Source organism: Oryctolagus cuniculus, chromosome 9 (genome assembly GCF_964237555.1).
Source record: "Oryctolagus cuniculus chromosome 9, mOryCun1.1, whole genome shotgun sequence".
Taxonomy (NCBI): Eukaryota; Metazoa; Chordata; class Mammalia; order Lagomorpha; family Leporidae; genus Oryctolagus; species Oryctolagus cuniculus.
Window position 1 is genome coordinate 34,601,266 of NC_091440.1, and position 124,995 is coordinate 34,726,260.

The following is a 124,995-nucleotide window of genomic DNA, read 5'->3' on the forward strand; positions in this document are numbered from 1 at the left end:
CTCCCCCCGCCTCTGTGTGGGTGTGTGTGTGTGTGTTTCTCCTTCTCTCTGTATAATTCCACCTTTCAAATAGATAAATCTTAAAAAAAAAGAGAGAGAGAGAGAAAGAAAACAAGGGTTAAAAATGGTCCTAGCCTTGTGGATTGTGGTTGAGGCTTTAACTCTATGAGGGCAGTAGGCAGCAAATCTGAACTTTAGGCAGACCAACACCGGGATAGGATGAGGCCAGTTTGGTAATGATTGACAGGTAGCCCAGAAAGATTGAAATTCTGCAGTTCCTAAGACTGAAGTGGATGAAATAAGGTTTGCCTGACAGCCACATCTCAGGTAGATTAATAGCATTTTTTAATAGAAACTATTCCTTTTGTTCATTATTACTAGCCTCTCTTTAATTTTCTTTGCTATATCTGCTGTGTATTCATGATATATTTGACACAGAGCAGGTTGGTAAGATGTAGGATTTTAGGTAGATGAGAAATTTGGTATTCTCCCCATTTCTACTAGGCTCTTTAAATTCTAGCCAGAACACTGATTAAATATCTATTTATGTTTAGGGTCAGAATTCTGTTTCAAAAATTATATTGTCTACTTCTACTTTGTGTTCTAAATCAAGGGTTGGCAAACTTTTTCTGTAAAAGGCCACATGGGAAATATTTTAGGTTTTGTGGGCCATATGGTTTCTGTCACAACTACTCGACTCAGCTGTAGACAATATGTAAACAAATGAGCATGGCTGTCTTGTATTAAAACTTTCCTAACAAAATGTAGGGGTCTAGTTCATAGGCTGCAATTTGCCAATAATTTCCTGCATCATAATTTGCTATCTACATCAATGAAGAGATTGACTAATACCTTTACGTGCTCTGTATTTTTGGAATTGTTTTCTTGACGAGTCAGCTTGGCATAGATTGGCTGGAAGCATTTCCACTTGGCCGTCACTCAGCGTAAGGAAGCTACAAAATGTGCCTCTTCATAACCGGGGCTTTTGCTTCATCCTATGGAAACAAATCATTTCTTGTGAATCAAAAGACAGTTATCAGAAATTAAGATATTAATGCAGAAAATGTGCTGGTACTCTCTGGCTTTCTGCTTTATTTATCTATTTATTTATTTTATTTATTTACTTATTTATTTATCTGAGAAGTAGAGTTACAGACAGTGAGAGGGCGAGACAGAGAGAAAGATCTTCCATCCATTGCTTCATTCCCCAAATGGCCGCAATGGCCAGAGCTGGATGGACCTGAAGCCAGGAGCCAGGAACTTCTTCCAGGACTCCCATATGGGTATAGGGGCCCAAGCACTTGGGCCATCCTCTACTGGTTTCCCAGGTTTTACCAAAGAGCTGGATCAAAAGAGGAGCAACTGGGATTTGAACCAGTACCCATATGGAATGCCAGCGCTTCAGGTGGAGGATTAACCTGTGGTGCCATAGTGCTGGCCCCGGCTTTCTGCTTTAGTAGCTAACTAGTGACATAAATAATCTTCCCTGATTTTGTAGTGTCAGACACTTACACAGTCATGTACTAGATAAAGACATTCTTGTCCATATATACAGCATTACTGGCTTCTTTATTCGCCATATTTGAATTATTACTTTAGAGCATATTCTTTCTACTTATATGAAAAAGTTAACTGTAAAACAGGATGCCCTATTATGGCAGCAGTACAGTCATGCTTCCTATACGTGAGGCCACAGTGAGGGATTGACCTACGCCATCTAGGTTTGTGTAGCTACATTCTGTTATGTTCCCACAAAGATTAAACCACCTAAGGATGCATTTCTCAGCATATATCCCATCATTAAGTGAAGCGTGACCCTGTTTGCCTACACAGAATAAATAACTCGAACCCATGAACATGGATATAAAAGAATGAAGGAAAAAAGTTTTAGTTTTCCTGAATCATCTTGACATAATTCTCACTCCTCAAAATGCTGGTTTATAGATAGGAACATGAAAACCTTCTGAAAGATTATAGCGGGCACTGAGAGAAAACATGCTAAGCCTCTGTCACAGTCAGAAATATTGAATGTGAGTTCCTTTCAATAAAATCCAACAGGGAAACACTGTGTCATCATTCTCCACATTCATCAGCCCGGTAACGAGCCAAAAGCAATCCAAACTAACCTGTCTCCGCAGGATTCCCCAGGTCATCTTTCTTAGAACAAAGCCCTTCTGGTTCCATATTGAAAAGTTCATGTCCATTGAAATGAGGCTCTGGCATTGGTAATGTGACCTGAAAGGGATTCCCAGGACCCTGGTGAGGAAAGATGAGGGAATCCATGTGAACCTGCTTTGAGCTGTGCAGAAGAACTACTGAAAGTTTTGTTATTGATATTTTAGTTGCCTTTGTGTTCCTAGTACGTGGCTGGCTGCACTTGATTGGTACAGGAACATCAAAGACTCTCCCTTCCTTCAAAGAAGACCCACTTAAGAGAAAATAAAAACCTCCTGGTAGCCAAAGACATCTATTTGTTTGCATTTCTTTCCCCTCTTACAGCTTTCCCTATCCTGCGATGATTTCAAAACAGACTTGCATTGGTTAGGCACAACTCAATGAAATAGAGTTTCTGTTTGAGAAGGCTTATATCTGATGAACAGAGTCTTGACAGCCATTCTTATCTGAGGCATAATTTGTATATGCTTAAGTTCATATGTCTCCTTGATGTTATTTTTAAGCTTCAAGAGCACTGAAAAGAATAAATATGATAAGGAACATGCATTGTCTAGTGTTCAAATTTAATAAATGCTAACATTTTGTCAAACTGGCTTCCAAATTCCATTTGGAATTGACAATATGACATCATGAAGTTACAGCTAAAATCTCAATTTCACAGCTTCTGGAAAATTAATATTCTGAGTATGAGATTTATCCTTCCTATAGATATTTTATGCCTTTGTTATAATTGTATACAATTTATATAAATTATAATGTTATTTTACTATCAACATTTACCTAAATGCTATATTTGGGCACTTGTTTTCTTTTTTTTTTTTTAATGTTTTCAAGATTGTTCCATGTCGTTCTGTGTAGTTTAGCTCACTCAGTTGCATACCATATGGTCTTCTACTATGTGCCTTGGTTTCTTTACCCAGATTCCTACTGATGCTCATTTATATTATTTCTATTTTCACTATTATAAAAAATATCTTAGTGAGTATCTTTGTATTTGGATTATATATATAATATAAAATATATATATGCTTTGCTTTTCAGATAGTTATTCCATCAGTCTCTTTCTTTAGGTAAAGTTATGAAAAAGAAACTAAAGGAGAAATGTAAACCCCCCTCACCCCAGTCTCACACATGTGTCCATAAAGAGCCAGCTTCTGTGCGTCCCCATGCCTTTTTCTGGATTAAGAAAAAGTCAAGTAGCTAGCATTTGGCTCAACCATTAAGACAGCACTTTGGATGCTGGCATCACCTATCATTGTGTCTGGTTCAAGTCTCAGGTCCACTTCCAACCCACCTTCGGGCTAATGCATACCCCAAGAGCCCTGAGAGGCACCAGGTGATAGCTCAAGTACTTGGGTCTCTACCATCCATGTGGGAAACGTGGATGGGGTTCCTGGCTCCAGCCCAGCTCAGCCCTGACTGTTTTGGGTATTTGGAAACTGAACCATCTGAAGAAGATCTCTTTCTACCCCCCCCCAGCCCCCCTTGGCATAAGTAAATAAAACTAAGAAGAAAAAAACTCAGTGTGTTTTTATCAACAGCAGTATGCTCTATTAACTTTCTGAGCATTGAAATTTTTCTAAGGGCTTGTTATTCTGTGACCAAAAACAGAATATTTGTATTCACAGGGGAAAAACTACCCAATTTCTAAAATGCAGCTTTTCTCTAAATTCTAGAAATGACAGTTTTCTTCTTAAATCATCATCAAACTGTGGTTTAGAATGGTTGGTCCGGAGATCCATGAATACGGAAATATGTGCCAATTTAAAAGGAGGTCCTGAACTGCTTCCCTCCAAACTCAGGACAAATTCCTTTACAAGCCATCAAATAACAGTCTGGCCTCTGGCTTTGCACAGGCACTCAGGGGCACAGCAAGCCTCGAGGCCTGTGTCACTTCTGGGAAAGAGGTGAGGATGTGCTCGGGTTCAGCTGGGTTTTTCCTGGAAGCCATCCCCTAAACAGCTGTGGGAGATGAGTGTTTGGGGTTGCCTTTTAAGGTTAAGAGATCTGGGAGAGCACATGTGAAGGGAGGGACGTGATGCTGAAGGGTTAGTGTAGGGATTTGGAGGCTCTATTAAGACACTTTTTATGAACAAAAAGGACCATGTATTTTGAAGTAAAACTAAACCCAGGAGTGCATAGCTCCAGCAAACTTGTAGTTCAGTTTTTTTCCACCTGGTCATGAGCTACTCCTCCTCTCCTCCAGAATATGAGTTTCCTCCTCTTTCCTTTTTTTTTTTTCAAGATTTATTTATTTATTTGAAAGTCATAGTTCCACAGAGAGAGGAGAGGGAGAGAGAGAGAGAGAGAGAGAGAGAGAGAGAGAGAGAGAGAGAGAGAAAGAGAGAGAGAGATGTCTCCCATCCACTGGTTCACTCCCCAAGATGGCTGCAATGGCTGGAGCTGCACTGATCAGAAGCCAGGAACCAGGAGCTTCTACCATGTCTCCCTTGCGAGTGCAGGGGCCCAAGGACTTGGGCCATCTTCCACTACTTTCCCAGGCCATAGCAGAGAGCTGAATCAGAACTGGAACAGCCGGGACTCGAACCAGTGCCCATATGGGATGCTGGCACTGCAGGCGGCGGCTTTACCGGCTACGCCACAGCACAAGCCCTGCCTCTTTTTTCCAGTCCACTCTAGATCCAGCCTCGAGCACAGACTGTAAGTCCTCTCTGCCCTTCCATCCCTACCTTTATGATTCTCTGATGCCTCCCTACACCCAAGCAGCCAACAGACCTACTATGCCTTCCTGAGGGTTTTAGGAGCCAAATGAAAACATACCAAGCAGAAAGCCCATCACCTGTCCATTTGAGAGTCAGAGCATTCAGCCTAGTCACAATCCATACCTTTCTGTGCATTTTCAGTCTGTAGATGAGCCCATAATCAATTTAAATTTCTCATTCCCTAGTTTCCTGACCTCATCTCACTCTATGTTGGATGCTTCTCCTGTCTGAACCCATCTACTCACCCCACCACTCTACTGCCACCCTGGCCTGTTTATATCTAAATGATCTTATCTACCAACGCCTTGTCTATCAACTCAAGGTCAAACAACAGCATCAGCAGACACTTATGACTTCGTTCATAAAAAGGTTTTTCGTGTGTCTACTAAGTGTCACACACCACAATAGGTTCTAGACAGGTTCCTAAAGGGATGCAGTCTCTTGAGGGAAATGGATATACAGATAGACATCTACAGTGCAATAAGATGAGGTGCCATTAGACTCTCCGGCCACAGGCAAGACTTCCAAAGAGAGGTCTCAGGTAACTTCTGAAGTGGGCCTGGAGACCAGGAAAGGGTTGTGGGGAAAGCCGTACAAGCAGAGCAAACAACAAATGCAGGGGACCAAAGGCAAGAGAAAGGAGGTCAAGTGTCAAAATTCTCTAACACATTGGTAAAAAAAGAATGACATTCACAAAGGTAATGTTACTTAACACAGGTCAGGTCCTTTACAAAATGTAAGAGCATGATCCAGTCAATCCAACACCTCCCAAAAGAAAAGTATTTGAAGCAAATACACACTTAGGGTTAGCACTATAACCTGTGACAAAAGAGGGAGGAAAAATTGTTCCAAATATAGCTAGATTACTAGGGTGGGGTGGGGGGTCCTCCCTGACAATTATCTATTGACTAAGTCAAGATTTGAAGCTGAACCCATGGTGGGTTCAGAACAGAGGCAAAAAGAAGGGATTTAACGTGTATTTCCCTCCACAGTCCTACTTATATTTAGGCCTAACAGTCTCAGAAGAGTTGATCAGACAGCTTGATTTTGTTGTGTTTCTGGCTTAGGAAAAGACTCTTCCGAGTGTTTCAATGTCTAGAGATGAAGGAACACAGAGACTTACCCATAGTGTAGGTTCATTTCCTGCATGCTGGTTAGGAGCCATTCACCAAAACGGCAGTGCAAGGGCCAACAGTTAGCCTAAGTGTTAGAGACCTGTGGAAGTCACCTTCATGGTAGAAATTGAGAGAGAGACTTTATGATGAATCTGAGTCAGCACAAAATGTTCACGATCATCATTCTCAAAGGGCCCATGCTTATTGAGCCTTACCTGGACACCATAGGGAGACTATAGGCCAGAGATGGGCAGAGATGATGAAAAGGAAAAAGGCAAGAAAAAGAAAAAGCAACGAATAAAACAAGAACTCAATTCTCTTGGATCAGATAAAAAGTCATAGATCTTATGGATTTCACAGGGCTGATTGCTAATTGCCAAGAGTAAATTACTTTTTACTTAGTTTAGAACAACTGTGTAAGAATTCTTACACACTGGAAAACTTCATCTAATATACTTAGAACAGATGCTGCCCTCCTGAGGACTATGGTGGTACTGCTGTTTTTCTTACAGTAAGTTTAAATAGACATTTGAAGATTACAGTTGTTTACTCATTTGTACCTATAATATGCTCCATATTAATTTATTTGGAAACAACATTTGCATATATATATTTGAGTTTTTCCTGTGAACAAAATGTTTCCAGATTACCAGTTAAGACAAAATTTGTCTGATTGTCTTTCCTCTGACTTTATAATACCTGCACATCTTTAACAAAATTTTGTTTTTGGGCCGGCGCCGTGGCTCAATAGGCTAATCCTCCACCTTGCGGCGCCGGCACACCGGGTTCTAGTCCCGGTCAGGGCGCCGGATTCTGTCCCGGTTGCCCCTCTTCCAGGCCAGCTCTCTGCTATGGCCAGGGAGTGCAGTGGAGGATGGCCCAGGTGCTTGGGCCCTGCACCCCATGGGAGACCAGGAAAAGCACCTGGATCCTGGCTCCTGCCATCGGATCAGCGCGGTGCGCCGGCTGCAGCGGCGGCCATTGGAGGGTGAACCAACGGCAAAGGAAGACCTTTCTCTCTGTCTCTCTCTCTCACTGTCCACTCTGCCTGTCAAAAAAAAAAAAAAAATTTTGTTTTTGAATCATGACAATTTTTTTAAATTGATGCAAAATATAACAAAAAAAATAGGCTCACACCGATTCTTAGAAAGACATATCTGCGCCAAGAAATTGTCACTGTGAAGTAGCAGCAGAGAGACTTGTGTGATGGGATACTGTGAGTGCCTGTGTTAGCTGAGAAATGTCCCTTGATCTTTTCCTCACTTTCAATTCATTTGAACCCGTGACATGTGATAGCGGGGTTGACCATCAACATAATGGAAAATGGCAGGCAGCGCTCTAAGGGGCCTCCAAGATTACTGACCCCTAGTGCACACACTATGTAATTGCATCCTCTTCCCTGTAGCTTGAATATGTGCATGTGACAGAATCTATCTTTTGATTAGGTCGCTAATCTGATCATTTCTGAGTTAATCAAATGGGAGACTCTCCACTTGAGCCCTAGCAAAGCAAGTCAGGCCTTAAAGGGGCCAAGGTCTCTGGAAAGATAGTTTGGAAGGATAAGAAAGCATTAGGAGGGAGCCCCTGGAGAAGGAACTGCTGACAGCTAAGCCAGATCTCTAGCTGCCAGCCAGCCCAATAGGACCTTGGTCCCTGTTTTGAATTGTGCCAATCACAAAAATGCACTTGTAAGAAGACCCTCAACTTCAGACTAGAAAGGCATTCCAACTGACACCTGGATTTCAGCCTTTGAGACCCCGAATAGAGAACCCACTTCAACCCATCCTGAATTTTGAGGTATAGAAAATGAGATATTAACTTTGTGATGTTTCGAGCCCCTAAATTTGTGCAGGTTTGTTAAGCAGCCATCAAAAACAAATACAATTAATGTCCCATAGCTTAATTTTGTATTTTACAATTAGTTGTGAAGCAAAATGTCATGTAACTTTATTTTCATTCTGCAAAAACATAGACTTTCCAATAAGTTAGGGAATGGACTTTCATTACTACTTCAGAGTATTTATGACATTTCATTATAATATCAATGACAGGGGCTAGGGCCAGAGCTGTGGCATAGACTTCACCTGCAGTGCAGGCATCCCATATGAGTGCCAGTTCTAGTCTCAGCTGCTCCACTTCTGATCTAGCTCTCTGCTATGGCCTGGGAAGACAGTAGAAGATGGCCCGAGTGCTTGGGCCCCTGCATCTGCCTGGGACACCTGGAAAAAGCTCCGAGCTCCTGGCTTCTGATTGGCCTAGCTTTGGCCATTGCGGCCACTTGGGGAGTGAACCAGTGGATGGAAGACTTCTTTGTCTCTGCCTCTCTCTGTCTATAACTCTACCTCTCAAATATTGTTGAAAATGACATACATTATATGAAGAAGCATAATCAAGTTCAACCACTGGATCTGAAAGTGTAATTGGTGTCCTACAAAGAAAAATGATGATTCTAATCCTCAAATTTTAATTTTATTCTAAAAAGTAAAAAAAGTAAAAGCTTTTATATTATTTCATATTTGTTTTAATAAATGTACAATGAAAATGACTTGGGTGTTACAATTTTTAAGCTGTTCTTTTTTTCTACACAAAAGCTGAAAATTCAAATTTTTATTTGAAAAAATAAGGCTGAAGTGAATATGGATATTTAGTCTGTTTTCATAAACTCTTAATAATTATCTTCTGGGGAACCAATAATGAGGACTGTACAGAAAAGTCAATATTTTACTATTAATGGTACCAAACCTGGATTTTAAAAAGTAAATATAATTTTTACCATTAAGTACAAGGAAGATTACTAATCCTAGTAAGGGATCAATTTTTTTCCCTTCATCTCTCTAACTTTTATATCACTCATATTTTCCCCTTTACTCAAACCTAGAAGTCTTCTGACAACCCATGCTAATAATTCAGCCATAGATAATCGAAAGCTTACACATTTCAAAATACATGAGATATCTGGAAACCCAAAATGCTGATCCTATTAATAAGTCCCTTGAATCTTTTTTTAAACAAGGTTGGGTGTTTGTATGGAGCAGCAGTTAAAACAGCACTTGGGAACCCCCATATCATACCAGAGTATCTAGGTTCTAGTCCCAGCTGCACCCCAGTTCCAGCTTCCTGCTAATATGCACCTCGGGAGGTAGCAGGTGATTTCTCAAGTATGTGGGAGACTGGGATCCAGGTTTCTGGCCTCGGTTTTGTCCAGCCCCAGCTGTTGGAGGCATTTAGGGGGAGAACCAGTGGATGGAAGATATCACTCTCATTCTCTGTGTCTCTGCCTTTCAAATAAAATGCAATAAACTTGAAAATTAAAAAAACTAAGCTATTAAAGTCTCAAATATTCCTTTGCCATTCTACAAGAAAGCTTCATATTGAGACTGATATGTTTGACTATAGAAGTGTCTTACAAAGCCACATAGAATAACAAAAAACTTAGCTGCAAGTTTGAAAAAAAATCCAGACCTTTATAGAATATTTATTTGAAAGGCAGAGTAACAGAGAAACAGAGGGAGAGAGAGGGGACAGGGAGGGAGAGAGGAGGAGAGGGAGAGAGGAGGGGAGGGAGAGAGGAGGAGAGGGAGAGGGAGAGGGAGAGGGAGAAATCTTCCATCTATTAGTTCAGTTCCCAAATGGCTGCAATGGCCTGGGCTGGCCAGGCTGAAGCCAGGAGCCAGGAACTACGTCCAAATCTCCCATGCGGGTGGCAGGACCCAAGTTCTTGGGCTTCTTGCATGGCTTTCTCAGTCACATTAGTAGGGAGCTAGATTAAAAGCAGAGCAGCCAGGACTCTAACTGGGGCTCTAATTGGGGATGCAGTCTATGCAAGTGGCATCTTAATTAGCTGCCCCACAACACTGGCCCCCAAAGACCATTTTTTTTTTAATGAAGCAATTGTTAACTCTAGGAAAATATATAAAGCCAATGAACAATATTGCTTTGCTCAAAAACTTGTTTAATTTTATTGGGAAAATGGAGGGAGGGTATGAAAGATCTAATTTTCAGGTCACTTCTGTTCCTGGACACAGAATGTATTCCTGCTCCCTGTGGCAATGACATGGCCGTGGGACAGGCTTCTGTGACAGACATGATAGAGGACGCATGTCTTTTTCAGTGTGAAGTGGACACAGTTGAGCTCGTGTTCTTTTTCACCTGTCTTCTCCACCAGCTGCACCACCCTGCACCTTCTGCAGATGCGTGGGAAGTGACAGGCAGCCACCTTGTAAACCGAGGAGTGACCACGTGAAGCAAGCCCTCTCCTGCCCTCTACTGGACAGCAGAGTGCAAGTGAGAAATCATTGCTTTAAACCTGAGAATTGGGATAAACCTTTTCTGTAAAGGGTCACATAACTGAATATCTTAGGCTTTGCAAACCACAGATGCTGTCACATACTGTTTTTTTTTTAACTCTAAAAATGTAAAAGAATTCTTAGTTTGACAGCTACATAAGGGGACCCTGAGGACGGAGCCTGGTCCATGGGCCAGTTTGCTGGCTGAGACCCAGACAACTGTGGAAGAGACCACCAGCATGCTGGCAGCTTTCTCCACACGGGGTGGTGGTGTATCAGTACCCCAGCTCTTCAGCATGAGTTTCAACTGCTTCTCAGAACTCCCTGGGAGCTTCAGCTGCAGGTGCCCACATGGTAACTTGCTTAATCATCTTTTTTATTGCTTGTTTTCCTGGTCCTTTCCCAATTCCCCACTCACATCAGGAATCCCTGCATCTCCTATTTAAACTACTTACCCTTAGGCTCTTCATTCATGGGAAGGCACATTGATGCATTTATCCTTAGTAACACAGCTAAAAGTGCAGGAAGCGGAGTGTGTCCATGACTGAGATATGAAAGTTGTGCAATTGGCTTAACGGTAAGGCAAGGAGATTAGGAAAATGGCTTCAGAGTTAGGTAAACAGTGACGCATGTTAGCCATGACGTAACATTTGGCAAAGCTGTTTCTTACGATAATGCCTCAGGATGTTTGTTATCTTATGATAAGATATATCATAAAACATGGGAAAGCAGACTACAACTCTCACCCACTTCCAATCATTGGAGATGATACTCATTAAAAACAATCTGCTAAGCACAAACTATCCACCTGGCTTAGCTCTGTTGAAACCAAAGTCTGTGATCATGTCTTGTCTGGATCGCTGCCTTCTAGTCCATCAGTGTCTGTGGTGTCAATCCAATTGTCTCTGATTAACCCCAATGCATTCCAGGATCTCTGGAGGACATGGTGCTCCTGGGTGCATACTGCTGCACTGCAGAGAACAGAAAACTAAAGCTATGCCTATCAGATTTCCTTTCTCTGAGGATCCCAAACACAAGTTACTAAGGACAACCATCCTACAATGAAAGGCAAAGACAATTCTATATAGCATCTGCTGTCTCTGTCGGCAAGCATGGCAGCCTTGGCAGTAGTTCCCATATCTGTACACATCCTTCATGGGTGGGACAGTTGGCAAATGTGTTCACTTTCCACTTTTGGTCGGTGCCAACTTGGCAGTCACGGTGATGCACCTGTGATGCTGCTTCCTGGTCCCTGGACCACAGCAAGGGCAGAGTGTTAGTGAAAAACAGTAGATCCAGTGGCACCTTTGGGCTCCTCATGTGCTCATCTCCATCAATATTAGCAGGTCCTGGAGCCAGTGAGGCCTAGGATGCTATGAGTGTGGTTGTTCTCATATGCCCACTTAACCTGGTGCACTACTTCGTGAAATTGTAGGCACTAATGTCCTCTACATTAGTCCATGTTGTCACTATTATAAATGACAGAACTTCATGTTTTTGGGCTGAAGAGTATTCCACTGTATGTGTGTGTATTTTGTAATTAAAAAATTTATTAATCTTTCGACATTGGCTATTTCCATAACTTTGCTATTGCGACTAATGCTGCAATGAACATGGGAATGAAAACATTTCTTTGGCATACTGGATTTCATTTTCTTTGGGTCTATACCCAGTAGAATTTCTGACATAGAGACAAATATCATATGAATGTTACCTATATGTGGAAACCAAAAACATTGAACTCATAGAGAATGATTACCAGAGACTGTTGAGAGGGGGTGGGTGTGGAAAGGAGGCTTTGGTCAACGGGTACAAAGTCTGTTAGATAGTAGAATAAGCTTTGATGTTGTAATGCACAGTATGGTGACTATGGTCAATAATAATGTATGTATTTCAATGTAGCTAAAGGAAGATTTTTGTGCTTGCTTCCACTATTCACTCTTTAATTCATTTTCTTAGAAAGATGGGTGACCTTTTAAACTCATATTTGGCCAAGTTACTCTTTTTAGATTAAATGCCTGGCTTCAAATCCAAGCTATGCCACATAACAGTTCTGTAATCTAGAGCACGTTGCTTCACCTTCACCTTTCTGTACTTGGGTTTCTTCATCCTTAAAAGGGAAATCACAATAGTAAGAGTGAGAATTAAAAAATTTTTTTAAACCAAGCAGAGTATCTGGGACATAAGGACACTCTGAGTCTTAGTATTAATTCCACTGAACTTAGAATAAAATTGAAAGTACTTAACGTAGCCTTGAGCTTCTACAGGATCTTACCCCCTGCCTCTTAACTCTAGCCACAGCTGCCTTCATGGATGTGCAGCCATACAGGAGCAGAGGTTCCCAAGCCCAGAAAGCCTTGTGATTGGTTTAATGATCTACTGTTGCCATCTTGAAATTCTTCATATGTTTTTCACAAGGAACTCTATTTTTGTTTTGTATTAGACCCACACAAATCATGTAGCCAGTCATGTGACTAGTACAATTGACCCAACCAAACTAGCATTCTGTGGATCCCTCAAATACCTCAAACTCTTCCCCATCTCTTCCTGGAAGTTTTCCCCTTCCCTTGATTAACCTCTATGCATCTTCAGTTTAAACATCCTCTTCTCAGAATAGCCTTCCTGAAGCATGTGTTTAGGTAACACATCCCCGTTCCCTGGCCTCACTCCCTACCATTCCATACCTCGGCTCTCTGTTGTTCTTTAGGAAGGAAATACTATTTTGTTTACTTGATTTGAATATTTCTTTCTAGAACCAAAAATGTAATTTCTGTGACAGCAGGGATCATGTTTAACAAATTGACTGTTTTATTTTTCAGCACTAGCCGAGAAATAGGCTGTCAGTAAATATTTGTTCAAAGAACAAACTCAGGGCCTCATTTACAATGAAACAATTACACATAAGTTAACTGGATAATTCCCTTGGTCCCATCATTCTGTGGCCCTGTCTCTAAACATCTTTTACCATACAATGCTGCATTGTTATATGAATAACTGTCTTCCCTGAATTTCAGAGAACCCAAATGCCTATATATCATCTCTTCTCCCCAGGCTCTGGCTGAAACTGAACTGCACAAATACAGAATGGATGGAAGAGTAATGGGCCTTTCCATTGCTGAGGAGGATGGTAAAGGTAAAGATTAATATTATTCAATAAGTTAGAGATGCAAATTCTAATTTTTTGGGTGACCACTGAAACAATAGCAAAAGAGAATTAGGAATAATTTCAAATAACAGGAAAAATAGAATTATGAAGCAATATAAAGACAAAAGGTACACAAAAAAATAGGTGTGAGAGAGAGAAGGTGGTAGAGTTAATTCTCTCAGTAATTATTTTGTATACTAATGGCATAAGTACTTGAGGGCAAAGATTTTCATATTAGATTTAACAAAACTCTACACACATATACACACACACACACGAGCAAATGTTATGGCATGGGTAACAGTTTGGGTGTCCCCCAAAAGCCCATGTACTAAGGACTTAATTCCCAGAGTCTTACATCAATGGCATAAAGGTAGAACTTCAATTATAGTGAGTGAAGGTAGAGCCTTGCAAAGTGATCACACTGGTTTGAGTTGCTAGAATGGAGCCCCTATGATCATAATCTTGATTACTTTTTAAATACAACGTAGATGCTAGATGACAAGCATGTTCCCTCTGCATCCTTGCCTGCTATGTGATCCTCTTTCTGCACATTCTCCACCATCCACTGACTTCATCAGACTAATGCAGCCACCTGGTCTTGGACTGTGAACTTCCTAAACTGTTAAGTGGAAACAAACTTTAATACTTCTTATGTAGCTTGTGTAAGTTACTTTAGTCATGTACAAAAAGCTGCTAAGACAAGGCATTATAATACCTGATTTTTATGATATACCACAAAGCTATAATAACTAAAATAGCATAATAATGGCATAAAAATAGACACATATATCAATGAAACAGAATAGAGATCCCAGAAATGAATTCACACATATATAGCCAATATACCTTTGCTGAAGTCACTAAAAACATATCCTGGAAAAATGATGGTCTCCTTATTAAACAATGCTGGGAAAACAAGATATTTATATGCAGAAAACAGAAACACTTCCTACTCCTGTCTTTGTATACCAATCAACTCAAAATGGATCAAAGACTTAAATGTATCTAGGATTTAAATGACCTAAACGAAAACACAAAGTAAGTTATGTTTTCAAGACACTGGTACTGGGAGCAACTTTTTGAATAAGACCCCAAATGCACAGGCAACAAAGCAAAACTATACAAACTGGATTATATCAAACTAACATTCGCAAGCAATTCATTTGACAAAGGATTAATATCTAGAATACATAAGGAATTCAAAAACTCAACAATAACAATGGAACAATCCAATTAAGGAATGGACAAAAGATCTGAATGACAGTTCTCAAAAAATAGAAATGTCCATGAAATATATGAAAAAAAAAGCTCAAAATCACAAGCTATTAGGGAAATGCAAATCATATCCATCAAGAGGCATCATCTCAGTCAAAAAGGCTACTATAAACAAGTTGGTAAGAATGTAAAGAAAAGGGAACCTCTACCTACTATCAGTGGGAATGCAAATTAGCACAGCCATTATAGAGAACAGTATGGATGCTCCTCAAAAAATAAAAATAGATCTACTATATTCCCATCTATTCCATTTCCGAATACAGAAGAGCCCTTCAGAAAGTTCATGGAAAATGCATATCATGAAAAAACACTAGGCATAGATTTCAATGTTTTTTCACACTAACATACTTTCATCTTTCCACAAATTTTCTGAAGTACTTTTTTATATCCAAAGGAAATAAAATCAAAGAAATATTTACACTCTCATGTTCATTGCAGCATTGTTCAAATTAACTAAGATACAAACTCAACCTAGATGTCTACTGATGGGTGAATGGGTAAACAAAGTGTGGTATATATGTATGACAACACCATTTCATCATAAAAATGAAATCCTGACATCTGTAGCAAATGGATAAAACTGGAGATGATCATGTTAAGTGAAATAAGTCAGATACTGAAAGACAAATATACTGCCTATCTCATATGTGGAAGTAAAAAAAAATAAATCTGAACTTAGAATAGTGACTCTGAGTGGCATGTAAGGTTAAGGAATGGGGTACAGTGGAAAAGCAGGTACTACAACACACATAGCAGTAATATGTATATGTTCTAGTGTTCCACTGCACAGTGGAGTGACTATAGTCCACAATAATATAACTACATATTTTATGAAGAGCTGGAAAAGAGGAAGTCACAGGCTCCAAACATAAGGAAAAGGTTAAGAAATGGAAGTGCTAATGCCCTGATTTGATAAATGTATGCTATATGCATGCACTGAAATATAGTACCGGAATGCAAGCATAACATGTCAATCAAAAATGTAAAAAATGAAAAATTCATTATAAAGCAACAGGTTAAATGAGATTATATTTAAATAGATGCAGAAAATGTGTTAAAATTCTTTTATTAAAAATATTAGCAAATGTGAAAACTCAATGGTAAAAATTAGGAAGCTTTCTTTTGAAATTAGCAGAGAAAGATACTTATCATTTATATTTAACATTGCATTGAAGAATATTGGCAAGAAATAACAAATAAGGAAAGGAAGAAATCTAGCATCCATACATTTGACTGAATATAAAGACTCTAGAGATAAATTAAATTTAACATTGAATAAAATATTCAAATTATTGGAAATTAAATTTTAAAAATAACAATTTATGATAGTATAAAAATATCAAACAAAATGCAAGACCAAAAAAATGCAAGTCTTCTAGGGTCATTTTGCACCATTTTGATAAGAGTCTTAAAAAATACTTGAATCATTAAGTAGACCATGTTCATGGAACAGTCAAAAATTGATTCCATTTCCCTCAAACTGAATGCAATCTCAATAAAAGTTCCAAAAGTGTTTTCCTACAAATTGATCATTTTAAAAATTTATATGAAAATGGAAATGGACAATAATAACCAAAATCTTGAGGAGAAACAAGGTCACAGGGCTGCTCTACTATTTAGTGAACCTTATCATAAGGCTACAGTAATTAAAACAGTGTATGGTTCTGGTGCAAGAAGAGACAACTCCCAAACACAGAGAGACATTTGCTTTACGACAAACTGCAGTAGATTAAAACTAGAATTTCCGGGGCCGGCGCCATGGCTCACTTGGTTAGTCCTCTGCCGGCAGTGCCGGCATGCCTTATGGGCACCGGGTTCTAGTCCCGGTTGCCCCTCTTCCAGTCCAGCTTTCTGCTGTGGCCCGGGAGGGCAGTAGAGGATGGCCCAAGTCCTTGGGCCCTGCACCTGCATGGGAGACCAGGGAAAGGCACCTGGCTCCTGGCTTCAGATTGGCGTAGTTTCAGCCGTAGCGGCCATTCCGTGAACCAACGGAAGGAAGACCTTTCTCTCTCTGTAAAATAAAGTTTAAAAAAAAAATGGAATTTCCAACAAGAGTTACTAGGACAGCTAGGTGTCCAGTTGGACAAGATCATCCTCCCTCGTTCCCTGTGATAAAGATGCAATGTTGTGAATACCCCAAGGAGAGGCCCAAATGGCAAGAAACTGAGGCAGTTTCCTGTCAACAGAACACAAGGAAATGGGGGCCAGCACAGTGACTCACTTGGTTAATCCTCTGCCTGTGGCTCCAGCATCCCATTTGGGCACCGGGTTCTAGTCCCAGTTGCTCCTCTTCCAGGCCAGCTCTCTGCTGTGGCCCAGGAAGGCAGGGGAGGATGACCAAAGTGCTTGGGCCCTGCACCTGCATGGGAGACCAAGAGGAAGCACCTGGCTCCTGGCTTTGGATAGGCACAGCGCCGGCTCTAAGCGTCCATTGGGGGGGGGGGGGGTGAACCAACGGAAGGAAGACCTGTTTCTCTAACTCTGTCAAATAAAAAATAATTTTTAAATAAAAAAAAAAAAAACACAAGGAAATGAGTTTTGTCTACAATCAGTGAGTGTGCTTGGAAGCAGCTTCTTCCCCAGGTTAGCACATGGCTGGAGTCCTGGCTGACACACCAGCTGCAGCCTTGTCAGACAGAGTCAGAGGACTCAGCAAAGACAGATTTCAGACCCACAGAACTGGAGATAACACTGTGGTAAGCCACTAAATTTCACTAACTTGTAATACTGCCATGGCTAACACAAAGACAGACCATGCTAGATCGTCTTACCCCGACAGCACAATTCCCTTCCACATTAGAGAATGTACCCCAGCTTTGTTCCCTATGCTACCTCATGAGTCCTCACATGAGCGAGAAAGTTAGAGCCCTCGGGTGTCAGCTCTGAATCTTCTGACTCCTCTCGAACGCGATCTACGCCAGCGTTAGATCCTGCGCCACCCAGAACCTTTTCCCTTCTAAGTTGGAGGAGCTCCATCCTTCCAACTGCTCAGCCTAAAACTCTCAGCAGTGGTCTCCTGATTACTAACACAAGCAATTCAATAAAACGTTTCCAATGTTTCCACTGACAATATATCCAGGATCTGGCCATTTTTACTACCTCTGCCGCTACCACACAGACTCCACTCTTCATCCTCTCTTGTCTGGATTACTGAGGTAACTGAATTCCTCTTGCCAGTATCTGCACTTGCCTTCCTACAGTTCACTGTCACCAAACGGGACAGCTTTCAACTTCACAGTAAAAGCAAAGCCCATTGCATCCCACCTGGCCTTGCCCCCATCACCTTTGTGACTTCATTACTACTACCATCCTCCTTGTCCCATCTGTAGCCACACTGGTCTCGTTTGCTCTTCTTCCAAAACAGCTTTCAAAGACAGTTCCTTTCTTTCCAGCAGCCCTTCTCTAAAGGGGTTCTGCAAACTGTTTAGAGGGCTGGTGTACTCACCTAGGGGCACGCTATAAGAACTGCTTCCACAGGACCATCCCCTGTACCTGATGTGTTCAGTCCTCTTCTGTGCGTCTAGAACAATAACAGCGATGCTCTGACCTAGGGATCACTGTGCAAACAATCACTAGCACCACTTTGTGTCCCACAGAACTCCAGATGAAAAGACAGCAAAAAGACCTTTAGAACTTTTCTCCATCTTCAAATCCTTGTTCAAGTATCAGCAACCAGACTTCCTCTGTACCGTGATCTTGCCCCATCTTTTTTTTTCCTCAATCCACTCCCCATGTTTCCTCTTGTCTTTTTTACTCACCTACCACATTGTGTTTTATAGACCCATTTATGATTTACATTCTCTGTCTCCAACAAAAGCGTAAAATCCAAGATGAAGGGATCTCATTCCACTTCCCACCCCAAACAAAGGGCTAAGCAGACATTATAAAGTATCTATCCTGAAAATCAATTGAATCTTTAATTTCCCCAGAATGCAAACTGCCACTTAAAAATATCGTAACTTCAGTGCCTGTGCTTATAGGAGGAATGTGTCATAGTGAGGGCAAAAAACAGAGAAGTGTTTACTCAAGGCTAATGTCACCATCTGGGTTGCAAAGTCTTCATGTGCAAAATGGTGACAATGGTAGACTCGTGTTGGATTAAATTACACAAATGTACACAAAACACCTAGCAGAATTCTTGGCACTAAAGTAGTGCTCAGTAAATATTCCTCCCCTTTCATAACTTACCTCCAACTCACATTCCATGGCAGTGCAACTTATTTTTAAAACCAGTCCTTTTCATTCTAAAAGAATTATATACAAAGGCACATTTAAAAAAAAATTAAAACCCCTAATGATTATAAATAGAACTGCATGTTAAGATCTAACACAAAACCCTTGGCCTCACTTTCCACATCACTTTTGAGTTTCCAACGCACATCAAATACAAGGGACTGGATCTGGTATTGTGGCACAGGAAGCTAAGTTGCCACTTATGACACCAAACATCCCATAGCAAAGTGCCGGTTCATGTCCTTTCTCACAAAATTAAGTACTCTTTTGAAATGTAGAATCAGTATAAGTGCTGTTGCTACTTTAATGACACTGAGGAAAACATTTCAATTTAGCACCCATAAAATATTAAAATCTCAGCTATCAGTGTTTATCCACAACTGTGTTATTCAGTAACAGGTGACTTGAGGTATAGTGGCCTTTCTATACTTTGCTGTTGAAATTAAAACCTTGGGGCTGGCGTTGTGGCATAGCACGTTGGGCCGCCATCTGTGATGCCAGCATCCCACAAAGGCACCAGTTCAAGATCCAGTTGCTCCACTTCCGATCCAGCTGCCTGCTAACATGCCTGGGAAAGCAGAGGAAACTGGTCCCTGCTTCCACATGGGAGACCTAGAAGAAGCTCCAGGTTCTTGGCTTTGGCCTGGCACAGCCCTGGCCACTGTGGCCATTTGGGGAGTAAACCAGTGGATGGAAGAACTTTCTCCCTCCATCTCCCCACTCTCTCTGTAACTATGCCTTTGAAAATAAATAAAAATCAATCTTTCTGAAAAAGAGAAAACCTTACATTTCTTATCAGAAGTATTTTAGAGAAAACTAATTTTTACAAATAAGAGTATCTCTGTCTACTTGTTTAAGATACAGAAGTTATATACAAGACCATTTTCAACAACTGTAGTGAAGCACACATATTCATATGTTCATGCTGCACATTCATGCAGGACCTGATATTGCTGAAATAAAGTCTTTATTTCTGAACATTCCAAAACAGCAGTGTACACAGTAACAAATATTAAGTCATATACCATAAGAAAGCATTCATTAGTGCAAATGGGTTTTGTAAAAGGTCTATCAAAAAGATTTATTTGCTTTAAAATGCATTCGTTTCCAGAAGCATTGTTAATAAAACATTACAGTTTCATCCTTTGTTATAAAGTATCGAAAATCAATTGTGGTATAGTAGCAAACATTGCAGGTATTAAGTGCAATGAGCTTGTGATGCCATTATAAATATGAAACCCATGTATGACAATAAATTAACAATGAAAAAGACAAGACCACTTAACTCTGCTGTCTGGCTATCTCCACGTAATGTTTTAGAGTTTATGTTGTGCTGATTCAACATAAAATTATGTCTCTCAAATTGTATGGTGTATTTTTGCTGCTATATCCCTAGAGCTAAAAAAATAGTACCTTACCACAAAAATATTTTTATGGCACAAAATTTAAGTTGTTCCAGAGTGGTTCACATAGGTGTAAAAAGAAATAGGCACAAAAAATAAAATTCCTGTAAACTATAAAAAAGTAAATTTCAAAGCATACATTATAGAACCTAGTTGTGAATATGCAATGTATTAAAATACAGAACATGGAATGGAAAAATGTTTAGAACACATGAGTAATTGAACATGTTACTTTAAAAAAACTCATATGGCAAAGCATTATTGATACATCTCAATTCTCTCAAAAAGTAGTCAGGTACAGAGCAGTTCTACAAAAACTTCCTAGATCTAAGTGTCACAATACTGCACCCACGGATCTGGGAATGGTGCAGTATCTCAGGCAAATATTTAAGTGCAATAATTAGTCTCTGGTGCTTGGTCCTTGAAAAACAATTCAGTAAATACATCAAAATGCAAACAGGAAAGAATATTCCAGTATCCACCGTTACCCAGCCAGCTAGGTAACACAACCCTCATTTTCACTTCTTTCCCATTCTTCAAAGGAACATTAAACTGCATCAGTAGCAACCATCTCTCCAATTTCCATCCCTCAGAGTGCTGAGTGAAGACAGAGGCTTTGGAGGCTGAAGGAAACTATGGAGGGATGAGAAAAGGAAACAGACGGTTAGTAATCCCATGAGGCCCATCACTGTCCTTGGTCTCCACTCCCATCAACTCCCCCCCTCCAGGAATGACATGCCACTGCAGCTGTCCCAAATATACTTCATGTTTCACACTCTGGGCCTTAACAGCATGCTTGTCTGCTAAAGCTCCAGTGCACAGCACCACGAAAGTGCCAAGTGCACACTTTAGCAACATAAATGTAAAAACATTCTTAAATCAGAAAGAAACAGATAAACTCTTTAACAGGAAAAAGTTCTAAAAGCACAAATCGTTACTTCATTGATGACAAATAAGCAAATGAACATGAAAAAAAAAAAAAAACTTTCAATGTTCTAACACCTGAAGATTGTCTGTCAGACTAACAAAGCATTTTTTTTGGAGTCATTTGTATTTTATGCTGAACTTTTAGAGACATAACAAGCAGCAACCAGGACACAAGATAGACTATCTGGTTTCCCTAGGATTTAGTTTCAGGAACGTCCAGTGGTTTTGTGGTCTTTTTTTTTTTTTTTTTAAGTTTATTTCTAAAAGTTGTATATTTTACATTTAGAACTATAATTCATTAAGTTTTCTATGAGGTATGAGGTTTCTTTTTTTTTTGAAAGCTTTTATTTAATACATATAAATTTCATAGGTACAACTTTTAGCAACTGACACTATGAGAGGCCATGACTTACAAAGAATTTTAAAAGAACGGCAAAACCCAGTGATTGCTTATGTCTGAGGAAAAAGACCTCTCATTTAGGCTGGCAGGGCAAATCTTACTGGGAGCTGTAATGACAGTATGCAAGGGTGAGTGGAAGGTCCACAATAACCCACAGATACCAAAGAAGGGCATTCCATTCAGCCATGAGCACATGGTCTGGATTCACAATTACTAAGGAGAACAAACCAGAGTGTACCAACACAGAAGTGCCAAATGTTCTCTATCCGTAGGAGGATTTCCAGGAGCCTGTATTTACATTTTTGTATACAATGGTTTCTATTCTCTTTATATTAATCCAAGTGTAAAAGAAAACTAAAAACAATTAACCAACCCTACATGGAAATAACAACTACAAATTACCTTTTCAGCAACATCTAAATTAGTATTTGACTGAATAACTGCAGTCTATAGATGGGACAACTAGAAACATAAAACTGTCACACTAACAAACTTAAGAAATATGTTACAACTATCTTCCTGGACAAATATACGTTCCTGATGTCAATAGCAAAGGCCAGCAATATCAGATATATGTGAAACAGTTAACCAAATGATAAACTGGCAAAATACTACTGAAGATTAGTTACAGCAATTTCTTAAGATTTATTTGAAAGGCAGAGTTATGGACACTATGAGAAACAGTGACTTGATCAGCCCTTGTCCTGACTGTTGATGAACAACTTAACACTTTATCCCTTTTAGTATTTTTTTTTGTTTTACTTAATACTATTGGTTGAACTCTGTAATTAACACACAATTACTCTTAGGTGTTTAAATTTAACTAACAAGTGATCCCTGTTAAATATAAGAGTGGGAATAAGAGAGGGAGGAGATGTACAATTTGGGACATGCTCAATCGGACTTGCCCAAAATGGTAAAGCTAGAAACGTGCCAGGGGATTCCAATTCAATCCCATCAAGGTGGCATGTACCAATCCCATCTCACTAGTCCAAGTGATCAATTTTAGTTCACAATTGATCATAATGATAGGTCTAAGAGTCAAAGGCATCATATAAACAAGACTAGTGCCTGCTAATACTAACTGATAGAATTAAAAAGAGAGAACGATCCAACATGGGAAGTGAGATACACAGCAGACTCATAGAATGGCGGATGTCCTAAACAGCACTCTGGCCTCAGAATCAGCCCTTAAGGCATTCAGATCTGGCTGAAGAGCCCATGAGAGTATTTTAGGCATGGAAAGCCAAGACACTCTGGCAAAAAAAAAAAAAAAACCAAAAAACCACCAAACCACATAAGTGAAAGATCTCTGCAAGTGAGATCCCAGTGGAAAGAACGGGCCATCAAAAAAGGAGGTACCTTTCTCTGAAGGGAGGAGAGAGAGAACTTCCACTTTGACTATGACCTTGTCTAAATAAGATCAGAGTCGGCGAACTCAAAAGGCTTCCATAGCCTTGGCAACTCATGACAAGAGCCTAGGGTGATTACTGACGCCATAAACAAGGAGTGTCAATTTGTTAAGTCAACAACAGGAGTCACTGTGCACTTACTCCTCATGTAAGATCTCTGTCCTTAATATGTTGTACAATGTGAATTAATGCTATAACTAGTACTCAAACAGTACTTTACACTTTGTGTTTCTGTGTGGGTGCAAACTGTTGAAATGTTTACTTAATATATACTAAATTGATATTCTATATATAAAGATAATTGAAAATGAATATTGATGTGAATGGAATGGGAGAGAGAGCGGGAGTTGGGAGGGTTGCAGGTGGAAGGGAAGTTATAAAGGGGACAAAGCCACTGTAATGCAAAAGTTGTACTTTGGAAATTTATATCTGTTAAATAAAAGTTAAAAAAAAAAAGGCAGAGTTACAGAGGGAAGAGTGAGAGAGATGGAAAGAGAGATTGATCTTCCATCTGCTTATTCATTCCCCAGATAGCCACAATGGCCAGGGCTGGGCCTTGAGCCATCTTCCACTGTTTTCCCAGATGCACTAGCAGGGAGCTGAATCAAAAGTGGAGCAGCTTAATCCATTACACAACAATGCTAGCCCCATAGCAATTATTAAGCATAAGGGGTATTCTCTTGATGAGTCAGTAAAGCTCAGATGATTAATAAAGATATACATGATTGGTAAATTGTGTATTTGCATCATAAAATTTGGAGATTTTGCCTAAATTTCAACCAAATCATTAAGACTCATGCTATAATAAAAATTTTGTTGATAAAATGTGAAATTGTACATTTGCTGAGTGGTTATAATTTTTAGAGAGTCCTATAAACTGATTTAAAGTTGGAGAACTAATCTAGCCCTGTAGGAATGTAGCAGCTAGAATTGCCAATATTTTGAAGTAATAGTTTCAGAAATAATTGAATTTTACAAATCCTCTCTCAATACTGTAATGGAATCACATGTGATGAATTAACAAAATACTATAAGATATTTTGTGTCATAGCAATTGCTATGACATACTGTGACTTTTAATCATCTCTAAAGCAAAATGTAAATCCATAAGATACTGTGAAAATGTCAAGTTTTTCAAAGCAGGGATAGTACAAATAAAATCTAAAATTTCACTACATTACAAAATTCCTTCAAATATTTCTTTAACAGATAACATACCTTGATCTATGCTGCCCAGAAAATAATCCTTAAACAAAAATTTCAGGATTATTTGTATGTGAATATTTACATTCATGTACACTTCTTTGTTCCAATTAACTTACATTTTATTGAAATGTTATTTCCTGCACATGTCACATTCAATTTTTTTATATTTAGAAAAACAATTTCCTTTAAAAATGTAAAAACATTCATAATCCTTTTATACATGAAATGGCAAGACATAGGATTTTTTTTTTGTAGTATTTTGCCTAACCATTCATACCAAATAAAAGACAGGTGCACAGCCAAACCAAAATATTTTTTTAAAAAAATTGGTTTCTGAATTTGTTTTTGACCTGAGCACCCATTACTTATAATGAGAAGACAAAAATCAAGACTACTAATGTGCACATCAATATCTAAGTCAAAAAATTACTTGCTCCTACATACCTTTTAAACTTCTACAGTGGTTCCCTCCCACTCCTCCCTCATATTCTAATTTCTTATAAGAGTTGTCTCTGTCTACTTTTGCAATTTTCTTATCTCCTACTCTCTCCTCAATCCACTTTTATAAATTTGTAATTTTAAATTTTATTTATTGTGTTTAAGAGGTAGAGAGATAGACCGACCACTCATCTCATGGCAAAGAACTCAACCCAGGTCTCCCATGTAGATGGCAGGAGCCCAATTACTTGAGCCATCACTGCTACCTCCTGGGGTCTGAATTAGAAAAAAAGCCAAAAAGTGGAGCCAGGACTCAACCTCAGGCTCTCTGATACGGGATGGCTGTCCCAGGCAGTAGATGAACAGCTGTCTCAAGTGTCAGCCCCATGCCACTTGAAGAGACTCAGTTGGAGAAGTGGACATCATAATCAGGAGGAGCTGGGCCAAAATGTCCTCTGCAAAGAACATGGAATTTTGAAGGTAAGGAAAAAATTCACCTGGGACCATATGGAACTTACCAGCAAGACTGAACTGACTACTCTTACAAAGCCCAGCTCAATGTCTCTATGATGTTTTTTAAACCTCAAGTGTGAGGGAGGGTATACATAAGCAGATGTACCTGAGATATTTTTCCATATTTTGGTCAAAAGTAATTGACTCAACATGCATTGGAGACCTCTTATCTGCCAGGCATAGTTCTTGGCACTGGGGATATATGGTAGGAAACAAATGAGACAACTGTCACCAGCCCTCATGGAGCTGGCAACTTAGGGTGGAAAGTCATTGGACAAAGACCTGAAGGAAGCGGATGGCAAGTCATAGCAGGGAAGAGAAACACAAAAGCACCGGAGATGCAGCTCATTCAGGAAATTAAAGAAAAAGCAGACAGCTACAGGAAAGAGTGAGTGATAAGAGAGGAAGAGAAGAGCATGATGTCACAGGGAAGGGGACCTGACCACACAACCAGACCCATCGCTTTCTAAGACAGAGGAGGACGTAACTCCGGCCACAGAGGGCAGTGACCTACCAAAGTCAAACCGAACCAAAAGGAAAATCCGGATTCTTCCTGGGGGCAATTTTAAATTCCAATCTGTAAGTGAAGTTATGCAGAGAGACGCTCACCTTCTAACAGGTTGTGCAATTTTGCTTCGAGGCAGATTACTCCCATTTATTGCCAAAGAAGGTCTTGGAAGCGCGCTGCGGCCCATTGTCCCAGACGCTGCAGCTTTGTTTGGTGTGGGGATTCCTGTGTTGGAATACAACTGCAAGCCACTGGACAAAGGCATGTTACTGCTGCCTTGAACGGTGGGACTCACGTAGGCTGTGGCTTTAAGAGGTTGTCGTACAGACACGGGAAAGTGTCCCACGCTGTGGACTCTGTGCTGAATTTGTCCTGGTGACGGAACTAGAAGAGAAAATCAAGTTCATGTGAGGAAACGTCTACTTCTATCCAACCTAAGAAATGTGTGCTATATTTGGAAGAACCTATTTTGTTTCAGAGTACAACATACATGGGGGAGTTAAAGACAGGTTCTAGGCAGCATTTTGTAATGCAAATTGCTAATGCTACATAAGACTCTCCTGTTTGGTTCACCAGCAATGCAGTGGAGTGTCTACCCACATTCAGAAGTCAGTTCTAAGCACAGTCTCCTTTCTTTTAGTAAAAATAATAATCCCCTGAGTTCTTGGAAGACAAATTCTCCCTTGTTCACTTGAAGACATTCAGATTTCTTGATGCTACCTGTGGGAATGTTTTTATGAAAATAAAAAATAAGGGGACAGTTTAATAGTTGCAGTAGAAATGAAGACAGAGTGATATCTGTGGTCACAAGCAGGTTATTACGGACATCTTCTTTAAATATTCATTATGCCATTTATCTACATCCCAGGGTGACCGGTAAGACTGAATTAATCAATCCAAATGAAACTTCAGAATAGTGCCTGGCACTTAGCAACGCTCAACAAGTACTAGCTATCATCACTTGTTTGAAAAGATTTATTTATTTAAAGTCAGAGTTAGAGAGGGAGACAGAGATATTGCATCCACCGATTCACTTCCAAGTGGACTCAATGGCCTGAGCTGGGCCAGGACAAAGCCAGGAACTTCTTTCAGGTCTCCCATGTGTGTAACAGGGGCCCAAACACTTGAGCCATCTTTGGCTGCTTTTCCTAGGCCAGGAGCATGGAGATGGATGGGAAGTGGAGCATTCAGGACATGAACCAGCATACATATGGGATGCCAGCATTGCAGGAGGTGGCTTTAACCATTATGATACATGAGACCCAGCAGAAAATTTTAAATTCTATAATCACTTTCTCTAAAAAAAAAAATCACAAATTTAACAAGAACTCATACACACAATTCTGTTCATTTACTAAGTACCCTAGTCTCTGTTGCCTACCACCTACAATTCAGTTAAATGTGAATACATTTTCTAAAATAGTCTAATATTTAACTTAATCATAAAGTAAATGATATATTCTTTTAATAAAAATAGGAAGGGAGAATGATAAGATGTATCTATCTTTTTTTTAGTTTAATATCTCTTGAAACTTTAAAAAATTAGTTTTGTTCAAGTATATATTAGGTAAAATCTATACACAGAAATGATGAAATATGAGGGAATTTCAAAGGTTCATGGAAAAACAATTAAAAGATGAGAAAAGCCACATTCCCTGCTGACTTTGAACCTGGCTGGGAGGGTTGACAGGGGGCTGCGCACCTACACAGGACTGTGAGGTGCCCCAACCTCTTGACCTATCACAGGCTCCAATTGCCAAGGTGTAATCTCCACAAGCAGCTGGCTCTGGGAATGTCTCTGTTCTCTCCATGGACAGTGCAGGCTCATGGGGTCAAGTGGATCCTCTGCACCCCTTGGCCGTGAGAGCCTTGCATTCAGCAACTGTGAGAATTCTGTGATTGCATGATAGGACGGGGGTATAGCTGAGTCTCTAGGCAATCACTGTGTATGGCATCATAGGCTCAGAAGTTGCTGACAGATTGGGGAGGGTCACTAAAGAGGGTTCCTTGCTCACACTGAGGACCACACAGATCCTTTGTGCACTTCATGCACCAGCATGGATGGGGGCTGTAGTCACTGTGGGCTAACTCTGGTAATCGATCACATGGGAGAGATGAGGAAGGCTGTGATTACACCAACTGGTATAATCACACCCTCTCCCCTGCTGACAACTAAGGAGATCTGCCATGCCCAACTTGGGTGTCACCCTGCATTCTCCACCTACCCTGGAGCACTTATCAGAGCTTCCTGGCCACACCCAGCACATGCCACTGAGCATTCATTGAAAAGAGTAGACACATCACTAAGCCACAGAGCCTTAGTTCAAAGATAAAATCCATCAGAGGAAAAAACCAATAAGTATATTCATAATGCCTAAAAATAAATGCATAAATTCAAGAAACAAGAATAAGGAAGAAAACACAATAGCACTTCAATATTAGAATGTGAAGATGCTGAGATTGATGAAATTCATGAAAAGGAATTCAAAAGAATGAACAAAGGATTACTCAGAAGCAATGAGAAGCAAATTCATGAGTTAAAGATATCCATATATAACATAGGTGAAAAATTTTTGCAAGACATTGAGTTTTCAAAGAAAAAACTGAAATATTAGAAATTAATAATTCAATATGTCAAAGAGAAGATAAAAAGAAAGCCTTAACAACAAATTCAGTGAAGCAAAAGAATCTGAGCAAGAAGACAAATGTTTGGAAACATTTCAAAACCCCAAAAAAAAAAAGAGGAAATTAGAAAAATTAAACAATATTCAGGATTTATGGGATATTATCAAATGATACAACATATGGGTCTTAGGATATCCTAAAGATATGCAAAGAGAGAATGGACTAAAAGGCTTATTCAGTGAAATAACTACAGAAAACTTCCCTAATTTGGAGAAAGAAAAGGGCATTCAAGTACAGGAAGCTCACAGAACTCCTAATAGACATGACCAGAAAAGATCTTCACCATGACACATTGTAGTCAAACTTCCAAGAGTAAAACATAAAGAAAAGATTCTGGGGCAGGCGCCGTGGCTCACTTGGCTAATCCTCTGCCTGTGGTGCCGGCATCCCATATGGGCACCAGGTTCTAGTCCCAGTTGCTCCTCTTCCAGTCCAGCTCTCTGCTGTGGCCCAAAAGGCAGTGGAGGATGGCCCAAGTGTTTGGGCCCTGCACCCGCATCAGAGACCAGGAAGAAGCACCTGCTCTTGGCTTCAGATCAGCGCAGGGCGCCAGCCACAGCGCATCGGTCACAGCGGCCATTGGGGGGTGAACCAATGGAAAAAAAAGGAAGACCTTTCTCTCTGTCTCTCTCACTGTCTAACTCTGTCAAATAAATTTTAAAAAATTTAAAAAGAAAAGAAAAGATTCTAAAGTGTACATGAGAAAAATGCCAGAATACTTTAAGAGGATCGCCAAATAGATTCACAGCTGCCTTCTCATCAGAAACTCTACAAGCTATGAGAGAATGAAGAGACATAGTCTAAGTCTTACAAGGAAAAAAATATAGCCAACACAGAAAATGAGCAGGCATAGCCATCCTAATATCAGACAATATAGACATTAACACAAAAAGTATTAAGAGAGAAAAAGGGCATTATGTAATGATTAAGGGATAAATTCAATAGGAAAATGTGACTATAATAAATATATATGCACCCAATACCAGGGTACCTGTCGATTTAAAACAAATGTTCATGGATCTAAAGGGAGACAGATTCCAATAAAATAGTAATGAGGAAATTCAAAATTCTACTTTCATCAGTGGACAGATCAACAAGAAAAAAAAAAATCAACAAAGCAGACAGCTAATCTACACTATGGACCAAATGGACTTAACTTGTATCTATAGAAAATTTCATCACACAGTTGTAGAATACACATTCTTTTCATCAGTGCACAGAACTTTCTCTAGGATAGCCCAAATTCTAGGCCATAAAGCAAGGCTAAGTAAATTAAAAAATGAGTTGAAATCATTCCACAATCTTTTCTGACCACAATGGAATTAAGTTGGAAATTAACCAACCAAGAATCTTTAGAAAATAAGCAAACACATCGAGACTGAACAACACACTCCTAACTGAACAGTGGATCATCAAGGAAATCAAAAGGGAAATAAAAAATTCCTGGAAATGAATTAAGATGACAACACAACATGTCAAAACTTATGGGATACGGCAAAAGCAGTGTTAAAAGGAAAGTTTCCAGAAATTGGTGCCTACATTAAGAAACTGGAAAAGCATCAAATAAATGAGCTATCAATGTATCTCAAGGAACTAGAAAAAAAAAAAGCCAAACCCAAAATGAGGAGGAAGAAATAATTAAAATTAGAGAATAAACAAAATTGAAACAAAAAATATAAAAGATCAGTGAAATGCAGAGCTGAAACAAAAGAGAGAGGGAGAAGATACAAATCAATAGAATTAGAGATGAAAAAAGAAAAGTAACAACTGATACCACAGACATAAAAATAATCATCAGCAATTACTACAAAGAGCTGTATGCCAACAAATTACAAAACCTAGAAGTAATGGACAGATTCCTGGACACATACAATCTACCAAAATTGAGTAATGATGACACAGAAAACAAAAACAGACCAACAACAAAGATGGAGATTGATTCAGTAAGAAAGACCCTTCCAACAAAGAAAATCCAGGACTGGATGGCTTCATTGCTGAATTCTATCAGATTTTTTAAAAAATATTTTATTTATTTATTTGAGAGGGAGAGTTACAGATAGAAGTGTCTTCCTTTGTTGGTCTACTCCCCAAATGGCTATAATGGCTGGTGCTGGGCCAATCAGGAGCAAGGAGCTTCTTCTGGCTATCCCATCTGGGTGCAGGGGCCCAAGCACCTGGGTCATCTTCCACTGCTTTCCCAGGAAAGAGAGCTGCATCTGCAGTGGAACAGCCAGGACTCAAACCAGTGCCTATATGGAATGCCAGTCCTGCAGGTAGAGGCCCAAACCACTATACCACAGTGCTGCCCTCTGCCAGACTTTTTCAAGAAGAACTAATTCCAACTCTTCTCCATCTATTCAAAACAAATGAAAGGGGAAGGATCCTCCCAAACTCTTTCTATAAGGCCAGCAACACCTTAATTCCTGTACCAGAAAAAGATGCAACAAGGAAAAAGAACTATAGACCAATATCACTAATCAACACATATGCAAAAATCCTCAACAAAATACTAGCTAATTGAGTGCAACAACACATCAGAAAATTCACCCAAACCAAGTAGAATTTATCCCTGACATACAGGGATGGTTCAATATTTGGAAATCAATAAATGTCATACATCACATTAATAATTTGAAGAATACAAACCACATAATTATCTCAATAGATGCAGAGAAAGCATCTGATAATATACAACATCATTTCATGATAAAAACCTTAAGCAAACTGGGTAAAGAAGGAACATTCTTCAACCCCATCAAGGCAATTTATGACAAACATCTAGCCAGAATCTTACTGAATGGGGAAAAGTTAGAAGCATTTCCACTAAGATCTGGTAAAAAGACAAGGACGCCCACTTTTACAACTGCTATTTAATACAGTCCTAGAAGTTTTAGCCTGTCATTAGGCAAGAAAAAAAAATAAAAGGGATGCAAATTGGATAGAAGGAAGTCAAATTATCCCTATTTGCAGATGACATGATTGTATATATAGGGGATCCAAAAGACTCCATTAAGAGACTATTTGAGTGTTCCAAAATGGTGGAATAGTGACAGGATGGTTTGTCTTACACAGGAAAAATTAGCATTAAAAAAAAGAGAGAGTACATTCTAAGGATAAAAATGCAGGACAGCCATGGTGGGAGACAACCCTCAGAGTAGTGAAAGTGGTCTGGACCCTGCTGAGAGAGACAGAGAGAGAGAGAGAGAGAGAGAGAGAGAGAGAAACAGAAAATCCGCTGATCTGGATTAAGGGAGGACGATACCTAACCTGGCAAGCCAGGTGAGAGGGGACTCCATAGGCCCACGGTGCTGCTGATACATCAGGAGGGAAAGCTTAGTGAACTGCTACTGGAGTTCCTTGCAGATATCCCACAAGCAGGGTGAAAAACAGAGACAAAAAAAAAAGGCAGAGGTACATCTGTCCCTCCACCCCCATCACCACTGTAGTGGAAAATGTGGACAGCAGGGGGAGAGCTGACACTACTGTTGGACACAGGCAGGAGGCAGCCACCCCTACACTGGTAGCCTGGCAACATGAGGTGAGGGAAAAAAGCTGCATAAGGGAGACTGCTATTTGCCCTGCAACCACAGATATAGTCAGAGAGAAAAAAAATGCCAAGAAACAAAGGCAAAAATCAAAAATGAGGAAGACTCCCTGAGCCCCTCAAAGGAACACTACAACATTTCAACATTAGAATATGAAGAGATGGAGGAAATGCCAGAAATGGAATTCAAAAAACTAATCATCGGATTACTTAGAAGCAAGTGTTGGAAAATGCCAAAAAATTGAAATTATACCATGTACATTCTCAGAACACGATGGAATGAAGTTGGAAAACAACAACTTAGGAGTCTCAAGAACATATACAAATACATGGAGATTGAACAACATGCTCCTGAATGCACAGTGGGTCATAGAAGAAATCAAAAGAGATATCAGAAACTTTCTGGAAACAAATGAAGATGACAACACAACATACCAAAACCTATAGGGTACAGCAAAAGCAGTGTTAAAAGGAAAGTTTATAGTAATTGGGGTATACATTAAAAATTTAGAAAGGCACCAAATAAATGAGCTAACAATTCATCTGAAGGACCTAGAAAAACAACAAACCAAACTCAAAACTAGTAGGAGAAAAGAAATAATTAAAATTAAAGAAATCAACAAAACAAACAAATACAAAAGATCAGGAAAATAAAAAGCTGGTTCTTTGAACAAATAAAGGAAATACACACACCATTGACCCAAGTAACCAAAAAAAAGGAGAGATAAGACACAAATTAATAAAATTAGAGATAAAAAAGGTAATGTAACACACCATAGAAATACTAAGAATCATCAGAAATTACTACAAAGAGCTGTGTGCCAAAAAACTGGGAAACCTAGCAGAAATGGATAGATTCCTGGACACAGACAACCTACTTACATTGAGCCATGAGAATAGAGAAAACCTAAACAGACCCATAACCAAGACAGAAATTCAGTCAGTAATAAAGACCCTCCCAACAAAGAAAAGCCCAGAACCGGATGGCTTCACTGCTGAATTCTACCAGACATTTAAAGAATTAACCCCAATTCTTCTCAAGCTACTCAAGACAATTGAAGGGGAGGGAATCCTCCCAAATTCTTTCTATGAATCCAGTATCACATTAATTCCCAAACCTGAAAAAAGTTACAACTGAGAAAGAGAACTACAGACCAATTTCCCTGATGAACATAGAAGCAAAAATTCTCGACAAAAATCCAGCCAATCGAATCCAACAAGACATCAGAAAGATCATTCACCCAGACCAACTGGGATTTATCTCTGGGATACAGTGATGGTTCAACATGTGCAAATCAATGTGATATATCACATTAACAAATTGAAGAACAAAAATCATATGATTATCTTAATAGATGCAGAGAAAGCAATTGACAAAATACACCACCCTTTCATGAAAACTCTAAGTTGGATATAGAAGAAACATTCTATAATCTTATGAGTATAAAATAGACTGAGAATAGATCATTGTAAAAATTAAAGGAAGGAATTGGAAAGGAAGGAAGACGGAGTTTGGCAGCATGAGCAGGAGAGAGGGTAGGATGGGAAGTATTAACAGGCTCCTAAGTCTGCATACATGAAATACATAAAGCTTGTTCACCTTAAAATTTTTAAAATTTCCCAACATGAAATCTATCCCTAAACAACCAAGGATCCTGGGAATTTAACCATGTCAATGCAATCATTTTGACATTAACTGAAGAAATACAGGTGCACTTTAAAGATTTATTTTTGAGAAAAACAAAAGGCAGAAGGAGCCAAATCCGGATGATAAAGTAGATACCTAATGACTTCCCATCAAAATTCATGCAAAACTGCCCATCTAAGATGAAAAATGAGCTGCAATATGTCGCTCCTCCGCGGGCTTGCAGGAGAACGACACCGAACCTGTTTTCTTTCCCTGGTCCTTCCTGGATTTGCTGCCCGCTCCCCCGCCTCCATGGAGTACCGGCACCCCCGCCGCTCCCCCGCTTTCGCGGAGGAGCGGCACCAACGAGCTCTCCAACCGACTCTCTCAGGGGGGCCCTGCATGTTGTCTGTCTCCCCCTTTTATAGTCCTCTCCCACCAATCCATGCTCCGCTGCCCGTGTGCTGAGCACGCCGCTTTCTTCCAGAGGTTGGATCAGGAATCAGCTAATTGAGGAAGCAGCTGTGTAAGATTTGTTTACTCCCTCTCAGCGCCATATGGTGGGAGATCAGACGCATAGAGTTAGTTTCAGTCCACAGTCTCAGTACTTATTTGTCTCCCGGACACCACGCCATGTTGCGGGAGACGGACCCTGCTCCCCACAGTAATAGTGTCATGGTGGACAGACCTCTGAAGGAGCTTTCCTTGTCATTTTCCTGCTAAGCTCTGGCTAGCTTTCCCAAAATGCTCTCAGAATATGCAGGGTTATCATTCATTGGTCCTCCAATAAGTCAACAAGCAATACACCTTAAGCATCTCAAAATCTGTTGCCATGGCCTTGGATCTTAATGAATCCGCTTTGGCAGGATTTTTCTCTTGGAAGCCATTGTTTTATTTGTACTTTGTCTTAAAAATTGTACTGATGAAGCCACATTTCATCTCCTGTTATAACTGTTGGAAAAAACACTTCAGGATCATAACTCCGTGTGTTTAAGATTTTCATTGAAAACTCTGCTCATCTCCAGCTGATAAGAGAACAATTTTGGCACTCTGCAGAACATAGTATACTAATTTTTCAGTGAAAATTATGTCCTCTGAACCAGTTAAGATGTCTCTGGTGTTCACTACTGTTTCTGCTGTTAATTGTTTATTATATTCAATTAAGGCATGAGCAAGATATACTTCTTCCTCATAAATATAGATGTCTGTCACTATGGGCTTAATCTTCAACACTGTATCACCTCTGTTTTAAATTTTGGACTAACATGTAATCCGTGTATTTTTTGCAACATACAGTACAATATCTCAACATATATACAAAGCACAAACCCATCACACCAAGCAACTAGGATTTCCATTTCATTTTTCTTTATATTTGGAGCTAATTCTTCTCTTCTACTTTATACAGAATTTATCATCATGAACCCACTCTTCTGCAGAACAGAACCCACTTTCATCAGGATATTTTGTTACCCATTATTCAAGCTACCTCACCCTTCTCAGCCTCTAGGAATTACTATTCTTTAATGGAAAATGTACATGTATACACAGATTTGTATGTTCTAACACCCACATGTGAGACAACATGCAGTATTTATCTGTGTTTGGTATATTTCTTCATTTAAAATTACAATCTCCAGTTCAATCCATTTCGTTCCAAATGTCAGGATTCCATTTTTATGGCTCAAAAATACTCTATGTACCACATTTTCTTTATCCATTCATCCATCAACATACATCAAGATTGATTTAATATTGTGGTTTAACTATTCGGAATAGTGCTGCAATAAACATGGGAGTGCAGCTAATTTTTCATAAGCCAATTACAGATCTTTTGGATAGATATCCAGAAATGGGATAGTTGGGTCACAAGGTAGCGCTGTTTTTTTGAGCAACGTTCATACTGTTCTCCATAACAGCTATACGAATTTGCCTTCCCAACAACAGGACATCATAGTATTCTTTTGTCCATGCCCTTGCAAGTATTTATTATTTTTGGCGTTTTCTATATACTTGGCCACTCTAATGGGAATGAGATGATACTTCACTGTGGTTTTGACAGACATTCCCTTCATGGACAGAAATGCTGAGTACTTTTTAGTCACTCATTGGTTGGCAATTTTTTTCTTTTGAAAAATGTCTATTCAGATCCTATTCTACTTCTTAGCTGGACTGTTTAATTCTTTGTATATTCTGGACATTAATGCTTTATCAGATGAATAGTTTGCAAATATTTTCTGTCATTTTTTTCAGCTGTCTTCTCTTGCTGTTTCCTTTGCTGTGCAGAAGCATCTCAGTTTGATGCAATCCTATTTTGCATTTGTTGTCTGGGATTCTTATCCAAAAAGGCATTGTCTATGCCAATGTGCTTAAAGCTTCTATTTTCTTCCATTGCATGGTTTCAGGTATTATGGCTAGATCTTGGATCCATCTGGATGTGACTTTCTAGTGCGAAGTTGGGGGAAGTTAGTGAGGAGGCCTCAATTCAGTCTTCTGACCATGGATATCCAGTTTTGTCAATACCTTTTGGTTCTGATGAATGGATTCATTTCTGAGATACTGGGTTCCACTGGTCTATTTTGTTTGTATGCGAACCTGTAAATTATGTTGGGTAGTATGGATATTTTATTATACCAAGATATGAAATTGGAAAGCCTCTCCATTGTTTGTATTCAATTTCTTTCACTACTGTTTGGTAATTTTCACTGTACACGTTTTTCATACTCTCGCTTATATTTATTCCATGGTAGCATTTGTAGCTATCGTGAATAGGACTCCTCTTCCAAATGCTTTTCAGCAAGTTCATTACTGCTATATAAAAATGCTGGTTTTTGCATGCTGATTTTATATCCTGTAAGTTTACTCAATTATACATCCGCCCTAATAGTCTTTTGGTAGAATCTTTCAATTTCTATATGTATATATAATACATTGTCATCTAAGAAAAGGAAAAAAAAATATTTCCAATTCATATTCCTTTTCCTTCTACCTCTGGTCCAATGGCTCTAAAACTTTAGCATCATAATAAGAGCAATCAGAGTGCACACCCTTGTCTGGTTCTACATCTTAAAGGAAATGTGTTCAGCTTCTTCCCATTCAATAAGATGTTGGTCGTGGATCTGTCATATACAGCCTTTATTATGTTAAGGGATGTCACTTCTACACACAATTTGTTCAAGGTTTTTATCATAAATCAATACTGTTTTATCTAATGATTTTTCTGCATCTAATGAAATGTTTTTATTCTTCATTCTATTCATGTATTCTGTTTACTGATTTGTATATGCTTTACCACCATTCCTGCATCTCCAGGAAAATATCGCTTGGCCAGGGTGAACAATGTGTTGTTGAATTTTATTTGCTACTATTCTGCTCTGAACTTTTTTTTAACTATGTTCATCAAAGGTTAGGGAAGCAACAAAATGCTGGTTTCAAGGAATGAGTTTTTTAGGGTTCTAATTTTTTCAGTTTTTTTGGAATAATATAACAACTGGAACTCATTCTTCTGTAAATGTAGCTTAAATGCAGTGGTAAACTCAGGTGGCTGTGAGCTTTTGTTAGATTTTTATTACAGATTTAATAAAATTCTTAGTTTAGGTTCTATACATTTAGTTCAATTTTGGTAAGCTATATGTAGCAAAGAATTATCTTCTAGATTTTTCAACTTCTTGGTATATAATTCATAAGTCCTTAATAATGTTTTATATATCCACAGTTCCTTTGTAATATCCCCCTTTTCATCTGTAATTTGCTTTTTCTTAGTTGGTCTAGCTAAAGCTTGATTTTTTTCAAAATTCTAATTAGTTTCTAATTCATTTGATTCTACACTGATATTATTTCTCCTCCCCCCACTCCCATTTTGAGTTTTGGTCTTGTTTAAGAGCTTAAAGTATACTATTGGGTTTGTTTTTTTTAATGTAGGCATTTATTACTATAAACTTCCCTCTTAGAACTTTTGTTCCATCGCCTAAGTTTTGATTTGTTGTATTTCCATTTGTCTTAAGGAATTTTAAAACTTTTAATTTCTTCAATGACCAATTCATTCAGGAGCATGTAGTTCAGTCCCCATGTATTTGCATAATTTCTAGTTTTTCACTATTAATTTCCTGTTTTATTACAATGGCATTGTGAAAGCTACATAATTTTAGCTTTTATTTGTTGAGACTTTTTTGTGACCTAGTGTGTGCTCTGTCCTCAAAATTGTTCCATGTGTAGATGAAGAGAATGTATAGGATATTAGATGGAATGTTCTGGGAAAGCCAGGTCCATTTTGTTTAGTGTAGGTTAACTCTAATGTTTGATTTTACTTTTTACTCTGCATCTTTCTGTTGATGAAGGTGGAGCGAAGGCTCCTCATTGTTACCACTTTAGAGTTAAAACTTTGCTTTATAAAATTGGGCTCTCTGGCATCAGATGCATACACATTTACAATCATACGTATTTGTTGAACTGATACCCTGACCATGATACAGCAACTTTTTCTCTTTTTCCAAGTTTTGCCTTAAAGTCTATTTCATACAAGTATAGCAACTCCCACTTTGTTTCCCCTGCATGGAATATTATTTTCCACCCTTTGACTTTGAGTCTGTGTGTGTCTTTGCTTGTGAAGCCAGCTTCTTGTAGGAAGGACATCATTGGGTCTTTTTTTTTTTATCCATTTATAGTTGGTGAATTTAGTCTATTTACTTTCAAAGTTATTGATAAATAATGGCTCAGTACTGTCTTTTCAATTTTTGTTTATCCAGAACACCTTTTGTTACCTTTCTAACAGGTTTCAAACTTGTAAATATTTTCATGTTGAAAGTTCTGTTTGTTTCTGTATGTAGAACACCCTTAAGCATCTTTTATAAGGCTAGTCTTTGTGGCTATAAGTTCTTCTAGTTTCTGCTCATATTAGAAAGTATTTCTTCATTTAGGAAAGATAGCTGTGCTGAATAAAGTCTGGGTCAGTAGTTTTTTTCTTTCAGAACCAGGAGTGTATCATCAAATCCCCTCTTGGCCTGTAATGCTTCTGTTCAAAAATTAACACTAATGGAGGGTTTTTGTTATTTAAGACTTATTTGACAGTCGGTTACATAACAGCAGGGAGGGAAAGAGATCTTCCATCTGCTAGTTCACTCCCCAGATGGCTGCAATGGCCAGGGCTGGGCCAGGCTGAAGCCAGGAGCTTCATCTGATCTCCCACGAGGGTGCAGTGGCATAAGCACTTGGGCCATCTTTTGCAGTTTATCCAGGCACGTTAGCAGGGAGCTGGCTCAGAATAATGGCAGCCAGGACATGAACAGGCACCCAATCAGGATGTTGGCAAGGGAAGCAACATGTTAGGTCACAAAGTCAGCCCCAGCAGTTTCTCTTCAAAGTGATCTCACTCTTTCCTCTTGCAAATTTCAGAATTCTGTGTTGTACTTTTGGGATTTGAACAGTCCATGTGAGATTCTTTTCCTATCATGTCTATTGGGCAGCCTATGGGACCCTCTAAACTTAGAGGTCCACTCATTTCTTCAGATTGGAGAAATTTTCAACTATTATTTCACTGAATAGGTTTTTCTAAGCCTCTAAGCTTTTCCTCTTAAGATTTTGAACTCAACTTTTCATTTGACCTAATGAGTTCTTCATGTCTAAAATTTGTTTGATTCATTAAGATCCCTCTTTGCTGAATTTCTTATTCACATTATGCATTAATTTCAAAATCTCATTCATCTGTTTGTATTGTCATGTAGCTCTGATTATAATCACTCATTTGGTTTCTTAGGCATTTCACCAGTCTTTGTAGTCTGATATTAAAATGTTGCTGTGTTCCTTTAAGGGAGTTATATTGCCTTGCTTCTTCATATTTCTCAAGTCCCTACATTGATGTTTGTGCATCTGGCAGATTTATTGTTTCTATTGCTTTTAAAAGGTCGGTTTCATGAACCAAATGCCTGTCCCTGAATGTGTGCCTTTGGGTGTTAATTTGCAAGGCTGTTTTGGATCTAGTTCCACTTGCATGCCACAGTGCAGTCTCCCTATATCTTCCTTCACTGTATTCAATGGTGGAGGTAGGTAGGAATCTAGGGATTTGGGGCTCTTCTAGGGCCCACATTTGTTTGGATCCCTGACATAAGGTCCCCCACCTACCTGCTGAGGGACAGAGTGGCATCGCAGGTGTTGCCCTGGTGCTGGGAGCAGGCCCTGGTAGCACCGCAAGTAGGCCAGGCATGCAGATACCAGCTCAGGAGCTAGAGCTGACAGAGCAGAATTGGCACTGGGAATTGGCTGGGTTCACAGGCCCCCTCGCTACTGCCCAAGGGAGAAGCCAGAGGCTCAGGAGCATTCAGACAGGCACTGCTGGTGCCTGCTCTACTGGCTTAAGGGTCAGAGCTATGGGAGTTACGCTGACACCTTAGGTAGGGCACACTAGCCTAAGGGCGTGCATATCCTGAACTACTGTCCATGTGAAGACCAAAGCCAGAAGAGTGGCAGTGGTGCTGCAAGCAGGAAGAGGTAAAATGCAGTTCTGAGCAGCAGTACGCAGATCAGGCTAGGGTCACAGGAACCCTGACATGCAATACTGATGAGCAAAGTTCCCAATGGCACAGAGTAATGACTCAGGTGGCAGAGTGAAAAGTAATGAAGGGTATAGGGGCCTCATGTCTGAGAGGGCAGGCAGGCACCCCTACTTCTAGGGTTCTAAGGGCAGGACCCCTGCTGTTCTGCATCCCATGTACCCTGTAGTGCAGAGCACTGTATGGGCTAGTGTGCTAGGGTCACCAGTGCTCTGCTGGCTCCATCTGGATACATGAGACTGCAGTCTTTTTTTTCCACTAGTGTGGTAGAATGTCAAGGACAGGGATATTCAAGGGCATCTTCCTCCCAGGGCAGTGACTCCTCTCTCAGGCTGGTACACACTGGAAGACAATAGCAATTCTTCTCTGAATGAAAGTGTGAGATCCCCACACAGCTCTTCCTACTGGGCGTTTACACTATGGTGATCGTGGCTTCCTCCCTTGGCTAGGAGGGCCCACTCAAGGTGTTCATACTGATGTGCTCCACTGAGGCTCTGCCCTTTACCCTTGTCCCTGCAATAGGGAATTCCCAGCCACTGGGCCAGGGTCTTAGTCGTCTGTTGGCTTTGTTCCTCTGTCCATGCTGCCATCTCAGCTCTCTGGGTCCTACTATGTCCTGCTGGTCTCTTACTGAGTTCAGGTGCTCTTCTTCAAGCACTCACCTTGAAACGAAGCTACTTATTTGTTGCTTTGGTTCATCTCTGTGGAAGAGGAGAGGATGCTGGGCACCTGTGTTGAGCCATCTTCCATGCCATCCCTTCTTCAAAGAAGTGATTTGTAAACTGCTGCTCTGGGCCTTGTCCTCATCAACACTTCCTAAAGCATCAGTGATTCCATTCTTCCACCCAAGCTTCACCATAAAGTTGATGTTTGCTCTTCCTTGACTTTTAGCAGTATTCATGTTGCTCTCATAAAGGCTGTTTTCAAACTGATGTCTTATCCTTCTTAGTTCCTCAAACTAGACCCTGTTCAGACATATTATAAGTTAATAGGAGTTTATCATTTTGATGGAAAAAAATCTGAAATCCATGCAAAGTGTTTTCATAACACACAGTTTCCATGTACCTTTTGAAGATCTCTCAAAAGTGCAGTCAAAATTTTTAAACAAAAACAAAGTCTATGTAAGATTCTGCCTTTGGTCTGTTTCCATTTAGCTTTGGACATAGTAAATTTCTCTTGGTTGACAAGTTCTACAATTCCTTAAGTTATTTTTTTTTAACCATGTAAATCTCAATGTGTTAATCCATCAACTGTATCAAGTCTACTACACTAATGCAATATATTAATAGGGGAACCTGGGTGAGTAGTGATAGTGAGTTATATGAGCCTTCCATGTACATTCTACTCAATTTTCCTGTAAACCTCAAAGTGCTAAAAAAAAAAAAAAAAAGTCTTAATTTTTAAGAAGTCTATATGAATTTGGCTCAACTTCTTTTTAAGGTAAATCTTAAGTCTACAGTTCTATCAACTTTCAAAGTGAACAAATTCATGGAGCCACTCTCCACCAAGATGTAAAATACACCAAAGCACCTCACAAGGATTTCTCATTTCTCCTCCCAGGCAATACTTCCCAGTGTTAACTGTTATTCTCACTTTTATCACTACAGACTGGTTATTTCTATTTTGAACTTCATTGAAGTTGAATTATATAGTATGTCCTCATTTTCATCTATCTTCTCTCAGTCAACATTTTGTCAGGAGATTCATCCATGCTGCTGTATTTCTGTGTAGTATTCCATTGTACAAACACCACTATTTTTATGATGCCTTGCTGGGTTATTTCTGGAATTGGAGTTATGAACATTCTTAAACATGTTTTGGTGATTACATGCACTCAGTATGTTGGATATATATATATATATATATATATATATAAAATTCCATAACTTTAAGATAAATGAGTTTAGCAAAGTTGCTGGATATATTATCAAAATATAAAACCCAACTGTACTCTAAATACCAGCAAAGTAGTAGAAACTAAAATGTGAAAAAAAAATGCTACTTATAAAAACATAAAAACTATCCAGGAGTAAATTTAACTTAGAAATAGAAAACCTCTATAAAGAAAGCTGCCATGGGCCGGCACCGCGGCTCACTAGGCTAATCCTCCGCCTAGCGGCGCCGGCACACCGGGTTCTAGTCCCGGTCGGAGCGCCGGATTCTGTCCTGGTTGCCCCTCTTCCAGGCCAGCTCTCTGCTGTGGCCAGGGAGTGCAGTGGAGGATGGCCCAGGTGCTTGGGCCCTGCACCCCATGGGAGACCAGGAAAAGCACCTGGCTCCTGGCTCCTGCCATCGGATCAGCGCGGTGCGCTGGCCGCAGCGCGCCGGCCGCGGCGGCCATTGGAGGGTGAACCAACGGCAAAAAGGAAGACCTTTCTCTCTGTCTCTCTCTCTCACTGTCCACTCTGTCAAAAAATTAAAGAAAAAATAAATAAAAAGAAAGCTGCCAAATATTGTTGAGACATTAAAGAAACCTTCAATGAAAGACTATTTCATATTATTGTATTAGAAACCTTAATATTGTTAAGAGTCACAAAAATGCTCCATAGACTCAATGAAATTCCAGTCAATTTCCTTTGATATGAAAACACCAAAGAGTTATGCAGGAATAGAGCTCTACTATCTTTCTTACATAAAGATAAGTGACTGCCTTTGATTTTTACAAGAAACAGATAACAAATTTTTTTTTAACTAATAGGCATCATCCCAATTTTATAAATGAGAAATTAAGAACCAGAAAGAGATTAAGAAGAGACCTAAATTTAGGCCTTGGAATAAACCTGTATTTTTCCTTCTACATCATGCACACTCAAATGTAACTTCATTTGGAAGGAATAAAAAATAGACTGGTGAAAAACAAGAGCAAAATGATGTGTTTCTTCAGAGTAAAGGCATCAGGTGGATACCAAAAACAGGAGGATCTGCCAAGGAGAAAGGTTGTCTTTGTAAGACCAGTGGAAAACTAACTGCCATGCATTACTTCTGTTGCTATCCTTCAATAGAAAGAACTCTATGTCATTTTCTACTACCATTCGTTGGAAGTATAGGCACTGGTGAAGATACAAGAGTACTTCAAGTCTGTGGAGAAATGGAATGAAAAGAGAAATTTATTTTGGTGCAAGAATTTTTTTAAACCCATGAACAGTTTTTTCATTGTATGCATGGATTTCAATTTCTTTTGGATTTTTATTTACCTTCACTTTAATTAAAAGGCAGAGAGACAGAGATCTTCCTTCCCCTGGTTGAAAGTCAAGCCAAAGCCATGAGCCTAGAACTCAATATGGGTCTCCCAAATGGGAGGTAGGGACCCAGGTATCTGAGTCATCTGCTGCTTCCCAGGGTACACATTAGGAGGAAGCTGGAATCAGCAGCAGGGCCAGAACTTGAGCCAGGTACTCAGATATGAGACATATCAAACAGTGTTTTAACCACTGAGCCAACCATCCATTCTTCAAACATGTATTGCACCAAAATAAATTAATCTTTTAATTCTACATTCCATGGATTTTTTCCAGCACCCTCATCTTGCTCAACTGTAAATGGTGAAACACAGAGAAACAGGTTATAAAGAAAGGAAACAAGTGTGCTTTAGTGTGCTTGTAAATAAAGAAGGGGGTAGTAAATTGTCTTCGTGATGGTATTACAACTAATTCAAAGTGATCTAAAAATGAGAAATCTCTATATACTTACTACAAGACTGTATTCTTGAAAGTCCGTTTCCAGCTCCGTGTAGGCTTGAGTCAAAACTCTGACTGTTTCGCACAGTGACTGGAGAGCTCACATTGCTACTGACAGCCGTTGTACTTGGCATCCGGGCTAGATTAGGCATACTTCTCCGGAGCTTATCTGGAAGAGGAAAGAATTTCACTAAGTTAAAAACTGCCAGGCTGCCGAGGTGGGGCAGCAGGTAAAGGTGCTGCCTGTGACACTGGCAGCCCATACGGGCACCAGTTCATGTCCCAGATGCTCCAATTCTGATCCAGTTTCCTACTAATAGCCTGGGAAAAGCAGAGAAGATGGCCCAAGTACTTGGGCCCCTACCACCCATGTGGGAGACCTGGATAAAGCTCTTGCCTTTGGCCTGGCCATTGTGGCTATCTGGGGAGTGAATCCACAGATAGAAGTTTTTTCTCTCTGTATCCCTTCCAAATAAATCTTTTAAAAAAAATACTATGCCAAATAAAACATTACCTTTTAGAAATCAAAAACTACATTTTGTTCAATAAAAAATGAAACTTCTAATGTGAGTCATGAATAAGCTAACAGTTATCCTCCTATATGAGAACCATTCCCCAACAAGAACAGTTCTATCCAATAGACTATTGTTAAAGAAATGTCCTACAGAGACTAGCGACAACTAGCTCATATTTGTTATTTTTAAAAGTTAGAAAGAAATCTTACTGCCATTTAATTCTTTTAGACTCTAAAAACTAAATTGCATACTTATTTAAAAAATTCTAAAAGAATCAAAACCAATACTTACCGATTCTTACACTAGCCTATGAAAATGGAACAAACAGAATTCCAACTTGAGTTGGCCTAAGATATCCACTTATCACACATCAAGGAGACCACATTAACTCCTGGGAAATTAGTATGTTACCAGATATTTGGAGACAGACACAAAAGGAATGCTGCAATTTCTTTCTCCTGGTTAAGTATATCTTCTGCCACCAAGGGGCAGCAGAGAGGCATACACAGATCTCGATGTCAAGATTGGCAATCAGCTGCAAGACTACTAGACAAGATAATCCTGCCTTTATTAACACACTCCTCCCCTAAATTAAAATACCTACATCAGGTCACTCAAGCTCAAAGAATAAAGGCCATATATGAATATTAAGCCAAAACTTGTTCAAGTATAAAACTGGATTCATTTCTTTTGCCCCTTCATGCTCTGCCACTCCTGTATTATTTACCCAGCTGTTCAGCAAGTCTGGGAAGTCTCCTAAGAGTTACCTTTCCTTTTCACACTAGACTATTCTGCCTTATAAATATGTAATGAATTTCCATTACCACCTCCTTCAGACCTCATCATTTATCACCCATATTCTCAAGATCCTCTTAACTGGTCTCTATACACCTGTCATGTTCCTTCAATCCATCATGCATACAGTCGGTTCCACTTTACCTGGAGTACAAACTCATCCCCTTGCTTACATCCCTCCAACTCCTATTTTGCCCCCTCACCTTCATCTGAAAGCCCAAACTCCTGAGCATGACCTGGCTAAGGCCCTCAAGGTAAGGCTATGGCTCTAGCTTTATCCCCTGTCACCCCTCAACTGCTGCCACTCAGCTGTACAATAACAATAGGGGGTATCTTCTTGTACCCATGAGCACGATGGTCCTTCCACTTGGACACTCTTTCCCAATCTGTAGAAGGAATGAAAGAACAAAGGAAGTACTACTTACTGTGTATGTACTAATTAAGATGTTGGAGACACTACATGGTACATACCTGCTGTAGTGAATGTATATACACAAACATACACACACGCACTCTAAATGTTAGAGATGCTATAGTATATAACACAGGTATAGTCCCAAGAGTACTGTACTTAGAGTCTAGACTGTGTTTCTCAATCTTCTCTTTCCATTACTGATCCTAAGGAGAAAAACTAAAATTTAAACTTTAAATTAAGTTTAGTATTTCTCAAATGAAAGAAATAAAGATTAAAGAACATTCTGAAAGATAATGTTGGACTCTGGAGGATCACAAATCACTGTAATATCTAATATTTTCTTCTGCTTCTCCAAGTCTATAAAATATTTTTATCTTTTAATATATATACCCCAAGACACTGAAATAACAAATGAGGACATTCAAGACATGGTCTTTTTCTTTCAAGCAAAATCAGAAAAGTTATATACTGGAATACTAATTCAGAATGCATTCAAGGGCAAAGCTAAATCCTCCTTCTCCCCACCACCTACTGTCCTTGTTCTATTATACTTAGTCCCATTAGTTGCCGTCCTATCCAGCAATTTTCACCCCTTTGCAGTGGTCTAGGGAAGGCAAAAATTAGACAAGTATAATACATGTACTTACATAACAAGTATAAGAAGAATTTGTAGAGAGCTATGATAGAAGACCAGAAAAAAGTATTCTTTCCACTATGCTAACTCCTACTCATGTTAAAACTTCTATTGTGGTGATTCTTTCTATATAAATTATGGCTGAGGTATCTACAATTCACACATTTCCATACTCTCTGCATATTCCCAGAATAGTAACACTCCAATACTGTTACTATTAGATAGATTTCTTAACTATTTTCCTCATTACAGTGGTTGTCCCCTCTTATCCATCAGGGATGTTTCAAGATAACCAGGGGATGAATGAAATCAGAGCTAGAGACAAACTCTATACGTGGATATGAGGGAGTCTTCAAGAAGCTCACAGAAAATGCTTAGTATGAGATGCACGCATGAATTTCAGAACTGCATGTACCAAAATTAACTCACACTGACTTACTAGAACATGTCTGAAAAGGATCTAGTTTGAGGCTCCAAGAAGGGTAAGAGGGTTTAAAAAGATCAGAGCAACAAAACTCCTGCTAAAATTGAGCAAGATTAAACATCAAATCTATGGTGAAGCTTGGGTAGAAGCATGGAGAATCACTAATGCTAGATCAACAAAAACAATGCCCCAAAAATCAGCAATTTACAATTGGATAACTCAGCCTAAGATAAGACAACACTGAAGGTGAAACCCACAGATCATTTCCATCAATTTAAGAAAAATAAAACTTGCCTCTGCCCTAATTGAAAAGGACTGGTAAGTAACAGCAGAAATAATAACCAACACCACAGGCATTGCAATTGTTTCAGCTAACACTATTTTCACTAGAAAACCAAAACAGCAAATGTTTTGCTCCATGGAGGCCAAAATTGTTGTGCCCAGATCAGCTGCAGACAAGAGCAAAGCCTTCAATGTAAGTTAACAACACATGGAATCAATGTCAGGAAATCTTTCTTCCAAAAATTATAATAGGAGCAGAAATTGAGCATGGCCAGTACAATCCTGAAATCAAAACAGAATCAAAGCAAAGGACAGCAAGAGGTGGAAGCGGTCTGATCAAAGCAAAAGCAAACCCCACGGATCAGGAGCACAAGTCCTGGCAGAAGTGTTCTGGAATTCTCACAGCTTTCTGCTTGTTAGCTTTGAGATGAACAATTTATTAGGAGCATGTTTTGAGAAATTAGCCAATGCTTTAGCAGAACAATGCCCAGGAAAGTTTTACCAAAAAAGGCTCCACAACAATGCTCCTGTTCCTTCCTCTCAAACAAGGGAATTTTTCAGGAGTTTTAATGTAAAATCATTAAGAAATCATCTCCTAAATTTATAGTCCTGATTTGACTGACTTGTTAACTAATCTTTAAAAAAAAAAAAAAAACCGTAAAGGGCTCTCATTTTTTTCAATTAATAATATAACAAAGACTACACTTAGATGGTTTAATTTCCCAAGACATAGTTCTTTAGAGATGGAGTAAATGATGGTATTATCACTGACAAAATATCTTGAACTTAACAGATTATGTTGAGAAATAAAGTTTAAATTTTTATCTTTTAATTTCATTTCCCCATAAACTGAAGTCCCTTCATATGCTATATTTTATATACATACAATAAAGTTTAATTTACAAATAGGCATGATAGGAGATTAACAATAAAGTGGAACTATAACAATATCCTATCATTAAAGCTATTTAAGATTTATGAAATTTTTTCTGGAATTTTCCCAGTTACTATTTTTGGACCACAGTTGACTGTGTAACTGAAATGCTGGAAAACGAAACTATATGTAACAGGGGAATACTGTGTCTCTTTGAGATCTATCCTTCATAATCATGTTTCATGTTCCCAATTTCCTACTAAAGTTCCTATTTTCAGGCAGCAGATATTTAATACATTCAATAAATATTATGCATGCATGTATTGGCAGAGGGTGCGTAGAAGAATTATAAGAAAACAGATAGTCTTACAGCCTACATCTAGATCCTGAGTTTAACAAAAACTGGTGTGAAAAAGTGAACCTAAGTGAGTATGAGAATAAATTACCTTCATTATGTGTACTTTTAAGCAGCAAGAAGGCAGACAGACATTAACTGCTATTAATTTTAAAAATTGAGCTTTCTCTCCAATTGTTTACTATAAAAGTTTATATATTATATATATTTATATATATATAGTGTGTGTATATATATATATATATAGAGAGAGAGAGAGAGAGAGAGAGAGGGAGGGAGAGAGGGAGAGAGAGAGAGAGAGAATGTTGAAAATAGTGTCATGAACACCTGTATGCTTTTCACATACATCTACCAGTTGGTTATTTCCTGTTGCCAAATTTAATTCATCCAAATGTACACATTTGTTTTCTTTAAATAATATAAAGGATAAAGACATCTTAACACTTTAAAAGTATGTGGATTTCCTAAAAATAAGGAAAGTTTGGTAGAATTATATCATCTTCACATATAAATTGAGTATCATAATCCATAAAAATTTTTCCAAATTTTTCCAATTTGTTTCAAGAATGTCTTCCATAAATTTCCTGCCCAAGCACAATCCAGTCAAGGTTCATGTATTATACTGGGTTGCTATGTCTCTAATCTTAATGTGCATGCATCAGCCTCTAAAACCAAACTTTCTAAGCACCAAGTCAACTTCAAAGTTTTAATTCTGAAATCTGCTCTGAAAAATAAAGTTTTGCAAATGTAAATATTTAGGACAAGATTCCTCTGGGAGCTAAACTGTAATCTCATTGTCCCAGACCATCTAAAAAAGTACACTTACTGTCATACAATTCAAAATGTATTAATAAACACATATCTTAAAGTTCATAGAATCAGAAGTAATGAATTATTTCTGTTGTCAGAAAGATCAGTTTTCAAGGACTGACATGCAACATGAAACTAGAGGAATAGACTGAAGATTTTACATGAGTTGGTAAATAAAGGGAAGCTTTAGGAACAAAAGAGCCAACAGCTAGATCTAGCTACTGACAAATCCAGCCACACCCTAGAAACTACAAGAAGATTCTACAAGATTTAGTCATTTTTGATATCTGACAAAGTATCCTAAACATGCTCCTCTTAATCTGAGGACTCTCAGAAATATGTCAACTGTAATGAGCCATCTCTTTTGCTGACAGCCAAGTTAGCTACAAAGAAAGCACTCAATAAACATATGTGGACCTTATTTTCAATTATTTTAAACAGATCAATGAATTAACAATTATTTTCTCCTATCTGTATTATTGAGACAATTTAGAAAAAATATTAGATAAATAGTTCAACATTACCATTCTTATTCACAACTTTGTCCCAATGACATTTTGTGGCAACAAATGAAAGTTTGGGTATTTGAACCATATGTTAAGTTTAACAGAAAAACGACATGGAATGGGGGAACAACTTTTATTCAGTACATCCACCCCGTACAATGTAACATTCAGTATTTCATTTGTTCCTTGTACTTAGGTTGGGAGAATGCGGACTAGATAGTTCGGAGTAAAATTATACCTGTGTTCTAAGCAATAGGTATTATTTTTGCACATTTTACAGATAAATAAACCAAAGCTTACAGACCTGAGAAACTTTCATGTGAAAGGCTGAATGACAGGAGATGACTGGAACTCGGGGGCTTTTGGACCCCAGAGCCTGTGCTCTCCATCACTGAGTGAGTCAGTCAGAAGTGATGTCCAGGGGACTGCCACTGTGGCACAGTGGGTTAAGCCACCACCTGTCCAGTAGGAATGCCAGTTCAACTCCCAGCCGCTCCACTTCCAGTTCAGCTCTCTGCTGAGCCTGAGAAGGCAGCGGAAGATGGCCGAGTTTTAAGGCCCCTGCCACCTACATGGGGGACCTGGATGGAGTTCCAGGCTCCTGGCTGCAGCCTGACCCAACCCCATCTGTTGTGTTCATTGGGGGAGTGAGCCAGTGTATCGAAGACATTCTCTCTCTCTCTCTCAGTAAACAGATAAATCTTTTAAAAAAAAAAAATTTATGTATTACTTGAAAGTCAGAGTTACACAGAGAGAGAAGGAAAGGCAGAGAGAGAGAGAGAGAGAGGTCTTCCGTCCGCTGGTTCACTACCCAGATGGCAGCAATGCTGGACCTGTGCCGATCCGAAGCCAGGAGCCTCCTCTGGGTCTCCCACGCGGGTGCAAGGGCCCAAGGACTTGGGCCATCTTGTATTGCTTTTCCAGGCCACAGCAGAGAGCTGGATCGGAAGTGGAGCAGCCGGGACTTGAACCAGCACCCATTATGGGAGGCCAGCACTGCAGGCGGCAGCTTTACCCGCTATGCCACAGCGCCAGCCCCAACAGACTCATCTTTTAACAAAATAAAATTATATTCAGAAACTGCCTCTGTATGCTATTATTCTTTGAGCACAGAAGCCAAACTAAACCTATCACAAATGGACCCTGCTCTGTGGAATGTCTCCAATTTCCTATAAGAACTATCATGGCACAGGTTTCAGGGAAACCTAACCTTTTACAAAATAGAGTCTAATAATTGAACACCACTTTTCTAAGGTGTGACCAACAGTAAAGAGGAAAATGATCCCACTGAGGACACTAATCTGAATGCAGAACTAGCGTCTTCAACAATGTGACTGAGAGGTCCTCAAACACCTGATTGAAACAACTTCAGAGAAAGCGCTCTCTCTCCATTCAGTATGATGATGCTATGATTTCACTGTGGTCCTGGAATACAGCATATTTCTAATACGATGAGCCTTCGCATGTTAGTGACCATGACATTCTTTAGCTACCATTCTTAAGCTTTAAACCTGGAAACACATACACACACGAAAAAATTGTGAGTATGAAACGTTAAATATTTTCAATTCATCTCTCAATTATCATAAGAGCACAGAGGAAGACAAAAACTAAAACTGTAGTAACTGATAACTAATACAATTTGAATTTGGCCTTGAAATATTTTTAAATATCCTTTTGGATCATTTCTTGGCCCAGCTTTGACCACCATTTGACAAATGGTGCTATATAATTTAAAATCATAACTGTAAGATACAAATTACATTTTAGTGGCTTGTATGAGATGGGATTTGTGAGTAAGGATTTGGCTGATCACTAGGATAAAAATATAATGGACTTAGAATTCTACAGGATTGATCTCTATAGCTCTTGGAAGCAAAGGAGTTTTGTTTTGGGGAGTGGGGGAGGATAACATGAAGAGGGAGATGGGAAAAATATGAAACACTGACACAATCCAATCCATTATGTTTATATTAAAACCAGTCAAATTCCTATCACTATGTTCCTACTCTTACCTCGATCTTAATTCTAGATGACAGGAAGTCACAGAGAAATATACATCCCACACTTCCCTTAAATCTGGATGTGCAAGACAGCATCCTCTCCAATCCTCACTTGGCAACACTCTGTGCTAGGAACAGGCAGCAGGGGGTGCAAGTCTGCACAAATGGGGAGATGCAACTCACAGCCTGGGCCTCCACAGGCTCCACCATGAACTCCTCAGTCTATACCATCCCACTTGTGCTACAGCTGTGCCACCAACAACTAAGGATGCCCCCTACTCATTGAGCCCGCTAAATCAAAGGAGTATTCCTGAAGTTGTGTGTGTGTGTGTGTGTGTGTGTGTGTGTGTCTCAAACATGTCATCAGAAGCAAGTCAGTTATAGAGGAACCAAACAGATGAAGTCTTCAGGATGAACTTAACCACAAACACTTACCAAATATTTACAGGAATCTTCAAACCACATCTTGGCCACATTCAAAAGATCAATGTATACCAAATACCAAAAGGGGTACACGACCTACCTCCATTGGTCCTATTTGGTTGCTGATCTGGAGTTTGGGCTTGAGGTGAATAATACTGTTGCTGCTGGTAATTATTTGAAGGAAAATACTGGGAACTGGGGCTCCTCCTACACTCCCGAATGCTGGAGAAAGTCTGTGAGTGAGGAATTCCTCTTTGGAAAGGTGAACATCTCGGAAGACGAGGCTGAGGTGGTGGCAAATGGTCAAATTCTTCTTCATCCTCCAGACTGTATCGGTCATATTCTTGATCACTACTTGTCCCCTTTTTTCCTGAACTCAGTGACACACTGGAACTATGTCTTGACACAGATGCTGAAGTAGAAGCATAATCTTGCCTGAGACCTATAGAATAGCAAACAGTTTTATTTATTTATCTACTTATTTATAAGGCAGAATTATAAAGAGAAAGGGAGAGACGACAGCGACATCTTCCACTTGCTGGTTTATACCCCAAATGACTGCTACTGCAGGAGCTGGGACGATCCAAAGCCAGGAACCAGGAGCTTCCTCCAGGTCTCCCATGTGGATGCAGGGGCCCCAAACACTTGGACTATCCTCTGCTGCCCTCCCAAGCACATTAGCAGGGAGCTGGACTGGAAGTGGTGAGCAGCCAGGACTTGAATCAGTGCCCATAGGGGATGCCAGCATTGCAGGTGGTAGCTTCACCCCCTATGCCACAACACCAGACCCAGTAATATTATCTTACAAGGTTGTTCAATCTAGCTAATGTTAAAATTATAATTAAATATTTGATGAAAATGTGTGCCTCACAAATCATTCCATTACTCATTATCTTGTTCTTTTATTATTATTTACCTATCAGACATCTAATATTAGACAATTCTGTTTGCAAAAAGATTGTCCCAATTACAGTGAAGATTAAATATACTTATTATAGCTCAGCAGTCGGTATCTATCAGTTTCTCCCCACAAACAAACCCTTGTCAAATCTGGAGACATTTAGGGACAGAACTTAAGAATTAACCATCATCATGCATAGTTTGCTAGGAATTAAAACAAAAATAATCAAATCTTGTTCATATAGAAAGTCAGTCTACTCTCCATCCCCAACTTTCAAAGTCAAAGAGAAAGGTACAAACATTTTCTAACAAGGTCATCTCTTTTTTGTTCATTTTTTTACTAACATTACCTCTTTCAAAGCATACTGATGCTTCAGTACTTCAATGGTTTTAGGCCACACCATCTAAAAATACTGAAAGTTTCTTGCTATTTGACTCACTGGAAAAACCACAATTTTCTTAAAGTAGTCTATTCCTGATTATTTAACTTCTGAAACTGACATCCTATCTCCTAGCCATATATTTTTATAATGAGCACATACAGTTACTGTTATAACTTTTCCCCTCAAAATGTAGCTTATTAAATCCTGCATAAGCATTGTTTCTCATTATAGCCTTGACTAATTCTGAAAGCAGGAAATTATGCTTAAATTATAGTTGGCTGTTTCCACTTAAATTGACCTAAAAAGGTAATCCCAAAACAAGCTTACCCCAGTGCTGTGATCTTTATCATATTGTCCCTTTTCATGCAATTAGTGACCTTCAAGTAGCTTACTTCCAGATTATCTTTGTAATTTTATTGCACAACCAGCAGTGAAGCATCCCATTTCCAAGTATCTCCATTTCCACAATTATTTGCATTTTTTCAATAAACTGAGCTTGGCTTTGGCACCAGCCATGATAGGAATTTGGGGGATGAACTGGCAGATAGCTCACTTGGTCTCTTTTGCTTTATGTGTCCAAGTGTGTATGTGTGTCTTTCTTTACCTCTCAAACTTTTTTTTAGATAATACTGTATACTTTGAACTGTTTCTCCCAATGATAATATTTTTCAAAATTACAGAACATGACAGCCAGGGTTTTGATGGTGATATATAATCCCTCTACCTTATTCAGCTTCTTCCCTCTTACACTCATGTGTGTTAGTATCAAGTTCTTTTGTAGTCTTATTACCTCCAAATTTATCATCTCCCAGACAGAACAATAAACAGTTCCAACACCACAAAAATCTCATGCTGCCCTCTGGTAACCACATCCACCATTCTCTCCCCCTAACAACACCCCATGTCCTATCCCTCAATCCCAACCACTAACCTATCATCCAATTCTATAATGTTGTCATTTCAAAATGTCTTATAATCGCAATTGTACAATGTTCAATCTCTTATGATCAGTTTCCTTCACTCATGGTCTCCTGGAGCTTCATCTGAGATGTCTCATGCATCAATACTCTGTTCCTTTTCACCACCGAGGAGCACCCACTATGGTATGAATGATAGTTTAACCATTGACCTGTTGAAGGACATCTAAGCTAGTGCTTCTTTGGGGTTATGCTAAGAATGTACATAGGAAGGATTTTGTGTGAACCCCAATTTCCAGTGTTCTGGGCTAAATGCCCCAGAGTGCAATTTGCAGGACCAAATCTAAGTTGCATGTTCAGCATTTTAGGAAACTGCCAATCTGTTTCCATGGTGGTCATACCCATAAGCTCTATATATAAATGCATTAAGATCAGCAAACATCCTAACACTGATTTCTCATGTGTGTAAGATGCATATAACTTCCCTACCTACAAGGTGGAATGAGATAAAGTATCCAATTGTTTGCCTGCTACCCGAGGAGAAATGGCTGAACCTCTCCCTACATACACAGTATTTCAAGTGGGAGCCTCACTTTTCAAGTTTAAAAAGGAGAACGTACTTTCTTCTTGCAGACGAGCCATGATTTGAACATCAGTGAGGTCCTGTAATTTATAACCCATGGAAATCGAATCATCCTCCAGTTCCGAAGTACTCAGCTCACTATCAATGGATGACTGAGGACTGAGAGGGGAGCCTCTGGAAGTATAACCTAGAACGCAAAGGAAATACACTTTATTAGTCTAAAGAACTGATATGTACAAATGCTTTACAATTCCTGTCTACATATATATATAAACATTAAGCAATTTTACCTGTTTTCACAATGTCACAAAATAAAGAACCCATCACCATTTCATGGTTAGACGAAAAGCGCAACTTCACATGTTGATTCCTATACCAAAACCTTTTGTCCACTGTCTTCAAATTCAATTTGCACAATTGAAAAAAAAAAAAAAGTCCCTCTATGTTATAGACTGGAAAATTCTTTAAGAAAGTAGATTTCATGTTTTTTTTAATCACAATAAAACTTCACATATGCTAAAATCTGTATCCCATCAGACGAGGTATATATCTAAAAGGCATGGCACAAGAATACATACCCATGTGTACTTTTAATAATAATCAGACATACTTGTCTCTGACCATAACTGATACAGCTCTTGAAGTTTCATCCAGCCCATTCTTTAATGGGTACAAACAATAGTGCTGACAGAAATATCATACATAAGAGACACATGTACATGCAGAGAGCATATACAAAACCTTCATTTAGATCACTATATACTCACAGGAGACTTGCAGTCACCCATGAAAGTGCAAGAGAAAAAAATGGCTTTAGATACAAGAACTGTGGAAGAAAGGGTCCAAATGGAAGGTGGTTGAGAATCACACCAGTGCTGGAATAGGTAAGAAATTTTAAGCCCCTCATCCCATAAAGACACTATGACTACATTTTTTCAACATAGCCTTGGCTTTGAAAGCTACCACAAAACTTTTTTCTAAGATAATATATAAAGGCTTACAATCTTGAGTCACAATAAAAATTACTAAATTGTGTCTGAAATTTTTTAAAAGTACACAAGGCATTTGGAAACATGAACTCCCTAAGTAAGCTTTTGCTGAAGAGAGAAGACAGCCTACTACAAAACTGAGAGCAACAGATCAATGCCAGATCTTGTACCCAAAGTGGGCATGTGGTACAAACTCACCATTAGAATCACATTACCCCGTAGCTTTTCAGTGAGAGACGGATAGTTAAGCAGTGTTAAGCGACTGAAATACAAAGCAAGCAGCTAGTCAAGAGCTGAAATATTACCTGTTCTCTCGGGTGTTAGTATTGCCTTATTGGAGGTTTTAGAGAAGCTGGGAGTATTAATGCCATTGCTATAAGGGCTGAGTCTTGCAACAGGACTATAAGGAAAGGGCAGTGAGGCAGTTGAGGAGAAGAGACTCCGCCATCGGCTTGCTGTCACAGAGCAGAAAACAGCAGTAGTTAGCTAAGCACAAGCAGGTGCCCACTCCACAAGACAAAGGGAAGAGACTGGCAACAAACAAGACAAAGCAACTTTCCATAACAATATCCTAGCTGACTTCATTTCTCTAAGAAAAAAAAATACATAAAAACAAGCAATTTGTGAACTAGGCTCTTATTTACACATTCATTAAGAAAAAGTAAACCCATTAAGAGAAAATAAGTCAATTGCACTTTCAAAGCAGTATAAAAATGGAAATTTTGATTTATGCATTAGAAATGTTTTCTTTTTCTGAAAAAAGACTTGCTTTGTAATATAAAAGGTTAGTGTCAAAAGAAAAAACTCAAAGAAACTAATCTTTAGCAATTGTCGGAAATGTTACTATTTTAACTATTCAGTCATATTTTTCTTCACTTAATATCAGAAAATGCTGAGACTGGTGCTTTGGCATAGCTGGTTAAGCTGCTGCCTGCAATGTCGGCATCCCATGGACGCCAGTTTGAACCTCAACTGCTCCACTTCTGATCCAGCTCCCTGATAATGTGCCTGGGAAATCAGTGGAAGATAGCCCAAATGCTTGGCCCTGAACCCATGGGAGACACAGAAGAAGCTCCTGGCTTTGGTCTGGCCTAGCCCCTGCAGCCATTTGGAAAGTGAACCAGCAGATCAAAGAGCTCTCTCTAAATTTGTCTTTCAAACAAGTAAAATAAGCCTAAAGAAACAATTGATCAAAAATCTTTTATGTAAATTTGTTCTTGGATTATGGGAGAAATCTAAAATTATTATTGTAATATGTAACAACAGTCTGTAAAACAGAAGGGCATCTATACCATAACTTCATGATAGTCATTAGATGGCAGCTGTAGAGATTACTGGTAATCTTGAATATTTTTCAAAAATGTGCAAATTTCCACATTGAACACACTTACATAGCTTTTAACAGAATTGTACATATTAAATACTATTTTGACATTGATTTAAAAAAGGAATTGTACTAACAGTATGATCTAATTCATATATTAACTTGACTGTTCTAAGTAATATACTTCCCCCTTCCAATATTGCCATCTTCTTGATATCGGAATTCTTAGGATCACAAAAAAGGATCCCAAGTCATAAAAACTTGAGTAAATCACAACAACGTGACTTACTGTCCATTCTCAGAATAAAAGTCACTCGACTACTCAAAATCCGTTTCTCAGAAAAGCAATCTGGGCCGGCGCCGTGGCTCAATAGGCTAATCCTCCACCTTGCGGCGCCGGCACACCGGGTTCTAGTCCCGGTTGGGGCGCCGGATTCTGTCCCGGTTGCCCCTCTTCCAGGCCAGCTCTCTGCTATGGCCAGGGAGTGCAGTGGAGGATGGCCCAGGTGCTTGGGCCCTGCACCCCATGGGAGACCAGGAAAAGCACCTGGATCCTGGCTCCTGCCATCGGATCAGTGCGGTGCGCCGGCTGCAGCGGCGGCCATTGGAGGGTGAACCAACGGCAAAGGAAGACCTTTCTCTCTCTGTCTCTCTCTCTCACTGTCCACTCTGCCTGTCCAAAAAAAAAAAAAAAAAAAAAAAAAAAAAAAAAAGCAATCTGGAAAGCAGGACATAGGGAACAGACTAAGAATGTAAAATAGCTTAAACTTCAATCACTTTGTTTATATTTGCTAGAAATTTGACAAAAATTGAAAAACTGTTAAATAAAAAAAAAGCTGCTTTGAAAAGCATCCCCCACATTACTTTCAATGAGCAATGCAATGAGCACTCAACCAGCTCATAGGTGCATACCAATGAGTAGTGGGACACGAATTATCAAGAGAGTCATTAACTCCAAAGCTGGATTCTTAAAATCCTTGAAAAATATCAAGGTAATATAAAAGAGCAAAAAATGTTTCCTTTTACTTCAACAAGATTTCTTAAGATAAAAACCAATGCATTCCAACAATTACATATGAGAAAACATTTTATGTTAGTAAAAGAACAATGCAACTACATTCACAGCAGTAATGTTAATAATCCATATGTTTTGGAAGGAGACATTGCCATGAAGTCCAGTTCCCAACTGACACCAGTCACAGACATCCCTTATCCAACATGTAATCTACTATGGTTGTACAGCTCTCCAACCTGAGCCCCAGCATACTCCCAGTTCCTTCATTTCCACGTAGCCTAACACAACTCCACAGCACACTGCAAAACAGGGTTAATATGCACACTCTTAGATATTTCATGTCTATCATTCAGAATTTCTCATGAAAAATTCTATTGTTTTATTTCAAAAGGTCAATAGTCCTTTGTGACTGCTAACTAACTTAACAGATGATGCTATTTTATGGCAGTCTGATCACTTGCCAGGCAAATTACAGCGACTGTGTGTTCTCACCCACAGATGCAGGCGACAACGCATCCCAAGTAAACAGCATTCATTACTCCGCACAATAACTACTGTGACCCAGCCTTCTAGCACAATGACACAGTTATTGTGGCTATGACAGCGAGATCCCAACTGAGAACACAATTAGCATCTATTGCAACAAAGAATGTTCTACATTGTTCTCTGGCATTGAAGCTGTGAAGCAGGGGGAGGAGAATTATTGTACAGGCACGCTAACAAAACAAGGATGCCCTATTAGTGGCTGAGGTTGCAGTGCTGGGAGTTGGGGGAGGAGCGGAAGCCATTGCATCCTAGATATTCTTCACTATGTAGCTAAAGAATTTTATCAGGAAGCATTTTTATAAGGAATGAAAAATAACTTACTGAAAGGATAACTGATTCTTAATTTTTCTAAAAAAAATTCGTCATATAATGTGAAATTATTTGAGAGATTTAATGATGACCAAAATGACCCCAGATAAAAGACAATTTTACCAAAGGAGAAAATGGATGACAAATTTCTGTATAATCACAGTTAAATTTTCCTATATTTCTATCCCAAGTTCCACCTGTAAGAAAAAGGCCCTCTTTGAAATGGCATGGACTACGTATTTTTTTTTTAACTTAATTCCAATCCCAATCCCTAGAAGCATGAGACACAATGATTTGTCGATTAAACATATCACACTTAACTTGGCAAGGTTTTCTTTCTCAAGCGCCTTAACCCATACTGCTTCTCAGAACACATCTGTCTGATGCTCTCTGTACTCCAACTCCCTTAATCCAGACCGTCATTACCTTACCGCAAACCTATTCACCAAATTGTCGGTCACCAGCTTGGTCCTTAGCAAGCCTCTTCTGAAGATCCCAAGTTTCTACTGAAGTTGGACATGATTTTAGCTGCAATTACCATTGTTAATTAAAGTATTGTAGTGGCTTTTCATTAAATATAAGGTCTTAAAGGTCCTTCAGATCATCTCACTACTGCCACGCTTATCCACAACCATGAGTCTCATTCATGCTCACTTCTCAAATATTTCTGTGGTGACCCTGTCTGGTTAAACTTTTACTTTGCCTCTCTTGTCCAATGGGCATTATCCACTGACAACAATGTGATAAAGTACTAAGTTGTACACTGATATCTCATCTTTCTGCAAAAAAGTACAAAATGGCCCATTATTTTCATACATCTATAAAGTTGCCCAACTTAATAAATTAAAAAATACCTATTATATATAACAAAAAAAACAGATTTGATAAATGTGCCAGTGATAATATCAATAAAATCACTAGAACAAAGGTGACGTGATGGGTTTAAGAACGTAACTCTCCAGACATCACTGTTTTGGCACAGTGAGGTAAGTCATCAATTGCAATGCCAGTATCCCATATCAAAGTGCCAGTTAGAGTCTCAGCCACTCTGCTTCCAAACTAGCTACCTGCTGATACACTTTGGAAGAGAGGGGAAATGGTCCAAAGGACTTGGGCCCCTGCAGCTCACATGGGAGACCTAGGCAGAGTTCTGGGCTCCTGGCTTCAGCCCGAACCAGCCTCCATCTTTGTAGCCATTTGGGGAGTGAACCAGCAGACAGAAGATCTATCTGTCTATGTGTGTGTGTGTGGGGGGGGGGGGTATTTATGACTTTGCCTCTCAAATCAATAAATCTGATTCTTTTTAAAGGACCTAGCTTTAATTCTCCACACTGAAATTTACTTTGTTGACAAAGTTCCCACAATGACATTCCTACCATCTCTTGATCATCTTTGCCTAGACTCATAGTAAATACATGAAAATTTACATTTGTTGAACATCTCTTTCCACATAACCAAAATCAAATTTAAGAAAGCCACATGACTTAATTCACATAAAGGGAAAAAGCCACAACCTATTAAAATATTAGTGAGAAATTCATATGGAGACATGAGACCCCCAAATTGCTAAAGCAATCTTACACAACAAAAACAAAGCCAAAGGCATCACAATACCATATTTCAAAACATACTACAGGGCAGTTATAATCAAAACAGCCTGATACTGGCAAAAAGAGAGAGAGAGAGAGAGAGAGAGAGAGAGAGAGAGAGAGAGAGAAGAAAAAAACAGATGGGTAGACTAATGCAACAAAATAGAAACTCCAGAAAACAATCCACACATCTACAACCAACTTATCTTTGACAAAGGAGCCAAAAATCAATCCCCGGAGCAAAGACAGTCTCTTCAACAAATGATGCTGGGTAAACTGGATCTCTCTGTGCAGAAGTCTGAAGCAAGAACCCTACCTTACACCTTACACAAAAATCCACTCAAAATGAATTAAAGACCTAAATCTACAACCTAATACCACCAATTTACTAGAGAACATTGTGGAAACCCTGCAAGACATTGGCATAGGAAAAGACATCTTGGAAAAGGCCCCAGATGCACAGGTAATCAAAGCCCAAACTGACAAATGGGATTACACCAAATTGAGAAGCTTCTGTACTGCAAAAGAAACACCCAGCAAAGCCAAGAGACAACTGACAAAACGGGAGGAATTATTTGTAAGCTACACAACTGATAAAGGATTCATATCTAGAATCATAAAGAGCTCAAGAAAATCAGCAACAACTAAACAAATAATCCAATTAAGAAATGGGCAAAGGATTAAACAGGCATTTTTCAAAAGAGGAAATTCAAATTGCCAACAGACACATGAAAAAATGCTCAGGATCATTAGCCATCAGGGAAATGCAAATCAAAACCACACTGAGGTATCACCCACCCTCCCCTCCATTAGAATGGCTTTCAATTAACAAACAACAAATGCTGGAGAGGATGTAGGGAAAAAGGTTCACTAATCCACTGTTGGTGGGAATGCAAACTGGTACAGTCACTGTATGGAGATACCTCAGTAATCTGAATACAGACCTACCACATAACCCAGCCATCCCACTCCTGGGAATTTACCTAAAGGGAATGAAATCACCATATGAAAGAGTTATCTGTAACCCTAATTTTACTGCAGCTCAATTCACAATTGCTAAGATATGTAATCAACCCAAATAACCATCAATGGAAGGCTGGATAAAGAAAGTATGGTGTATCTGTACACCATGGAGTATTATACAGCAGTAAAAAAAGATTTGAAATCCTATTGTTTGCAACAAAATGGATGAAACTGGAAACCATTATACTTAGTGAAGTAAGCCAGTCCCAAGAAGATAAATACCAGATGTTCTCCCTGATCGATGGTAACAGAGTACCTATAACAGTATCTATAAAAGTGAAATTGATAATTTGTGATATGATGATTTTGTACAGCCCTTGTCTCAACTGTTGAGGAACAGTTTTTTTTTTCCACACTATTTGTTGACCTCTTTACTTACTATAGGGTTAGTCTTGTGAGTATTAAAATTACCTAAAAACAGATCTTTGTTAAAAAAAAAAAATAAGGGAATAGGAGAGGGTGGGAGTGGGCAGGAGGAAGAATAGGGTGTGAAGAATCACTATGTTCCTAAGTTTGTATGCATGAAATACATGAAGTTTGTATACCTTAAATAAAAGTTTTCTAGGTAAAAATAAGAAATCAAAAAAATAATCAATCTTCAAAAGCTCAGCACTGCATTAGAACAAAAGAATTCAGTAATAAGCAACACTAACATATTTTTTTTTTTTTTTGACAGGCAGAGTGGACAGTGAGAGACAGAGAGAGACAGAGAAAAAGGTCTTCCTTTTCCATTGGATCACACCCCAATGGCCTCTGTGGCCAGCGCGCTGCAACCGGTGCACCGCACTGATCTGAAGCCAGGAGCCAAGTGCTTCTCCTGGTCTCCCATGTGGGTGCAGGGCCCAAGCACTCGGGCCATCCTCCACTGCACTCCTGGGCCACAGCAGAAAGCTGGACAGGAAGAGGAGCGATCAGGACAGAATCCGGCACCCCGACTGGGACTAGAACCTGGTGTGCCGGCACCGCAGACGGAGGATTAGCCTATTGAGCCGCGGCGCCAGCCAACACTAACATATCTTGGATACAAACATTTTCATACTGTCTTCTCACTGTATAGTTTAATACCTAATAACACCTGGTACATAGTGTATACTCAAAAAACATTAAACATGGTCAAGATTCTGAAAGCTGGCTAATACTTCCTTACTCCAAATCATCCTACCACTCCTACTTTGAGAGTGAAATTATTTTACTAATTTAAGTTTAAAGTAACTATAACTTAGTATAACATCTTTGAGACAAAGGCTAGCCTAATTGGGCATTTCAAACCAACTAGAATCGTGGTGAAGAATCAGAACACTTTAATACCTCCTAATAAACACCAAGTTGTTGAACTTCAGATTTATCAATCGCCTAGCTTGCAGCTAAATGACTGTACTTTACTGATGTCTAGAAACTGAAACTAGGATAACACATCAAAATCGAAGGAAAGCCACTGTCTAGGTAAGCCGGTTCCTCCAATGCTGCAGTGCACAGTTAAAATGAAGGATTGTGCCAAGCATAGTCATTGGCAATAAACCACACAGGAGAACATATTCCTTGAAATCCTGAAATGCTACCATTTTTAAAAATCAAAGTTCATAAAATAACCACATGCATATTTAGCAAGATTTCCACCTGCATACACTCTGCTGTCAACCATGCAGCAGCCAAGTTGTCTAAGTCGGGTGAAGAAAGCCCAGAAGTCAGGACTTCTTCCAATGTCTTCTTTTTTCCATTTTTAAATTTTAATTTTTAACAACTTCAATATGATTTGTAGACAGAAGTCCAAGAACATGATATTCCCTTCTTCTCTCCCACCCTCCTTCCTTCTACCTTTTTTAGTTTCTGAGATAACATTTTAAATTCACATTGCAGTAAAAAGGCTTAATACTTCACCAAATAAGAAGCTGAATAAGTAAAAAGCAAGAAGATCCTAGTTTAGTGGGAATATAGACAACAGCTATAATCAATAATGGAATGGAAACATTATCACAGTGAGGTCACATGTCTAACCAGGGGCAAGCTGTTCTGGAAAGCCAGCCCTTACCACCTCTTATCCTTTTTCCTTTCTCACTGGAAAACGAGATCCTAAAAGGCAAAACTGCAGCTGACAGAGACCAGGGCTCACTCTCAGCCTGCTACATTCACTTCCTTGCCCTTTGAGCCTAGCAAGTGGCCTAAAATTATCAATCACTTCATATTGGTCCCTGAAGGGTGAAGAGATTGGTCTAAAGCAGGCTTAACCATCTTCTCTTCAGTTTTTAATAATTCTGATAAGAATCCATTAACAACAAACTTTAGGTGGGTGGCACCAAAATTGACATACTATTTTCCAAGTAAGTCAGTTTTGTATCTTGTATCCCCTTGCCCATGGCTCTTTTCTCCACCAAATTTCCATTTTCCTCCACTGTTCCATCATCCAGGTTTTGCCTTGAGGAGCTGGCAAACGCCCATGTATCTGAGCCATAAAAAAAATAAGTACTCCTGAATGATGCAGCTACCTAACACTGACAAACCACATCCAAAGACATCTCTTCATTCAATATTTACCAACAGACAGCAAAAAACTGAAGGTCAGTAGTTACCTAAACATCTTTAATATACACAGCAGAGAACATTTCCAATTGCTCTACAGTCATTCTGTAAAATTTGCCTGGCCACTAATGCTCCTACCTTTTAATATTAATTTCTCTATCACTGGAATAGGAAACTGGTGTTGTACCTTGAAAGTACCAGGTGCCACACAGTGACAGGAGTACAATATGGTAATGATTCTCTCCTTCCCATCTCAGTTCCTAAAGAGAAGTTACTGAAGACAGCACATGAGCTGGAGAAAAATATCCTGAGTATATAAAAGCACCATAAAGAAGTGCACTCAAGGCCAAGTAAAGATGACGACTCACTTTCTGAGGAAAGCCAAAAACTTCTCCAAAAGACATTATGTTCCATATGGCCCTTAAAGGCTGAGAAGCTTATTTCCTGGGATACAAATGTCATTATAGACAGAAGTGACACATGTGCAACCATGGAGGCATACAATCAGGGAATGTTGGGACTAAAGCACGGGGTATATGAGAAAGGAGTTAGAACTGGAGGGTTAGGATTAGATTCTGAACTGTTCTATAGTTAGATAGATAGATAGATAGATAGATCACACTCTTTGATATAAAGACTTGATCAGATTGTATGGTTATTATATAAATATCTATTTAGATGGGCTAAATGGACACAGAAAATGAAGACTTCACCAGCGGATGGGACACATACATAGCTGGGACATATACTGGTGAGACAAGGAAGTCCTGAACTAAAGCATAATCAGAACATTTGGAAAGATCAGGTTAAATAAGCCACTTCTGTGCTAAGTGAAGCTATCCCATGAGTCAATGAATATAGAAAGTGGAGAATAGGAGGAAATCATAGCTAACACCATTGTTACTAAGATACCAATACCACCAAGAATGTGAGACAAGCAGGCTTGGAGAACAAAATGAATTGAACTCTAGACAGTTATTGGACATGCCAATGCACGGGCATCTCGTATGGAGTTAGAGTTCAAGAAAGAGGGTTAGAGGGAAAGGGATACTGGGCACATCAACAAATAGGTGTTAGATGAGGCCACAGACATGAAAAAAATCACCCTAGAAGAAAGTGTAGAGAAAAAGAGGAGCTTAAGAAGGGAAGAATTCAACATGGAGGAAGAGTCAGGAGAGGATACCGAGAAGGGTCCCTCAGGAAGAGGACTTCAGGAAATTCAAGGTTTGCTGGAACCCAAGAAGACTGAAGCGGAAGAGTTTCAACACAGAAGCTGTAGTCAAGAGTGGCCGAGAGATCCTGAAGGATTGGTAGCACAGCGGATTCACCGCTGAGAGCAGACTCCACTAACAAGGTATACCAACAGGTCAAACAGATACAACAAGAGGGTGAAGAAATCTTTGGATAGAGATTTAGCCGTCAAAGTAAGGAGAGATAGGGTTGTAGCTCAGAGTCCAAGGCTCAAGGGAAGACAGGACAGTTTTTTGGATCAAGGTGACCTGAATGTTTATACACCGAGAAGGAAGCGGTGAAAAAGGAAGCACTGAAGTAAGATCCTAGAAATGAGAACAGTGAGACAGAGATGAGCTGGAGGGAGCAGCCTCGGCCAGGGGAGGGTCTCTTCCCAGAAATGAGGAGGAAGAGACAGTGAGCATACAGAGAATGCGGGAGATGGAAAAAGGTTTTCTTAATTATTTTTCTTTGCTTATTTTTATTTACTTGAAAGGCAGAGAGACAGATTTTCCACCTGCTGTTCACTTCCCAAATGCCTGCAACAAGATAGAGCGAGGCCAGGCCAAAGCCAGGATCTCCATCTGGGTCTTCCACATAGGTGGCAGGGGTCCAACTATCTGAGCCATCACCTGCTGCCTCTCAGAGTGCACATTAGCAGGAAGCTGGAATCAGGAGTAGAAGCCGGAACTCAAGTCCAGGCGCCGTGATACGCGATACAGCATCCCAAAGAGCATTACCATATACCCACCCCAAAGGTGGGTTTTGAGGCTCCTTTTAACACTAAGAAAACAATAAACAAGCTGAAACATTAGAGGCAAAAATATAGAGTCTCCTGTAGTAATGGCCTAGAATGATCACCACTGGAAACAAGAAAAAGGATTAACCGTGGAAAAGCAGAAGCTATGGAGAGTATATGTCTAAACAATATGATTCTCAAAACGTAAGCCTCGATTAAACATTCGAAAATGTCCAAAACTGTCTGCTCATCCTGTAAAGGCTAAGTCTCAGGGGTACAGGTTTACATACTTCACATGTGGACATGTGTTCACATGCATGGAGGTGGCATATTCATCCTACGTAAGAGGCAAACAAACCCTAGTGACTAAAGGCAATCTTATGGCGTTTTAGATATCCTGGGTAAGATCTGGGTCAGGATGGGTCTCTAAGACTGTGTTCAAGTCGGGAAAAGGCAAAGATGACAGCAACACGCTAACACAGTGGTCAGCAGACACATTCTGTAGAGGGCCAGCTAGTAAATTTGAGGGTCATTCACAAGTTCCCAGAAAGAACAAAGGAATTAAGAGGCAAGTTTATCTTGGGAAGTGGGCATTTAGTCTGGTGGTAAAGATTCCATGTACTCCATCAGAGCACAAGGGCCCATTTTCCAACTCTGACTCCTGACTCTGGCACCTCTGAATGCAGACCTCGAGAGATAGTGGTGATGACTCCAGTAACTGGGTTCCTGCCACCCACACTGGGGATCTGGATAGTTACTGGCTCCCAGCTTTGAGCCTGGCCCACCCTCAGTCATGGCAGGCAATTGGAGAGTGAATCAGTGAATCATTGTTCATCTAATAACTTCAAAAAATTTCCAAAGTTACTTTAAAATCTATATGTAGTATTTTCATGTTGTACATTTTCCATGACTTTTTAAAACCTCTGGTATTTTAGGCTTTGCCATTCATATGGTCACAACTACCCACGGAGACATCACAGCATGAAAGCAGCCAAAGACAAAGTATAAATAAGTAAACATAGCTATGCATCAGAACTTTGCTGATGTATCCCGAGAATTGAATTTTTTTTTTTTTTGGACAGGCAGAGTTAGAGAGAAAGGTCTTCCTTTTTCCGTTGGTTCACCCCACAAGTGGCCGTCACGGCCGGTGCACTGCAGCCAGCACGCTGCGCTGATCCGAAGCCAGGAGCCAGGAGCTTCCTCCTGGTCTCCCATGCAGGTGCAGGGCCCAAGCACTTGGGCCATCCTCCACTGCCCTCCCTGGCCACAGCAGAGAGCTGGACTGGAAGAGGAGCAACCAGCACAGAATCTGGCACCCTGACCGGGACTAGAACACGGGGTACCGGCGCCACAGGCGGAGGATTAGCCTGGTGAGCTGCAGCACTGGCCGAGAATTCAATTTAATGCAACTTTCATGAGTCATTATGTAGTATTCTTTTGATTCCCCCCCCATCATTCGAAAGTGTGAAAATAGCACATGAGCCATAAAAGGGGCAAAACCTAAATACAGCCTTAGTTTGTCAACCTTTGAACTAACAACTTTAATATTTGCTTGGGAAAATGCACAGGTCCGAACTACACTCTGAGAGTCAAAGTGACTAATGTCAGGTGTTGAGACATAACGATGGCTTGTATACTTCTTTACTGCAATTTCCCAAAATGTTGTAATGAAGACCAACTGAAGACTAAGAGGACATTGGAGTAAAAACCCGGAAATCCGAGTTCCACTCTCTATCTTGTCACGTGCTAGGCTAGTTTTTTGAGATCTGGAGCAAATTGTAACATCTTAATGTTGTCGTGTTCTCATGTGAAATAAAGGTATGTTTATGGGATGGTAAGTATAACAGTTGCAGGAGTAAAAGATGAAAGTCTGCACTTGCAGGCATAAAGCATCTTGTAAAAGTCCTAGTAAATTACAGAACAAGAGTACCCTACATTCTCAGAGACCATGTTTAGAAGCTGAGTAGAAGAGTCTGTAGGAACTTTCCACTTTTCCTAATTGTTAGGGCTTTTAAATTAGTCTTAGACCGTTTATGCCTTTCCTTACCATCTAAGTCCTCTCAGAGGTGACCAGCTGGGAAACAAAGTATAAAACTGTGACCCTTCAGCAGCTGAATCAGGATGTGTCAACATTTCTCATTTATCCAAGACCATCTCATCAGAGGAAAAAAAAAATCATAATGCCACATTTTTTAAGATTATAGTTTCTTCAAAATCCAGGTTCCCAAGATCCCATCTTAACTCATAGTGATGTTCATTACCAGGGAGTCTTGAAAAAGGGAAAAGGAAGCAAGGCCAAGTGAACAGGTTTCAGTGCTTCAGCTTTATTCTTTACGTAACAACTGGCAGACCAGCCTCCACTCCAAGCCGAAGAGGAATCCAAGGACACACTCCTTTACTAACACCCATTTCCAGTTTGGTCTGAGACTGTTGAAGGTCCAGGAGACTTCAGCCCTTTTACTACCTTTTATTCTCACTGAAATTGGCAGGAAGTTTCATTTAGACCACAGCATTTTGACCTGAACTCCACAAACCACTAGAGCAGGAAGAGCTTCGTTTCCACAAACCATCTTCGAGTACAGACTTCTTAGGTGGCCAGATTATCTTTTTGCATGCCTACAGTCTACAGAAATGCTTGACACATAGATGAGCTCGAATGTGTGCACCAAACTGAACCAAAGGAGCTAAAAGCTTAGGGGAAGATAGCATGATACTGATTGGCTCTGATAAGCTCCGACTAGAGACTTTCAAAAAAGGTTTCTAGTGAGTCCACACGTTCACAGTATGTGAGCACTACAGACTTGGCTCCAACCTGAGCAACCTCCCTGGAGCAGTAACATATGGTCTGCAGCTTATCTGAAGCACTGTTTTTTATTGGGGAAACCTGAGTAGCATTAATTTCTCCACAGTACTCTGTGACCCAATAAGCATAAGGGGTGTGGGAAGTCCTGCTGCTACTCTGAAACAGGTGTTCACAGTGTTCTTTTCCTGACAAACATAAAATAAATAGGGCTTGGCTACACTCTTCATATTCTACCAGTATTGTCAAATGGAAAATTAAGGATTATTTAAGCAGAGTAGTCACTGTGCCCAAGAGTCCCAACCCTCAAATTATAGCCAGAGAAATCTAGATGGTTAATTTGAGTATCTTCCTACAGTTCCCATTCAACCTATGATGACCTATGTAATGATTTAAAAATCAGCAACCAAGATCCACACATATAAGGACTTATAGTCCCAGAATATCATTGTTCAGGATATATAAATCATTTTCATAAATTCACTTTTAAGAAATATCTAATAAATTAACTTATACAACAAGCATCTAGAGTAATCCGGAAAGTCACTTTCAATATTAGGATTAAGGTTTAAAGTGTATTTGGTTTGAAAGTAACTAAGGGATTATATATGTCCCTGGTGACTGGCGGGAAGTATTTAATAAATATGTGTTGAAATGAGTTACAAAACCTCACCATGTTTAATAAGGAGTATCTAATCACATTTATTCCATAGGGATCATAGCTTTAACATTATTCTAATTACTGAATTTCATAGGTCAAATATTTCTTAGTTCTTATTAACATAATCTTAATGGTTAAAGTAGCTAATCATGAACTGATTAGATTTCTACTCAAAAACTTAACTAGCTACACAAACACACCTTCGTACTCTTCCTTCACTGCCATTCTTGGTTCCTTTCAGGGAACTTTAAGTAGGAAAATGATCTAAAGTTATAACTAGAAAAATTAGTTCAGAAAAGGGAGGTTCTCTGGACTGTCAGCTTGTTTCCACTTAGTCACAGGTCAGCACTGAAGATGGGATGCCAACTGTAACAGCGAACAAAGCCAGTGTTATCTATGGCCACAGGGATCTCTTCAACTTCACAAGTCATCATCAGACTTCCCATCTGCAATTAATAGGGGAGATAAAAGAAATCTAACTTCAGTAGAAATTGCACTTCAAAGGCATAATTAAAAATTTTCTACAGAAGCCATTTGCCTCTTAAATCTATGTCCAAAATCAAATTTAAGGACAGTGAACAGGGCACAGGTTGTGAAGAGGCCTGTGTGAAAACAATTGACTGTGAGAAGAACAAGGCAAAACAGCAACCTAATCATCTGTCAATGATGTGATGCCATCCTAACAGTTGTTTCCAATTTAGATCACAGTCACAATGCAAAATCCACGAAAACGTAGAATAGCTTCCAAATTCTATATAGCCATCACAATGACATACATGGTATAGGAACTAATTCTATGAAGAAACAGGTTAAGTAATCTCGTATCTGAAAATAATGGAGTCCTCTCCCAGAAAACAGTCTTCATTCACATCTATGATTGTGCCGTGTAGTGGGAAATCCAAGTCCAGTTACCTACCAGGAAGCACCGTAAGTCTCTAAGTGGAAGGGTGGGACCACAGCTGTGGCATAGTGGGTAAAGTCTCCACCTGCATTGCCAGCATCCCATATGGGCACCAGTTCGAGTCCCAGCTGCTCCACTTCCAACCCAGCTCTCTGCCATGGCCTGGGAAAACAGCAGAAGATGGCCCAAATCCTTGGGCCCCTGCACCCACGTAGGAGACTGGAAGAAGCTCCTGGCTTCGGATAGGCGCAGCTCCGGCCACTGCAGCCAACTCACTCACTCTCTCTGCCTCTCCTTCTCTGTGTAACTCTGACTTTCAAATAAATAAATAAAACTTTTAAAAAATAAAATGGAAGGGTGATGAGAACAAAATTCAAACAATCCTTTTCCATTATCTCCAGAGCGCAAAACATCCTTCTATTTGTTTTGTGAAGGAATTCACTAATACGTTGGATTCTCAGGGTCACAAATGAGTCATAATGACAACAGTTCTCAATTCTCATGTTACTGGGATATTAATACGAAGAGAAAAAATTCCATGTACTTCATAGATATGTATTCTTAGAATACATTGGTACTTGCCTTCTTCCCTTCCTTTCTCCCTCTCCCCTTCAATATTTGAGATAATATTTTTCATTTACATTATAGTCAATGTTTAATGACCCACTAAATTCAACAAGTAAAAAGATAAAAACACATCATAGTGTCAATTTGTTAAGTCAACAACAGGAGTCACTGTGCACTTACTCCTCATGTAGGATCTTTGTCCTTAGTGTGCTGTACATTGAGATTTAATGCTATAACTAGTACTCAAACAGTATTTTTCACTTTATGTTTCTGTGTAGGAGCAAACTGTTGAAATCTTTACTTAATGTATGCTAAACTGATCTTCTGTATATAAAGAGAATTGAAAATGAATCGATGTGAATGGAAGGGGAGAGGGAGTGGGAAAGGGGAGGGTTGCAGGTGGGAGGGAAGTTATGGGGGGGGGGAGCCATTGTAATCCATAAGCTGTACTTTGGAAATTTACATTTATTAAATAAAAGTTTAAAAAAAAAAACACATCATGACTCAGTGGAATATAGGCAAGAGCTATAAACAATAAAATGAAAAGATGTCCAAAATGCCTTTCTTGCACTCAAGGACACAATATATGTGGCTAATAGTCCAGTGGCAGAAAACAACCACTCATTTTGAGAGAGGATAGAAAGTAAATATAAAACTTAACCAATGGAGGCCGGCGCCGCAGCTCACTAGGCTAATCCTCTGCCTTGCAGCACCGGCACACCGGGTTCTAGTCCCAGTCGGGGCGCCGGATTCTGTCCCGGTTGCCCCTCTTCCAGGCCAGCTCTCTGCTGTGGCCAGGGAGTGCAGTGGAGGATGGCCCAAGTACTTGGGTCCTGCACCCCATGGGAGACCAGGATAAGTACCTGGCTCCTGCCATCGGATCAGTGCGGTGTGCTGGCCGCAGCGCGCTGGCCGCGGTGGCCATTGGAGGGTGAACCAACGGCAAAAGGAAGACCTTTCTCTCTGTCTCTCTCTCACTGTCCACTCTGCCTGTCAAAAAAAAAAATTAAAATTAAAAAAAATTAAAAAGTAAAAAAACTTAACCAATGGAAAAACTATTTGGTCCTATAACTAACCAGCTTATGATTTCATTAAAATAAACACAAGATAAAATACATGAGAGTATCTTCAAAATGTTTGTAGAAAATGTGTTATCTTTTAATTCTACTTTTCCAAAAACTCTGAAGGACTCTCATACATTAGGAAAAGAGACTCCTGGTTTATATCCTTATCTAGCCAGAACTACCTACCAGGAATCTTATTTATTGGAACTCAAGGACAATTATAAACTTAGTATATAACTAAGTAGACAAACCAAGTTTCACCTTGTTGGTATTCGATTTCCTGCCATGAAAGGCGAGACATTGGGTACACGTATACTCTTTCCATTTCCACTTTCAGATTTGATAGCTCTTTGACATTGTTGAGGTTTATGATGGTATTTTCATTCTGTCACAGTTGATTAGTTCAGTGGAAAAAGTGATCATAAATGTGATCAAAGGGAAATAAAGTCTTTCGCACTGGGTCACAACTAATAGGTGGAGGACATCATGAGCCTTGAGAGTGAACTCACCTCTTGATTTCTGTGGGTCACCTCCATAGCCATTGTTCCATGGATCGAGAACTTTCTCCTTGTACTGTTTCTACCATTAAGGGAGAGTACATACACTGGTAAAAACTTCCTGAATCTCTACCTCAAAGTCTGTCTCCACATACTGTTTGGGTACAGAATTATATTCTGAAAATAACTTTCCCTCAAAACTGGAAAGAGAATATTCATTTCTCACCTAGCATGCAATTGTAACTAATGAAATAGCCGAGGTCTATTACATAGTAGATAAGCTATTTCTTTGAACATTCTCTCCTTGATCCTGGAAAACCTGAAATTCACCCAGGAGATCTAGGTGCAGCTCTTTTCTCATCTATTTTAATGCATCCCAAAATTGTCTTTTTTCAGCTCGAAGAAACCTTCTTCCATTATTTCCCTTACTATCTGCTCTTCTTGCTTCTAGAACTCCTGTTAGAGATCAGAAGTTCTGGATCTATTTCCCATGTCCCCAAACTTCTTTCATATTCTCCATCTTTCTTGCTTGGAGACTGCTTTTGACTTTCACAGAAGTAGTTCAGTTATTGGCCTTGCCTATCTTTATTTCAGTTCTTTCAAGAAATTAAATGACTTAAATGATTTGATTGCTTCTTTTCCCAGCAGTCTGTTTGAAGAGTATATTCTTAAATCTGAGTCCTAGGTAAGAGTTAGGCACAGCAGTTAGGATGCCTTTTGGGAAACCCATAACCCATGTCAGTGTCTTCAAGTTCAAGTCTCTGCTGCAATTCTTATCCAGCTCCCTAATGTACACTGTAGGAGGCAGCAGGTGATGACTTGTACTTGAGTTTCTGTCACCCATATAGGAGAACCCAGGTCAGACTGGGTCCCAGGCTTCTGGCTTCAACCTGGCCCAGCCCCATCTATTACACATATTTGAAGAATTAACCAGCAGATAAAAGATCAATCCATCTCACTCCCCCTACTTCCCCGTCCCTTATCCCCACCTCTCTCTCCATCTACCTCTACATTTGTATTCACTTGAAAAGCAGAGAAATAAATTTGAGCATCCTAAATTCTCTATTGCCTCAGATATTTGCTTCCTACAAGGTCAACTGATTTGTTAATATAATTTGCGCTATTCATTTTCCCCAAAATCAAGTAAGACTTGGTTACTTGTTCATATTTATAAATCGAGACTAATATAGTCTGAACAGGAAACTAGCTTTCTTCCACATGGGTGCATGTGTTGCTTCTAATTTAGCAGCTTGCAACTTAACAGAAAATCGATAACAAGCACTGCCCAAATGTGTGGGTTACTCCACCAGCAGGTTTCCCATAGGCGCCTGGACACACTGCAGCAGGGTGGCTGAGGACTCCAACAACCCAAATAAGGATGCAGAATGCTTTGGAACCCCTGCTCAGTCTAACGTGGACATCTGAAGTTATTGTAAGTTCTGCTTCTCGTTCAGAGATGGGGATCCCACATGCAGACCTTTATACGTCTGTATAAATAGCAATCTGGATCCACCCTACAAACTAATAGTTCTCACCACTTACAGTCACCATCTTCAGCACTGCTCTCTTTACTAATCGAACCTGCCTGAAAGACCAGACTGAGCATGCATACACATGCAGTGTTGGGGGCGGGGCTGGCACTGTGGTGTAGCTGGTAAAACCTTGGCCTGCAGCACTGGCATCCCATATGGGCATCAGTTCAAGTCCCTGCTGCTCCACTTCCAATCTACTCCCTGCTAATGTGCCTGGCAAAGCAGTGGAGGATAGCCCAAGTGCTTTGGCCCCTGCACCCGCATGGAAGACCCAGAAGAAACTCCTGGCTCCTGGCTTCGGATCAGCCCAGCTCTGGCCATTGCAGCCAGTTGGGGAGTGAACCAATGAATAGAGGGCCTCCCTCTCTGCCTCTGCTTCTCTGTAACTCTGCCTTTCAAATACATAAATAAAAATTAAAGAAAGTTCAGTGTTTTTAAGTTCATTTCTTTGTACACTTTTTGAAGCCCCTGTATATACACGCAGCACTACAAATCTGAATTTCAAATTTACATATGGCATTCCTTGAAAATCAATCTTAAAGCTAAGTGAAAAAACTCAAATACAAACTGACAAAAGATCCCTAACTCAACCAGGAACCATTACTACAGAAGTTTAAAACTCTAGCATATCATAAATGAGATTACCAGCACACCAAAAGCTTAAGTTTCCAAAGTATATTTTCAGCTACTGTTTCTCATCTGAAGTTCCATGAGAAAGTCAGGCATTTAATGAAGAAAAGATTTCCAAGTTTATCTAAGTTTAAAAGAAATGTCCCTTATGGGGCCAGTGCTGTGGCACAGCTGTTTAAAGCCCTGGCCTGAAGCGCTGGCATCGCACATGGATGCTGGTTCTAGTCTTGGCTGCTCCACCTCGATCCAGCTCTCTGCTATGGCCTGGGAAAGCAGTGGAAAATGGCCCAAGTCCTTGGAGACCTTCACCCCCATGGGAGACCCGGAAGAAGCTCCTGACTCCAGATTGTGCAGCTCCAATCGTTGCGGTCATCTGGGGAGTGAACCATCTAATGGAAGACCACTCTCTCTCTGCCTCTCTCTGTAACTCTGTCTTTCAAATAAAATAAAATAAAATAAAATAAAAAAAAAAAAAGAAATGTCCCTTAAAAATGCTAACAGCCAGCCTTACCCCAATTCCCCAGAATTTCTAAAATTAGCATGTCACTCTCCACACTTTGTCAGGTTTCAAAAAGGAAAAACAAGGAAACTCTACCTTCTCCCATACAATTCAGATGCAAGTCTAACTGCCCTGTTCCAGGGTTATGGCCATGGCCTGCCTTTGCCTCAACCATGACGCCTTCAACTATGAAGACCTCCCAACCATCTCAGGATAAAGCCCAGAATCCTTCACTGCCTTGAAACCCCATGGACATCTATGGTTTCATTTAGAGGCACTCAACTCAGCAATTTTTTTCATTTTTCTTCCACAATACCCCTACCACAAAGGTCATCCAGTTCCTCTCACAGCATGCATCTCGCCCCATCACAGGGTCTTTCCACCTGCTGCCCTTGTGGCCTCAGACAGTCTTCCATGGCCACCCCCAGAGCTCTCAGCTGCCGACTCTCAGGTTTCAGTTGACATATCACATCCTCAGGAAAGCATTTCCTGCTGGTGCCCCTCAGACTCATGTCTCCTGCTTGCATCTTCATGCTTGTTTTCAGAGAGCAATACAAAAGAGCTGCTATCTGTCACCTGTTTCTTGTACTATGTGCTGCATTGAGCTTGTCTTGCTTGCAGCTGTACCATAGTATTCAGCCCTGAGCCTGTATCTAGGAAATATTCAAGCCATTTCATGATTTAATATTTTAATCATCTCTAATCAAGTCCCCGAGTTTCAGAAAAGGAGTCTAGAAAGTCTTGCCTGATTTTGACAATTTTATATAAGTCCCAAGAAATGACCTTGAACAACTGCCAAAATAAAACTAACACCACTGCCCTAGAGTCAGATTTGAGCAGCCATCACAGCAGCATGAAAACCAACATCTACCCTGGGAGAATCCCTATTGTTTCATGTTTTTTCCTTGGTGGAGTTAACAAAATACCCAGTCAATTACATACTCATCGTGACAGCTACTTTGCACTGTCATAAGTTATTGCTGGCTTTAATAAACACCTTCCTTAAACAGAAAGAAATGCAAATCTGGCAAAAGTAAAGAATTGTTTATGAATATCTGGCAAACACACATGGCGATTGTTGGGTATAACAGAGGAAAACAGCTAATTTCATAGAAGCACAAACCTACTTATTCATTAGTTACTGCAGTAAAGCATTACTAACACCCAAGCAAAGGCACTGAGGCTCTTCTGAACCTAATGAAAAGCAGCAGTGGAACCCCACAGCTGTCACAACATGTCTTCAGTTTCGGCTCACAGGAGTAACAGCAGATATCAGGAGACCCTATCTCAGCATAAGAACTGCAGTTTGATTCTAGACCACTTTCCAAGAGAAAGGAAATTCTTTACAAAAGTTCACCTAAAATAAACCACAAAGACTAAATTTTAATTTTGTGTTCTGTATCTGACAGAGCTTCAAGACTAGAAACACAAGCTGGTAGAGATAGCATCTTGGGCCACACAAGGAGAGACTGGGCAAGTTCCAGGAGACAGATACTTAATAACCTTATTGTTTCTGTTCAATCTGTGTGACTTTGACAAATGAAAAGGCCACCTTTGGAAGATTTAATCAAACTACAACTTTGTTCTTCACTGGCTAAATGTAGAAAGGAATATTCCATCATAACTGAAGCAAGAACAGAAGCTGGTAAGTGAAACACTCACAATGAAGGGTTAAGTTCCATTCATATTTCCTCAGCACACAACCCCAGAGGGAATGAGAGATGGACATAGTGAAACATGAGCCAGGATAGTTTTCAGTGCAAGGTAACACTATTTGTGAAAACTATACCCTGTCTCCTCAAATGTGACCTGCCCTGATTCAACAGTCATAGACATTCAAGTATCTTAAGATAAGCTTTTATGAAGTGTCTCCAAATTAACTGAGCTACACTTTGGGTGTTTCAAATTACTTAGACAAGGTTTTTCCATCATTGCCTGATTATTTAACATGCCAGGCTCATGAAAAGGGCTTTCCAAAGACTTTGATGAGCCTTATTCCATTTAGGATATCATGTGAGTTCATCCTACCTATGAAGGTTCTATGATGTGTTACTTTTATCCTAAAATGGAGAGAGCAAGAAAGAACAATATATACATGTCGTGCTCGCTTCGGCAGCACATATACTAAAATTGGAACGATACAGAGAAGATTAGCATGGCCCCTGCGCAAGGATGACACGCAAATTCGTGAAGCGTTCCATATTTTTTACTTCCCTTTTGAATCAAAAAAAAAAGAGAGAGAGAGAGAGATTTACCACGCCTAACCTGGGAGTGTCACCTTTGGCACACCAAACAGAGCTCTCAGGCCACACCCATCTCAAGCCCTAAGGCTCCATCAAAAACAGATAGTCCACTTAATCTAGAGTCATAGTATAACAAGAAAAAGCACCACAGTGAAGAAACCAAATATCTCCAATATGCCAAATAACAAACGCAAAAACCGAGGTAATAAAAACAAGGAAGTCACCATGACGCCCTCAAATGAAAAAGACACCCCAATTCAAGATTATGAAGATGATGACATAGAAGAAATGCAAGAAGCAGATCTCAAAAAATTGATAAGAACATTAAGAAGTTCTCAAAAACAAATTCTGGAACTACACAAATCCTTAATGGACAAGATAGAAAATCTCTCTCGTGAAAATGAAATATTAAGGAGGAATCAAAATGAAACGAAACAACTAGTACAACAGGAAACTGTGATAGTGACTGAAGTGAAGAATTCAATAGATCAAATGAAAAACACAATAGAGAGCCTTACAAACAGAATGGGTGAAGCAGAAGAGAGAATATCGGACTTAGAAAACAGAGAACAGGAAAGGATACAGTCAGACCAAAGAAAAGAAGAGGAAATTAGAAATTTGAAACATATTGTCGGGAATCTTCAGGATACTATTAAAAAACCCAACATTCGGGTTCTAGGAGTTCCTGAAGGCATGGAGAGGGAGAAAGGATTAGAAGGCCTTTTTAGTGAGATATTAGCAGAAAATTTCCCATGTTTGGAGAAGGACAGAGAAATCCTAGTACAGGAAGCCCACAGAACCCCTAATAAACATGACCAAAAGAGATCCTCACCACGACACGTTGTAATTAAACTCTCCACAGTGAAACATAAAGAAAAGATCCTAAAATGTGCAAGAGAGAAACGTCAGATTACTCTCAGAGGATCTCCAATCAGACTCACAGCTGACTTCTCATCAGAAACTCTAAAAGCTAGGAGGGAATGGCGAGATATAGCCCAGGTACTAAGAGAGAACAACTGCCAGCCCAGAATATTATATCCTGCAAAGCTATCATTTGTGAATGAAGGTGAAATAAAGACTTTTCATTGCAAACAGAAATTGAAAGAATTTGTTGCCACTCGTCCAGCCCTGCAAAAGATGCTTAAAGATGTGTTACACACAGAAACACAGAAACACGGTCATCAATATGAAAGAAGGTAAAGGAAGGAAACCAAGGAAGGAAACCTCACAGCAAAAGATCACAGGGAATTCAAAGCATATATTAGAACTTATCTTTGGCAAATGGCAGGGCAAAGTTACCACTTATCATTAGTCACTTTGAACGTGAATGGCCTGAACTGTCCAGTTAAAAGACACCGATTGGCTGATTGGGTTAAGGAACAAAACCCATCTATTTGCTGCTTACAAGAAACACATCTTTCCAACAAAGATCCATACAGACTGAAAGTGAAAGGCTGGAAAAAGATATACCATGCCAACAGAAATGAAAAAAGAGCGGGCGTAGCCATCTTAATATCGGACAACATAAACTTTACCACAAAAACTGTTAAGAGAGACAAAGAGGGACACTATATCATGATTAAGGGATCAATTCAACAGGAAGATATAACAATTATCAATGTATATGCACCTAACTACAGGGCACCAGTTTATCTAAAAGATTTATTAACGGACTTAAAGGGAGACTTAGACCCCAATACAGTAGTACTGGGGGACTTCAATACTCCACTCTCAGAAATAGACAGATCATCCGGTCAGAAGATCAACAAGGATACAGTAGATTTAAACGACACTATAGCCCAAATGGATCTAACAGATATATACAGAACTTTCCATCCTACAGCTAAAGATTTTACATTCTTCTCAGCAGTACATGGAAGCTTCTCTAGGATTGACCACATACTAGGCCATAAAGCGAGTCTCAGCAAATTCAAAAGAATTAGAATCATACCATGCAGCTTCTCAGACCATAAAGGAATGAAGTTGGAAATTACCAACTCAGGAATCCCTAGAGCATACGCAAACACATGGAGATTGAACAACATGCTCCTGAATGAACAATGGGTCATAGAAGAAATCAAAAGAGAAATCAAAAACTTTCTGGAAGTAAATGAGGATAACAGCACAACATACCAAAACTTATGGGACACAGCAAAAGCAGTGTTAAGAGGAAAGTTTATATCAATAGGTGCCTACATCAAGAAATTGGAAAGACACCAAATAGATGAGCTTTCAATTCACCTCAAGGATCTAGAAAACCTAAGCAAATCAGACCCAAATCTAGTAGGAGAAGAGAAATAATTAAAATCAGAGAAGAAATCAACAGGATTGAATCAAGAAAAACATTACAAAAAATCAGCCAAGGGAAGAGCTGGTTTTTTGAAAAAATAAACAAAATTGACACCCCATTGGCCCAACTAACTAAAAAAAGAAGAGAAAAGACCCAAATCAATAAAATCAGAGATGAAAAAGGAAATGTAACAACAGACACCACAGAAATAAAAAGAATCATCAGAAATTACTACAAGGACTTGTATGCCAGCAAACAGGGAAACCTATCAGAAATGGATAGATTCCTGGACACATGCAACCTGCCTAAATTGAACCAGGAAGACATCGAAAACCTAAACAGACCCATAACTGAGACAGAAATTGAAACAGTAATAAAGGCCCTCCCAACAAAGAAAAGCCCAGGACCAGATGGATTCACTGCTGAATTCTACCAGACATTTAAAGAAGAACTAACTCCAATTCTTCTCAAACTATTCAGAACAATCGAAGAAGAGGGAGTCCTCCCAAATTCTTTCTATGAAGCCAGCATCACCTTAATTCCTAAGCCGGAAAAAGATGCAGCACTGAAAGAGAATTACAGACCAATATCCCTGATGAACATAGATGCAAAAATCCTCAATAAAATTCTGGCCAATAGAATGCAACAACACATCAGAAAGATCATCCACCCAGACCAAGTGGGATTTATCCCTGGTATGCAGGGATGGTTTAATGTGCGCAAGACAATCAATGTGATACACCACATTAATAGACTGCAGAAGAAAAACCATATGATTATCTCAATAGATGCCGAGAAAGCATTTGATAAAATACAACACCCGTTCATGATGAAAACTCTAAGCAAACTGGGTTTGGAAGGAACATTCCTCAATACAATCAAAGCAATCTATGAAAAACCCACAGCCAACATCCTATTGAATGGGGAAAAGTTGGAAGCATTTCCACTAAGATCTGGAACCAGACAGGGATGCCCACTCTCACCACTGCTATTCAATATAGTTCTGGAGGTTCTAGCCAGAGCTATTAGGCAAGAAAAAGAAATTAAAGGGATACAAATTGGGAAGGAAGAACTCAAACTATCCCTCTTTGCAGATGACATGATTCTTTATTTAGAGGACCCAAAGAACTCTACTAAGAGACTATTGGAACTCATAGAAGAGTTTGGCAAAGTAGCAGGGTATAAAATCAATGCACAAAAATCAACAGCCTTTGTATACACAGACAATGCCAAGGCTGAGGAAGAACTTCTAAGATCAATCCCATTCACAATAGCTACAAAAACAATCAAATACCTTGGAATAAACTTAACCAAAGACGTTAAAGATCTCTACGATGAAAATTACAAAACCTTAAAGAAAGAAATAGAAGAGGATACCAAGAAATGGAAAAATCTTCCATGCTCATGGATTGGAAGAATCAATATCATCAAAATGTCCATTCTCCCAAAAGCAATTTATAGATTCAATGCAATACCAATCAAGATACCGAAGACCTTCTTCTCAGATCTGGAAAAAATGGTGCTGAAATTTATATGGAGGCACAAGAGACCTCGAATAGCTAAAGCAATCTTGTACAACAAAAACAAAGCCGGAGGCATCACAATACCACATTTCAGGACATACTACAGGGCAGTTGTAATTAAAACAGCATGGTACTGGTACAGAAACAGATGGATAGACCAATGGAACAGAATTGAAACACCGGAAATCAACCCAAACATCTACAGCCAACTTATATTTGATCAAGGATCTAAAACTAATTCCTGGAGCAAGGACAGTCTATTCAATAAATGGTGCTGGGAAAATTGGATTTCCACGTGCAGAATCATGAAGCAAGACCCCTACCTTACACCTTACACAAAAATCCACTCCACATGGATTAAAGACCTAAATCTACGACCTGACACCATCAAGTTACTAGAGAACATTGGAGAAACCCTTCAAGATATTGGCACAGGCAAAGACTTTCTGGAAAAGACCCGGGAGGCACAGGCAGTCAAAGCCAAAATCAACTATTGGGATTGCATCAAATTGAGAAGTTTCTGTACTGCAAAAGAAACAGTGAGGAGAGTGAAAAGACAACCGACAGAATGGGAAAAAATATTTGCAAACTATGCAACAGACAAAGGGTTAATAACCAGAATCTACAAAGAGATCAAGAAACTCCACAAAAACAAAACCAACAACCCACTTAAGAGATGGGCCAAGGACCTCAATAGACATTTTTCAAAAGAGGAAATCCAAATGGCCAACAGGCACATGAAAAAATGTTCAAGGTCATTAGCAATCAGGGAAATGCAAATCAAAACCACAATGAGGTTTCACCTCACCCCGGTTAGAATGGCTCACATGCAGAAATCTACCAACAACAGATGCTGGCGAGGATGTGGGGAAAAAGGGACACTAACCCACTGTTGGTGGGAATGCAAACTGGTCAAGCCACTATGGAAGTCAGTCTGGAGATTCCTCAGAAACCTGAATATAACCCTACCGTTCGACCCAGCCATCCCACTCCTTGGAATTTACCCAAAGGAATTTAAATTGGCAAACAAAAAAGAGGTCTGCACCCTAATGTTTATTGCAGCTCAATTCACAATAGCTAAGACCTGGAACCAACCTAAATGCCCATCAACGATAGACTGGATAAAGAAATTATGGGATATGTACTCTTTAGAATACTATACCGCAGTAAGAAACAACGAAATCCAGTCATTTGCAACAAAATGGAGGAATCTGGAACACATCATGCTGAGTGAAATAAGCCAGTCCCAAAGGGACAAATACCATATGTTCTCCCTGATCGGTGATGACTGACTGAACACCAAGAGGGAAACCTGTTGGAGTGAGGTGGACACTATGGGAAATGGTGGCTTGATCAGCATAGCCCTGACTGTTAATGAACAACTAAATACATTATCCCTCTTAGTAGTTTTTTTTATCTGTTCTACTTAATATGACTGGTTTAGATCTGTAATTGATGCACAGTTATTCTTAAGTGTTGAAAATTAACTGAAATGTGATCCCTGTTGAACATGGTGGTGGGAATGGGAGAGGGAAGAGATGTATAATTTGGGACATGCTCAGGCTGACTTGCCCCAAGTGGTGGAGTTGGAAGCATACCAGGGGATTCCAATTCAATCCCATCGAGGTGGCATGTACCAATGCCATCTCACTGTTCCAGGTGATCAGTTTCAGTTCACAGTTGGTCATGGTGAAGGGACTGGGAGACAAAGGGAGCACATAGACAAGTCTAGTACCTGCTAATGCTAACTGATGGAGTAAATAAAGGGGAGAGTGATCCAACATGGGAAGTGAGATACTCAGCAGACTCATAGAATGGCAGATGTCCTAAATAGCACTCTGGCCTCAGAATCAGCCCTAAAGGCATTCGGAGCTGGCTGAAAAGCTCATGAGAGTATTTCAGGCATGGAAAGCCAAGACACTCTGGCAAAAGATCTCTGCGAGTGAGATCCCAGTGGAAAGAACAGGCCATCAAAGAAGGAGGTACCTTTCTCTGAAGGGAGGAGAGAACCTCCACTTTGACTATGAGCTTGTCTAAACAAGATAAGAATCGGAGAACTCAGAGGGCTTCCATAGCCTTGGAAACTCATGACTGGAGCATAGGGAGATTACTGATGCCATAGACAGGAGTGTCAATTGGTAAAGTCAACAACAGGAGTCACTGTGCACTTACTCCTCATGTAGGATCTCTATCCTTAATGTGCTGTACATTGAGATTTAATGCTATAACGAGTACTCAAACAATATATTTCACTTTGTGTTTCTATGGGGGTGCAAACTGTTGAAATCCTTACTTAATGCATACTAAACTGATCCTCTGTAAAAAAAAAAAAGAAATTATCAACTCCCAACTTGACTCTCACTGGGATTAAACATGACAATAGGTCTGCTCTGATTTCATCATCATTTTAAAAAATCATCTATTATTTTTCACTTTATGTTTCTGTGTGGGAGCAAACTGTTGAAATCCATACTTAATGTATACTAAGCTGATCTTCTGTATATTAAGATAATCGAAAATGAATTTTGATGTGAATGGAAGGGGAGAGGGAGTGGGAAAGGGGAGGGTTGTGGGTGGGAGGGACGGTATGGGGGGAAAGCCATTGTAATCCATAAGTCGTACTTTGGAAATTTATATGCATTAAATAAAAGTTAAAAAAAAATAATTAAAAAAAATATATATATATATACATGTCAGGAATGGAATACAGGTTGAGATCCTAATCCGAAATACTTGGGACCAGAATTGTTTCAGGGTGTTTGGTTTTCTTGCCTTTTTTGTTGTTTTGGCTTTTCAGAATTTGAAAAGTTTTAATACATACAAGTGATCTTGTGGATAGGATCCAAGTTTAAACACAAAAATCATGTACACTGCATATGTACCTCATACACAATGTTGAACTGTACACAGTATTCTAAATAATTTTTTGCATGAAACAAAGCATCATGGTATGGAATTTCACTTGCGGTATCATGTTAGTAACCAAAAAGTTTGATTCGGCAGCATCTTGGATTTTGGATTTTCTAATAAGGAATGTTTAACCTGTACATACAGATCTAAGATGACACAGGAGACAAAGGACAAAGCATGGAGTTTGTCCTGAATTTTCTACGATTGAATTAACTTAAAAACTTCAGTTTAAGATACCTAACCCAAACAAGTTTATCTATAGGTAGTAAAACAGGTCATCCCCTAATCAAGATGATGCCACATCTTCTATGAACAAGGACTACATGTTAGGATTGTCTCTGGACACTTACATGGCACTTCACATTTCCAAACTAACTTGGCGTTCAATATCACTTGATATCTATTAGCCCTGTTTGACCTGCTCAATGTCTGCACTCCCTAGGCAAGGTGCTAGAAACAATAGGCAAGCTCTCTATCAGAGTTAGGAGAGCAGGCTGAGGCACTAGAGGGTGCCAAGACTAGCTGGTGGATCAAAATGCTTCCCAGGACTTTTCATTCAACAATTAGTATTGGACACCTACAATGTGAGAGGAACTATTTTATTAGAGAGGTAAACAAGGCAGACTCAAATCCTCATCCCACAAACTAACATTTTAATGAACACTGCCATACAATTTGGGTTTTCTTGGCTTAGCTAGTAGGATGTCATTTATAACACCAAACGTTTGATGAAATTGGTTTCTTTGCACATCTAGTTTAAATGTAAAAAATTAACCATCCAGTCAGTAATTAAAACATTAAAAAATATTAAGCACTGATAAAGCAAATAGAAACAGAAGAGGACGTCTCTATTCTCAGATGCTTAATCTTATGGGAAAGAAGAAACATGTTGTCTCCAAATGGAAAACAAACATTGTAGTATATCTTCAAAGGAGAAAAACGAACCAAGATACTGAGAGGTCTAAGACTGCATCAGTACCCTGGAAATAAATTCTTCTAGGCTTTGTTTTGGCAGGTGACACAGCTCACTAGCCTAATCCTCCACCTGCGGCACCGGCACCCTGGTTTCTAGTCCTGGTCAGGGCGCCAGATTCTGTCCCGGTCGCTCCTCTTCCAGTCCAGCTCTCTGCTGTGGCCTGGGAGGGCAGTGGAGGATGGCCCGAGTGCTTGGGCCCTGCACCTGCATGGGAGACCAGGAGAAAGCGTCTGACTCCTGGCTTCAGATCGGCGCAGTGCGCGGGACAATAACGGCCATTTTGGGGGTGAACCAACGGAAGGAAGACCTTTCTCTCTGGCTCTTGCTCTAACTCTGCCTGTCAAAAAATTCTTCTAGGCTTTTTTTATACCAAGAGACAGATTTACCAGTGCGAAGATTCCAGCCATTACCTAACTTTTAACACTACTTTCTGTAAAGTACCCTCCAAAAAGCTATTCATATTATTCATATTGTTAGGAAGAGATCTAACATTTAAGCTTCATATGTTTGTTTTCCAAATCTGTTTTACCCATTACAACTCAACAAAATAAGTACAATCATAAAAAGAAGCTGAGAACATTTAACTTCCCTCAGTCAATGATTTGATAAACAAGGCTTTGTAAGTTGATTCTGTGGATATTAGATAAATTTGGGGGCAGGCATTTGACACAGTGGTAAGACACTGCTTGGAACACGTGCATCCCATCTGGGAATGCCTGGGTTCAAGTTCCAGTTCCACTTCAAATTCCAGCTTCCCACTAATGCACACCCTGGGAGGCAGCAGGTGATAGCTTAAATTCGTGTGTCCCTGCCACTCACATGGGAGACCAGACTGAATTCAGAGATCCTGGCTTCAGCCTGGCTCAACCCTGGTTGTGCAGGCAGTGGGAGATTAACCACTGGAGGGACAATCACTATCTCTTTCAAATAAACTAATTTTGAAATGAATATCAATTTGGGGAAGTTTAGATAAGGTTTGGGGGCCGTAAAGTAAACCATTTCTTAGACTCAAGTCAATTAATACTCCAGGGAATTTAACAGGGTAGATATGTTAGCTATTTCTAAGAATATATCTTACACCAAAAATAATCTGATTTTGTTTAAAACACATACACACTTTTAAACAATTTGCAAAGTTATTTATAGTTGTGAAGGCAAAGTTTTCTCTTAGCATACCTTAAGACAGAAATAATGTGGTTGCTATCTCCCTATAATATTTAATTTTCCAAAGCTCATTTTCTTCAGAAACAAACTTTCTTTGGAAGGGCAGGATTTTAAGTCACTTGTTCTCACAACCTAAAGACAAATCTTTAATACTTCTAAACACTCCCACGTGATCCACCAAGTTTTGATGGCTAGTTCCAAGGTCACCAGTCACCACACAGAAAATGAAAGCTGAGGGCCCTAAGAAATCCCAAAGGCAGGGGGAAAAAAAGATAATCATAAGACAAACGCCAAGTATGCCTACAGAAACCAACTTTCAAACGCTTATTTAGATGCATTCCTGGAGATATTGCTTCCATTGCACCTCGATGCCTAAATGATCACTGAGCCTCATCCACAGCCAAGAACACAGCACAGGCTAAGGATCTGAAGGGGAGGATGTAAGGCAGAAGGGGACAGAAGACCAAGTCTGCCACCAGACACACTCCAGCTCCTCACAGCTGCGACTCTCTTCATGTGTTCTATAGGGAATTCATCTTAATTTTTGAGTAATTTTCAAAAACAAATAAGGTAAATAGCTAAAATATTTGCTAATAAAAAGTATCTTATCTGAAGTCCAGGGTTAATACTAATGTGCAAGCGCGCACACACACACACAAAGTGCCCTTAAGTTTTATTTTTGCTTGTAACTGACACACAGAACATTTACTTACTGATACATATCAAAATCACCATCACATGATATCATACATATGTAGAACAACGATCAGATCTGGGACCCTGGCTTACCCATCATATCCAACATTTATCATTTCTTTAGAGTGAGAACAAGAACTCTTTGCTAGTTACTTCAGAGGGAGAAAAAAAAATACCTTTTACCCATCTACTGATAAAACAATGAAGAGTCTGAGACAGAAACCAGCAGGAAGAAAGCAAGAGAGTGGAAGACAAAGACTATTACTTGACCCTTTCTTCCAATCTAATGGCTCCCACTCATGGCAGTGGATTTCAGTGAGCAGTCTTTAAATTCTGGTGCATAGGGGATTGATTGTATGCAATCATGAAGGAGATCAGTTAACCACTCTGCAACCAAATGTGTAAATGAGCACCAATTAAAACATGATCATGAAGGGACAGCAATGTTACAGTCTGTGAAAGAAATAAGTGACTGGGAAGGAAAATAGGAAGGACTTCACTCCATCTGAAATGATTCAAAGCTGAAACAATGTCATTATAATATTGGATAATATTGGGTTCACAAAGAATTCAACATTCATTTACTTCAGCAACAGCCATCTACTGTGTCAGGACTCCTTCCAGGAGTTAGGGAGCTGCTGACCAAAATAATCTCTGCCCTTGGGCAATTCACCCTCAAACCTGGAAAATAACCCAGGGCTCAAAGACAATGCTCAGTAATCTGTTATTTGAAACTCAACTTCAAAGAGAAAAATGAAGTCTAATCAAAAAGGAACATGCTTTGTTACAGTTACTGAAACTTCTAAAATATGGAATGACATTATTCCAATTAAGTATTTATATATTATTAAAGCTTGAGTTAAAAAATCAATTTCTAATATCTTATAGTAAATCACTGACAAAGGACACCCTTAATTAGAAGCCAAGAAAAACTCAATAGGTCTACAAAACCACACTAAAGTGACAGTTAAAACTGGATTCTTACACCTGCAACAAAGATTGAATGAGAAGACATCAGACTAAAGAGGCTCACACAATCCTAGAAGTAAACAACAGTGATCACCAGGTAATAGACGTGGGATTTGGCATTCTGCGCTCTACATGCCCACAGCATGGGACACAGGACCTCTGGAAGGCTCTGAACTGCAAGGGCAAAGCACCATGATGACAGGGAGTTCTTAGTGACACAAACACAAAGGACTGTTTTGAAAATCTATAGCCATTACACAAATCCCGGAGTTCTCTCCCACACCCAAGCAACTATTCCTCTCCTACTTTTTATAAAGAGGAGCTTTACTACTTGAATAAACTGTAACAGAAAGCCACTAGGTTCAAGGATACCACACACAAATAAGGCACCTTATAAAAACAGGAGAATTGAGGCCAGCGCCGTAGCTCACTTGGTTAATCCTCCACCTGCAGCGCCGGCATCCCGTATGGGTGCCGGGTTCTAGTCCTGGTTGCTCCTCTTCCAGTCCAGCTCTCTGCTGTGGCCCGGGAGGGCAGTGGAGGATGACCCAAGTGCTTGGGCCCCTGCAACCACATAGGAGATCAGGAAGAAGCTTCTGGCTTCTGGCTTCAGATCGGCACAGCACCGGCCGTGGCGGCCATTTGGGGAGTGAACCAACGGAAGGAAGACCTTTCTCTCTGTCTCTGTCTATAACTCTGTCAAATAAAATATTTTTAAAAAGTGGATAAAAAAAAAAAAAGAAAAAGCAGGAGAATGAAGTGAAAATCTCCACGTCAAAAGATAAGCTCAACAGGGCAGGGACTTGACATGTGAATCCCCATTAACTATAATGATGGTTGACACAAGTAAGTGAGCAGACATTCTGAAGATTGGTTTTTAAATCTCCAAAAACATCAACAAAATCAAGGTTAGAAAGCAAGAACAGAATATAAAATCTGAACATCAACCAAGGAGATCTAATGCCTCAACAACAGGAGCTTCAAGAAAGGAAAGAATGGGAGGAAAGTATTACAGATAGTTCAAGAAACTTTTCAGGGCTAAAGTTTCCTGGTTGAAAGTGCTCTATAAATGCCTAGCACAAAGTGAAATTTTAAAATACCAGAAATAAAAGATCATAAAATACTCAAGGTATTTACATGAAACTGTCACAAATCAAAGAATCAAAGAGTGGAATGAGACAGGCATTTGGCCTGGCAGTTATATCTGTTTAGAGACCCATATCCAATTTGCAAGCACATGGATGCAATTCCAGGCTCCAGCTTGTTGCCAAATGTGGACCCTGGGAGATGGCAGTTGATAGCTCAAGTAATTGGGTCTCTGCTACTGGTGTGGGCGACCCAGATTGAGTTCCTGACTCCAGGCTCTGGACTCAGGTCCAGTCCTACCTACTGTGGGCATCTCACAAGTGAACCAATGAATAGTTCCCTCTGTCTGCCTCCCTCTGTCTCTCAAAAATTAAAAAGAAAGAATTTTACAGAATTTCAATGGCAATCTAGAAACTAAGTTATACATAATAAACGCCTTCTAAATCCTATGGGAAATGTATTTTAAACTAGAATTCTAGACTTAGTCCAAAGACAAACTAAGCATACAAGTAAAGGGACAATAAAAGCCATCTTCAGAGACCCAAGGTGCTCAAAATTTACCTCCTGTGTCTTTTCCCTCTTACTGCCCCCCTAAAAGCCAGTGGAGACTGTATTCTACTGAAAGAGAATATAAGGAGAACAAAATTTTTGCATCAAGGAAAAAGCTGATACAACACTCAAGAGACACCAGAGGAATTCCCAGGAGCAACCTACAGGAAATGCCAGCATGACGCTGCTGGGTGTCAGAGGACAAGTTCAAGTGAGAGTCACGGCTGAGGGCACTGTTGGGAGATTAACAAAGCAAAACCCTCAGGTGCATGTGTTTCACCATAATCAGGATGGCCCAGAGTTGGAAAATAAACTGCAGTTGGAGGATGAACTAAAAGACTCAAGAAAGTATATTACGATTAACTCAAAAGCAGAAGTTAGGTGAAAAAATAGGAAAACATTACATGGCTTAGAAATGAGTGTTCCTGCAACAAATATTGATGTAGTCTAAAACAGTCTAATACACATGGGGAGAATATGTGGAGAAAAAGTTTGAGGAAGGAAGTATTGAGAGAATGAAACCTTCACAACCCGAAGTCAAAAGGAACGGATCATTTCCAAAGTTGGAAGCTTAAACAGTAGTCATAAGCATGGAATTTGAGAAGAGGTAAAGGACAAAACCAAAACAAAGAGCTGTTATTAAGTGACTGCAACAGGGAGACAAAATGGGCATGGATGATGGAACAAGAATCTGCCACTTTTCTTACAATATTCAGGATATTAATGTTTAAATTACAGATCTAATTTTATAAAATATTAAGTTAAAATTTTAAAAAAGAATGTGTCATTCAATAAACTTGTTCTAGTCATTTACTTCTTACCTCATAATGGGATGATAGCTCTTTGGAAAAAAAAAAACAGTCTTGTGACAAAGACACTTTAGATTTGTGTACAAATTTAGTAACAGACCTAATATTGGTTTTAAAATAAATCTCTACTTAAATCTTTTCATGTGAAATTTAAATGAGTAAAACTGTATCATATCCACCCATGGCCTCATTGTATCACAAATCAGCTTTGTACTCTTGTCAATAACAGCCAAGTGAGATACTTGGTTGCTTAGTCTAAAATCTCAAAAGTAATTATCAATTAAGATAATTTATACATTAAACTTAACAAAAGTTTCTCCTCTATTACAATCTACCTTGTATATAAACCTATCCTACGTACAAAGCAGGTAAAGTGGGCTTTGCCAACCAATAGCTCTGAGGTGGATCAAATCCAGCCTCTTTTGTTTTTGTTTGCTTTTTAAAATATATACTACCTAATAATTTTTATTTTTTTAATGGTTGAAGGAAGACGGTCAAAGAAAAATATTTCTTGATGTGAAAAATCATGTAAACTTCTGATCTTCGAGTCTATCAATCAAGTTTTATTGTAGAACACCCTTATTCATTTTTGCATCTATGGCTACTTTCTGATGAGGGTTTAGTTGAATAGCCAAGACAGATTTTGTAGCCTGTAAACCCTAAGGTATTTACTATCTGCCCCTTTTGTGGAAAAGTATGTATCATTCTGAATTTCATTTGAATTTTGCTTTAAATTATTGGTCAATGAAATCAAGAGGTGTTGATAATACTCTATACAATCCTTAAAAGAATGAAGTTCAGAGATTTAATGGTTTGCTTAGAGAGAAATGGGAACAGAACCAATGTTGAGTCTCCTGACACAAATGTGGCTGCTCTATTAGTCATCCATTCCTGAAGTTCTCAGCTTGGCACACCTTGGTTCTCACACTCTTTTCAACCTGCTATTACTGAATCACTTCTTTCATTTTGGTTCAAAATGTGAATATAATGTTTTAACTCCAAGCTTTCCCAAACAGATTTCTGCAGATATTTACTTACGGCTGTGACAACACAGCAGTAGAGAATAGCAGTTAGGGACTGAGTGACTGGTACCCTGCCTCTGACCCTGTCCCCGAGAAACACTCTGCCCTTCCAATCCTCTGAACTTTCCTACCCTCACTTTCCTTGCCTCCAAAGCTAAGCATGGTACTGACCTCAGATGACTGCAGTTAGAGGAAGACAAAGGACATCAAGAACATAAGGCACCGACCATCTCAGAATCAAGAGCTCAAGAAATGGTTAAGAGCTTCATGGGCGGTGTTCTCAAACTTCACCGTGGCTAAGGTCATGTTGTGACCTTGTCACTGCAGATTCTCTTGGCCCTACCCTCAGATACACTCTCACCCTTCAATATGGAAGGGGCAGGGTTCTGTACTTTCAAGCTCATATAGGACTTGAATGCAGGTAGTCTACAGAAAACACAGTGATCCCTACATCATGAAACAGATACAAAGAGGTTAAGAGACAGGCCAAAAGCTTGAATTATCACGGCTTTGGTGCAGGTGTTAGATGCAGCAATTAAGACAAAGCTTGAGACACCTGCATCCACATCAAAATCACTGGTTTCCAGTCCTAGTCCACTTCAAATTCACCTTCCTGTTAACGCACACCCCGCGAGGCAGTGATGCTGGCTGAAGTACTTGGGTCTCTGCTCCCCATGTGGGAGACCTGGATGGAATTCTAGGTTCCTGGCTTCAGCCTGGCCTCGTCACAACTGTTGCAGCCATTTGTAGAGTGAACTAATGGATAGCTTTCTGTGTTTCTCTCTACCTGTTTTTTTCAAATAAAATCAAACTAAATACCTTTTAAAAATTCTAACCACAGCTTGATGTGGTCTATAGTATCCAAATAGCAAGGAGCTGAGTACTACTCTTTGCTTTTGCTATTTTCTTCTACAACCTTTTTTATCATTAAACATCTATTGATCTCTATAATTTAACTATGAAGATCCCTTCCCAGTTTACGAAGCTCAACTTCTTCTAGGTTACACCCCATTCAACACAGAAGGAGCTCAGTAAGTTTGGTCCTCAGATCCCAATGTTACCCCAGTTTTCTGCCACCACACAACCCTGTTCCCAACTCCAGAGACCTCAAGACTGATTCAATTTGCATATTAGTATATTTGCAAACAGAAGGACAGAGAAAAACAGATGTGTTCCCACTTTATAACACAAAGAAAAGCTAAGAAATCTGTCTGAAAACAAGCACAAAACCAAACACTCCACACTGAAGAACTCTGATGGGGAAAACATGCAGCAAACAGCGGCTGCTCAGGGGCAAGTCTTCAATTGAAGTGTCTGTTCCCAAACCAGCAATGTAAATGCACAGGTTCACAGTACCTTGCTCCAGTCTAAAGCACAGGGAACGCCTCGCTGCTTCCATCTCAGGAGTCGGGTTATCTAGGACGTGTCTACACCACTGCAAAGGATTCAGGGATTTCTCTGATGAGGTGAACGTCTTGGAAGAGCCAACGTACAACCTTGAAAAAAGAAATCTACATTATAGGTATGATACAGGTAGACAGAGTAACCTCTCTTTGGGGGGAGAACAATGTCTATTTAACAGTTTCTACAGAAGAAAACTCACATTTGATTGCTGTAAAGTACCAAAGTCATTTTTAATGGCAAATATTCCCCAAACAGAATAGGATACTTTCGGTAGTGACTTCAAAAAAGGTTCTATTGATGTCCCCCTTAACTGCACCTGAGGAAGAAATCAGGCACTTTTGTTACTGAAGTAGCCCTCAACAGGTCCTACAACGATCCATCTCACTTCACATTTCTAGAGCAACATTTTCATCTCTTTGGCAACAGAATCTCATGTAAACTCAGATAACTGGATGTAAACATGACCCCATAAGCAAGACAAATCTTAAGTGTACTGTAAAAGATTTAAAAAAGTCTAAACACAACTCAGTCAGTTGTTTGCCGATTCTATAAATCTTTAAATACATCAGCTATTTCTCCCATCTCAAATCTAGGCCAAGGAAAAATTTACGGTATTTCCCATTATAGGGTTATACAAGCAAGTTTATATTGAGGAATATCCACTAGTTAACTGAAAAGGCCAGGTGTGGGAGTGAGGGCGGAGGAAGAGCAAGTACCTCCTGGCAATTGCTGACCTCACTCAAGTAAGCTTGTTTTTAATTATAAATCTCATTAATTTAATATTCTTTCAAAGTTTCCCTAATTATAATGAGCATATATTCTTGAAATAACACTTCATTATTTGCAATTCCAATGTCCTAGACAAGACTTCTGCCTATGCTAGCAACTTATCAGCTATATCCAAGATTGCTGGGGATCATACTATTTTTCCATAGTTCTTTCTTATGGGTCAGAGATTGGGAAACTTCTCCTGCAAAGGGCCAGCTAGAAAATACCTGGGGCCTTTGGGTCACATGATCTCCCTCACAATTAGTCAATTCTGCCATCCCAGCCCAACAGCTTCAGAGCTGGTATGCAAGTGGAAAAGCACGACTGTTCCTACAAACTTCATTTATAGACACTGAAAGCTGAATTTCTAAGAATTTCCCACTCTTTTATATGATGGGGGGGGCGGAGTCAAAAGTTCCCATCACTTACCAGACATACATAACAAGCATCAGATCTGATTTGCCCTTGGGACACTGTGTACTAACTCTTGTTACAGATTCTCACTCTATAATAGAGCTCTTTTAACCCATTTAATGGAGGTGAGTGTTTGGCCTAGCAGTTAAGACACTTACACCCTACATAGGAGTACCTAATTTCAACACCTGGCTCCATCTCCGGACTCCAGCTTCCTACTAAGGCAGACCCTTGGAGGCAGCTCAAGCAATTGGGTCCCTGTCACCACCATCAGACACCTGAATTAACTTTCCAACTCCAGGCTGCAGCCTAGCCAGACTGCTGTGAGCATTTAGGGACTGCACCAGCAAATGGGAGCTCTTTTTCTGCCTCCCAGTTTTTTTAAAATTGATTTAACAGTAACTCCAATATCATTTTTTTCTTAGAGTGTGATCTATACTATTTCCATCAACTATTATATTAATTGTTTTAAAAATCATTTCCTGAGTCCTTCCACAGCCCTATTATGGGAACACTACTACTCCATCTTTCCTTGCTAACAGATCCAACTGGTGCCTCTCCCTAGTTCAAGTAAAGGTCCAGCTAGGCCAGTTCTTCAACTTTGCTGCATCAGAAATCACTTAAAAGGCTTGTGTGTATGGCTTGTGTGTGTGTGTATACACACACACACATATATAATATATATATACACACACACATATATAATGCATGAAACATCACCTAGTACTCCATTCATGTTTGTAGATGCAATTTTTAAGAGTCAAAAAATAAAAAGCAAATTAACAAGAACTACAGATATCGCTGGACCACACCCTGTAAGTTTCTAATTTCAGTAGGTTTGGAGTAGAGTCAGAGAACCTGCATTTCTAGCAAGTTCCCAAGTGATGGTATTGCTAGTGTGGAGACCACCCTGGAAGGGCATAGGGATAAGCAGTCACGGTGACTGCAGTGTTCTCCTTTGCCCAGCCATTCGTCCAGGCTCAAGCTCTAGGCACGACCACAGCTAGTAAGAACTGAGAGGGAAAAAAAAAAAATCAGTGATGAAGTTGAAGGCAAGATTTTCCTTAGATTTAAAGGGTAACAAAACCATAAGCTGCCTACAAGAAACATACTTTAAATATAGAAACACAGATTAGGTTGACATTAGGACAGAAATTAAACCAAACAAACAAAACACCCTCATGGTAAACCCTATACCCAGAACACTGCACTGCTAAATCTTAACAAACATTTCAAAGATAAAATTTTTCACAAACTCTTGCAAACAACCACCAGAAACACATTCTATGATGTACCACCCTGATACCAGAACTAGATGCAGACATCATCAGGGCAGAGACCGATCAGCATCCCTCATGAACAGATACAAAATGTCTACATATCTTGGGATCCCGAGGTCATGTTAGGATGCAAGTATCAATGTTATTTAGCAAATAAGTTAGAAAAGCATATCATAGTCTCAACGAACAAAAAAAATTACCATCCATTCCTGATTAAAGTTCTCTGCAAATGAAGACCAGAAGTACACATTCTCTATTGGATTAAAGGCATCTAACAGCATACTTCATGGTGGAAGACTGAAAGCAATCTCCCAAATATTAGAGCAAAACATGGACATGGGCTCTCATCACCTCTAGTCAACTCTACCAAGGGTCCTAGCCAGTGCAACTGGGCAACAATAAAAACATTTAGATGGGGGAAAAAATCTGTTTATTCAGATGATGTGATCATCTATTAAAATATTCTGGGGAATCTACCAAAAAAGATACTACAGCCAATAAGTGAGTTCTACACATCATTTTCATTTCTCCTGAAATTGTTCCATAAAACTAAATCACAATCATAATCCCAGCAGGATTTTTTTGTAGAAATGTGAAGATAACGAAATTCATATGGAAATGTGAAGATTCTTGAATAGTCAAACAACAGTTAAACAACAAAGTCAAAGCTTCTGCAAACTGAAAATGTGTCAAATGCTTAGTAATGAAGTAATTACAAAACTAAGTAACAAAGACAGTTTAATATGGCATAATCAATGGGAATCAACATTCCAGAAATAGAACCACACAATGGAATACTGACTGTAATCAAAATGCAGAGACCTTGGTGGAGAAGAGACAGTCTCTTGAACAAACACACACTGTTGGAACAAATGGATATCCTTATACGAAAAAGTGAACTTTGATCCATACTTCAAACAATATCCAAAATTCAAAATAGATCACAGGCAAAAATATAAAAGTTGAAACTGTGAAACTTCAATTAGATACCACAGATTAAAGCCTTTGTATTCTTGGGTTAACAATTATTTCTGCACTTAATCTTAGCCAAAAGGCTGAGAAGCGATAGAAATTGTATCTAAGAAATAATTTTTAAAACTAAAAATATAATCCATAAAAGAAATAATTATCTATTGGACTTTATCAAAATTTAAAAATTTGCTCACTGAAAAATACTGCTGAGAATGAGTGACAACCAATGGACTCTGAAAAAACTGGAAATCATACATCTGGTGACGAACTTATATGCAGAATACATAAGAAACTTTTGCAAACTCAATAATAAGCAACCCAATTAAAAATGAGTAAAAATGGACCAGTATTGTGAAGTAGTGGGTAATGCCATTTGGGCACTGGTTGTTATTCTGACTGCTCCACCTCTGATCCAGCTCCTTGCTAATAGCCTGGAGTAAAAAAAAAAATCAGAGGAAGAGGGCTCAAGTGTTTGGGCCCCTGGCACCCACATGTGAGACCAGAATGAAGCTCCTGGCCCAGGCCTGGCCTGTCCTTGGGCCTGCCCCATTCCAGTCCATTGCAGCCATTCACTGAGTGAACCAGCAGATGGAAAATCCCTCTCCCTCCCTTTTCTCCCCCTCTAACTCCTACCCTAGTGTTCAAATAAATAAATCTTTAAAAACTTGTCGAATGATGTGAACAGACATTTGACCAAAGTATACTGATGTCAAACAGGTATATGAAAAGATGTTCATAATTAGTCAAAGAAATACAAACCAAAATAACATACTACCACACAATCTGAATGGACTGGCCATAGCAAGAATTTGAGAAATATACTATGTCGGAAAATTTCATGCAGTGCCTATGCAAATGTAAAAGCATGTAACTACTTTAGAAGGGTGGGGAAACTTCTGAAAAAGTTGGCATACTCCTGAATCTCTTCCAGCCACTCAAGTCACTAAGTTTCTACCCAAGAGAAATGAAACAGTGTCCCTAAAGACTTGTATACAAGTGTTCAGTTCTATTTGTAATGATCAACAATTGGAAACAATTCAAATACCCAAGAAAAAAATAAGTGGATGTAAAAAACATGGTTATATCCATGCAAGTCAACAGCTTTCACTATAAAGAGGAATGAAGTGGATTCATGTAGCATCAAAAAACTTGAAAATAATTGGCCTAAAAAGAAGCTAGACAGATAAAAGAAAAACTATCTGAATTCACTGATGTGACACTATAAAAAGTGCAAATTAACCCACAGTGACAGAAAACAGATCAGGGAGTGTCTGGGTTGGGTATAGATAGGAACCGGAGAGAAGGAATACAAAGGATCACAGGGAAATTTAGTACTGGAACATGTTCATTATCTCAATTGTGGTAATGGTTTCAGGAGTATAAAGGAGAAGTCTTCAAAAAGTTCATGGGGAATACATATTATGAAAAACTATGCATGGATTTAAAAATATGCTGCACTAAAGAATTTTTACAAGACTAGTGTATTTATCTTATTTGAGAGGCAGAGACACAGACATGGAGAGTTGCCATCAATTGGTTCATTGTCCAAATTCCCAAAACAGCTGAGGACAAAATCAGGATCCAGGTATCCAAACCAGGTCTCCTGTGCATGGTAGGAATCCAGTTACTTAAACGATCACCACTGCCACCCAGGGTCTACATCAGCAAGAAGCTTTAGTAAGGGGCCAAAGCCCCAAGTATCAAACACAGAATACTTGGATATGGAACACAGGAGTCTTAGCTAACTATTTAATAGCTAGGTTCAACACTTGACCAAAATTTATCTATTAATACCATTCTTCCAAGAATTCTTTGAGGTACCCCCCTATATATGCCAAAGTCTATTTAAAAAGTATAATTAGATAGTTTGTCTACCAATTACGCTAAAATAAAACTGTTTAAGCAAGAAAAATGAGGGAGAGGAAGCAGAACATGGAGGCAGACTTCTTCCTATCCCTCAATGTTTCTAGGCAGCAAGACTCACAGCTGGCATTGACCATGTAGGCAAAGAGAAGCAGGTGCCACCATCCTGACAGGAATGGGCCGCTAGTTAGTTAACCGTGGAACTTCCTTATCTCTATTCTCCTCCAAGTTGACTCTCCTTACTGTTGACCACAGACACAAATGCCTGTCTCTGGGCCTTTGCTTGGTGTGCTCAGATCCCTCTCAGCCACAACCTTCTATTCCCTTCAGCATCTCGTGAGGATAACTGCTATCTCCTACTAGGAAGCACCCACCAATCAGTTTGCCTCCAGATTTCAGATCCTCTCACCAGCTTCTTTGGGATAGAATCCTTTTTGGCTTCTGTTTGCATAGGAACAACACCAGAAGATTCCTTAATCTCTCAGTACCTAATACAGTTCATTTGACCACTCAGCTTCACAGCATATTCAAAAGCACACACAGCTCACTTCCCACAGGCACACCTAGTTATTATGTGATCCAAAACCCCATGATTGTTTATGGGGATTTTTCCTTTTCCCCATTACATCTCCCATCCTGGTTATATGCAGTAATGTTTCATCCCCACCTTGACTTTCAGAGTAGGGGGATGACCATGACACTAAAAATGAGGAATTCATTTCTACACCTGCATACAGAACCGAAATAGTAGACTCCCATCTTACCCCACATAGCAAGTCTCACCACCCTTTCTCCACCACAGCCTAACACCAGAAACTTACTATCTGAATAGGCTGACACAAAGAAGCCCAGAATTCAGGCATACCAACATTACATGTAATTTATTTCTTTTTTTTTTTAATTTTTTTTTTTTGACAGGCAGAGTGGACAGTGAGAGAGAGAGACAGAGAGAAAGGTCTTCCTTTGCCGTTGGTTCACCCTCCAATGGCCTCCGCGGCCGGTGCGCTGCGGCCGGCGCACCGAGCTGATCCGATAGCAGGAGCCAGGTGCTTATCCTGTCAGGCATACCAACATTAACCAAAGGAAGAATGAGGTAATTCACTGAATCAGGGACTACATGGAAATCTACCTGCTGACTGTTACATCTGTAGAATTGACTATTGCTTATCTCCTTCATGAACATAGGTTTCAATCTGGAGAATCAGGTCAAGCAAAGAGGATTTAGAGATACTGAAAATTGGGCTGGTTACCCACTCAATCACCAGTCTACTTTACCAAAGCTCAACCCACACAGAGCTTTCCATTAACTCCAAGAATTCTTGTATGCAAAGATAACCAATGATACCAAATATCTGCAATATTCCTTTTTATACAAAACCTAAGTTAAATAGAAGAAGGAAATAACCAAGAAGAAAACAGTGCAGGGAACAGATACACATTCCAAGACAACCTTAATTGACATCACTGGAAACAAACTGTTGCAGTATAATATGTGTGTGACAAAAAAAAAAAAAAAAAAAAAAAAAAAAAAACACCAATTTCTTTAACTTGAACAATGAAACCATTCATGAAACACAAGTCATTACCTGAGTTTAGATCAAGTTGAAGATGTCTACCAGAGGTAAAATAAAGACATACTAGCAAGGGGAGAAAACAAAACAAACAAACAAACCTTCCTCTATTACGTGGACCCACATTTGATTGTTAAAAGATCTTTTAAAAAACATGTGGAGAACAAGCTACAAAAAAATGGGGGAAGGAGTAAATTTCCCAGAATTGAAAGGCAGGCCACAAAATCACATAAAAATATCCAGTACAACAAATGAACAAACCTATATAGTAAGGTACAGCATTTTAGAATCCTAGGGATAAGGAAAGCTAGAGTTGCAAAGGATTATATATCTCATTCATGATGCACTCCAAAGGCTAGAACAAAGTGGAACAATGCCTTTGAAAAATGGGAAGGAAGGAGACCGGCAACATGGCTCACTTGGTTAATCCTCCACCTGAGGCGCCGGCATCCCATATGGGTGCCGGGTTCTAGTCCTGGTTGCTCCTCTTCCAGTCCAGCTCTCTGCTGTGCCCCGGGAGGGCAGAGAGGATGGCCCAGGTGCTTGGGCCCTGCACCCGCATGGGAGACCAGGAGGAAGCACCTGGCTCCCAGCTTCAGATCGGTGCAGCACGCTGGCCGTAGCGGCCATTTGGGGGGTGAACAACGGAAGGAAGACCTTTCTCTCTGTCTCTCTGTCAATCTCTGCCTGTCAAATAAAAAAAAAAAAAAGAAAAGAAAAATGGGAAGGAAAATGATTGACAGATTTTGACACCCAGGACAACTATAATCATGTGAAGCAGAATAACATTTTCAAATAGGCAGGATCTCATACCTCCCATGCATGTCCTCTCTCTCAGACAGCTATTGTTCCCCCCTCAAGACACTAAATGAAATATGAAAACAGAATTTGAGAAACGAGAAATATGATGCAGGCACAAAACTGAAGGAATTCCCATAACAGTCCTATGCATCCAGCCTAGGGGCAAACAGTAAACCCTGGAACAGTGAGATTAACCATTTCAGAAAAGATAGCACCAAAACACACATTGTGAAGAGATTACTAAATGTGTGAGAACTTATCAAGGAAGTTTACAGTTTCACTAGTGTTTGGGGGAAAACAAACTGTGTAAGGAACCAAAGTGAACTCTTGGAGGAGCAAACTCTTGGAGGAGTTTAGAAAACATACAACAAGGCTTGGTTAATAAGTTGAAAAGAAAATGTGTGGGAGCTAATCCACAGAATACAGAGAAAAGGCAACATGAGCAAAATCGACATTTGAGATCTGATTGTTTACAGCCCTGTCTGTACTCTTGAGGAACAGTGGTTTTTCTACTTAGTACCTGTTGAATTCTTTATTTACTGGAGGGTTAATCTTATGATTATAAAGTAAATTGAGGGGCCTGTACTGTGGCATAGGGGGTAAACCCACCGCCTGCAGTGCCAGAATCCCATATGGGCGCCAGTTCGAGTTCCAGCTGCTCCACTTCCGATCCAGCTCTCTGCTATGGCCTGGGAAAGCAATAGAAAATGGCCCAAGTACTTGGGCCCCTGCACCCATGTCAGAGACCTGGAAGAAGCTCTTGGCTCAGCTCCAGCCACTGCGGAGTGAACCATCAGATGGAGGACATCTCTCCCTCCCTCTCCATAACTCTTTCAAATAAATAAATCTTTAAAGTAAATTGATAGTATGTCATTGCAAAAATTAAAATAAGAAAGGAAGAGGGAGGGTCAGGGCTAGGATAGGGTGGAAAGTATCACTATTCTCTTGAATTGTATATGAAATGAGATTTATTCCCCTTACAAATTTTTTAGGAAGATTATGAGAGAAAATATATGGCAGCTGAGAATGAACAGCAAAGAGCTAAGCCTTCATCTTCCACAACAAGGCCACAGGTGTTTTAGTAAAAGTATGACTGTGTGGAAACAAAATAAATTGCTGCAAGAGTGGACAGTGATGTCTGTTTGAGGGACTCAGAGGTAGGAAGTTGATGATTGCCATTTTACGTAACAACCCTTGCTACAGGTTTTTGAACCTCTTACATCCTACGTCTTGTGTTATTTTGATAAAACTGTAGAAGCACTATACAATGTACAATACTAAGACAAAAGATTTTCAGAAATAGTTCCCAAGCAATGCACCCAAGTCAGCTTTGACCCTAGTATTTCTATGACCTAGAGCTGGATTTAAATTTTAAAAAAAGGCAGTTAAGAAGATCATGGATCTATAAACTTCAATATAAGATCTCCAAAACTAGACTCAAACAAGGTAAAACCTGCATTTTTCATAAAAGCTTTAACTTTCCAAAAACCACAGTAATCACTTTTGGCATTACAATACCAATAACATTTATCATATCTTATTTTGCCTTCATTATTGCAACACACCTCTTAGTGACATACAAACTACTCTTTAAACTTCAGTCTCAATGTAGTGGGGGTGGTCTACGTAAAAATATTTTAAAAGCCTTACCCTAACACTTCAGAATCCTTCAAATGTTATAAAAGCTACATCTTCAAATGTCATGTTATTTTTCAATAATGTACAAAAGAACATGCCTAGAGACTATGGATCAATTGAACACTTTGTCCCTGTGGGTCAAATTCTTCCACTGACCCTTCAGTTGAACAGTTTGTCCTTGTGGAAGTCACAGAAGAAGTAGCTATTTCCATTACACCGTGGTTGACACCTACAGTTTATGTCACCAAGGATACAAGCATTGCTTTGAAATGCATTCAGCACAGTATGGTGGCTCAGGTCACTACTTCCAGATCCATGACTCCTGTTTAACATCAAAATCAAGTATCATTTTGATCATGGCCTGGAGAAGAAAATGGAGGGGTTTTTCATACCATGTTAGATTATTTGGAAATTACTGTCAACCATTCTGCTCAAACTCTGTTGCCTGTTTAACAAAGTTCAACCTAGTTCTACCAGTCACTCTAATTCATGGGCTGTATATATCAATATTCAGAGTAATGGCTTCAAACAGGCTCAGATTAACAACACCCAAACATCAAGTTCTATTGGAATAAAGGTAAAGCAAAGTTTAAGACCATGAGAAGAGTTCATCACCATGTGCTGGGACTCATTTGGCCAAATACGTGTGGTATAATTGATTTGGAAATAATGCCTTCGATTTCATTTTACTGCATTCACTGAAACAATTTCTCGATAATATCACATTTTCTTTTACTACATTTATCAGAATAATTTCCTGTTAACAAACATGTTTGACTTTTGGTTTATTTCAGCAAACATATCCAGGGAGAAATACTTCAACTGAATACATCTGAGGGACAAATTATTCATTTGATCCGAAACTATTACCCTTCTCACAGAATCCCTTCTTTTCCTTCCATTTCACATTATGGACCAGTGATTTAGTACATGGTAATACTGGGCAATCAAAATTCACACAAAGCCCACCGTAATAACACTGAATGTTTCAAATGAAGTACAGAAAAAACATCTGTTACCCTCAGGACATTTGGCTTTTAAACCACCCTTTTGCAAATAACTCAAATGGTATAGCAATATATATTTATAAATATATATATGCAGAAAAGTAATACGTGGTAATTTTCAGACAAGCAATTTTAAGAGCCTTCAATTGCCACAAGTAAAACTAAAACATCAGCACTGATCACAATCAACAGTCTTTTGTTCATGTCAATAGTGTTTGATTCACGAGCACCTGCTGGGATCAAATTGGGCAGCCACTGCAAAATTTAGCACCACTGAGCTATTAAAAGGGGATGTGAAGACCAAATTTTAGTTACTGAACTGCCCTATACCAAACTTTTCCTCTAGCCAACCCAAAAGACCGAGGTATGTATTTCGTTGTCTCTACAGTGTTTCAAAGTTACTCCTTTGAAATGTTATATATCATACACTTCAGTCAACTCCATTTGCTTCTGGAAAACACTGTGCATTTTCAATTAGCATTGTCAGAAAGTGAAGCACCCTCTGTTTTCACTGAAAATCAATTATGCAAAGAAACAGTTTAGGTGGTCTAATTTAGTGGTGCCATATGTGTAGTGCAAGGTGTTCAACAGCTTTGATGAAGAATTGGCAATGATTTTAGCCAGCTGTCTGGGGTCTTGGTACTACCCATGGAAGATGAGTATCTCATTCATTAAATTTCCTTTAATTTGTATATATCACCATTTTCCTTTGTATAATTAACAAATCTTCTCCTGTCCTTTCTAGATGGGCAAATAAAAACTGCCACATTTCCTTTACATAATTTCTGCTAATTCTAGCTCCACTAAAATAAAGCCCTAGTATTTCACATTGACAGACATTTTTATTCTCTTGAATGAGGGGGACAAGACCTGACCTCTATCTTAGTTCTACACTATCTTTAGATGGCTGGGCTTTTCTACCACTGTTCTTTAATGTATTTTGTTTTTGAACAATAAAAATTTGAGTGTTTCACCAGGATGGGCAAATATGTTCTTCATGTAAAATGAAAATAAAAACAAGCTTAATCAAGGCAATGATAATACTGTTAAGATGCAACAAACTGACCCCCCCCATCTACTGCACTTCAGAAAAAAAAAAAAGAAAAAAGAAAAAAGGTAGTCAAGCCACTGAATTGATCTTATAACCCACTATTGGGTTGCAACCTAGTATGCAGGAACAAGTTTATCAATGATACAGACACTCCTGTGTACATAATCTGAATTTAAATCTGAACCCTTTCAGTGACTAACTTGAAGAGCTGACACCAGCCATCTCACTCAACTTCTGGCTTTCCACACTCAAATACAGAAGCTGGAACAGGTCAAGAAAAAAAAAAAAAAGAGAGAGAGAGGTTGCTGTAATATAGTTAATAATGTTAGTAATTGGTTCCCATTGGCACTTCACACCAATCTGACTTCCTCTGCTTGTCCCTGATACCTCTCAGCCTGGTGACATGGGACAAAGATATGAAGCTTGAAGACACTCCTTTCACAAAGACTAACAATTCTTCTAGTCACCCCAGGTCTCACCAAGGCATCAAGACTGTAGTCCTCTTCTCTACCTCTCAAATAAGTTGATAAGTACAGGCAGGTGTTTAGCCTAGAGGCTTATATGCCATATTCTTGGCTCTGGCTCCCAAGTGCAGCTCACTGCTAAAGTAACCTGGGGAGGCACAGCAGGTCTTGGGTCAGTAAAGTGGATCACTGTCACCCACACGGGAGATACAGATTGAGTTCCTAGTGCCTGGTTTCTGCCTGGCCCACCCCCAGCCATTCTGGGCATTTGTGGAGTGCACATTTGGATAGGAATTCTGTGTCTCTCTCTTTTAAAAACAATTTTTAAGAAAAAAAATCTTCTGTATAGGAAGTGACTTTCAACATTTCAGCCCACCCCTAAAGTTAATGGCCCTTCCTTGTTTTTCTACCTGGGATTCAAAACCCATGCTTGTTTTGAGGAAGAGACTACGACCAGTATGCCATTTGTCCACTGAAACATTTGTAAAACCTCAAGGTGTTGATCTGATTTATTTACCTATATTCTTAATGAAATCAATAGAACCTGATACAATTCAGATTTGCTCCAAACCGTCTGAAGGACAAAATGCTACTCGCACTAAGTAAGTGTTTTTTTTTTAAAGTTATTTCAATGCTCTTTGGGCAAAAAGTACAGTACAAAAGGAAAACCTAGATATCAGTATACTAGCAATAGTTGAATAAATATGGCAGCCATCAAGAAAATATTAATATTAAATTAGCTGTCACGTGCTATATACTGACAAGATATTTTTACTACATGCTAATATTTTTAAAGCATAAAGTTGGTTACCTGCATTAAAAATGCAAACAAATGTCCTTCCACTGTTTACATACATACCAGAAAAAGCCAATCAGAAACAAAGTTAATCTACAATAACTTTAAAGTGGTATAAAGGCTTACAGTTACTAGCGAAAGCCTAAGAATCATCCTGAGACCATTTTCCAGTCCTGTATTCACGCTGAAACTGCGGTGGTATTGGTAATGCCCAGGCTTCTTGTAAAGGTGTAGCTTCCAAAGAAAGGCTGGATGTTCCAGAGGTGGGGAGTTGTTGCCTTTCTACAGCTTGAGCTCCCTTCACAGCTCCCAAGAGTGAACTACTGAGAAGGAAGCATATGCCTCTGAGAAGCTTGTTCTAGCTCTACATATTTTAATTCTTGAATCAAACCAATTAACACTTTGCACTTACAGTTCTCACTTAGAGTAACATGAAGGGCAAGGTGCAGAGCAGTTCCCAGGAGGAAGCCCATAAGGCGCTCCAGCTCCAGCTTCCCTCCTGCAAACACTCAACAGCAGCACAAAGGAAGTGAGGAACACCCAGCAGGAAAGTTAGGACGTGCCCCACAGAAGAGGACCCAAGATCAAATAGGGCTGCAGCTGCACTTCTGGCCACTACTGTGCACAAGGTGAACCCTACTTACTCTCTGCAGGAGCCCAAGTTGCACCTGACCTGACCTTCTACTTATCCGACCACTTCTCACCACGGCCAGCGATGGAGAAAACACAGGAACCAACCAAAAGTCAGTCATGAGATGACCATTACTATCTCAGCAAGCAAGGAGAAAAATACAACATAAAAGAAACTTCCCTCAAAGTTTCTCAATGACGAGAAGTAGAGCTAAGCAGATCTCCACGAAATGCTGCCAGCCTCAATAAATTTGATAGCCAACTTCAACGTTTCTAAAACTCATACACACACATCCACACAAAGCTCTCTAATCTCAATTTTCTTGAATCTATAGAGATTGCACAAAGTTGTCCGGTTTCTAGGTTTTAAATGTGCTTTGAACTGGCTCACTGCATTCCCTGAAAAGCCCTCTTTTGGGACACCATTGCTGAGCGCAAAGCCAGTGAGGTCAGCACATTTTGAAAAGAGGCTATCAACGGAAACGCAGCCAAAGACAGCATCGGACCGCACGGCTCAAACTCCACAAGCATCAGTCTCTCTCTCTCTCAGGACAATCCATCAGTAGGTGGCTTCGGATGCCGCGAGAAGGCACAGGGGCAAGCCCTGGGCGGCGATGGCTTCAAGAATCAGGGTCGCAGCCAGAAGCCAAACCCAAATACTCCCCTTTTGTCACTCACACACACACACACACGTCTGGGATTCAGCAAGGAGACAAGATGACATGCATTTTGCAATTGATGCTAACGAGGAGCTCGAGACACAATCATCAGCCAAGGGCACAAGACGGGCACATGGAGGGGAACAGCTATTCCCCAGTTAGATCGATGTGAGCTATTCGAAAATGGTTTTCCGCCGTCGTGAAAAAAGCCTCAGCTCAAGGCCTGAGCCTGCACCTGCCGGGCCATCCGGTGCTACAGCCGCGGGAGTTGCAAAGCAACCACCAGGTTCCCCATTTCCTCCCAGATCCAACTCCCGCCGGTTCCCCGAGGCCTCGAGGCCGGGGAGCCAGGGGGCCTGGGGGCCTGGGGGGATGCAGTACCAGGTGGTGTCGTCCTCGTCCCGCCAGGCAGCCACGCTCTCCAGGTCCAACGGCTCCACCTCGTCCAGCAGCGTGGGGGGCGGCGAGGGAGGTGCGGCGGCTTCCCCCGGAGGCGTCCCGGCGCCCCCTGGTTCCGGCCCGCCGCTGCCCGCGCCGAAGAAGCCCGTGGCAGGCTTAAAGTAGACGAAGGGCGCCTCGGGGGGCTGCGCCAAGCTGCAGAGCAGGGAGGGCGCCGGGCTGGGCAAGCAGTAGGTCCCGGGGAACGCGGGGCTGGAGCCGCCGCTGCCGCTGCCGGCGCCCCCGGCCCCCAGAGCCAGCCCGAGCCCCAAGCTTCCCGAGGCCGCGGCGGCTGCCGCTACGGCCGGGGGGCTCCGCGGACCCAACGGGCTGCAGGCCCCGGCGGGCGGCGACGCGGCGGGTGGCGGCGTCGGCAGCAGCAGCAGGTGCGGGGCGGCGGCCGCGCTGGCCGCACGACTCCGCAGCTGTTCGTTCTGCTTCTCCAGCTTGCGCACCAGCTCCTGCAGCTTCTTCACCTCCAGCTCCGCGTTCACCACCGGCCCGGAGCCCGCGCCGGAGCCGCCCCCCGGCGAGGCGCATTTCACCTGCTCCGCCATCATCTTGGGCCCCGAGGGGCGCCGCGGCCGCCGGGTGGTGCGCGCCGCTGCGCCCTCTGCTCCGGCCGCAGGGAGGCTACCGCTGCTTTGCTGCCGCCCCGGCCCCGAGGGCCCACCGAGCTGGGACCGAGGCCGAGTGAGCCGTACGCATTAGCACCGGGCCCCAGCCTCCGGCACAGGCAGCCGCCGCCGAGCTACTCTGCACATGCTCAGTGCGTCCCTCCAGTCCCCTGGGCGCCGCCGCGGCTCCGGGTTTTAGCCGCGGCCCCGGGGCGGGGCGCGGGGCTGGGGGGCGGGGCTCTCCTCTGGGGGCGTGGCCGGCGGTGCGGGCCGGGGTCCGGGGCCGCCAGGCCCACCCACACTACCTAACCCCGGGTCTCTGATTGGACCCGGCCTGAACTTTCCCACCGCGGCCACTTGCTCCCACCACTGTGGAGAGAGTGCGCAGCGCGCATCCCAGCACCAGGGGCGGGGCTCCGAGAAAGCCGCAGCAGGTGCCAGCCCTGGAGGAGGAGGGCCCCCGACCTGCTGGTTGGCTTCCTTCCAAGGCACTCTTGGGCGTGACGACAGGATTTATTAGCCGCTAACGAACGAAATCTGTAGAGAACCGAACAGTTGGAGAACGTTATCCTAAAATCAGAAAAGTAGACACGTGGAACCAAGACTTTGAGAAGATGCTATTGATGCAATAATTTGTAGTACGGACACAAAATGGTGGCAGAAGGGAGGTGGAAGAGGAAGGAGGGAGAGCGGCTAACGGTCCGCGTGTTCCGTTTATTCTAAAATAATCGTTTGAACTCTTCTATTATTCCACTGTTTGTCACAATAAAGCAAGAGTTGCTTTTTTCATTATATACTTACAACATTCATTAGACTAAAGATCTTCTTCGCTGCCCTAAGATCTAGAACAAATCGGTTTAAAAAATATGGTTATGGGGAGAAATATGGGTACAATTGTATAGTGCTCCATCTGTTAAATAATTTACAAGTTATTAAAGACGGACTTGCTATGGAGTGGGGAGGGGGGGAAAAACCACCTCAGCGTTCTACCCAATACCTTCTAATCTCACCTATAAAACTGCTATTTCTTACCTCGGACAAGCCCATCGCCAAATCAGCTTTTTTTTTTTAAGTCTTCTAAGCAGAAGAATTGAATTATATTTCAGTCAATTAATATTGATGTAACATTTTTGAGTATTCGACCTACTCATGGTAAAGCCTGAGGTGCTGCTGTGAGAAACGTCCACCCCACCAGTTCTTACCTGCAGATACACTATCTAGTGTTCCTCAGTCAAGGACTTGACACACCAGTCTTTGTAGCAATGGACTGCATCCCTCAGGAACTGCTAGCACGTTGCAGCTATTGGTTTTAGATTTGGCTCTGTGCCTTCCAGCTCAGAAACCCTTGTGTCTCCCCAGTTGTCAACCTGCATCATTAGCTTCCGTGTTTAGGTTGGATGTTCTGCACTTAACTTGCTTGGTGAGTACTTCCATAAATTAGGAAAATGTGTGTGACGATTAACTCCCTTGAATCTCCCCCTGTCTGGTACCCCAGCTATGCTAGCCTATCACCTAACCACCTGTGTCTCCGGTCACCTTTGCAAGTTTCAGTCTATCTTTTCTATATTTTGGCTATTACTAAAACGTGGAGAAGTGGAATAATACTACTGAAAGTCCTCAATAAAGAATCTATTGAAGGATTTTTCCGCATGCTCAGTGGCAGATGTGGGTAGCAGTATTCCTGCAACACAAAGAAAGGGAGAAGGCAGACACAATGAGAACAAAGAGCTGCTGGGTTCCACAGTGATGAAAGAAATTGGGCACAGGCACAGAACAGTGAAAACCACAAGAATTAAGAGGTAGAGAGAAGCAGTCGTTTTACCGCAAAATTTATACACTCTAACGGAGAGAATCAGCAGCCCTCTCCTCCCCCACTTACCCAATATGGTCTATAGAAAACATGCAAGCAACCAGTAGTCAAGCTTTGGAACTGTTTTCTAAGCAACAATTACTATAAAAATCTTCATTGTTTAAAAATAAAGCACTCATTGAAATTTCGACCTAGATAAGAAGAGGAAATGTTCTCTTTTTTTCCACATCCATTTTGCATTTTTCTTCTGAAAAGACAAACTTGCCCTCCTCTTGTGTGTTTTAAAGTGTGAAATAACTCATGTCCAGAGAAATGTTAAGCAATTCTTTTCTAGTTATGCCTTCTTAATTCCCTTAAGAGAATTGCAGGTGCACCCCTAACAGAGATCCTCAAAATGCACACTGACTTTAAGTTGGTATCCCAGGATGCCAATGTCTTTGACATATAGAGAAGTTGTTAGTGTCAAAGTTTTAATTAAGCAGTCTTGGTGTTTTATTTGAACAGATTTGTAAGCTGTTGCCTGCAGAGTTGTTCAATTTTAAGTTTTTTAAATTTTGAATAAAATACACAAGTGCTGTCTGATGTTCACAGAGAAGATATGAAAATATGGAAATGCACATCTCGTGCTTTAAGGATACATTTGAAACACCATAAAGTAATGAGGAACATTCATATATCACACATTCAAAACTGAGTAATAAATAGATATTGCTCCAGTAAGTCCTATTCATTATGCTTCATCACTACACCGTGGTTGCTCTAGTGAATTAGGAAACAAACTTATTTTAGCTTGTGTTTATTCACATATATCTCTAATAGTATCTAGAGACATCAAAATGACCCAGCAACACAATTGTAAGAGAAAAATCATTTCATCAATATACAAATGTAATTCTCCAAGGAAATCTAGGAACAGCCCGTTCTTATGCCGGTGGCACAGTTGATAGGGTATGTTACTCACTGGTCATGAAAATGATTAAGTTCTCAGGAGCTTCTAATGGCCCAACTACAACTCTCCTTTCCTTTCTTTGCCTTAGTGTAAAATTCCTCCTCAAGTAAGCCTTTTATGTATTAAACATAGATTTTCACTCAGTGCACCTGACAAACCCTACTGTGGACACAATATTAATTCAAGTTTATGGATCCAATTACTATAACAGAGAAAACAATCACCTAATGTGTTGAACTAGGGTCAAGAAGCCAAAACATGTTTTCAAGTTGATTCAGATTACAGTGTTTGAGTGAGTTTTGTGATTTTTAATGTAGAGTACCTTTTACCTCTACAGAATAGACTTGAACACTGTTCATCCTGTTGCCCATGTGCAGTGCCTGGCACACTGCCTCGCTCACATAAACAGAACTTGAAATGTTTTTTCAAAACATAAATGAATAAATAATGAAATCAACAAGTTCTATCTGGAATTTAGACAAGGACTTAATTAATCATTTCCATGAGCCTCATTTATTATACAATTAAAGACATAGGAAGATTAGGCTTCCTGGGGACCCCATACAATCGATTGTTTCACACCTGACCCATCTAAAACAAACAAAACACTTGCTGCATCTAATGTATTACAAGTTAATGTCAGAGGATAATGTGAACAGAAAACAAATATTCATGAAGGCACAATTTATAAAAACAATCCTTGTGTAGGTTTCTCCATCCAATCCCAGCTACTTGCATTCTTTCCCAAAACCCATGTCATTTTTCACCCTCTAAAGTTCTTCATAGTAGTAGCCATAATACTGCCTATAATTCTGTTTATTGGGTCTGGAGTTGTGACCCAGCAGCTGAAGCCAACATCTATGATGCAGGCATCCCATATGGGTGGTGGTTTGAGTCCCAGCTGCTCTGCTTCTGATCCAGCGCCCTGCTAATGGCCTGGGAAAGCAGCAGAAGATGGCCCCAGTGCTCGGGCCCCTGCACCCAACTGGGATACCTGAAGAAGCTCCTGGCTCCTGGCTTCTGCCTGGTTTAGCCACGGCCACTGCAGTCATTTGGGAAGTGAACCAGTGAATATAAGATCTCTTTTTCTCTCTCTCTCTCTCCTCCACCCCGTGTAACTATTTCAACTAAATAAAAACAAATCTTACAAAATGAAAAAAAAATATTCTGTATGTTTATCTGGCAAGCTATACTTATAAGTACCCTTTCTAACAAACACTCATTACGTGCTCTTTATGTTACAGTCACAGACCTCCATGATTTTTGTAAAGTTAGACAATCTCTACACCATGGAGACTTCACCTGGTTAGATAAGGAAGCACATAAGCAACTATAAAATAAGACTTACTATGATAAGTATCATGATGAAAATACAAATCAACACAGGGCATGGATGGAAGGAGCAATTTTAGCTAAAAATCTGGGGGAAATTTTATGTAAAAACTATACATCATTTCATTTGGTTCCCTTCAAGCTTTGAGGCATTAGGGCAAGTTTGGTAATATTAATCAGACAGGATGTGGGATATATAAAAGCAACAATAACACCAGGATATTAACTCCAACTGTAATTCTTTTTTTTTTTTTTAAGTAAACCTGACTTTTAAAACTTTTGTATTTGTTTTCCTTTTTATTTGAAAGGCAAAGAGGGAAGATATACAGAGAGGGAGGGAGGGAGGGAGAGAGGGAGGGAGAAAGGGAGAGGGAGAGAGAGAGAGAGAATCTTCCGTCAGCTGGTTCATTTCCCAAATTCCTGAAACAGCCATTGCTGGGCCAGACTGAAGCCAGGAGCCAGAAACTCCTTCCTGGTCTCCACTGTGGATGGCAGGGACCCAAGTACTTGAGCCATTATCTGCTGCCCCCCAGGGTGAGCATGAGCAGGAAGCCAGATCAGAGGCAAAGGAGTTGAGACTCAAACCAGGCACTCCGATGTGGGGTGGGGCCAATCCAAGCAGGGCCATAAGTACTGCCTAAATGCCTGCCCTTCCACCTGTACTCTCAATGTTTCATCTGCAGTAAATTTGTTTTACTTTTAATGCCAGAAAAGAAACTTCCTACAATTTTTCTTAATTGTACCCATCACTGCTTACTAAATTCCAAAAATTGCTATAACCCCTTTACATGTTCTTACCTGGACATCAAAAAATCCTTTGAGACTGTTATTTTATAAATAAGGAAGCCAAGGCACAGAGGACAAACTACTCCAAGTTACCTAGCCCGTAAGTGGCCAAGCCAGAATTAGAAGGTAGGCAGTCTGATTTCAGAGTCCAGGCTCCTAAATAGCATTTACCCTTTGCACGTCTTCAGCAGCACCCAGCAGAGTGTCCCGCTTTGGTGTCCGTGGCTTATAAATAATAACTGACTCTCTGCCTTATGCAAAATCAGTAGCCTGTGGTGCCTTGAACAAAGTCTGATTCATTAACAAACAGATATTTCTGCAACTTTAAAGGTCACCAGACACAGATTAGGAAACAGTCAGCTTCCAACATCAACAAAGTGGCCAATGCTGGTACAATGTCTTTGACAGTACAATGGCAATTCATTCAATGCTCATTTCTGAGCAGATGACAAACACAGCACAAATTGTAGCTGCTCTGTTTTGCATCTCAAGCCGTTTGAATTCTTCAAATGTCAATATCACGCTTAAGAATGCCCAAAATAAATAATATCACAACCTGCATCAGACCTAAACAGATCCAGTACTGGATTTGGAAGAGTTTTAAAACTCAAAAAGTGTTAAGAAGTTCAGAAGTTTTTTCAAAATCTAAAACTTTTTAACCTAAAATGAAGACATTTCTGAACAAGGTTTGCCCTTCCCATAAATGCTTTGATTGCTTAAACCTTGAATAATAGCATCATTTTAAAAGCACTTTCATTTTCATTTTTCAGAATTTAACTTCATGAGAGATAAATGAATCTGGTATGGTTTGAGTCTGGCTGGAAAGATGGGCAATTTATGTTACCATCATCCTGAATGTCTACTTTCAAGCTTTTGAGAGTTTTTAGATTAGAACCACCTATTTCCTTTTACTTAAGGATGTATGTAAACATAAAAGTTAATGCGGTAGAGTTTTCTCTTTTCAAAAGTTAGTTTTCTTTGATAACTTATAATACATTGCAGTAAACTGCAGTGTGGCCAAACAAAGCCAGAGGTGATCTGAAACAGTGACATGGCAAGCAACAGGCCCTCCTCTTGATGCTGGAATTTGACACCTTAAAAATGTATCGGAATGCGGCCCCTTAAAGTTCCCCAGAAGTCCCACCTGGGTGCCACATATGTTATCGGAATTTGGGGTGCATACGATATCACCATATGCTTATTAATAATTCCCCAATATTAATAAGCCCGAATGGGTTCTTGCCTAATATTTAGATAAGAATTCTAAATGCCGGCATAAATGAGTGAGGCAGCATGGTGCATTTTAAGCTTTTATTAAGTGCGAAAGATACATAGGAGAGTGAGGGCTTTATCTAAGAGGGGTAAATCAAGTCCAGGAACCAGCCACGTGGAAGAGCATCCAAGCCAGGAGGCATAGGGCGGGTTGGCCCGAAGGCCATGTGCCCTGAAGGCTCAGGGCTACAGCCAGCCCCCTACCAGCAAGAGGCCAGGGCGAAGAGAAAGGAGGAAAGGACAGACACACCCTGTCCCAGGCTTTTAATCCACTTCAAAGGGGAGTGGTTAATTAACCTGATTGGCTAGTGGGCACTCAGGTGTGGCCAGGTAGGGGCATGAGGTCACACAGGGGAGTAGTGAACGCGTGGTCTTCCAGCTCACAAACCTAATCAATTTTAACCTATATGCCTGCCTACTTCACTCTGACAGAGAATCCTGCTCATTCTCTTTCAAGAGCCTTGTGCAGTTGCAAGGATGTGGCTCTTAGAATCTCAATAAATTGCAATGGAAAGCAGGACATACATAGAAAATAATACACCAGTCTCCCTGTCAAGTCATCATATTCTAGAGTTGTAAATCAGTCTCAAAGAAGTTACTGCAAGTACATGCAAAAGGAGCCTCTAGTGGGTGTCCATTTGTCATGTGTATACATAGTGAATTTTCAGAAAAGGGTGATAATTATATCATAAAGAGGTGATCTGTGCTACACTTAGAATATCTCCTCCCAGATCCTTCACAGAGGGAATGGTTACAGTCCCACTACAGAAAGATTGTTCCATCATGATTACAGATGCATTATTTTTTAAACTCAGCATTATTTTTGTGAATTTGATTTTAGGAAGATGTATGTCAGTTACCATATGCTGTTCTGTGCTTGTCTTCACTAAACCAGAGTGAAAAGAGCTCAAAGATGAATGGCTCTAGGAACTAAACAATGACCAACTGCATACAACTCGGGAGAATTATTTACTAGGATGGTTTTTCAGCTTTACAACCAGTAAAGCCTCTGTTTTCAGACTCTGGGCTTTGTTTGATAGCATTTGTAAGCAATTTTTTTATTAGTGTATGTAAAACAGTGTCAGAAACCTCCCAGATGCTACTGGAAAACTCGTGACAGAGAAAACAGTGAACAATAAAACATACATTAAAGGATCCGGTTTATTAGGTGATTAAGCCAACAGATGGCAAACACAGTTTCCAAAGAAGAAAACTTTGAAGCAATTTAACTTGTAGAAGTCATAAATTCAAAGAGTTATCTGGAAATGTAACTTGGCAATGAGATGATAACTATCAGTCCCTGGGATGCTGCAGCATTGCACAAGTGCACAGACAGGAAAAAGCCAAGGTGGCCAGGACTTAGGGCTCTAAAGATTCTACGAGTGCATTGGCTGAGGCTCCTTCTCCAAGCTTTCATGGCTGCTAAGGTAAGAAGAAGGGATCTGACCCATTGTATTCTTGCTCAAACAGTTCCCGCCTAAAAGTGGCAGGAATTCTTTCCACTCTTATTTCATTGACTAAAACTCGTCATATGATTACACATAACTTCAAAGGAACAGGGACAGGATGCAATGGTTCCATATGGCCAGAAGAGCTGGAAATATGTGGTGTATAGCACTGCCTATTGCAATATCTTTTATGCGAACATTTCCAGTTACTGAGAAAACTTAAACCTAAAGTTCATCTTAAATATTTTGGCTGCTTCCCACAAATTTTAGAATCTGTTTTTGCAATTGTTTAGCTATAAATTCACTGTGATCATATCTTTGATGAATGTGTAATTTAAAAATTCATTTCTTGTTTTCACGTATCTTTTATCATGTTACTACTAATTTCTAATTTAATTGCATTGCGATCAGAAATCATGGTTTGTATAAAATCTGATTTGTTGAAATTTGGTGGAACTTCTTGGGGCTGGTGTTGTGGCACAACAGGTAATTTGCTGCCTACAAAGCTAAGTGTCATATCTAAGCACCAACTGGGATCCTAACTGCTCTGCTTCTGATCCAGCTCCCTGCTAATGTGCCCAGAAAAGCAGAAAAGTACTTGGACCCATCCGGAGATCCAGGCTCCTGGTTCCAACCTGGATCAGCCCCAGCCGTTCCAGCCATTTGGGGAGTGAATGAGTGGGTGGAAGATCTCTCTCTCTCTTTCTCTCTCTCTCTCTCTCTCTCTCTCTTTCAAATAAATAAATGCTTAACAACAACAACAAAACCTTCCTTTGTGGAAGTACTCCATTGATATACAGAAATATTCTAAGTGTGCTTGAACAGTATATAGATATTCTATTTGTTAAGTACTTGTTATATAAACACATATATAATTTATATAAATATAAAATATAAACTTATAAAGATATATAGCATATTTGTTTGAAATCATATTGCAAGCCGGTGCCGCGGCTCACTAGGCTAATCCTCCGCCTTGTGGCGCCTGCACACCCGGTTCTAGTCCCAGTCAGGGTGCCGGATTCTGTCCCGGTTGCCCCTCTTCCAGGCCAGCTCTCTGCTGTGGCCAGGGAGTGCAGTGGAGGATGGCCCAAGTGCTTGGGCCCTGCACCCCATGGGAGACCAGGATAAGTACCTGGCTCCTGCCATCGGATCAGCGCAGTGCGGGCCGCAGCGCACCAGCCGCGGCGGCCATTGGAGGGTGAACCAACGGCAAAGGAAGACCTTTCTCTCTGTCTCTCTCTCTCACTGTCCACTCTGCCTGTCAAAAAAAAAAAAAAAAGGAAATCATATTGCGGGTATTATTCAAATCCTCTATAGTTATACTAATTTACCAATTGCTGATACAAAAGTATTTAAATTTGCTATTAAGATAATATATAGGCCGGCGCTGTGGCTCTCTAGGTTAATCCTCTACCTGCGGCACCGGCTCTCCAGGTTCTAGTCCTGGTTGGGGCACCGGTTCTATCCCAGTTGCTCCTCTTCCAGGCCAGCTCTCTGCTGTGGCCAGGGAGTGCAGTGGAGGATGGCCCAAGTGCTGGGGCCCTGCACCTGCATGGGAGACCAGGAGAAGCACCTGGCTCCTGGCCTCGGATCAGCGCGGTGCGCCGGCCGAAGCGCGCCGGCCGCGGCGGCCATTGGAGGGTGAACCAACGGAAAAAGGAAGACATTTCTCTCTGTCTCTCTCTCACTGTCCACTCTGCCTGTCAAAGAAAAAAGTATATTTTGTAATAAGAAAAATTCGACAATGTAAGCATCAAAATATTCGGACTCAAATGTTCCTTTTTCTTAATTTATTGTTTCTATTCTTGTAGCGGCCATTTTGGGGGTGAATCAATGGAAGGAAGACCTTTCTATGTCTCTCTCTCTCTCACTAACTCTGCCTGTCAAAAAAAAAAAAAGAAAGAAAGAAAGAAAAGAAAAGAAAGATACATATATATTATTTTAAATATCTTATGCTTGAATAAACATAATATATATCTTTCTGGTAAATCATTCTGTTCATTGTGCAATGTTCTGTATATCTTTCTGGGATTTTTTTCTTCAAATATTTCTCACATAACATTAATAATACTAATATGACTACTTCAGTCTTTTTTCATAGAGTACTTTTAGTCTTCTGTTCGTGCTAAGCTGCTTTGTTTTTAAAGTGACTTTCATAGGGTATATGTAGCTTAATTTTGTTTTTATAATCCAATCTGACAGGTGTGTGATCCCAGCATGACCTAGAGCAACCATCAGGACAGCCACACCCAACAATGATGCCGGGCAATACATAGATGTACCATAGCTTCCTCATCTGGGAAAAAAGGGCACATTGTCACTGTGCCATGAGCATTAAAAGAACGTTTCAAAAATCCTTGGGATAGTACTCTATAAATGTTATTTATCATTATTGTTATTGCTGAATATATCATATTTTTTTTTATCAAACTTCCATGATTACTCAGTTACTAAGAACTCCAGGCATTGGATCATCCCAGCTCTCTTCATTGTTGATTTCCCTTTCTATACAGGGGTCTCCAAAAAGGTCATGGGAAGTGTGTATTATGAAAAAAACCATGCATGGATTTAAAAATTCTTTTGTATCAAATAGGCTAAGCTTCTGCCCACCCACCCACAGAAACCATTTATTTAAGGTATGCAAAATTTATGCATTTCATTAATACACATTTTTAAAATATTTTATATAAATTAGTTTACATATTAATTATTATTTTTAAAATTATTTTTGTCTAATTTCCCTTTTCTTTGAAAGATGCTGCTTTATATATATGTGTGTATATATATATATATCTTTGATAACTCTAAACATTTTAAAATATTTTTTAAATGGCAGATTTTAATTTTGTATAAACTTATATTCTTTGCCATTCTACCTTGACTTGGTGCTACTTTCTTTTTTCTCTTTAGAGGTTTTGTGGTTGTCTTGGTCCAACCCTTAAGACCCATATTCCAAAACCAGATCTTTAAAATGGCTCGGAGCTCTTACTGGACCTTGATATTGGGAATAGATGTTGAATATATCGAACACTGGGTTTAGATGCTGTTGGCCAGGCTTGGTCACGAGGTTGGTTTCGCCCTGCAGTGTCTGCAGCTGGCCTCTCCACTACAGCCTCCTGGAAGTCGTAGCCTCATGGTTCTTGTTTCCTCACACTGGCCGTCAGCTTGAAAAAGCTGGCAAAAAATGAGGCACTGACTAACAAAAAGAAACCCCACTGTTTAATAAGAGTTGTAATGGATTCTTCAACCTAGGATAAATGATACTTTTAAAATAAGCAGCTTAGCATCATACTCGAAATGTTTCTTTTTTTGGCAAAGACTGAAATGGAGAAGATGAGGGAGGTTTACATTTGGACTTGTTTAAAAATTTAAAAAGCTGTTCTTTTAAATTTACCATCTGTTGCTTCAGTCCTTCAAAGTGGCTATGGTAACTGTTCAGGGACACCAGGCAGAGCCGTGGTATAATCGGGTATGGCTTGACCCCTACTGTGGCTTTCTCCTGGAGGGAGCCCCTCTCATTGTGAGGCTTATCACATCAGGAGAGAGTTTCTCCACAGATATGCTGGTCTGCAGAGACAAGGATTAGATATAGGCAGCTTCGTAACTCATTTTACATTCTTTTTTTTTTTTTTTTTTTTTTTTTGACAGGCAGAGTGGACAGTGAGAGAGAGAGACAGAGAGAAAGGTCTTCCTTTTGCTGTTGGTTCACCCTCCAATGGCCGCCGCGGCCGGCGCGCTGCGGCCGGCGCACCGCGCTGATCCGATGGCAGGAGCCAGGAGCCAGGTGCTTTTTCCTGGTCTCCCATGGGGTGCAGGGCCCAAGCACCTGGGCCATCCTCCACTGCACTCCCGGGCCACAGCAGAGAGCTGGCCTGGAAGAGGGGCAACCGGGACAGAATCCGGCGCCCCTCATTTTACATTCTTGTAGCTATGTAGATGCCCACATCCCACAGAAGAATACCTATGTTGGTTTTAATTACATTTAATTCTACGAAAATTCTACCATCCTCTTGAGCTAAATTTCCACAAATACTAAACAATTTCAACATCTTTACAGAGCTCTCAAATAAGGCCGTCGCCGCGGCTCACTAGGCTAATCCTCCGCCTGTGGCGCTGGCACACCTGGTTCTAGTCCTGGTCGGGGCACCGGATTCTGTCCCGGTTGCCCCTCTTCCCGGCCAGCTCTCTGCTGTGGCCCAGGATGGCAGTGGAGGATGGCCCAAGTGCTTGGGCCCTGCACCCCATGGGAGACCAGGAGAAGCACCTGGTTCCTGCCTTCGAATCAGCAGCGCGCCAGCCACAGCGGCCATTGGAGGGTGAACCAACGGCAAAGGAATACCTTTCTCTCTGTCTCTCTCTCTCTCTGTCCACTCTGCCTGTCAAAAACTAAAAAGAAAAAAAGAAAAACCAAAGCTCTCAAATAACACCAAGTAAATATGTATAAGGCATGCAAGTTGTGTTTGTTTAAGAAACAATGATCCATATTATTGCCAGTTATCAAACTGTGTTCTTTCCCTAGATAGTCTTTTATTTCAGTTGGTAACATTACCAGGCAAATAGTATTGATAATGATGGGGACATGGTAGATTTGGGCTGTGATGTGTGCACTGCGGGATAAAACACATGAGTGTGAGTTTTGTGTCATCAAAAGCTGGTATTAGTAGTACAGGGGAAATATATCCACTAAGATTGAAGAGTTTAACTTTAGAATCCTGAATTCAATTCTGTTGGAACACCAGAGTGATATCATTTACCTTTTTTTATTTAAAAATTGGGCATATTTCACTGAAATAACTTTGAGATGTTGAGCAATTTATTGGCAATGAGTAAACCTAGTGGTTAGCTCATTGTCTTTAAATACCATTTCCTGATAAAGAAACAGGGATCCTAAAGAAAAAAAGAGGGTAGGGTCCAGTGCTGTGGCACAGTAGGTTAATCCTATGCCTACGGTGCAGGCATCCCATAAGGATGCCAGTTCCAGTCCTGGCTGCTCTTCTTCCAACCCAGCTCTCTGCTATGGTCTGGGAAAGCAGTAGAAGACGGCCCAAGTGCTTGGGCCCCTGCACCCGCGTGGGACACTGGGAAGTAGTTCCTGGATGGCCAGCGCCGCAGCTCAATAGGCTAACCCTCCTCCTGCGGCACCGGCACCCCAGGTTCTAGTCCCTGTCAGGGCGCCGGATTCTGTCCCAGTTACTCCTCTTCCAGGCCATCTCTCTGCTGTGGCCCAGGAGTGCAGTGGAGGATGGCCCAAGTGCTTGGGCCCTGCACCCGCATGGGAGACCAGGATAAGCACCTGGTTCCTGGTCGCGCTGGTCGCAGCGGCCATTGTGGGGTGAACCAAAAGAAAAAAAAAAGGAAGACCTTTCTCTCTGTCTCTCTCTCTCACTGTCCACTCTGCCTGTCAAAAAAAAAAAAAAAAAAAAAAAAAAAAAAAAAAGAAGCTCCTGGCTCTTGGTTTTGGATTGGCGCAGCTCCAGCTGTTGCAGCCAGTTGGGGAGTGAATCAACGGAAGGGAGACCTTTCTCTCTGTCTCTTCCTCCTCATTGTCTGTAACTCTACCTCTCCAATAAATTTTTTTAAAAAAAAGGAAGAAAAAAAGAGGCTAAGTTGAGGTTTCAGGTAGGAAATGGGGGAGAAGTGTTTTGCCTAGTAGTTAAGATGCTAGTTAAGACACCTGCATCACTAATCACAGCACCAAGGTTCAATACCCATCTCCTGACTCCTGACGACTCTGCCTGATAATGCAGACTCTGGGAGACAAGAGTAATGATTCAAATAATTGGGCTCCTACCACTTACAGAAGAGACCTGGGTTGAGTTCCCAGCTCCAGCTTCAGCCTCACCTGGCCTTGGCTATCCCAAGCATTTGGGAAATGAATCAGCAAATGGAAGAGCATGCTCGCTCTCTCTCTCTCTCTCTCTCATTCTCTCTCTTTCTCTCTGCCTCTCAAAAATAAATAAAATATTTTTGAAAAATATAGGCAATGTATTAGATAAGATTGAAAATTCTTTTTAAAAATGTAGAATTTGTGTCAAAAAAGATTGAGGAGTCAGCTTGAATAAGCTTGCCCAGTCTTAATGGAATCATTTAAGTAACAAAAAAGGTAATAATGGCCATGGATTGAAACATATGAAATATGTGTAAATTCATGAGTTCAAGATGATACTTAAATGAATAGTATATTGAGAAAATACTAGGGCTTTGACTTACTATTTTGAAAACTTATAAATAAAGGATTAAGCATTTATTCTGCCTTTTTTTATTCAAATCCAAGGTAGTCAAATTATTGATTAGAACATGTATATTCTCAGTTACCTTATGGCTAATAAATGAAAAAGGGAAAATACAGCCAGATTTTGTAATCTCTAATATTATATCTCTAATAATAATATCACAAAAAGAGAGACAGACATGCACCACAGATGAAAGTACCCAGTACCACTTATTAAACAGTCTTTACACACTTACCGCCACCCTCACACCTGAATAGCACCACATCTCTTGGAAGAAATATATGGGCTGAGAAATACCTATGAGACAAAACAGAACAAAATTACACGTTGCAGAAAATTCTATAACAGAAGTGATCCAGTGGCTGCTTCACTTTATGCTTCTCTCTCTCCTCCTTTTTCTTTTCCCTCCCTTCCCCTCTCTTCCTCTTCTTTCTTCTTCTGCAACACTAACAAGAAAATTGCATGAAGGAAAAGCAGATGGAGTGGGGAGTCTATGTACTAAAAGAAACAAGAGCCTTTTAAGCAAACGCAATGTATAGAGATTGTTTGGATCGTAACTTACACAGAAGAACAGTTAGAGCATCACTTCGGAAATGTGAGCAGTGCCTGGATATTTGAGGTGACTGAGGAATCATAGCTGATTTGGAAGATATATTCATGATATTGTGTCATGTTCTAAACTATAAATGTGCTACATGCAATGTGGAAAGTAGACTATGTTAACTTCTATGGCATCAGTTTCCTGAGGCCAGATTGAAGTGGGGATAGTGCAGACTGGAAGAGTGGAGGAGAAAGGGAGATTGCAAAGAAAGTTTGTTGCACCTTTTTGTCAAAAGAACAAACACTAAAGCATATTTATCAAATTCAGTTTTTATAGAAAACTTTTATGTAATAAATATAAATTTCAAAAGTACAACTTTTGGATTATAGCAGTTCTTCCCCCCATAACCACCCTCCCACCCACAAACCATCCCATCTCCTACTCCCTCTCCCATCCCATTCTTCATTCAGATTCATTTTTAATTATCTTTATATACAGAAGATAAACTCTATACTAAGTAAAGATTTCAACAGTTTCTACCCACACAGAAGCACAAAGTATAAAGTACTGTTTGAAGACTAGTTTTACTGTTAATTTGCATAGTACAACACATTAAGGACAGAGTCCTACATGGGGAGCAAGTGCACAGTGACTCCTCTTGTTGATTTGACAATTGACACTCTTATTTATGACGTCAATAATCACCCGAGGCTCTTTGTTATGAGCTGCCAAGGCTATGGAAGCCTCTTGAGTCCACAAACTCTGACCTTATTTAGACAAGGCCATAATCAAAGTGGAAGTTCTCTCCTCCCTTCAAATAAAGGTACCTCCTTCTTTGATGGCCCATTCTTTCCACCAGGATCTCACTCGCAGAGATCTTTCATTTAGGTCATCAAAGTCAGTTTTAATTTATCCTGAAACACATCCATTAGCAGAGTAATAAGTGTATTGGTAGGAAGATTTCTCTGAATCTCATTTTTCTCTACTTAAGAGGGCATATTTAAGCTTCACAATGGGTTCAGATATCTCCACATATATTAGAACTGACTGAATTCTCAAGACCTTATGACAGGATTAAATACACATGTATATGTCCACATTTTAGAATTTTGTGAGGCTACCACCTGCAGTGCTGTCATCCCATATGGGCACCAGTTCAAGTCCCGGCTGCTCCACTTCCAATCCACCTCTTTGTTATGGCCTGGGAAAGCAGTAATAGATGGTACAAGTGCTTGGGCCCCTGCATCCATGTGGGAGACCCAGAAGAAGCTCCTGGTTCTTGGCTTCAGGTAGGTGCAGCTCCGGCCGTTGCGGCCACCTGAGAAGTGAACCAGCAAATGGAAGACCTCTTTCTCTGTGCCTCTTCTTTTCTCTCTGTGTAACTCTGACTTTCAAATAAATAAATAAATCTTTAAAAAAATAATCTGTGTATGAGAAAATTTGGTGAATCCTTATATTATTCTCCTTAAGTACTGAGTTAGAACACAACCATAAGAACAGAAACAACAAATTAAGAAAAAGGAACATTGAGTCAGAATATTTTGAAGCTTACATAGTCGAATTGTTCGTATTACAATATATACTTTTTTCTTTGACAGGCAGAGTGGACAGTGAGAGAGAGACATTCCTTTTTCCGTTGGTTCACCCTCCAATGGCTGCTGCGGCCGGCGCACCACGCTGATCAGAAGCCAGGAGCCAGGTGCTTCTCCTGGTCTCCCATGTGGGTGCAGAGCCCAAGCACTTGGGCCATCCTCCACTGCACTGCCAGGCCACAGCAGAGAGCTGGACTGGAAGAGGAGCAACTGGGACAGAATCCGGCACCCCGACCAGGACTAGAACCTGGGGTGCCAGCACCGCAGGTGGAAGATTAGGCTATTGAGCCGCGGCGCCAGCCCACAATATATATTTCTTTTACCAAGCCAAACTATCATGAAATTAAGCACTTCAACAATATATTCCTACAGTATTTCTTTAAAATTGAAAAAAAATTATTAGAAAGATAGATCTGGGGCCAGTGCCATGGCTCATTTGGTTGGTCCTCCGCCTGTGGTGCCAGCATCACATTATGGGCACTGGGTTCTGGTCTTGGTTGCGTCTCTTCCAGTCCAGCTCTCTGCTGTGCTCCGGGAGGGCAGTGGAGGATGGCCCAGGTGCTTGGGCCCCTGCACCCACATGGGAGACCGGGAGGAGAAACCTGGCTCCTGGCTTCAGATCAGCGCAGCACGCTGGCCACAGTGGCCATTTGGGGAGTGAACCAACAGAAGGAAGACCTTTCTCTCTGTCTCTCACTGTCTAACTCTGCATGTCAAATAAAAAAAAAAAGAAAGAAAGAAAGAAAGAGAGATCTATGGAGAGATCTTGTATCTACTGATTCATTCCCCCAAATGCCCAAAATAGCCAGGGCTGGCCAGGGAGAAATCAGGAGCCTGGAACCCAGTGGGGGTTCCCCTGCTTTGATGGCAGGGATCCAATGACTTGGGCCATGTGGGGAGCAATCCGGACTAGACTAAGTTACTCGAATTAAGACTTATTCTATGCATCTGCTCTCCTCTGTGGGGAGCAGCTCGGACTAGACTGTTACTGGAATTAAGACTTATTCTATGCATCTGCTCTCCTACAATATGGCGCTGGGAGAGGAGAAAACAGCTTCCGCACAGCTGCCTCCAGTTCAACCAATTAACTGTAGGACCTGCTCCTGATTGGAGAGCAGCGTACTCGGCGTGTGGGCAGCCGAGTTAGGATTGGCGGAGGAGGACTATAAAGGAGGAGAGAGACGGCATGCACCAGGAACATCTATGGGGAACATCTAGCTGAAGGAACACCTGTGCAGCCCCCGAGAAGAGCCGGCCGGCGGTGTGCCGCTCCCCTGCGGAAGTGGGGAATGCGGCCAGGGGGAACTGCCCTTCCACGGAGGTGGAAG

At 40.2% G+C, this 124,995-nt stretch overlaps 1 protein-coding gene and 1 non-coding gene across 6 annotated transcripts; one reads left to right on the top strand and one right to left on the bottom strand.

Annotated features, from left to right (window-relative positions):
* Positions 1 to 17,865: 17,865 nt before the first annotated feature.
* SLAIN1 (SLAIN motif family member 1) lies at positions 17,866 to 107,885 on the bottom strand. Of its 5 annotated transcripts, none has more exons than XM_008260074.4 (8): positions 107,028 to 107,883; positions 92,685 to 92,824; positions 55,954 to 56,103; positions 54,697 to 54,846; positions 51,977 to 52,318; positions 43,854 to 44,009; positions 25,864 to 26,146; positions 17,866 to 20,991 (listed from the first exon to the last, which is right to left on the bottom strand). In XM_008260074.4, the coding sequence occupies exons 1-8, from the start codon at positions 107,642 to 107,644 to the stop codon at positions 20,916 to 20,918; spliced, it is 1,914 nt and encodes a 637-aa protein (XP_008258296.2). In that variant the 5' UTR covers positions 107,645 to 107,883; the 3' UTR covers positions 17,866 to 20,915. The 5 variants fall into 5 exon arrangements, with proteins under 5 accessions (XP_008258296.2, XP_008258298.1, XP_008258297.2 ...); XM_008260076.4 differs by lacking the exon at positions 107,028 to 107,883 and adding an exon at positions 92,932 to 99,556; XM_008260075.4 differs by lacking the exon at positions 55,954 to 56,103 and having other exon boundaries at positions 107,028 to 107,882.
* On the top strand, positions 77,192 to 77,298 carry LOC138843921 (U6 spliceosomal RNA). The gene has a single exon (XR_011379131.1). It is a non-coding gene; the product is annotated as a U6 spliceosomal RNA (small nuclear RNA).
* Positions 107,886 to 124,995: the final 17,110 nt, after the last annotated feature.

Coding starts and splice junctions, on each gene's coding strand:
- SLAIN1 (XM_008260074.4), bottom strand. CDS start 107,644: ATGATGGCGGAGCAGGTGAAATGCGCCTCGCCGGGGGGCGGCTCCGGC. Junction 26,147..43,853: donor TTCAAGAATACAGTCTTGTA/GTAAGTATATAG, acceptor TTTCTCTTCTAG/TTCCGTCACCAGGACAAATT. Junction 20,992..25,863: donor ATTGCACAACCTGTTAGAAG/GTGAGCGTCTCT, acceptor ATCCCTCCATAG/TTTCCTTCAGCCTCCAAAGC.